Source organism: Strongylocentrotus purpuratus, unplaced genomic scaffold (assembly GCF_000002235.5).
Source record: "Strongylocentrotus purpuratus isolate Spur 01 unplaced genomic scaffold, Spur_5.0 spur5_scaffold_4, whole genome shotgun sequence".
Lineage (NCBI taxonomy): Eukaryota > Metazoa > Echinodermata > Echinoidea > Camarodonta > Strongylocentrotidae > Strongylocentrotus > Strongylocentrotus purpuratus.
The window spans coordinates 5,692,405-5,836,583 of NW_022145610.1; the positions used below are offsets into that span (position 1 = coordinate 5,692,405).

At 37.5% G+C, this 144,179-nt stretch overlaps 4 protein-coding genes across 4 annotated transcripts; 1 reads left to right on the forward strand and 3 right to left on the reverse strand.

Moving 5' to 3' along the window:
* Positions 1–12,854: 12,854 nt before the first annotated feature.
* LOC105439660 lies at positions 12,855–17,045 on the reverse strand. The gene is made up of 2 exons (XM_030997756.1): positions 16,054–17,045; positions 12,855–15,272 (listed from the first exon to the last, which is right to left on the reverse strand). The coding sequence occupies exons 1-2, from the start codon at positions 16,281–16,283 to the stop codon at positions 12,956–12,958; spliced, it is 2,547 nt and encodes an 848-aa protein (XP_030853616.1). The 5' UTR covers positions 16,284–17,045; the 3' UTR covers positions 12,855–12,955.
* Positions 17,038–51,190, reverse strand: LOC574665 (DNA (cytosine-5)-methyltransferase PliMCI). Its single transcript, XM_030997755.1, has 33 exons — positions 50,955–51,190; positions 48,726–48,774; positions 47,394–47,455; positions 45,946–45,991; positions 44,130–44,689; positions 43,471–43,662; positions 42,829–42,889; positions 41,747–41,830; positions 41,163–41,272; positions 40,206–40,324; positions 39,693–39,785; positions 38,990–39,141; positions 38,270–38,451; positions 37,014–37,185; positions 36,505–36,602; positions 35,512–35,650; positions 34,315–34,398; positions 33,597–33,721; positions 32,470–32,800; positions 31,561–31,625; positions 30,778–30,901; positions 30,170–30,401; positions 28,866–28,984; positions 28,383–28,454; positions 27,501–27,618; positions 23,523–23,674; positions 22,783–22,914; positions 22,172–22,318; positions 21,329–21,646; positions 20,803–20,969; positions 19,631–19,871; positions 18,766–18,882; positions 17,038–17,386 (listed from the first exon to the last, which is right to left on the reverse strand). The coding sequence occupies exons 1-33, from the start codon at positions 51,005–51,007 to the stop codon at positions 17,246–17,248; spliced, it is 4,857 nt and encodes a 1,618-aa protein (XP_030853615.1). The 5' UTR covers positions 51,008–51,190; the 3' UTR covers positions 17,038–17,245.
* Positions 51,191–52,635: 1,445 nt separating this feature from the next.
* On the forward strand, positions 52,636–85,021 carry LOC575313 (uncharacterized protein C1orf112). The gene is made up of 18 exons (XM_030997651.1): positions 52,636–53,005; positions 60,256–60,384; positions 60,810–60,911; positions 64,559–64,702; positions 65,177–65,330; positions 65,956–66,083; positions 67,069–67,325; positions 68,004–68,152; positions 68,574–68,744; positions 69,346–69,574; positions 71,168–71,315; positions 73,225–73,410; positions 73,850–74,059; positions 74,703–74,816; positions 76,215–76,322; positions 77,098–77,178; positions 79,513–79,695; positions 84,185–85,021. The coding sequence occupies exons 1-18, from the start codon at positions 52,916–52,918 to the stop codon at positions 84,377–84,379; spliced, it is 2,778 nt and encodes a 925-aa protein (XP_030853511.1). The 5' UTR covers positions 52,636–52,915; the 3' UTR covers positions 84,380–85,021.
* Positions 85,022–87,047: 2,026 nt separating this feature from the next.
* On the reverse strand, positions 87,048–96,864 carry LOC105436690. Its single transcript, XM_030998102.1, has 5 exons — positions 96,574–96,864; positions 94,652–94,851; positions 91,201–91,299; positions 90,641–90,811; positions 87,048–90,015 (listed from the first exon to the last, which is right to left on the reverse strand). Exons 1-5 carry the CDS (start codon positions 96,716–96,718, stop codon positions 89,860–89,862), a joined length of 771 nt encoding a protein of 256 aa, XP_030853962.1. The 5' UTR covers positions 96,719–96,864; the 3' UTR covers positions 87,048–89,859.
* Between the last annotated feature and the right edge of the window lie 47,315 nt (positions 96,865–144,179).

Here is a 144,179-nt window from a genome sequence, read left to right on the forward strand (position 1 = left end):
TCAGACAAGGAATAAGAGTCGAGAATGGTACAACAAATCATTATCTTTCCCTAATAATTCAATGAAAAGTCAAAGCTTCCACGCTTTGCGCGGAGGGGGGGGGGAATGAATTCAGACAATGATTAAGAACCGAGAACGGAACAACGAATCGTCTTCTTTTTCTAATAATTTAATGAAACGTCAAAGCTTCTGCACTTCGCGGGAGAGAGGGGGGGGGGGAACTCAATTCAGACAAGGATTAAAAGTCGAGAACGGTACTCTTAATTCTCTAATGATTTAATGAAACGTCAAAGCTTCCGCGCTTCGCGCGGGAGGGGGTATGGAAACTGAATTCAGACAATGATTAAGAATCGAGAACGGTACAACGAATCGTCTTCTTTCTCTAATAATCTAATGAAACGTTAAGCTTCTGCGCTTTGCGCTGGGGGGGAATCTGAATTCAGGGAAGGATTAAGGGTCGAGAATGGAACAACGAATTATCTTCTTTCTCTAATAATTTTATTAAACTATTAAGGGTCAATGCTTCAGCGCTTCGCGCGGGAGGGGGAAAACTGAATTCAGACGAGGAATAAGAGTCGAGAATGGTACAACAAATCGTCTTCTTTCTCTAATATCAATTAATGAAAGGTCAGAACTTCCGCGCTTCGCGCGGGAGGGGGGGGGGGGTGTGGAGCAGGGGGAGGAACTAAATTCAGACAAGGATTAGGAGTCGAGAATGGTACAACGAATCCTCTCCTTTCTCTAATAATTTGCCCGAATCTTTTCTCGTATATTTTGGTGATAAATAACACTTTCACAAAATACATATTATCCTAAAATTTTTGCTCGCTCGCTTCGCTCACTAGCCGAATTGTGAAACCAGAAAATTACTTTTTCGGGCAAAAGGCTTCAGCCCCCCCCCCCCCCGATGAAAATGTCAAAAATTACCGGTATGGTGCTTCTAATATGACTTTGTCAGTATTGGTATGTTGAGTTGAAAAACGGTCTGCGCAATTTTCAAATTTCCGGCCCCCCCTACTGGAAAATCCTGGATCCGCGCCTGCGTGCCCCCCCCCCCCCGTAAAAAAAGGGAAGAATGAATGAAAATAGGAAGGAAAGTGGGAATAAATAGGAGAAAATAAAAAAAGGAAGAGAAAGGGAAGGAAGAAAAAAAGGAAATGTAGAAGTGTTCTCGGGCAATTTTTGCCCCGGCAGATAATTCATTTTACAGATGTAAGATATTACTTACATTATAATCTATTTATCAGTTCTAATTAAATATAACATTTTGTTACTAGGCTTAAAGGTACTATGTCCCTTTTGCAGCCAACCTCAAATTCTGTAGAACTTTGCAGGAATTATGAATATGTCATGTATGTCCTATCTGGGAATTAAACGTTAGCAGTGTCCTCATATTAAAATTATGCAAGGAAACCCGTTTACTTGCTAGACTTCACTGTCAGACACTATTGAGTGACTGACTGGCTTTTTTCTTGTTTGGTAATAACATACATGAAAAGAGTTGTAAAGGGTACATGAGCATTTGTCTACATCAATAACCCACTTCTTGTGATGGCCAATATTAAACTGATTGAATCTTTGCGCAGCATAAAACGTATGACCATTGGTACAATTGTCTGAAAATCAAGACTATTACTTTTGGGCTCTATAGCCCTAAAGTCGATTTGACATCTAATAGTTGTTATTTTCCCACTTGAAGACATTTTCAAGCCCCACCTTTTTTAGGGAAGTTCTAAATTAGTATTATCTTTCAAATGCAGTTGGAATTTAACTTTTTCATTTTTTGGCCTGCAAATGGGACATAGTACCTTTAACGAAATTCTTTTTTTCTTTCTTTTTTTAAAACTTTGTAAATAGTGTAAATAGTTCACTACAAAACTTTAGGAATTTTATTTGTCATATATTATATATTTGAAAGGTGTTGTAACAATTCAAGCTCTATTTGCTTATGTTTCATCACCTTTGTGTGTGCATTCTTCAAACTGTATATAAGTTGCAACTTGTTATATTCTTTTTCACGTGAAGTTAATTCAAATATATTGTAAAATTGAAAATGATTTGTCATCTTATATTAATTTTTCATGTGATGTTAACTTCAATGAATTGTGAAATTGTGAACATACATAAATAAATAATTATTTGATTATTTATTTATTTAAAAACAAGATAACAGGCACTGTCACACTCACACCCCTACCCTAACACAATCCTGGATCTGCTCGCGACGCGAGAAGTAAGAAGGGAAGGAGAGGACAGTGAAGTTGCGTCACTAGTTTACATTGTATTTAATTTAATTCCTTTTAATTCCACTGTCCATAATTATATCGAACAACAAAAATTAGATTATAGTATAAGCTAGACAAGGGGAGTGGGAGGGTGAGTTGTAGCCCCCATTTTTTCTTAAATTATTGCGGTATTGCAATCATGCTTTATTTGCATGCTCAGCGCCCCTCCCCCCCCCCCCCCCACCCTCATATACTTTGAAAACCGCTCCGTTTATCGTACTCGAATATTTATATTGTGAAATGGTATTTTTTATCAAACATTCACATACAAACTTTCATCTATACGTGTGAAACAAAACAAAAACGTGTAGTTTCTGAAGGGGCAATTACGAAATGAGGGATATATACCCAATGTAAGATTAGCGTTTCTACAACTGAAGGATTTACTCTTTCATGAATTTCAATTAAATACCATCCAGTGTTTTGGGTTATGCAGGGCTAAAAATAGGTGGTCCGTCTTATTCCTCTTTCCTATGAAATATGGACACTTTCTAATACATTTTGTTATAATTTATTAAAGAAATATATAAAGATGCCAACCATCGGCCGTGAATAGAGAACAAGAAAATAGAGACGGATCCAGGTGGGACCGAATCGGCCGCGGCCCCCTCTTCCGGAGGTTTTGAAAAAATAAAGGAAAACAGAGAGAGAGAGAGAGAGAGAGAGAGAGAGAGAGAGAGAGAGCGAGAGAGGGACGGAAGAAAGGAGAACAAGAAATAGAAAAGAAGGTAAAAGAAAAGAAGAGAAGAAATGGAGAGAGGAAAAGGAGAGAGAGAGAGAGAGAGAAAAAAAATAAAATGACCCGAAAAAAGATCGAACCCCCGACATGGGTCCTAGGGCGGGCCCCTAGACCCCACCCTATATCTCAAAACGGCTACCTTAAAAGTTCTGATTCGTAAATACTCGAGAAATTATGAATATGTTTAAAAGATAAAATAATTGAATTAAAAGAAGAGTGGATTCCTAAAATAGCAGATAAATAATTACTGTGGGAATTTCTCAAAATGAACATGACGGAATATAATTGTTAGTTATCAAACTTGAAATCGATAAAATAGAAGTGCAAACTAGATATCTAGAAAATCAGCTTTTGGCTGTACCGTCTATACACCCATAGTTTTGCTTATTCAGTCTTCTTTAAAAACACAGGGTAGCCCCATTCTATGCCACCAGGCCTGCTTTACAATGGCCCCTGTATCAAGTAGATATTACAATGTATAAAGTTAAAACAAAACCTATGAAATAAACAGACAAATACGTAGACTACATGTGCAATTAAAGCATAAATGTACATCAGAGGTATCATAATTCAGAAAAAACTTGGTAGTATAAAATAATTAAATTGTAGTAGTAGTAGTAGTAGTAGTAGTAGTAGACTTTATTGGATATCTTGTTTAACACAGGGCTAATCTGCCACAAGGTGTTGTCGTAGGCAATTTTTTAAAATATATGTAATGTGGGTGATATTTGAAAATTGCATTGGTAGTGAATTCAAAAGTTTGCTTGCAGAATATGAGAAGGAGCATTCTTTATATTCAGTTTTTGGTTTCGGTAGGTATAATTGGCAATAAATGGTATATCGAGTGCAATAGGCTACATTGCGTTTGGATACTTTAGATTACATAGAGGTATTGTTGAGCAAGATTGTCCGATAGTTTGTACGCCATAACAAAATAATGAAAGTTTATACTTTGTTCAATTGGCTGCCATTTAAGTGCATGAAGAAGTCCTAATGATGGTGCATTATAGTCAGCATTCAAAAACATTCGAGCGTATATTTTGTTTCGGCTTCTTTGTATCCTCAACATATCATATTTGTTAGAGAGCCCCAAACAGTGCAACAATACTGTTAATTGAAAATGAGGGGGTAAATCTATATTAAACAAAATATATGATTATTCTCGAAAAGGTTTAGGAATTCGATCTATAGGGCCGAGTGGTTTAAAGAAGGAAAAAGAAAACATAATATTCTGAACAGTTTATCAAAATCCAATAAAATGAAACGTGTGATTAAAAATTATATATAATCAAGATGCACAGACAAAGAAAGGAAATATTTAGGACAATTAAATCTTATTATGAAAATTGGTTTAATAAATAGACTAATCGCTGATTAAATTCTTTATTTCTTAATGACATTCCTAAATTAAGCTAAGAAAAGTGAAGGTTAGTACAGTGGTGGATTCAAGGGGAGGCCGGGGGCCCGCCCCCCCCCCTGGCAAAAAAAGGACAAAAAAAGAAGGGCAAAAAAAAGGGGGGAAAAGAAGGAAAAAATAAGAAGGAAAAAAAAGAAGGAAAAAAAATAAATAAAAGGGGAAAGATATCAAAGGAATCAAAATATGCTCATCTGACCGTAATTAAATGCCTAAAACCCCATGACTTCCGGTGGCTCTGCCCCCTGAACCCCATCTAGGGCCCTAAGGCGGACGGCTGGATGCTAATCTGACGGTAATCTATTGCCTAACACCCCTGAACTTCTTTTACCTTTTTTGGAGATGCCCCTGGCGTTGAAGGGGGGGGGGGGGGAAGTGCGATTTTTCAAATTTTCGAGGGCCAACAAAAAATTAGTGCTCACTACCCCCCCCCCCCCCCCCCCCCCCCCCCCCCCCCCCACTGAGCGAAATATTGGCCGGCACGATTTTCAAATTTCAGCACACTAAATTTCAAATTGATTTTAAATTTGGGCCCCCACGAGATCTTGAAATCCTAAGAAATCCTGGATCTGCGCCTGGGTAAGTAAATGAATATGTCAATGTTTTAAAAGAAATGAAATTAAACCATCAACATCGCAAAAGCAAGGTGTAATTACGTCATTAAAATATTGGGTGTTCGTTTTTCTTTAGATGTTAACAAAATAATTTCTACTAATAGTAGTCCCTCAGTGGTTGTTTACTGAGACTATGATTATGATACGCCAACAACAAAAATTACACTGAAAATGCCACCATCTTAATCAGAAGTGTCGAAGGTTTGACAGGATATAGACAAATATAGAAACTCTGAAAGTGTAATGAATCCAGTTATATCAATAATAATAACAATGTATACAAAGTTAAATATTTTTTATAGTGATTTATCTGATAAATGCAAATGCTACTGATATTTTTTTAAATGGTCATGTGAAGCATGTTGCTCATTTTCGAAGTGGTAGGATTAACGCTAATCAATTGCTTCAGATAATTCATATGGTTCATGCCAAGGGTGTCGATTTGTATCCGTGGTCGGGGGGGGGGGGGGGATGATAGGTGCCAAAATATTTTCGCAATGGATCAAAGCAACCAAGAGGTAGAAGCGTGTGGCAAGTTGCACCCCTCCCAAGCGCGTAGCCAGTATTTCGTTTGAGAGGGGGGGGGGGGGGGGAGCGGTAGTGAGCACGCGAAGCGTCCGAAGCGCAGTCCCTATGGGGTTGGGTGCAGGAAGGGGGAGTCCCCCCCCCCCCGCGAAGCGTGGAAGATTTGACGTTTCACTAAATTATTATAGAAAAAAGATGATTCGTTGGACCATTCTCGACTCTTAATTCTTGTTTGAATCAAGTTCCCCTTCCTCCGCGCGTAGCGCGGAAGCTCTGGCGGTTCATTAGATTATTAAAGAAAGAAGACGATTCGATGTACCATTCTCAACTCTTAAAGGAACTTTGTAACATTGTTCAGATGAGAGATAGTGGTGCTAAGGTAGTGACTTAAATGCTAGATGTACAATTAAAGATAATCTGAAAATTTGAGTGAAAACGGATCATTATTCATGGTACAAACTGGGAAAAACTGATCTGATCGATTCCTTAATTCTCCCAACTATATTATTCTACTTCTATTCTGCTACTTGTCGAAGCCTGTTCAGCACCAAGACAAGGACAATTTAATTACATTTTAGGTGAATGTAAATCGTCACAAAGCAATAAAATGGCTCTACATTCCATTCCAGACAGTTAAGTGTTGAAGCTCTCACGTTTTATTAGATTATTAAAGAAAGAAGACGATTCGAAGTACCATTCTCAACTCTTAATCCTTGTTTGAATCACGTTCCTCTTCCTCCGCGCGTAGCGCGGAAGCTCTGGCGGTTCATTAAATTATTAAAGAAAGAAGACGATTCGATGTACCATTCTCAACTCTTAATCCTTGTTTGAATCAAGTTCCCCTTCCCCCGCGCGTAGCGCGGAAGCTCTGACTTTTCATTAGATTATTAAAAAAAGAAGACGATTCTAAGTACCATTCTCGACTCTTAATCCTCGTCTGAATTCATTTTTCGCCCATTCTTGCGCGAAGCGCGGAAGCTTTCACATTTTATTACATCATTAGAGAAAGAAGACGATTTGTTGTATCGTGTCCTTCATGAATTCAGTTTCCCCCTACCTTACCTAGCTTTAACGTTTCAATAAATTATTACTCTTAATCCTTGTCTGTATTCATTTTCGCCCATTCCGCGCGTAGCGCGTGAAGCTTTCACGTTTCACTAAATTATTAGAGAAAGAAGACCATTCGTTGTACTGTTCTCTATATTAATCCTTGTCTGAACTCAGTTTCCCCACTGAAAATAAGTTGTGTCACAAATAAGTTGTGACATAATAATCGTTCTCCAAAAATGAAAAATGTTTTAGTAAATATATGGGGAATAAAATGAGTGAAAAAAAATAAAAATAAAGATACAATGGCAGGAATTTTAAAAAGTGTGAACGGAAACAACATAACAACTAGTGAACTATTTTATAAGTCATACTCATGTCCGAAAATCTTTCTCCTTGTCTCCGATCTCATCACGAAATCGTCACAGAGTTCATCTATGTTTACACTGTCCAGGATTGTGTGATGTGCATTGCAGATTGCTTCTTTTGCGCTTCGCGCTTAACATTCAGCTCATTGTTTTTTAACGCTACGTCTTTGCATTTGGCGCACTGCATTTCTATGATGCTGTTGATTGAACAAATTGAATAAATTCATCAATTCCTGATGAAGCCGTATGAGCGAGAATTCAATTTATTCTTGTCTCATATACGGTTGTCTTATTTACTTCGTATATATGTATGTATTATGAAAATGAGATAGCAGAATGTGTATATTAATGGTCATCTTGCGAGTAATAACCATTAACTACTCTCATCGGGCTCTCGTCATTAATTTTTCTCTTCATTTTTTTTTGATGGTGAATTATTGGGGGGGGGGGATGATTGTACAGGCCATTCCCCCATCTGAAATATTGGGGGGGGGGGGGATATATTCCCCCCATCTCCCCCGGATCGACACCCATGGTTCATGCTATACCAACTAGTTGGAAGAACACTATACTTCCTATGTCAAATGTCAGCAAGTTGATTTTAAAGATGTTAATATAAACTCGAATATTTCATGATTATAATAGAAAGGTAAATTTACAATTGTGTAGTCAAAGATTCACGTGAATCGTATAACTTTCTAATAGGGGATGGTTATATATACATCAAACTTGACTTTACGGTTGAAGAAATAAGCAAACTTTTTGTCAGAGCTGGGACCACACTCTCAGGAAACAGAGAGAATTTCAGTTCATGTTATTCCATGGATTCTTATACAAAAAATAAGAACTAATGAACTTCGCGTCGACCGATATTTCGCTCAGTGGGGGGGGGGGGGGGGGGGGGGGGGGGGGGAGGGGGAGGGGGGGGGGGGGGGGGGGGGGAGAAATGCGAGGGACGAGGGGGGATGCGAGGGACGAGGAGCAGTGGCATAATGGGCAGAAACGTTTGGGGGGGGGCAGAAACAAATCCGCATCACCACCACTCTTACACGTTACGCAGGCCCTGGGAACGTTTTTCAAAGTGGGGAGGGGGGAGGGGCTAAAGTATTTACGATCAGGTAGAGCAAAGCAAAGTGGAGCGTACATTGGCGTGGGGTCCAGGGGCAAAGCCCCGGCAGTGGTGTCAATGGGCGGAGCTTAATGAAGCTCAGGGGGTTTAGGCATTTAATTTCGGTCAGATGAGCAACCAGGGGCCTGACTTCGGGCCCTTGGTGGGGTCTAGGGGCAGGGCACCTGGAAGGTCAGGGAAAAATCATGCCATTTCTACAACATTTGTAAATCACTGGTATCGAATTAGAATTAAACCACGTTTGAATTTCATTTGGGGTAACTGCCCCCCAAAGCCCCCGCCCCCATCAGTACGCAGGTGAGAGGAGTAATAGTGAATGAGAGGGGTGAAGGTGACGGAAGTGACTACCCCCTCACAGGTTTTTTAAGTTTTGTTGTATTAAAAAATTACATTCCTTAGCAAAACTATAGTATAAACGTTAGCAATATACTTTTTTTTTCACCCTTCAATTTTCTTGGTATTTACTTGAACATTTTGAAGGATATTATGCGAGGGAGCGTAGCTACCGAGTGAGAAGAATTTTGCAGTTTTATTTGTTTAAACGCTGCACTCTTCGGCCCTCCAGAGCCTAAAAGTGTGTTGCAGTCTTTAGTCAGTATTTGCTATACATTTTGTGTGTGTGCACTTTTTCAAATTTTGAGGGGGGAGGTGTCCCCCGCCCCGGGATCGCCGCCCCTGGGGGGGGGGGGGGTAAGTTTAACCCTAACACACCACCCCCCCCCCCCCTGCGTACGCGCCTGTGCAAGACTATACAATGCAAACCATACAGGTCTGGGAATGGCAGAATACCATTTGACCCCACGCTAGTTCTGCCCCGACCAAGAAATCTTGGATCCGCCGCTTTAACATTTATCAACGTTAGACGACAGGGCATTTTGAGTCTCTGTAAATAGGCCTCGTACTCCCTTCGTTTCTTCGGATCTTTGGGTCGAGTAGCTTATCGAGGGTAAAATGGTGCGCTGATTCCAAGGTCATTGACCCTACTTACATTTTGGCCACTGACCATTATGGTCACTCTTGGTCAGGGATAAATTTTCTAATCGTTATTATCAGCAAAAGAAATTTGATGTGCTTAATTATTCTACTTATATTCATATTCCTGTTTTTCGCACGATGTGTGCTATAAGCTGCTTTAGTTGGGAACACGACATCACTTTTTATTTGAAAGTTACGAGTTCTGACATTTTTGAAAAACTTTCAGAAACAAAGCAAGTACCAATTAGTACAAGGATCATGCTTGCTTGTGTTACCCGGGCCGGGGTAAATAATATAAATTCTGAAAAGAAATGAAGAGGCTGGTCAGAATAAGTGTTTACTGTGAAGCATCAGGTATAGAACTCCTTTAATAACATAAACAATAAACATGGAATAACATATTCCACTAACGAAACTAAATACAAGTAATACGGATTAAATATGAATATAACCACAGCTAACTCTAAATTCATAAACAACATTGGCATAGGCATCTGACTGCTTATCTTCTAATCTGAACACGGCTAACTTTAATTATAGACCAAGGTGAACCAGTTAAAAGTCGTTTTGTGTCTTTTTACACAATAACCCAACTTTCTACAATATTCCGACCTGTCTATAGTCGCAGTAACCCTAACATCCTTTTCTAAAATAATACACGATTACTTTCTCAATTCTAGCAAAACTCTATTTGCAGGGACAAAAGTAAAACAAAGGATACAAGGAATATATTCTAACAAAATCACACTCAATCTTCAAACATGATATTATAACAGTTAAAAAGAGAAACCAGAAATAAGAGGGAGTAAAAGAGAAGGACATGAGAGAAACCGAAAGAAAAAGAGAAAGAGAGAGAGAGAATGAGAGAGAAACTACAAATGCATAACAACTCATTTATCAAAGACCTGAATCTTGAACTATGAACCCAAATTCTCTCTTTTCTACGATATCCCTCATTTGTCCAGTTGGTGGACTACTGCTGACCACAAGTCATTAGTCATAGCATGTCACAGTTATCTCTGATAAAGACCAGAGAAACTTCTCCCAATGCACAGACTATTGAATTGGTATCAGGATTAACTTTACTACTACTCTTGTATAGTGGGGTATGAACTTGTCACTATACATCTCACATCAAGCATACACACATTATGAGGCGTGTTCACACTAGTTAGTTTAACCTGACTTAGTATGAATATATAAAGATTTACTACTTCTACTACATAATAATACGACCATTATATAATCTAAATGCTTCATAAACATAACTAACACCTTACAATAGATACATGTCACGTAGATACATATGTTAAACCTGCATCTCTCATGATCAGTCTGGTTTAATAAAATACACTTAATTGGTTCTAATATCACTAATAACATTCACTCATTAAACACGAGTTGCAGCACAACAATGTAATATATGAATCGAACAATTATAATTAACTTAAACAAACAAAATTGAAAAAGATTAAAAGTTGTAATTTCTTACCTGAAAAAGAAATGAAGAGGCTGGTCAGAATAAGTGTTTACTGTGAAGCATCAGGTATAGAACTGATGCTATCAGGCAGAAACCGCTGACATGACCAACGCCTTCGATTTGGTTTCGTTTTGGGGAGAGGGCACAATATGAGTCGCCACTTCTTGGAAAACAGGGGTTGGGTTTCTGCATCTTTGCAGCAAGCAGTGAAGAATGTGTAAACTTTTTAAGGAACTGGTGTGTAAAATATATGACAATACTAACAGGATATATGTATACAAAATTTTGAGGGAGGCCTATTTTCTAGGGCCTTACACTTGGATATCAGAAAATTATTTGTTTCACTGGCCATATGAAATTCAAGAGGTCAAGGGGTGCGAGAAGATGGGTTGGATTTGGCATCCTCCCCTCCCAAATGCCCTGACTGTGTATTTATGCTGGCACCGTCTCCAACTATTTTCCAATCTCGTTCAATCTCTAGTTGACTCTCTCCCCTTGCTGTCTTTTGCCCTCTACCCTTCCCCCTTTCGCTCTCATTTTCACAAAATCATCTCTTTTTCTCTCTCTCACACACTCACAACATTCTTCCCCTCTCTCTGGCACACACACATCCTAGGTCAGGGCTTTTTAAAGAACATGTACAACCGTCTGGCATGATTGCCATTTTAAACCAATTGCACGAGGATATAAAACACGACGTGTGTTATAAGTCAACATCACCTTATGTTGGGGGAAGTTAGTTCGACAAAAACTGAAGAAAAAAAGATATTTTGAAAGCAAAGTGTACTGCAATTTCCACAGCAACATTTTACTAAACAAACTGCATCTTTATCAATAGGACAAGTTAAACTATTATCAACAAATTCATTAAAACAATTAGATACATACTATTTCACACCCCACCCCCCCCCCCTCCTCTTTCTAGTATGGTTCCTTTTGGTGCTTTATCTCATAATCTCTCTCTCTCTCTCTCTCTCTCTCTTTACCTCCTTTTTCTTGTTTTTAGTCTCTCTCTCACCCATATACAGTAAGCGTAAATGTGATTATTTATGCACAGCTCTCTTTTTTCAGAACAATCATACTCTACATGTATGTTGTACACACATGACCAAAGATCACACAAATATAAAATACAACAAATTAAGAAATGTCATATAAATGTAAATTTATTGTACAATACTGTGAAAATTAACCAAAATATAAGGAATGCAATATATAGTACACATACAATGTGTGGGCTAAATTGTCACATCACATCAACAACATTTGAAAAGAGGGGACCAAACACAAGATGCCCCTAATGTAAGGTCAAAGAGCCTATCTTTATTGTAATGTGAAAAAACATGTACCTTATCAATTTATATACATTTAATTACTTGATTTCATAGCACAAACCCTACTTACTGTATGGGTTTTGAAGGAGTTTCATCTCTTAAATATTGGCAATCGTAGATTAAATATATTTCATTTTTAAAATTTTATTTAAGGAAGTTTGTTAAAAAAGCACGAAATTATTTAAAGTGAAAGGTATATTTAGTTGCATCTTTACAAAGCACTCAAATCTCATACAGATACAAAAAACACTTTTTAAATCTGAAAACACTATATTTTTGTCCCTAATGAATTTCTGAATGATAATACTCTGTCAAGGTGACATTCACATTTTAACTTTCACAACTCTGTTTTAAGTTATACACAAATTGCATGGCAGAACAGGACACAGTAATTCTAATTATTCTTTATTCAACAATTTATTAGCCATCGTAAAATAATTATAATCTTGGTTTAAAGTGCATTCAGCATTATCAAAATAGACACAAATTGACAAAAAGAATTGGGAATAGATTTCTTTACATTTGGCCTTCTATTTACATCGATAAGAAAGCAAAGTGTACCTCATGTACACAATGATTTAATTTCAAATTCATACAAATTCTTAATCCCAGGAAGAGGGGGAGGGGGAATGTCTTACTGAGGCCTGTACATCATCCCCATACATGAACAAAGGGTAGAGGTGTTCATCACCAGCGCTTAACTTGCATATCGCTTAACAGGACAAATTCTGGAAAAAGGCTATCACAGAGCTGCCAACATTTGATTTGGGTAATCAGGGAGATTTCTGAGAGAGCAGCATCGAACGACTTCATTGTTGGCGGGAACCAAGAATGGCCTTTTAGTGCCCCTGGTGGGGGGGGGGGGGGGGGGCAGGGGGCAGGCCCCCAAAAGCTCTTGGTTTTAAGCCTCTTTGAAACCCTTTTAGAACACATTTTTTCAATGATTTCTCAAAATGGAAGGCTTTGATATGGCACATTTTATTTGCATACAATTGATAACATATGAACTTCACATCATATTTCAGACTATGAACTCCTGTTACCTCTATTGTGAAATGGGGGATGTACTTGTGGAAGGCAAGGACTGGGGTGTGCTTGAGGGTTTTCCTTGAAGTGACTGGTAGGTTGCTTGCTTGAGTTTGCTAAGGAGGTCCTTGCTATACTCCCTTTGGTAGCATGGGACATCTGTGTTGGCAATTTTCTCTGTTAGGAGTGCTTGAAGTGTTTTCAAATTCATTGATCCCCTGAAATCAGTTTTGTTCTTCCTAACAATGCTAAAAACTCTTTCACATGAAGCATTGGAATGTGGTATCACAAGCAAAGATTTCATCACTTTGCTCAGAAGTGTGTATTTCTTTGAGCCATTGCCATCCTCCATCTTTGAAATTGCAGACCATTTCTTGTCTATTCTCAAGTTTTTGTTCAGGATCTCTGGTTCCCCTGAAAAGTCTTCAACCTGGTATTGTGCAAATTCCAGCTCAAGCTTGTCCAGGTCTCCATTCTCTGATTGTCTGTTCAAAATGCAAGGGTACTTTTCAACAAAGTATTGCACAGATGAAAATGACACATCTCTTCTGGAACTGACATCAATCACTTCAGCCTCCTTAAGGAACTTAACATCTAGTGGCCAGGTTTTCAAGGCATAGTCACATGCTGATTCATAATACTTCCTCACCGACAAGTAGAAGTATGTCAAATCAGCATCTGTAAGACGAAGGGGAGAATCATCTTCTGGGCTTGTTGTACTCTCCAGGTATTCCTTGGCATCTTTTCCAATCATTAGATCTTTATCTGACTTCTGGCAATCTCTCTTACCATACTGCACTTTCTTGACATCAGAACATTCAACAATCACTGTTGGCTGCACGAATCTAACAAGCATATCTTGGAAGGTTTTATTAAGCTGCTTATTAAGAATGTGAATGCAGGGTTCTTCTCTCTGTAGGAGTAGGTTGATGTCATCAAAGATCTTGTTACTGTATTTGAGGAAGTAACAATACAGTTTGGTTTGGGGTGATATCAGCAAACGATGGACTCTGACCAGACGTGATTCCTGAAGAATTGGTGCAGTCAAGGTTCCAGCTTTCAGAACAGGTCGCTTGGCAGGTAATGCACCCTGAGGCCCGCTTGATTTCCTTTTCAAAGTCCTTGAAACCGATGAGTATTGCTTTGATGTAGCTGTCAACGAGCTGGTTGATGTAATGGATGTCTTGGCAGTCTTCTCAGCAGATGGTCCTTTCTTTGGTGCAGACATCGAAGTGCTTGTTGTGCTAGATGACTTGGAAGTCTTCTCAGCAGATCCTTTCTTTGGTGCAGACATCGAAGTGTTTGGTGTGCTAGATGACTTGGAAGTCTTCTCAGCAGATGGTCCTTTCTTTGGTGCAGACATCGAAGTGTTTGGTGTGCTAGATGACTTGGAAGTCTTCTCAGCAGATGGTCCTTTCTTTGGTGCAGACATCGAAGTGCTTGGTGTGCTAGATGCCTTGGCAGTCTTCTCAGCTAATGGTCCTGTCTTTGTTGAAACTGGTCTTCTGGTCATTGTGCTACCCTTCATCTCTTCTTTAAAAAAGAGTTGCAGTGGTTGCCACTGTGACAAAAGTCTGTCAATACATAGCCCGAGAGAAAGCCATCGAGTTGCTCCATGCTTCAAAATCTTCCGAACACCAGTATCACACAAAATCTGTAGAGATTTTAAAGCTTTCTGGCGCTTACTACTCTTATCCAGATAGTAGTAAATGTCAATGAGTAGTTCATCAATGGCTATTGGAAGCGCTTTAGAGGCTTTCTCAGCTGTATTGTGCGCCATGTGGCATGGGCATCCTACGACATAACATTCAGAATGTTCCTTCTGTATAAAGGCCGCTACACCCTTGTGTCTACCTAGCATTACGGATGCATTGTCTGCAACAAAGGATATGCAGTTGCTCCATGGAATCTTTTCCTTTGACAGTTCTCTATTGAGAAGCTGGAATATGTTTTCCCCTGTTGAAGCACCATCTGTAAGTGCAGGCAAGCTTAACAATGCCTGAACAACTTTTTCTTTTGTTTCATCAAAATAGTTAAGTAGCACGGGATATAGCTGTTCAGAGCCGCCGTCATTTGACCCATCAGTCGCCAAGCTGAAAACCGAATTCCGAGCCTCTTCAGCAATCAAGGCAGATGTATTCTTGCTCATCGCATGGATCATTGACGAAGTTTTGGTTCTTGCAGAACCGTACTTGGTAGCAATGTTCGAGTCGGGAAACATTTTCTTGAAAATGGGGCCAGCGTGATCTGAAGCAGCAACTGGTAAATTGTGCTCTACCAGAAAGCCTGTAAACAGAGCTTCGGCCTTGGTTGCACTGTCATCACCAGCTGCTGACCTGAAGAAAAAAAACGATATAAAATTAAATTTAAGAAAAACTTTGAAAGGAAAAAAAAAATCAGATTGCAGTTTACATATTCTCTTTAAAAGTTTAAAGGTTAACTACAGTTTTGGTAAAAGCGAATATTTTTATCCCCGAAATTTGTCTTAAAATCTGAATAAAATGAAAAATAGTATCAAGCATATGTTGCACAAAATATTGTGAGAAAAATAAATGAGTATTAGTAAAGCTATTACCTAAAATGTGCTCAAAATATTCATTATCGTTATCCCCGATAATTAACCAAAATCTTCTTCCTTGATAAAGAACACCTTCCCATGCACAGAATTGGATGAAAATTTCAGAATTTATTCTTTTTTATCATTCTGTGGTCAAATCTTTTAAATAACCTTGCATATGCCAGATAATTAACAAAACATCATTGTTACCGAGAGAGGGCGCTAAATACGATTTAACGGTCAAATTCGAATTTTCAAAACTAAGGATCGAAGCAATTCATAAAAATGATGCTATTGTCTTGCAATGTGTGTAACCTAACAAACTATTAAAGTTCATGATACTGGCATAAAACAGTCAACGTGCAGATTAGTATTTCAAATAAAAACATAAAATCGTGAGAAAATCCACCCTTCAAGTCCCGCACACGTGTTTATGAGTAAGTCTAAGTTTTAGGGAGATTAATGAGGTCCCCAACTACTGACGAAATGAACTCAGGTCTATGGTATAGAGGGGTAGACTATTTCTCGATTTTACAAATCTAAGAACTGTTCATACTAACCTGAAAAAGCTCTGTATTCCTTTTGTATTGCCCCTTGCTTTCGCGGTTTGCTTGTGTTTGTCAGATGTGATGTGGCGAAATACATCATTTCTTCCCCCACTCTTGATGGAGATATCTGCGCCGCAAACTGTACAAAATGCGTAGTATTCGCCTTTCGTAGATTTCCCAACACAAGGCCATTCCAAGTGGTAGTCATCTTTATATTTCTGATAATATTTCGACTTCGACATTGTCCTGGATGATATTTTAATACTCAAACAGAGAGCAAAATACAGCCTTGTTTTGGACAAAGTTGACTTACGCCTTCGGAAGATGCAAGTTATATCGATGCGTTCCCAACGGCAAAGGAGATCAGAAAAAAAAAGTCGGCTTCAAAATCCACTCTGCAGTAACACTGCCATGTTGGTATCAAATGATAATCCACTTAAAAATCACATCGCAAAAGTCCCCAAATCAATCCAAAAACTGATGTTGAAATGTGCAGTTTTTTGGGCCGATCGCAGCAGACAAAGTCTGCTTGTTGTATCAGTGCAACTTCTGGCTGCTCTGACGCGACCGATCGGAAACCGGCACCAACGTACCGGGACGCTACGGGGGCCGGCGAGGAAGCCGCCCGGCAGAGCAAGCAGGCGAATTGCTATCACACAAACACCACTCACATTATCACATGTTCCCAATGGTTTGTTAGATTAGCCCGCCAGTCGTTCGGCGTAACTCTCATTTATTACGCTGTTAAATAAAGTACGATATCACGGTAAATTTATATTCGACGACTGGATAACAGGAAAATTCATATTACAGAATTGCCGTGTGTTTGTATACGTACGTACGAACTCAACATGCTAGTCTTGTGAAACAGTCGTTTATGAAAATAATACAACTTAAAATCTGGAAATCCGGGAGATTTTTGCATGGGGTCGGGAAAACGGGATATTGGGTCAAAATCCGGGAGTCTCCCGCAGGATCCGGGAGACTTGGCAGCTCTGCTATCAATTCACTGGTGATAAGAAGATATGTGGAAGTACTTGGGCTTTCCGCTTTATATTACTTTTCCTGATATTGAAATATGGCGTACACAGACTTCTTCTAAAGTGATAAAGAGGTCAATCTGCTGTTCTAGTCTAGCAGCTTTACTGTCACCCTCCAGGTGTAAGGTGTACATCAAGCTGGAATCATTACCAGCACTCAGAATCTAATCCATGCTCTCCTCGATCTCTTCTTTGACAGGCTCCAGTGCTTGCCTCTCTTGGTCTTTCTTTGCTTTAGCTTGAAGACATTGTTTGATCTCCATGCCGATGGCAGCAGCCATGGGAGGGGGTACTGCGTTGCCAATCTGAGGAATAAAGATTTAACAAAAGAGAGTGAAAGACCTTGGTATTAAGTTTGCATCTAGGAAATACAAAAATTGTTTCGTTTTTAAAGTATTGTTAGTAATAGATGAGTACTTGCCGTCAGAATGAGAAGGAAACTATTAGTTTGAGTGCTAATTCATGTGCTATGTATGAGTCTATGGCATGCCCACTGCCTAGGCTATGTCAATGTCAGTGTCACTTAGCTGTGAATGAGATTTACAGCGGGTTTGCGCTGATCCTCACACTCTCGCCAGGCCTAGACTCTAAGCCCTGTGCCATAGCAGCACGCAGCATGGTATAGGGGCTGAACTCACTGCTCACACTATGGGAGGGCCTTGTCTTTGGTCTGTCAAAACTTTCATCTCAGGTAGATGTGGACTCATAATTGTCTATCACTTCTGTCAGTTTATCATGTTAACTGTTATCATCAAAACTAAGTTTGATCTAAATACATATATCTACTGGAGTGATGCTTTATTTTCTGTAATCACTAGCCATTTCACAGGTATTCAGGTATGAAGAAAGTACATCTGTTAGCTGTTGATACTACCAAATCATTGTAATGGGTAGTCACTGAGCATATTCTGTCTACAACCTTGTTGCATTTTTAGTTGAAACAGGAAACCTGAAAATTAGCAATGTTACTGCTTTCTCTTCATTTGACAGATGTCACTCACAGCCCGAGGAGAGGGGCAATGAGTCTGATAGAAACTGCAGTGAGAGTAATGAGGCATGTGCATAGAAGCTGAAGATGGGCAGAGCTAAGCCATAATCAACTAGATGGATCTTCGACTGCACGCAGTTAAGATCCATGAAGCCATGAAGCGATTTTACAAACCAAAACAAAGTAATTTGTAAAATTCAAGTTTGATTGTAATTCATTAACAGGTTCTCAGGATATCCTAATTACAAGCTTTTTTTCCTCTTAAATGTATGACCCTTTGATCTTTGACCTCAAGACACTCAAATCTAATCAGTTCATTGGCTCTGCAAGATACATACATGTCCTGAGTTTGATAGTAATCCGTCCACCAGTTCTTTAGATAACGCGATCACAAGCTATTTTTGCATACATATTGAGCCCTCTGACCTTTGAACTTTGACCTTGCGACCCAGAAATCTAATCAGTTCATTGGCTCTGCAAGATACATACATGACCTAAGTGTGGTAAGAATCTATCAATCAGTTCTTGAGATAACGCGATCACGAGAACGGGACGTACAGACGGACAACCCGAAAAACATAATGCCTCCGGCTACTTCGTAACAGAGGCATAAAAAATCAACCCTTTTCGCCCATTACAACTCCTTTACTGTTGTCCTCATCACCCATTTCCCACCTGGTTGCCATAGTTACTAACCTGTCTGTGCTTGTCCAGGATGGAACCAAAGAAGCGATAGGTATCTGGGAATCCCTGTGAGCGTGCACACTCCCTCACGCTGACAACCCGGTGCTGCTCAGGGTGGAGGACACGCCCCTTTCAAGATAAGAAAAGAATCTTTTTATTCTCTCATATTTTCAATTATTCTACAACAAAGTAGAAGACAAGAGTAAATATCTAGTTACTTATGTGCTGAGAGTAATAAGTAAATGACAGCTTTGGGGGAAAAGATTCACTATTAAATCCTTTTATTCATCATACATCGATGGGATTATATTTAAATAAGTAACTAAATGTATTTCAAATTTAAATTAGAACTCAATGAAGGGATATATCAATACCAAGAAAACATTCTCTATGAGATTGGTAATTAGCAATGAGGAGGAGGTGATTAAAAGCACCATCAAAGTGCACTCAGATGTGAATTAGTGGAGTAGTCTAGCAGTCTGCTCTCTGTCTTTACCTACAACTGACTAAGATCAACTTCAGTTCACAACTCTGGGTCAACGGTAGATTCCAAGATGACAACAATCACACATGTATTTGATTGATACACGTCTGTAAAAACCCAATTGCACACTTAGTATCACGGACAGCATCCTTTCCATGTCTTAAAGTGCTATCACTCTCCTCTTCTCCTTCTTAAAGTGCTATCACTCTCCTCTTCTCCTTCTTAAAGTGCTATCACTCTCCTCCTCTCCTTCTTAAAGTGCTATCACTCTCCTCCTCTCCTTCTTAAAGTGCTATCACTCTCCTCTTCTCCTTCTTAAAGTGCTATCACTCTCCTCTTCTCCTTCTTAAAGTGCTATCACTCTCCTCTTCTCCTCCTCTTCTTTTGACCCACCTGTTTGCCCATAGGCTCAGGGTTGGTGACCGTGGTGCTGAAGAATCCGTCCCACTCCAACCGTCCATACAGCCCCGCCCAGTGGTTGTGCCTGTTACCTGTGTGAGGTAGACACCAGGGGATGAGGGTGCTGAACTGACGATCTGAGGGGTCACACGCCTCCCCCTCTGCACAGGAGCATACCCCTTTCAGAGCACCAGAGGACAACTTGCCGCTCTTCGTGTCCCTGTGAGTGTAGCGCCTGTAATAGGATGGTGAAGCTTATGTTAAATATGACAGCGTTTAAAATTAAAATTAATTTTGAGAACTTGCTGTGAAGCTTATTTGTGGTTTAAGGCGATTGATGGAAATGCGAAGGTCGAGGGTTTAAATCCCGACACGGCACTAATATCCTTTGGCAAGATATGAACCTGCACTTGCTACTCTCCACCCAGGTGTTAAATGGGTACCCGGTAGGATGCGGCCATCATTGTTGGTCAAACAGTTTTTGAGTAATGGCTGGCTGGAATGCTCCCCAGGGAGTGGAGATTGTGCACAGTGTGTGCGCGCAAGCACTGAATCAATGACCGGAGTAATAGTATATTTGTAAAGTGCTATATAAAAACTAAATATTATTATTATTATTATTATTATTATTAGAAATGGGATCTCAGGGGGATTATGACACCATTCGGTTGTTTAAGGCCTTGTCTGACATTGGCACCACCAAATGACTCTCTGTGAGACGAGGGAGTATTTCTTTATTGGCCTACGGGTTTGCTGTGTGCAGACTTGTACACCCATCAATGATATTTCTGATTTCAGCGAGTTGTGAACCTCTCCATATGGAAACGGACAACCCACCCACTTCATGAAAACTTCTTATTAATCATTGCGTCTACGAATGTGACCATTACATGAATAGAGACGCTCTTTCTTCAATGTACGATCGATCCCGTTCTACCACAACGTCACTGCATCAGAACAGCGCCAGCTATGACATAGGTCTGAAGAAACTTGCAACACAGCAAGTGAAAGCTTACCAAAACAGGTCATTTTTCCACAAATTGAGAAGAAAGAACAAGATTTCAAGTTTCAGTACCAATCAGATGATAATTATGCTGGATTTTCTTAATATATATTTTTAAATTGTTATGAGAGCTCCATAGTATTATATCAAAAGCAAGACTTACAGTTTCCTACACGTGGTTCCATCTTTGAGGGGGACAGGAATGTTGGGTAGGTCACGCCAATCTGACCCCGGCGCCAATGGGATGTGCTTCATACGAGCAGCTACGAGAGCGCTCATGTCCTTACACATGTGATCACGTAAGATTGGCTGGTATTGGTTGCCTCGGATCTAGGGGAAATAACAATATATTCTACCAATAGTGACTGATATACAGGAAAAACCAGACTTTTATATGCATGAAATATTTGCTAATCTTGGAGTGGTTCAGATTCACCCAGATTTCATGCCATAAACTTTGTTTATTTGCAGTGAGATGACTTGTGGATGATTGTAATAGACTGTAATGTTTTATCCATTTGATTGTTGTGTATTCTCATCTTTCCTTTTTGTAATCTTTGTAGTTGTCCTACTGAAATTTATAGATTGGAATAAATGTAACACTGACAAATATAGAATCTAGACTACTTATAATTATGCCTATCTTTATATCTATATAAAAGTTTCCTCTAAATCAAGATGCAATTCACCTTCTTTTGGAAGTCTGATTGTGGTTCACCATCATAGGAGATCTCCAACTTCTGAGCCCCGTTGCTGATTGTGGGCAGATCAGACATGCTATCCCTCACAGAGATGGTGCGATAGGGAGCTGATAGGCACCACTGGTTGTTAGATTGGATCTTCTTATCACCGATCATCACACTGAGGGAGCAGGCTCGAGGGGAGAAGACATGGAGGGGTTCTGGGTAGAAGGGAAGCTTCTCGCCCGGTGCTGCAGCCAGGATGATGGCTCTTCGTCTGGTCTGCGGTACACCGTATTGACCGGCTTGGAGAATGCCAAATGTACACTGGAGAAAGACGAGAGAGAGAGAGAGAGAGAGAGAGAGAGAGAGAGAGAGAGAAAGACGAGAGAGAGAGAGAGAGAGAGAGAAAGACGAGAGAGAGAGAGAGAGAGAGAGAGAGAGAGAGAGAGAGAGAGAGAGAGAAAGACGAGAGAGAGAGAGAGAGAGAGAGAGAGAGAGAGACGGGAAAGATATGAATAGAAGGGAAAAAACAGACAAAGCAAAAACAAAAAATAAGATAAGAATGAAGTACAAACTGGGAGGACAAGATCTTCTCTAGTGAAAACATGTAAATTTATTCTGTATGGAGGTTATTTAGAAATTTGACGATTAAAAAAAAGAGAAAATTCAGCCACGAGTCATTCAGATAAATCACGTTTGTACACCAGAAAAACAAACAAATCAACACCAGCCCAACAGTAGACCAACAAAATGTAACATCAGTTATTGTGTGACTAGGGTATTACAGGGAGGCGCAATCAATTTGAGAAAAAAAAAAGGGGGGGGGGGTAGAAGTATAAAAAAACAAACCTGATAGCCCATGCGTATCAGACAGCGCAGAGCCAGCTTCAGAACCATGTTTTTCTTGTATGACACAAAGTTACGAACGTTCTCCAGAAGGAAGAAACGAGGGCGGTAGTAGTCGCAGTAGCTCAGGTACGAAGATATAAGGGAGTTCTGTGGAATAAAAGAAATATAGATTCACGATTCATATTCCTTTAAGAAAGATGTAAGTATGGGAATTAAAGAAAAACGTGTGTAGATCATGGAATGGAACACTTTATTATAAAACTAAAGTTTTCAGAATGAATGAAAGAGGTTTTTACCACAAAAACCATTTGAGAAAATAATAATGAAACAATTATAACTGGGGATTGACAATAATAAAATCATAAAGATGAAATACAGGGGGAAAAATAACTAAGAGTAATAAATACTGTTTCCATGGCAATGACTTGACATCACCCAATCAACAAACTTCTACAAAACATGGAGATCAATAGATCTAATTCACAATTCACAAACATTGAAATCTGACAAAGTTTATTTTACTCCACAACGTTTTGCAATAAATGAAAAAACAGCCAGATTTTATATACCATATTCAAACTTCATTTGTTCAGCATTGACCAATAGCTTACCTTGAATTTAGAATATTCTCTGGAGTTGAATCTGTTCATTCCACTGAAACCCTGGCATGGTGGTCCACCACATAGGAGTTCTACATCACCCTTCTGAGGTAACTTCTGCCCAGTACGACTTGTCTTGTCTCCCTGAAAAAGTTTCATTGAAAAGCCAGGTTTATGCACAACATTATGGCGAGAGTGCCTGTTTGCGCACAGCCCTTGTCTGTGCATATTCAAGTTTAACTGCGTGATTCTAATAAAAGAAAGCATGCAACAAACACAATTTGTTTTCTTTCTATTGTATATATTCGTGCAAAAACAATGTTTCAGACTATCATTCTGGATTTTGTATTTGTTACAAAAAAATGTGATCAAAGAACAGCTTCAAACTTTCAGCACTTGAGGCACAAAATCCTGCCACATGTACAATTTTGCATCAGTTATGTTTACCTTACCCTTCTTCCTCAAATCCAAAATATGGGTTCTAAAAGAAGAATAGTGGTCACAGGAATCCCCATTTAGGATATGTCTCTTGGAAATATATTTGAGACAATGTTTTCAAAATTCATGGTGAGATGAAACTAAATCCCAAATTACCTCTCTGTCCTGGAATTAATACAGGAACCACCCAATTCATGAACAGCAAAAACTTGATAAATTTGGGCAAATGTTGTATTAACAGTCTCAACCTAATGTTGGTTACTGAACAATGATATTCAATATAAATTTTTCTACTAGTACATGATGAGTATTACCTGCATAACCAGCCTGAGTAACTCATTACAGTCATCACTGAAGACTGTAGAGCCTGGATTGTTGAGTCTGAAGGCTTGTGCAGCAGGCTCCTCCTTCTCTATGGCCCAGCTAGATTCACAGATACCAGCTTGATGGAATCCCTCAGATAGACCTGATGCAAGTAAACAATGATGTCATCACATTTCAGAATCAACATTATTTTTATCCCAGTTATCATTTGGGGAGGGTGGAGGGTGCTAGCTTTTTACTTTTGTTCTATCCCCACACACTCTCTCTCTCACTATCATCACTCTGGCAGTCATTTACTAATTCTATCATCGTCATCAACATCATACAACTTGTTTACCACACTCCTCCTCCTCCTCCTACACATCGATCATCATCATCATCATTTTGGCCATATCTCCATTACCATCATGATCACTTCATTAATTCTGCTGCATTACCATATAGGTTCATAATATATAGTACATATATTATACATAATTTTTGATATACATTTTTTTTTCTTTCTTTCTTCCCCGTAGCATGAGAGTAATTTTAATTGCTTCATTCTTGTAATTAAGTGAAATGTTATTCGTTATTGTATAATTGTGTTAAGTGGGGGCACGCAACAAGAGTCCTATCTCGCACCCCGGGGCAACGTGTCTGACACGGCCGGTTGTAGCAACTACTTCGAAGATCAAGATTAAGATTAAGATTGAGAATAATAATAATTTAGACTTAGACTTAGAGTAATATTAAGATTACGATTAAGATCAAGACCAACATAACATAATGAAAATGCCCAATAGAGCAGCATCCCAGAGCAATTCCGCTGAGGGACCCCTCTCACGACCGGCCCTGACGGTGCTATCATGGAACGCCGAAGGTATATCAGATGCCAAGGAGGAAGTCCTTGCACATATGTGCAAACGAATGAACTGCGATGTGCTATGTCTTCAAGAGACTCACCGCGGCAGCGACAATCCACGGCCCAAGATCAAGGGTATGAAGCTTGCCATCGAGCGGCCACATCGCCAATATGGAAGTGCTATCTTCATGAACGAGAAGATCAGACCGGATTCTACATCCTATACCCACAATAACGACATCGAAGTGCTGAATGTGACAATCAAAGGACTAACGATCTCCTCCATCTACAAGCCACCAAACATAAGTTTTTCGTATCCTTCCACCACTACCAATAGGCATATTGTAATTGGCGATTACAACAGCCACAGCACGCAATGGGGATATGATACCACTGGAGATGATGGAGCACTAGTTGAAACATGGGCCCAAAACAACGACCTAAAACTAATCCACGATCCAAAGCTCCCAAAGTCTTTCGCCAGTGCCCGCTGGAAGAGACGTTACAACCCGGATCTAGTTTTCTGCAGCAGGCTGCTTGCTCCCACCAGTCGTAAGTTTGTAGCTGAGCCGATTCCAAGATCCCAACACCGACCCATCGGCATTCAACTGACTGCAGTTATCACACCAAACAAGACCCCGTTCAAGCGCAGGTTCAACTTTGCTAAGGCAGACTGGCCTGCTTTCACCGAACACCTTGATCATGCCCTAACACATCTCCCTGCAGATCCAAAGAACTATGAATCCTTCATAGATATAGTCAAGAAGGTGTCACGTACACATATCCCAAGAGGCTGCCGCACGACATACATTCCAGGCATCGATGAGGAATCAAGTCAGCTTCTGGCAAACTACACCACAGCCTACGACACAGATGCCTTCTCAGAGGATACCATCAACCTTGGAGAAGAGCTTATATCAAGGATATCTCAACGACATAGGCAGATGTGGCAGCACATGATTGAAACAACAGACTTAAGACACAGCAGCAGGAAAGCGTGGGCCACCATACGCAAGCTCGGAATTGACAGCACCAGAGCTCAACAGCATTATAATGTTACGGCTGACGAAGTAGCAAATCAGCTGTTGAAAAATGGAAAGGCCCCCAAGACGACTAATTCACACAGGCACAAACTACCTGGAGTTGACCAGAACATGTCTCTTTTCACAAGACCTATTTCTGAAGAAGAACTACAGAAAGGTATCTCCACGCTACACGTCAACAAGGCGGCAGGCATCGATGACATCAGATCGGAGCAGATCAAACACATGGGCTCTGTAGCACAGAAATGGCTGCTAGACATGTTTAACAACTGCATCGAGAACACATGTGTCCCAAAACAGTGGCTCCGAACCAAAGTCGTCGCTATCCTCAAGCCAGGAAAGGACTCGAACGAAGCCAAGAACTTTCGACCGATCTCGCTCCTGTGCCAAACATACAAGCTGCTTGAACGCCTTATTCTCAACAGAATTGGGCCTCACGTTGACAGCCAACTGAACTGTGAGCAGGCAGGTTTCCGACCAGGAAAATCCACCACGGGACAACTTCTCAACCTGACCCAACACATCGAAGACGGTTTTCAGAACAACCTCATCACAGGTGCAGTATTTGTGGATTTATCTGCGGCTTATGACACTGTCAATCACCGAAGGCTACAGACAAAACTTCATGACATCACAAATGACCTCAAACTCACCAGATTCATTCAGAAGATGATGCAGAACAGACGCTTCTTTGTCGAACTGGATGGGCAGAAGAGCAGATGGCGGAAACAGAAAAACGGTCTCCCCCAGGGTGGCGTCCTGGCGCCAACACTCTACAACATATACACTGCTGACATCCCTTCAACAGAGAACACTCGAAACTTCATCTATGCAGATGACACCTGCATCACAGCCCAGCATAGTACCTTCGAAGCTGTTGAACTCCATCTCAACACAGCGCTCGCAAGCCTTTCGGAGTACTACAGAGCAAACTACCTACGGGCAAACCCATCCAAGACTCAGGTGTGTGTTTTCCACTTGAAGAACAGGGAGGCAAAGAGAGAACTGAAGCTAAAGTGGAACAATGTGCAACTTAACCACTGCGAGCATCCAGTGTATTTAGGTGTAAAACTTGACCGCACTTTATCCTTCAAGAAACATATCGAGAAGACAATAGGCAAAGTAGAATCTCGAAATGCCATCATCGGGAAGCTAGTATCTTCACACTATGGCGCTGACCCCAAAACTGTACAAAGTGCAGCTGTTGCTCTATGCATGTCATCCGCAGAATATGCTTGCCCAGTTTGGAGCAGATCAGCCCATGTGAAGAAGCTTGACACCACACTCAATAACACATATCGAAAGATAACAGGATGTCTGAAACCAACAAAAGTTGAGGAGATATATCACCTCGCTGGCATTGGATCTCCTAACCAAAGGCGCACTAACACCTGCCTAAAGGAACGGATGAAGCAGGCGACAGATGACAGACACATGCTACACGGATACTTACAACCCCACAAACGACTTATATCCCGACACAGCTTCCTCGATTCTGTCCCACCACCTGAACAGAATCCTCCACCATCAGTCAAGCCCGTACTCATCAAAGGTCTTAACCTGAAGTGGCCGGAGTGGCAATGCCTAAATCGAATGCGGACGAGAATGGGACGGTGTAAGGTCAATATGGCAAGATGGGGCTATGCCCATGAAGGAGATACTCTCTGCGACTGCGGAGAGACTCAGACGATGGACCACCTCTTGCAGTGCGGCGGAACGGGTTGCACAGATGAAGACCTGTCCCTTGTTAATGAAACGGCCATTGCAGCAATCGAGCGATGGAAGAACTTAATTTAATTTAATTTACTTCTAAGTTAAGGAACTTTACATTACTATCTTGATCTAAGGAGACACGAACGAACGAACTTCATTATTTTCAAAACATCAGAACCTCAACAAAAAATCATGCGCTGTAGAAGCTCTGACTCGCTTTCTTCTTTCTTAAGATTACTTCCTTTAAAATACAGTACAACTGACACTCATCCTTGAATGAAGTAATTATATTGTCTATTTGGAGCTAGATGGGTGTTAACTCATATGCTTAGTGTTAGGGTCCTTTTAGCTCTGATATGTTGACTCACCTCCACATCCAGCAAATACATCCAGGCATTTCAGTTTCTGGAAAGGATTATCGGTTGATTCTTTCTCTTCCTGCTTCTCCGTCTTTCCTTTGGCCTTGCCTTTACCTTTTCCTTTTCCCTGTGAAGATACCATAGCAGACAGTATTTCTTTAGAAACAGATCAAGAAGTAGTATCACTCAAGTAATGTCAAAATATTTTCACATGACGAAAAAAAAAAAAAAAATCGAAGACAAAACATCAATTTTACAGTAGATTAACAGAACTAAATATGTAGAAAATGAGATTCTCAGGAACTTATGAAAACATTTGAATAAATATGATTACTTAACCTTTTCCGTTTCAAATGAAACATTCATAAATGTGAAGAGGTGTTGCCTAAATAATGCCTAATTAGACCAATACCCAACAACTTTTTCCTAATATCCCATATCTGTATCTTGAAAGATCAATTATCACCCCTTCGGTACCATGGCAGCAAATCCCACTTGAGAATGTATAGGCCTGGATTAAAGATGAGTAGTTTTGCCTTGTCTCTGTGAAACAGAAATAGAATCTTACATTCTGGAAAATATCAATATGGGAGTAATTTTACAGGTATGCCTCCTGCAACAGCGAAACAAGAAACACAAATTCAGAATGAAACTTTTGAGGATCACTTATGAAAATTGTGTGGATACACAGTAGCACTGAAGAGGTTGAGCAATTTCGGTATCTAAAACTGTGATATTCTGTGCCAAACTTTTGCCTCATTGCAAGTTTATTCAGTGTGTCTAGCCCCCTCTCTCAGTATAATTATTAAGGTCTCAACTTGTAGATCACATCAACAGAATATTGTTACAAGGTTGAGCAATTTCTTTGCAAAAAAATGAGCAAGACCGTACCTTTCCTTTCATCCTGTTACTGCGTGATTTACTAGGAGGGTCTTCAAAACACTTCCTCTTGCTGTCATAGGCCTGATAAACATCAAAATAGAGATAGATGTCAATAAGCATTATTAATAATAAAGCTTTGAAATTCAGAAAAAAAGTTACTAATACAAACTAAAGAGAGTCCATTGCAAACTCCTAAATTGTGTACACCACTAGAATGTACAAGCACTGCAAAGTCACAATTTCTCAAACATATACTTTTGGGTTGAAAGAAAACCTCTAATAGACTAATTCTAAACATTTAGATAATAACAAATTCACTAAAATACTGGAAATGAACTAATTCACATCATGAACATTGTAGTTAGTTTTAATTCTAAACTAGAAGATAAAAGTTTACAGAGATTATTTGCACATAATTATGTAAATTTCACTCTGCATTTCCAAATTGTTAATCTGTATCAAATATTCAAAACCTAGTTTCTATATATTCACCTCTCTAAAATAGAACTTGTGAGGGCCTCCTGCACTGTACTCGTCTACACTGACATTGAGATCCTCTGCACAGACCACTGAACATTGACCCTGTACATCACTCAGCTCAACTATAGCCTCTGGTCATATGGACAGAAATGGGAAAGCATGCAGATTAACATCATAATTAAACAAGTATTATCAATGATAAATAGATTCTTATTTCCTTTACATCGTAGAAATAAAAAATAAATATCTATTAAAGAGAAGGTTGAGTTCTGGGAAGAGGTGAAAAATAATTTGCGAACTTTATCATTCTTATTATGCAAGTGTGGAAGAACATCAGGTAAGACATTTTCCCTGAAAAGCATGGCTCTTCAAATGCCTAATTCTTATTCTAAATATGTCATGTTCGTAAAACTCGGGGGGCCGGTTTTTTACGCCAAGTGTTCATGTAGTCCCATATACATCTTTCTGTGTACAGTGTTTGTAACTTTACCAAGACTTGGCCAAATTTCTTATCATTTTGATAATTCCAGAACCTTGCAATACACACAAATTCTTATATGCTAGATGATCAACCTTTTCTGGTCGATTCCACACCGTTTCTTTTACAATGCAATCGCATGACCAGAACTCAACTTCATCTTTAAGATATTTCATTGACATTAAAAGAGAAGGAACTTTCAGAAAGGAATAAGTGTTGGTATAAAAATGTGCAGACATATCAAAAGAGATCATTAAGTGTAGAAATGTATTATTAAAAAAAAAAGTAGAAAGACAAAGACATGTGTAGGCATGCAGCAATATCTGTATCTTTCAACACACACACAAGAGCGAATATGCTTTAGGGTCTTTTATTGCATGCAGCCCTTTTTGCACCCCTATTCATCATTCAATTATTTGACACTTGCTCTTGTGACAAATGATCAGTATTCCAAAACCGAACTTAGCAGCAAAGACTACCTCTCACTAACCATAACCGTAACCCTAGTTAGATCTAACTGAAACCTTACCCTCGCCCTATATCCTGGATGAAATAAAGCCCAGTGCAAATGTCCGGTCACAAATATGTCAGGTGACATCATGCACATCATATCATTGGTAGAGCAGTAGAGCACCTTTTCCACTCTAAATAAAAGTGTAAGATTCAAGTTACCAAGCAGTTTCCAACAGTATCCGGATACCTCCCTTCAACTTGGCACCAAACACTACATCTAATCATAACCCTAACCCTAATTTGATCTAAAAACCATATAAAGTGTGAATTCAATGAGTGCAGATGGTTTCCGATGTGAACATATTATTTATGAAGAATGATTTACCTTCTTCACTCCAGTATAGGACATTGAGGTCAGCTTGGTAAGCAGCTGTCCTGCCTTTGTGAGTATTCTCAGGCCGGTACAGCTTGTTGACCTGTAGCTTGACCTTAGAGTTGGACTTGGTTGTGTAGATGGCAACGATCTTACCGATCCGGAAGGGTTCGGGACACTCCAGGTTGCTGCCTTTGACGTACTCTGAATGTTTACGATAGTTCTCAGGGTACAGGTCCTCGTCCTATTTTGAAAGGTTTTAAAAAATATTACAGAAATATATAACCAAATCAAAAATGATTTCCTTAGCTTTGAAAAGCTCTGATTAATATTTATATAAGTTTGATATATTACCTTTCATTAAATTGAATGGCAATTATTCATAATGACAATGTATAGGGATTAATTACTTATTTTAATTTATCTATTTTTTAGTGGGGGGGGGGGGGGCGGCTCATATTGATTAAAAACATTACTGCATAAATATAACATTTTTTTACAGGTCCCTTGCTCTTAAATGAAAAGTTATCAAAATAGAAAGTATAGAATTTACAAAGAACTATATTATTTGTTAGATTAAATATCTGTAATGACACTATAATGCAATGTATCAAACATACCACATCTTTCTTTGATATTGGTTTCTTGGTAACAACTTTCTGTTTGATGTTGAACGAGAATGCTTCTGGGAGGAGGTAGACACCGTCACCAATCTGGAACTCATTACCCTTGAAGTGGCAGGAGCTAGTCAAACATGGAAACGTTATGAAAATTATGTGAATTTGTGGTAAAAGGTATGATGTATTCAATGTCACCATCCTCTTCACCCTCATGGACATCATCACTGTCATCACCACCATCATCACTGCCATCTTCATCATCATCATCATCATCATCATCATCATCATCATCATCATCATCATCATCATCATCATCATCATCGTCTTCATCATCATCACCACCATCATCATCTTCATCATCATCTTCATCACTACTATCATCATCATCATCATCATCACTGTCATCACCACCACCATCATCATCACTACTATCATCATCATCATCATCATCATCATCATCACCACCATCATCTTCATCATCATCACTACTATCATCATCATCATCACTGTCATCACCACCACAATCACTGCCATCTTCATTTTCATCATCATCATCACCATCACTACTATCATCATCATCATCATCATCATCACCACCGCCACCACCACTACCAACATCACTGTCATCAACACCACCATAACTGCCATCATCATCACCATTATCATCATTACTGTCGTCACCACCGCCATCACCACCACCACCACCATCACTGTCATCACCACCACCATCACTGCCAGCAGCAGCAGCATAATCAACCATAGCAACTATCATGTTTTAGCTACCTGTATGTAATCCTGGAGGAATCCTCTTGATCTTCCAACTTGGTACCTGGTCTTGGGCTTTCTTTCTGCAAAAGAAGAATGCATAACAGATCGAGTCAAATGAATTTGAATACTTGTATAAACAAATATTTTCTAACAAAATAATGGAGGCTCTGTCATTTAAAGAGAAGGCTGATTTCTGGGAAGGTGAAAAATAATTTGTGAGCATTATCATTGTTATTATGCAAGTGTGGAAGAAGATCAGAGAAAAAAATCTTCCCTGAAAGCATGGCTCTTCAAATGCCTTTATATTTTAAATATGACAGCAGCTTAAAAATGAGGCCAGATTTTTACGTCACATATTTCTGTAATCCCACATACATCTTTCTGTGTACAGGGCTTGTTACTTTACCAAGACTGGGCCAAATTTCTTAACAGTTTGATGACTCCAGAACCTTGCAGTACACACTAATATGATCGATTCCACACCCGTTTCTTTCACAATGCAATCGCATGACCAGAACTTTTACTTCAGCAGAGTAACATGCAGGCAAGGAAAAATGTAGATCATGACCCAAGTTATTTTCATTATTTCCATTTTACATCTCTTTCAGATGTGTCTACATCAAACAGAGAGACAGGATCAGACTGACTCTCTTGATTAAAACCCTGTGCAGATTATAAGCAACCTAACTAAACATACCAAGACAAATAACATGTGCAAATGAATGGCAAGAAGCAATTCTTTACAATAAAATAGTTGTATGCAACCATGGCCCATGTACATACCTTTTGATTTGCAGACACGTAAAGTGCACTACACGTCACTGATTCTATTGTGCTGTGATGGGTTTTTGAAGTGGTTTATCTCATATATCTTAACTGGGCTTTACTGTTAATTGCATCTGGTATAAAGCTCTCTTCTCTCACCTCTTGTATTCTCTCCATCTTGAGGCAGCAGCTGCAGAAGCGATGAGCAGGAACATCGTCAGGTCTGCTCAGAAGCTCATAGTCCTCAAACCGAGCAAGGTCAGGATCGTACCACTTCTGGTAGAAAAATGTCTTCCCATCATCCTCCTTGATGACATGGTCTGTCTCAGGGTCATCAATGCCGCCTAACATGGACCAATCGGGTGAGGGGGCTTTGTAGATGACGGAGCAATTGTCATTGACGGAGGCAAGGTAGGTGTCTTGACATTCATCAATGGGGAACAGTTCAAGAGGGTCGGATGCTTCTCCCAAAACAGTTTCTGAGCCATATCTAGAGAAATAAAATGAGAGATCAACATGTGTGAGTATTGCAGATATGATATGATAGTAAGTGTTACACAGCCAATCAACATAGGATTGCAATGTAATCATAACATGTAAAAACATTTAGTAGTTTTAAAAGTATGAACTGCAACTGTGTGTCCTTCACGAGCTATGTCAAACATTTCCTTCCTATCAATGACAACATGCAAGGAACCTAAAACATTTATACTTTCAAAATTCCACATTAAATTTGTTTTTTATTATTGCGATATAAAAAAAACATTGTACATGGCAGCCTAGCAGCTGAATTGAGTACAACTTACATTAATAATAACACAAGAATACTGTGCAAACGACAAAGTCATTAAAAATAGTACATTCATAGCAAAATCCAGTCATAATCCTCTGGCATTCATCTTCATTTTATCACTCTCAACTAAGGTGACGTGATGATACAGAAGAAGAAATTCCTTGAATGCTTTATCATAGAAGCTAAGGGTTCTAAACATATCATATAATTTTTCGAAATTCCACAATCATTACAGGAGGCATTTTACACTCTCAAAAGCCAACATAAAAAATTATCGAGTGCACATGCTATTTGGACAAGAGACAAAAATCCTTTTGGAACCAACAAAATATCTGGGAACCCTGTAGCTTGACTATAGCCTAGTTAATAAAATATTCAGAACTTTGTATCTTAAGGACATCCAACTATTATTGATCAGGTTGAAGGTGTATGGTGCTCTTGAAACATCTCGCAAACAGACAAATAAGAAATAAGGCTATTTGGCCTAACTCACACAAACCACTGTGCATGGAACATCATTTCTCCATCGCTATCCTGCCACATGTAAATCACCCTTGCGATGAAGAGAGGTTTGGTTGGATCATCGGGATGAATCTGAACACAATCCCCATTCTCAATCTAAAGATGGCGGCAACAAACAAAGAGCAGGAAATTATTAACACCCTTCCCAAGTTTTGTAACTTTTTAAGTATGTAAACAATTGATTTGTCCCCATTTACGTTTCTTGAGAATGTCGAATTTTGAAGCTTAAATCTAAAAGTATTCAACAAAGGCCCTAATTCAACCAGTCCATCTTTAATTCTTGAGCTATGAAAAAAACAAAAAATATCAAATTTAAAAGTGAGTGGTATAAATAATTCAGTTGTTAACTTTAAGTTTCTCTGAAGGATACAAGGCTATTTCTTACCTGTTGACTTTACCAAAAGAATTTTTTTCCTAGACTTTATTCAACTTTTTAAAATTACAAACTTTGTGGTATAAATTTGACTGATGGTATACACAGGACTGTAGGAGAGCAAGAGAAAAGTGACTTGTTTCTGACTAAATTGGTTTCTTTGTTGCATACTGTCTGTCATGACTGGATTGCATCAGTTGTATTGAGAATGTTCACAGTGAAAAAGTTATTCTCTACCCATACCAAGATACCTCTACTTAACTAGTAGAGCCCATTAAAACGTAAACATTGACCAAAAAGAAAGATCTAAGCTAACCTTCTGATCGTCAATCATGGCTGCCTTGTAGAACGCACGGTCTTTGGTCACCTCTTCTGGCTCACCGATCCATGTAACCTTGGCCTGATGGGATATGAAGGATACAAGTTTGTTACCATGGACATTGAAAGCTAGAATATTTCTGAAACTCATGGAAAATGTCATTTTATCAGTCAGTCTACCGATTTGTATTGAGAAAGATTGACAATGATAAAAACCATCATCTTTACTCATATACGTTCTTGCATTCTTCCGTAGAGCTTGTGTACAATGAAACCTGCCTTTGCATCCCTGTGTATATGAAGACCCCCGATCTACAAAACTAAACGGATCTTCGACCGTGCACAGAATATAGTGATTACAAGCTAATCTTCATATACATGTATGACCCTTTGATCTTTAACCTCATGACCCAAAATTTCAACCAGTTCATTGGCTCTGCAAGATACATACATGTTGGGACCACTGGTGCACTTTTTGATCCATTAGTTGAACAACAAAGCAGGCTAAGATTTGTTTGTTTGTTTGATGATGATTGTTTTACCTGACTGCTAAGAAAGCATGTATATGCTTGTAAGAAAACAACCAGGGGATCGAGGGCTTAAAGTCCTCTTCGATGGACTTGGTAATGAGGATTAATGCCTTACCAAAGGGCATGAGCACATTGACTTGGTTTCAAACATGGGACCTCCCAGTTACAAGACCACTGCTCTTCCACTGAGCCTCCTCATATGAAAATGAAAGCTACCACAGGGGAAAGGAACCAGACTTCAAACAGCACTGTTTTAGTTTTCCATGAGCAGTCTTTAATACAAGTCTGTGGTCGTGGTTGAGTGGTTAAAGGCGCTTGACTGGAGATGCGAAGGCCGAGGGTTTGAATCCCGACACGGCACTAATATCCTTTGGCAAGATATTAACCTGCACTTGCTACTCTCCACCCAGGTGTTAAATGGGTACCCGGTAGGATGCGACCATCATTGTTGGTCAAACAGTTTTTGAGCGTCAAGTAACGCCTGGCTGGAATGCTCCCCAGGGAGTGGAGATTGTGCACACAGTGTGTGCGGGCAAGCACTGAATCCAATGACCAGGGTAATAGTATATTTGTAAAGCGCTTAGAGACATTTGTATTAAGCGCTATTTAAAAGCTAAATATTATTATTATTATTATTATTATGAAACAGAATGTTTGTTATTTACCCTTTTCTTCTTCTTGAGTGGGGATCCTAGCTTGCGACCCTTCTTGGTTTTCTTGTCATCCCTGTTCCCATTCTTATTAGAATCATCCATCTCATCAAAGTCATTCTCATCAGCCTCCTGCACGGCCATGTTGGGACACCTGTCATGTTGCAAAAGAAAAGAATAAAGTATAGATAATGTCTTTCAATCATAGCAAGGCACCTGCTAGATTGTGTCTTGCCCACATATGACCAACTTATATTAATGCTCCCAAAGGGCATCCCTGATCACAAGTTAGATTACACTTGGAACTGCAAAATTACCTTTTACCGAGAGATTACATAGGAATTAGTGATTGCAAAAAAGTTTTATTTGTGATCATGTGCGACAAGAATGTCTTTTAGTTAACTTTAACATATGATCACAAATGACCTTTGACCTTAGCATGTGACCCTTGACAGTACCATAGTGTTGCGTTCCCCATAGCTGATGGGGGTTCGGTAGTCTGCAAGCACAGACTCTTCTTTGGCAGCTTACCACTATTTACAAAGCCTTGAGCAAAGTCTAGATTTGTTAGTTTCTGGCTTTGTCAAACAAGAATAGTGCAAACACTATTATGCACAATGAAAGACTGCAAAATAGGGGTTGGGGGACTTGAAAATGATCAGTACTTCCATGGTTATAACAATTTGGGATCAATAAAATTGATGTTCTATGTTTTTTAAATGACAAAAACCCAAAGCTATCAATATTTGTAGCACTACACCATGACCCTGTTGCACAAAACTTCCCATTGATGGTAACTACCATGGAAACCTTGATTTTGATTGGCTGTTGAGCCCTGTTACCATGGTAGTTGCCATTAATGGCAAAGTTACCATCAATGGTAAGTTTTATGCAACGGGCCCATGTCTCAAATATTGTAAAAGAGACAAAGAGAGAGCGAGCGAGAGAGAGAGAGAGAGAGAACCAAAATACATTATACGCAAATCAAAAGAACCATGTTGGACTTACCTCCTCTCCTTGCAAGCTTGCTTAGCTTTGCCGCTTCCACCGAATTTGATCATGCCCTTGCAAGCAGTACACTTGCCACAATCTGGTGCTTGGCATACCTAGTGAAATTAAATTCATTGTTCATGATTAGGATACATAGCATTTTTAAATGTATATACATGTACACTGTAGAAGCATTTCTTTCAAACACATGCAGCCCGTCCTTTAATTTTTGTCAGCCCTTATATTAACATGCACAGTGTTATAATGAAGGGCATAAGCAACATTTGGTAGAGGGAAAAAGCCTGCCAAATACTGATTGAATCCTTATTTTAAAAAAAGAATAAGACTACACAAGTGACCAAAAATATCATATTTCTATTACTTTTGAATTTTCGAGGGGGAGACTGTGGCAAAAGATTAACCTGTTAAAATTGATGTTACACAGGACCACATGAAATGAACATCAACATCCAACCCAACAGCATAGGAAATTGGAAGATAAATAGAGAAGATTTGAAGGGTATTACCTCACAAACTCCACATCGCTTCTTTCTCTCGTTTGCAGCTGCCTTCATCTCATCTGCGATCTGATCCTTGAAGATTGCGTCAAAGATATGACTCACAAGGGGTGTGACAGTCGCCATGGTAAAGACTGGTTTCTTGTCTTTCTTGACTGCTGCGGCTTTCCTGGTAGCACGCCTGGTAGAAGCAGAAGAAAAAAATAGTTCAATATAAAAAATAAGGAGCCCCATTATTATTTACATGTAAGAGATATATTAATTTACTTTCAACACATTTAAATTGGGTTCAGTCCAAGTTGCGTGTGACATAACATTTAATGGCTTACAGACCTGACGGAAGTTAAAAATTATATAGATGAATTTATATCACAGAAAGCTTATAAGCCACAGTTTACTAATATATCAATTATATGCTATTTTAGTGTCTGTCAGACAATTAACAGCTCTCTGAAAACTTATCTAAAGATTAGAAAATCAGAAGTTGTCAACCTAAAACTAAATTTCGTCTTGATGACATCATATGGCGTACGCATATTCACGATGTCTCTCTATCTATTAAGCACGGCTCATTGTGTCAGCTATATAGTTGAGCCGATCAGGTCCTCATGTTATGAGGTCAATGTAACTGCAGTTAATTTTACCCCTGTTGACCCGTAATTTGAAGGGGTGTGAATAAATGTGGTTTTAATTGCATTTTTGTGCAATACTGAAGGGGAAAATATTGTTTAATCCCTAATATTTGTATTACAATCCAGGTTTTCGACATATCATTTTCTTTGAAAGTAGTTTCACAAAATGCCCAATTATTCTATTGAGAGCAGCCATTCAGAAGTGCCCCTCTGAAAGATGAAAACAAAAAAATTTTAATGGTAGAATTGAAGAGGCGTTGAGAGTAATATTAATCGACTACGAGGATATTTGTTTTATATCCCACATCGGCAATAAGGTCTATTTAAAGTGAATTTTACATAATTAAAAGAACTGATTTTGCAGACAGTTTAGCTTCAGCTAGATTTTACAAAGCACAACATGCATACATGTAATAAAGTTGATGTGCACTCATTTGACATTGACATTCACATTTCGCGTAACCTACTTTGCTTTGCTTATTCAATGGGCAAGTGGGGTAGCAGCAAAAAATTATGGTACAAAAGTCCTATCGCAGGGAGATAGTACTTATCTATCATTGATCATGTGACCTCGTTTAGACCAATCAGATTGCAAGATTCTTAGTATGCGGAATATAATTTGCTATATCCTACCTCTTGCCGAGGGTAACACCTGCCAGCTTGATGAGGTCCCTCATACAGGGCATGGTGATGAGAAGCACCTCATCAAGGTCTGCTGCTTCATCATAGCTCTCTACCTGCTCAACAACAAACTGTGCATGGCGCAGGAGAGTGTCTTCCGTGAAGCGATTGCATCCCTCCGGTGGTACGGTTGTCTGCATAGATGGTATGACAATGTTAAAACTTGATAATATGTACAGACTAATAGCTCATTGTTATACATGTGATACGGCCAAATATGCAGTGGTAAGATGACTTTCTTCATGATTCAGGGTTTTATTTTTATAATCATTGCAATGAGTAAATTCCTCTCAAATAGAGTTCGAAACATGTTTTCTTCCATCATTAAGTTTGAAAGGCAGTAAGAGTTAATGATTAAGGTTATGTTCTGATAATCACATAAAACAACTTTATTTCTATTAAATCTAGGAATAGCATTGCATTATAGCATCTACAGGATGCCACATCACTCTTGCATTTTGGGATAGTGTATTTGGGTACAATCATCTTATGGCATCTTGAGACATCATTTTGGGATAGATTTTTTTTTTAAAGCATTTGAAATGCTGGCATACCGGTAAAGTAATTATGACAGAACTTTAGACAAACATCTTGGAATATCGTCCGACCCTATAGATTCAACTAGATTTTCTCAGACCCTGTCTAATACCATGTTGGGATGACATGACTAACCTGGATTTGACTGAGAAGATCTTCATACACAGCATCCTGGGTGCTCTGAAGAAACTCAATCAGTATCTTACTCATATAGATCTTCTCCTGAACGGCCGTCCAGAATGGCTTGTACTCTTCGCTAGGACTCATCACAATGTATTCCGCAAAGGCTGCCATGAGAAAAACAAAACATACATTTATGGATCCTTACGATCTGACCCATACCAAATTGGAGTATCTTATTGAAATTCTTTGGATTAATCAACAAATAATTATTTGATTTCTAGACAGTAGATCGATGTGACCATTTGACTTGATTATTTTACATGATATTGACTCTCTCTCTCTCTCTCTCTCTCCCTCTGCCCCTCCCCGTATCTCTCTCTCTCTCTCTCTCATTTACACTTGTAATGTACCTCAGTCACTAACCCTCCTCATGCTTCACACCAATCACATTTGTTTTGCCATTCAGAGCAACGTAATTGTTTGTGTGGTCTATCATTGCTCTGTTTGTCTCTTTGTTTTGACCAGAGGTAACAAGGGCCTTTTCTCCACCATCGTAGCCAGTGGTATACCACTCATTGATCAGACCGATCGTCTTCATTGGGTTACCACGGTACTCCTTGCCCCCATCCCCCTTATTTACATTTCTTCCTGTCTCTCCCCTCTTTTTCCTCCTCACTATCTTTCTAGATCTCTTGAGAGATACTCATCCTCTTACCTGTGCTGAATCCAATGAGGGCCTTTTCTCCTCCATCGAAGCCTGTGGTAAACCACTCATTGATTGGACCCATCCTCTTGGTCGGGATACCACCTGCATCGTAACCATGGAGATAAAAGTTTACAAACATCAATAATATACTTCTTGTATATTTTTGTGCTGACATTTAAGAATAAGTTTATGAGCAATTATAACACACCCACACACACACACACATAAGGCAAAAAGTGTTACATACTATATTTGCAATGAGAAGATGAATTAAGTACATTGTAGGACAGAAAGTCACAGGGAAATTGTTGAATATTTAGAAATTGAGGACTAGGGAGAGAAACTTTTATTGGAAGAATAAGATTAGGAATATGGCAATGATAAGAGAGATGAGGAGAGACAAATGAATGATGGGGAATAATATAAAAGATGAAGTAATAGAGAATCAAACAACAAAGGAAAAGAAGAATTCAGTAATGTAAAATTCAAAGGGATGAATCAGAAAATAATATATAATCTTACCTTCAATGCTTGAGTTTTCATCATAGATTGGTTTGACGTATCCACTGAAATACAGCTCTTTGTTCTTCTCTATTAATCCACTGTCAAACGCACAGAGGTGAGTGCTCTTATCGTAGACACTGCAGTAGCAATTGATAGACATTGCAAGTTATGATTTCACGTTAAGACTTCTGAGTTTTCATACTTCCGAAATGTGTAACAAGTGTGTCAAGACTTTACAACTATTGAATTTGAAAGAGTGGAAATGAGGAGTTATAGGATTCATGAGGTGAGCTCTGTCAATCGACTTCTGTCAGGCAAACAACAACTGAGAATCAACAATTACTTTATCTGTGCCGCCTAATTTTAACTGTCTCAAAACACAATTTCCAGTAGTAATATAGGTTCCAATCCTATAAAAAAACAAAGTCAACTTGAATCTTCAATCAACTTTAATAAATAAATAAATAATATGGTTATTTATATAGCGCCGGTATCCGCCAGGTTCTGACGCTCATGGCGCTTTACACATATTACCCTGGTCGTAGCCGAGCTGCCAAAGTAATATGAGATAACTAAATAAGTGCAAATCTCAAATTTCCAATTCAGTCCTTGGAATGTGATGTAGACAAAACCTATCATTAATTTCTGTTTTTTTCCTAAGTGCCTTCTCGCTTTGGGCACTAGTCAAACTATATTATGGAAAGCATATTATTATAGGTCCTCTAAAGAGAAAAGACCATCCTGAGTCATACATTTGTGAAAAATTAAAATTTGGTCATTTAATGTGTTGGAACAAATGGAAAGGTCATTTGCCACTTCATCACAGAGAGATTACTGAGCTGAATCTTCAATCTGAAGAGCCCATTCGTATAGTGATGCAACTTTTTTTTTGTCTTATTCAATTCAAACTTTCACAAGCTTTTCTTCTAGAGTAGTTTGCTATCAAGGTTTGCTTTCCCTTTTATCTCAACTGACCTGAAGTTGGTTATCTTGAATTGCAGTCTCTCATCATAGCTCATAGTGTCTTCCTCATCACCAGTCAATAAGGAGAGTCTGGGGTCGGTCAGGGTGATATACTCCTCCCTCTGCAACATAGCATGGTAATATCATTTCTCAGTCTATACAACCCTATTGATAATAATTCATCACATCAGATTCAAACACTTTGTTTTATCATAAAAATACATCCCTTAACTGAGTCAGAAACACATGTTTGAAATACAATATGATGACCCCTATTCACTCGTCTTATTTAAAAAAATTAAGTTTTCAAGTGAAAAAGAGGTTCATACAACAAGATTTCCAATAATTCAATGACTACAGTCAACGTTTTAAACTAATAGACTTGTAGTTTACAGGCACATGATAAGAAATGAAATGAAAATTTCATCCCCTATTTGTCCCCAATGTAATTTTACTCCAAAGTATGATTGTTACAAATTTACATTTTCTAAAATAAATAAGAAATAAACTGCATTTCATACAGATACTCAAATAATAATTTTTTACAATTCATAAAAAAAAGGAATGCACAATTGGAAGGTGAGGTTTGGACTTACAGCATCATCAGGGTCTCCTGGAAAGAGCTTGAGATCAGGGTCATCTAGTGGCTGCCTGCATTCCTTACAACGAACAGGAGGTTGCTATGGAAACAAACAGAAGAGAAATGAAAATGTACAAGATATCTTGTAGGGGATAGCATTCTTGGTATATTTATTCAAGTAAAAGTCATTTGGATCCCTTAGTCTCGCCTCCACCTTCGATGGGATAGACAAACATCAACTTAACCTTAAAGATGAAGTTGAGTTCTGGTCATGCGATTGCATTGTGAAAAAAACGGTGTGGAACTGACCAGAAAAGGTTGATCATCTAGCATATAAGAATTTGTGTGTATTGCAAGGCTCTGGAATCATCAAAATGATAAGAAATTTGGCCAAGTCTTAGTAAAGTTACAAACACTGTACACAGAAAGATGTATATGGGACTACACGAACACGTGGCGTAAAAAGCCGCCCCCCCCCCCCCCCCGATTTTTACGATGTTACATGCATATTTAAAATATGAAGGCATTTGAAGAGCCATGCTTTTCAGGGAACATGTCTTAACTGATGTTCTTCCACACTTGCATAATAAGAATGAGTAATGCTCACAAATTATTTTTCACCTCTTCCCAGAACTCAACCTTCTCTTTAAGAAATTCATCAGGCACAAAATATATGTGTCCTACCATCATAATCATCATCACAATAATCCACATCATCAACATCCTCATTAACATCACCAACATCCTCATTAACATCACCAACATCCTCATTAACATCACCAACATCCTCATTAACATCACCAACATCCTCATTAACATCACCAACATCCTCATTAACATCATCAACATCCTCATTAACATCATCAACATCCTCATTAACATCATCAACATCCTCATTAACATCACCAATATCATCACTACAGATACATGTATCCTAAAGAAAGTTTTTTTTTTGTGGAACAGCAAATTTGATGAAAGAAATAACAAAGTTAAGATGTCATGATACTAAACTATAGGATGAATTAAACAAGACTGATGACTTGCTAATAACATTTGGCATAACAGTAAAAATTAAAGGATAGAATTATATTTGGTTACCTTGGTAACTGCCTTTACAGCAAAACTTGTCTCGTTATTGGATCTTTGCCGTAGGTCTCTCCTTCATGAAAGAAAATTTAACATTTTAACAACTCGTACAATGTTAAAATTAAAGGATATAAATGAATAGCAAAGGAAACAACTTCATCAGTTAATAATTGAAACACTGAATGTAAGAAACCATTATGACAAGTGTTAAAGTTGCTGAAGTTCAAAATTCATTCTATTAAACATCAATCACGAATTCCCATGTCACATGAAGCCCTATTCTTGAAGTAATTACATACTGTCCTATATATGGACAATCTATTAAGACAATCTCTCAATTGATAAACTCCCCTGGAAAACTACCCAAATGAATATGATTATCCTGTCAACATATTTCTTTTCACTTTTATATACTTTGTTCGTTGTTTGTTTGTTATATATGACTGCTAAGTGCTTGTAAGTAAGCAACCATGGGACCGACAGCTTTATGTCTTCTCTGGTAATGAGGAATAATGCCTTACCAAAGGGCACTAGCATTTTGACTTGGTTTCGAGCTGGAACCTTCTGGTTACGAGACCACTGCTCTACCACTGGGGGGGGGGGGGTAGGGTTGATGATAGTCATATATTATATATATTCTTTATCTCAACTTACGACGGTGACATTGGTTCATCGTTAGCTTTCTCTTCCTCTTCCTCCTCTTTTTTTATCCTCTTCCCTCCTGGTCCACTTGGCTCCTCCTCCTCCTCTTCTTTCTTTCCATCATCTCCATTCTCCATCTTTGTTTCATTCTCATCTACTGAGGATAAAGACTCTTCTACCTTCTCCTCCTCCTTCTTTGCTGGTCTGCAGTAAATAATATTTGTAGTTATATCAGCTCAAACAACACTTGTTTTCACTTGTCATTATACAAATGTTTGCTCATTTGAAATATTTCCTTGCATAATTCTGTAAACAAGTGGGGCGATTTATACAGTGCAAACACTTCCATGACAAAGAACTTTCTTGGCATTCATTTTAAATTTTTAGGAAGAATAAAAAAGCCTACATTCTTTGTTACTGTTTCTTCAGGTCTTAGAAAAGTTCTTAACATATCAAATGTGCAAGCCTAATATATTGATATAATAGTCTGCATTCTTGATTTTTTAAAAATCTGTACATCATGACAACAATAACCTCATCATTTTACATGAAGTGCCTTTAATTTTATGTAAGGATAGTTCTCAGATTGGCACTAATCCATGTCATGTATGTGTATCTGAGATGTCTCATTCTCAATCTTGATGTAGGTCTGTACAATTGTGAAATCTTACTTTTTGGTAAACATTGACATAATGCTGGGTTGCTTTGCATCCACTTTGGGTGATCTCTTCCTCTTGCTAGATCTTGGCGTGTTTGCATCTGGTGTTGTTTTACCGGCACTCTCCTCCTCCTTCTCCTCCTCTTCCACCTCTTTATTTTCTTCTCTTCCCTTCTTTTCCTCTTCTTCCCGGTCACTGTCTCCTAAAACCTTTCTCTTGCTTCCTTTCCCTCCTTCACTACCCCCGGGACTTCCTTTCTTTTTCTTTTTCTTGGAATCTCCCTTTCCGGAAGTGGGAGTGTCCGTCTCCATACGTTCCTCAGATTGGCTACTGCCATTCCCCTCCTGATCTGAAGCACGAACATGACTGCCATTTGAATGTCCGTTGGCTTTGCAGGGGTCACCTGAGCCATTAGAGGAGATGGAGCTGGAGCCGTTTTTCACAGTGGACTGAGTATCCTTGTTAAGTTTCTTTTTGGAGCTGTTTTCTTGCTGGATGTCCCCATTGCTGATGGGGGTGCAGGTATCAAGAAACTTTGCCAAGATAGACTTCACTTTGTTCACATACCCTTTCTGAAAACAAAGCAGAGATCAAGAATTTTCATGCAGGTATCGAGAAACTTTGCCAAGATAGACTTCACTTTGTTCACATACCCTTTCTGAAAACAAAGCAGAGATCAAGAATTTTCATCTAAAAGGCTCATGATTATACAATGCATAAAATAAATACATTAACCCACTGACTTCTGTATTCTTTCATTCCCAAAGGCTTAAAACAGAAGCCATCTGGTTCCCATGGTAATGGCTTAATCAATGAAGAAATCTGTAATGACCATTCTAAAAATCAACATGTTACTTGGACAGGTCCAGCGAGGTAGATCTACACTGTATGTACATGTATAATAACAATACTATTGGATATTTCCATAGTGCACATGTTCACCACGTAAGTTGCTCAAGGTGCTCCAATATTAGCCCAGCTCTGTTAGGCTACAGTTTCTAGGGGTCACATCATTCAAAGAATTCCTTCCTGGACAGTGGTTAATGTAGTTCAATGTCTTGCACAAGTACATTAGTGCCTCAGGGGGACTGGAACCGTGTGATCCAAAGTCCAATGACATATGATACACAACTACACAAGAACTTCTCAATTATCATCTCTCTATTATTTCACTTTAATTCAAGGTCACACTTTAAGTCAAGGTGACACTTTAAGTCAAGGTTACACTTTAGGTCAAGGTCACACTTGATATATGACAGGATGGGCATGAATAAAAAATATTATTACCCGTATCAGACATCTGAGCTGGTCATTTACAAAACCGTATTGCCCTAGTTTTCACTAGCAGTGGGAACGAAGGGGTATATTCTTTGTATTTTCCTTGGTCTCCCTGCTCGTATAGACTTTGCGTGTAGAGACGAGTGAAAATATACCTTTGTATTTTCCACGGTCTCGCATCCGGGCCATATTTTGTCATTTTCATTGCGCATCTATTATGCACTCTATTGTGACGTAATAATCACACCAAATGCACACTGTTTGCAGTGTATCGAAAATTTCGTCAAGCACTGGATGCACAGTGCTGGTTTGACAAAGCTTGTTCAGTTCTTTGAGATTGTCATGGTGGATTTCTGTATTTGCTCTAGATGTCTGATTTGGATAACAATAAAAATATTGACTGACTTTACTTTCGGGGGATATCAGAAATATTTACCGCGCTAAGACCATATTGCCCTCGTCTTTCGACTCGGGGCAATATGATCTGAGCTTGGTCAATATTTCTGATATACCCCTCAAGGCCAGTCAATATTATATAATTATATATTACCTCTGTCAATTCTTCATCCTTAAGCTCGTCTTCTAGTCCCTTCAACCTTAAAAAACAAAAACAAAAACAATATGAAACACAATGACAAAAGCATGTACCGTCCATGTACTGACATGTCAATTGATCTATATGACCTTTATTTGACCTTTGACCTGACAATCCCAAAATGTGATCACTTGTCTACATACATAGTAGCTACAGTTTAAAAGTTCACAGCTATTATGGCCTAAAATAGTAATTGATTTGGTGGTGACAAGGTTTTAAAAAAAACACCTTTAATTTTATGTAAATTCACTTGCTAACCTTTGAGATCTGACCTTCTTTTAGCCAAAATCTAATCAATTTATCTCACTAAGGTGACGCACACTAATATCAAGTTTGAAGTTCATGGATTAAAGTGCCTGTTCAAAGAAAATCACAAATATGGCAAATAACATATCACTACAAACTGGTGAGCTAACAGATGGCCATCGTACAAGTTTTAGGTCAACTACATATCGGGTGATTTAAAAAATACAAATAAAAACACCTCCATAGCATCTAGGATATACGAGCGATTCGCCAGAAAAATAACAATATTTAATGACGTCACAATATGAACCAATCCTGCCCAAGAAAACGACATCCCACAAAGAATGAACATAATTACAATGCTATTATTTCTCAAATTATAACAAGTTTAGTGTATATAAATGTGATGGCATTTTACACCATTCAAAAAGGGATATGAAACCGATTCTGATAACTAAATTCTTTTGTTTGTAAATACACAGGATCAAAGAACACTACCAAATTGAACAACCCCCAGGAATTATAGCATGAACAGCATTTGTTCCCTCTTGAAACGCCGAAAATATTGAGGTGTATGCAGCTGAAAATACAATGGCGTCTTATTTTGTTTACAAGCGACAGATTCCTTAATTTTTTATCAATGCATTTTTCATCAAAATAATACCATGCACGGGTTTAGAGTGAGGCAATAGATTAAACATTTAGCCTGACGGTAGTGAAGTAAAATAAAATAATAACTGAAGAGAAGATGATAAAACAGGCACTGAAAATGAGTGAGATGTTATGGGACATCGTCTGTTTGTGCGAATCATGTTCAACATGTGATGTCACACATCTCAGCAGCATTCGGAGAGCTGTTCAGGTGCTTATGCCGGGCTGTTTTGTAATTGATAATAATCATTACTTTGAATGATTCCAAGCATTGAAATTTGATAAAATTGTCTAATCAAAGTTTCACTTTTGCAATAATGACAATAAAGCTAGTTATTAAAATCAATGAACCTTGTCTTTAGATATGAAGGAGGGTTAAATAAATGTATGAAGTAGGCATAAAACAGGTCTACGTTCCACAGGACACATTGCATAGATCCACACATCAATGCTTATTCTTGATTTCAGTGATTGGCAATACGGTAGAAAGAGAGTTAATGACTCACGTTGTCTGCATGTCTGATGACATGTGTTCAAAAAGCATCTTGCTCTTCTTCTTGATATACCCCTAGAGAGAAATCAATAATATAAATCAATTTGCAACTATTGTATGATGGTAAAGACCCTATCCAATGAAAATACAGCTTTATATCAATGGAAAGCTGGATGGACATAGAAATCAAATAGAAAGGAATATAAAATATTTTCCCTATTCTGGTATTGCACAAAAGCAACAGGTCAAAAGAGGTCAATTTTGCCAGTTATGGTGACGACATAACATGTGAATCCAATCCGCTCGCCTATATAGCTGGGGTGATAAGCCATACTCGGTTAATTTAAAGTCAATGTCCTCTGACTGACACTAAATAAAATATAATTGATATTACTGTATGATTTATAAGCTTTCCATTGATTTAGAACTCATTTTTCATGCCAGACAGGGTCTTTAAATGTTTTGGAGATTTACCTTAAACATTTCCCAAGTGGAGGGAAATTATATTTTCATTATCTTGAAAGCTTTGTTTGTCAGAACATCAACATAAAACATACAAAAAATATGTGGAGGGACATTTTGGCCTTTGTCCATGCAACAGCATCTTTGCCATATATCTTGAATTCAATTCTATCTTCTATGGTAAATTAAACATTTTTTCCCAAACTGGAACTGTACGTAAGCATGTTTCCTTATCTCCCTTACTTTTATCTGTAAACCTTACTGATACATGGGAAAGCACATTAAAAAACTAAATAAATTTATACATGAATGGAGTCACAGAATAGCCAGCCTGCACTCAATGTTGAATGGAATGTATAAGTTATAATGGAATATGATTGGTACTACAATATCGAAAAATGGCAACGAAAACAGACATAGTGAAAGCTTTTCATCTTGCCCTCATCGGAGTAAATTGCAAGCATGAACAGAAAGCCCAAATTAAACAATATTAGCAGAAGATAAATGAACAAGTGCGCCAAAAAAGTTTATATCATTAAGCATAGTCACAATTTTTGTAACAGCAAATTTCATAAGAAAATCAATCTGATCGTGTGCAGCCAACCACAACTTATTGATTTTTTTCACACATTTGTTAGCTTTCGCTTGTATCGTCTGATTTTGTGACTCCATTCATGTATCAATTTATTTTGTTTTTGAATATGCTTTCCCATATATCAGTAAGGTTTACAGATAAAAGTAAGGGAGATAAAGAGGGGCAAGACAAAAGGCTGTATTATGTCAGTTTTTGTTGCTATTTTTCTAAATCACATACCGGTATATAGTTTTGAATCATTTAAGTGAATTAAAATTTAAGTGTAACAAATTGGTTTGATCTCCTTACCTTCTCTGTAATGAGTCCATCATTCAGATCTCCTTCAAGTTCTTGTACCCTGTAGAAAGAATGGAAACAGACAAATGTTTGGAGATAGATCTACCGTAATACATTTAAGTCTAAATCTTGTCTTTCTAATTTCAAGTTTGCAAGATTGCAATCTAACATGGTACAAAAAAGTCAGAGTCAAAGAGGACAGGGATCACCTCATTGGGACATCACATTCTGTCCTGATTTCCTTCCCACAATTCAATCTGGCAGTGTCCGAGGCTTTTATCTCTGCAATTAGAGGTTTACTGTGACCTATTTATGGTTAGATATGGTTGACTTCTGGACGCAGGTTGACATGCCTTTATGTCCAGATCCTAGTTAATTGGTAGTACTCTGGCAGTATTTAGGGGGGCTGCTCTATAATTGTACTACATGTAATATTCATGATTTTGCCAATGCCTATCCAGCCTATTTTCCAACTAAAAGACAGTATCAGCCTCCACAACTGACAAAGACATTACTATGAATATCTTTGTCTGCTTTATCCATTACCCATAGCGCTTGTGTAGTTGTGGTACTAAGCTAAAAAAAAAGAGTCATGCTAGAATCGTATATTTTGAGCATTTTTAAAGTCTCAATCATATTAGCACAAGCTTGTCTATAACTGGTGTAGGCAACTTTAGTCTATGTTGTGTACATGTAGTCTCTCTTCATAACCGGTATAACCAAGCCCTTCTAAGGAAGGAACAGACCTATACTATAGTGGCCCTCCCTCATATATTCTCCAAGGCATCAATATGCTTGTATTTACAAGGGTACCAAATTAATTCATTGAACATGAGTATATAGCCTTAGACCATGAGCTAGAAGATAATATGAAATTGATATTACCTAGCTTTAATTGGCACCCATACCCCTGCGTGAAGATTGATCAATGTAAACAAAACCTAAAATGCGTTGGTAATGACCCATTCTAGCACCTGATGAACATTGCATACTGGCTTTGGAGTTCGCTAGTGAACTGTTATTTCTTCTCATACAAAGCACTTTGAAATTGGTCAAGAATTTTGCTAAGTTCAGCGAACTCCGTGCATGCGCCTTAGTTAACGTTAGTTTAGTAATAGAATAGTATACTAAACTAATCACCATTAATGGCACATGTAGATATTTCTGCATGCAGCGCTATACATCGAGTTAACCCGCTCCCATCGGCCACTCTGCACGAGAGGTTTCGAATTTAAGTGAGAGAGGGTGCTGACCATACATAATAGTAAGTGCATACCGATGGTAGATTGCGGGCGGGCAGGTGGGCGCGCGTCTGTGTGAAGCCATCTTTAAATACGTAATGAGGGTCTGAGACATTACGGTATAGATAACTTCACACAGGCGCGCTCCCGCCCGCAACCCACCATCGGTATGCCCTTGTATTGTGCAGCAGTTTGCTGTGAAACCTGTGAAAAAGTGTAGGCCTATGCTAATATCAACGTTTATCCGAAAAAATACTCTAAAACTAACAAGAAAATTGAAACATAACAGGTAATAAACACAACGACTTTTAATCTTTATTTGGACCTTTAATGAATATCTACTTCATTTTTTATATGTTTTAGTAGGGTAGGTCTAGACTCTATCTCCACGCCAGAGTTACGGGCCCGGCCCCCCCACTCAGGTTTCAAAATGACCGCATGCGTGTTGCCAAAATGTCCTTTTCGTAACAAAAGAAAAAGGTCGAGCCGTATTGACTTTACACACCGGACTTTTGCTGAAAAGGGGGGGGGGGGGGGTGCGGAAAAAGGCTCGTATACAAAAGAAAAAGGTCGAGCCGTATTGACTTTACACACCGGACTTTTGCTGAAAAGGGGGGGTCGGTTGGAACACGCATATGCGTACCCTAAATAACACTGAGTCCCAACCGGCCGGGGTTACGGGTCAAATTTTGGATAGATCTAGATCTAGGCTTCTGAAGAAGCGCAGATTTAGCCAGGGTCTAAATATTCTGGCTTGTGCAGTATCTGAACAAATTGCTATTAGGCTATGGTCATGATGGTCTATCAATCAGCTTCTGTTGAGATTTCAAAAATCAAAGGTTGTCTTTCGACTTTTCGAATCTTCTATTAACATTTAATGAATAGACTCTAGAGTCTAGGTCTAATGTTGTTAATATTATTCCACCTGATCTGATTCACGGCCACCAAAATATGGCCACCTGTGTTGTTTCTCATGAAGTAGAATCGGCATGCACCTCACCTGTTTCTCACGTTCGTTGGAATAACTCGATCACATAACGTCTTGGAAGGCATCTTGATTGCTTTAGTATGATGATTACTGGGATGTCAAAATGTAAGTCAGACCAAATATGCGAACATTCCTAGCCTGAATCACCACAAAAAACCTGCTGAAATCTCGATCCGACTATTCATGGCATGTACGTCGCAGATAGCTGACATTCACACACATGTGGATTGTTTACTTCTGCTCAGACAAATTGAAGTCGCGCGGAATATTTTTGGCGCGAAACAGACTGGATTATTTTATTAAGGGGGGTAAATAGTTAAGTAATTAACAAAATATTTAATTTTCCTATACAAATTATAATATTCATATTAATCATAATTTACGAATATAACTTTGTAATGTCAAGTTATTTTTGTATTCTTTTTTGAAACATATATGATTATTTGATTACTTTTATAGAATATGTGCACCCCTTTTGTAAATATGGTACAACCTATAACAACCCGGAAATCGAACTCCATCTTTACGGGCGACAGAGCAGGGGCCCGTTTTAACGAGACCGTCAACTTTTTTAGTACATCAGCGCTAGTAAGCTACTTAGTACTTGTCCGCTACGCGTTTCACGTATCCCTCTTTGCAAAGATCAGGGACAGCAGCATCCTGACCCATATCTCTGTCATAAACCAAAGACGTTAGCCGATGTGCAAGCACCATCACATGTCATATATTGGGTAAACTGGCTTGCTAAAAGGACAAGAAATCTACCAGCTATACACCCTTAATTATATAGACTCTATATGAACATTTGTATGAAAATATATCATCTTCATACATTTAATGCCCCCCCTGAACTAAACTGATTCTACGCGTTAGTTTTTACATTGCCATTACAAAAATGAAGTCAGGCATAATCGTGATAATAAACAAAAGTAACAAACCCAACCCAAAGACCAAAAACAAAATAATGATAAAATCGAAAAAATAAATAGGCTTGTTAATTACTAAAAAAAAAAAAAAATTGTGCATGGGATCATTGGAAACTAACACTAATGATATGTAGATCGTTATAAAATGTGTTAATGTTAATTTAATTACCTGGAGCCGGCTTTAAATCATTACACTGTCACTGTAAATAAGAGAACACCTATAGGATCAAAAGTTTTACCATTTCGAAATATAATTAAATCATGGCTGTTAATAGTTCTAGGTTTTAAATCACCTTTGAACTCTTAAATCATATGTCCTGCATACGTTCTCAGTTTAAGGTGAAAATTATATTCTGACTTGAACAATTCAATATTTGTATGAAAAGAAAATATCCGAAATATTTTGCATGGTAAAATTAGGTTACTACAACTTAGTTTTTTTTTTAAATCAGAAAAATCCTGAAAGGAATGGTTAATCCGCCACTGTGGCGGGCAATCCATCATAAAAAGTATATTCTCTTGTTGTCATGCAGACCCATGACAGATTTCAAGAGATCTAGATTATATATCTCCAAAAGCTAGACTCCAAAATGTGTAACTGAAGAGTTTAAAACATGTGTTTTAACGTTTAGAAGGCTATTTCTTTCTTCATTCTAATATTTTGTTGAAGCCTTGTTTTTTTATTTGTATATCTAGGGTCTATGTCGTAAATCATTTTAATTTTCTCTTCTCCCATGAGAGATAAGACGCAAACAGCGGTTTAGCCTCTGTAGTTTAGTCGGTGGATAAAGTTATGACTGTCTTGTCGTTGGTTTCGAGAAACTGGCACCCGGCGACGTATACTACTAATATTCGCAGCGGGGAATTTAATTGATCAGCCTCGCCGCGAAAGTTTGATCGGACTTGGTGCTAACAACGAACGTCCAGTCCAGCCGGACGGGTAGGGTACGCCTCACGTCGAGCCTCGCCGCGCAGCGCAGGGATTTGATAGTAGGCATATTCTTAGTAGTGGTGATCTTTGACTTCAGTTTACTCTGGTTTGATGAAATGTCTCAGGAATCAAGCATTGATGATATCTCATCATGGAGCAAGGAAACTTGCAGACTGAAGCTGAACGAAACACTCCCATTGTTAATAATATCCTTTTAACTTTAGACTAATGAGGTTTTATTAGAAATTAAAATTTGACTTTCAAGTTTTATTAGGCCATGTAAAATTGATTTCATGTTGATCGTCCCCGCCCGCTTCCTTTTTGGGGGCCGCCTCCTATTTTTTGTTATTTTTTTTTTTTTTTTTTTTTTTTTTTTTTTTTTTTTTTTTTGAAATTTTTTTTGATTTTTTTTTTTTTTTGAAGAAAAAAAAACATGAAAAACACTGCTAAAATGGCTCTATTTCTGATTTAAAAAAAAAAAAAATTGTCGGCGGCCATCTTGAAAAAAAATAGCCTCGACTGTCAGGGAAAATGTACCGAGCGGCCATTTTGAGCGGCCATTTTGAAATATCAAATATCAAATAACATGGTACACCCTCCTCCTCTTTTTCAAAAAATCCGGACGATCAACATGTAATCAATTTTACATGGCCTTAGCTAGGGTCTACTGTCGTCAGTGGTCGTACTCGTAGTGACAGTGATTCAACTGCATGAGTATCATTATGAATCATCATTTTTCATTCAAGTCAATACGTCACCTAACTAAGTTAGAACGAAAAGTTAGTGTAGGCCTAGATCTTTTTCGTTTTGGGATAGTCTAGATACTATAATTACTAGATCTATGTTCTGCATAAATTTGGAGGAGAGCATTGAAAGAAAAAAATCTGCATGTTTATTAATAAAAACTTCCAAGCAGACAGAATTTTTTCTGTCTAGATCTAGACGTTACATCAATCTTAGACCAAAATTTCTGTCTCTTTCGATCGTTAGTCTCTGATTTGGGTAGGGTCGGCTCAAGGAGCTGACTCTACCCAAATAGAGAGGAGCCGACCCTACCCAAATAGAGAGGAGCCGACCCTACCCAAAATAAATCGGAGGCTCTGACCTCTGTATAAATAGAGGAGCCGACCCTACCCAAATCAGAGGCTAAAGAACGAAAGAATAAAAAAAATTGGTCTAGGTCTACATCAATCTAACTAACTACTAAGCTAGACTAAATCATTCTAACTAAGCTAAATCATAGTTCGTTTTGGGTTATGTGCCTCTGAGACTAAATCTACATGTATGTCTGGCTTTACCAAATGGCTCTCATGCATGGGGCGCTGCAAGAAAGTTGCAATCAATTGCATGCAAACTCCCCAAATCAAGCGTAAGTCTTGCGATTAATTGCAAATTTGCAATTGATCGCAACTTAATTGCAACACCTCATTAGTAAAAGAGAGAGAGAGGGGGGAGGGGGGAAATAAAAGCTAGATCTAGTTAACTTAAAGGGACTTCATCAACCTTCAACAATGTTACAGAGTCACTTTAATAAAATTGTTAAAACTTTAATCCTAACAAAATCCTAGAAAATTTAGGAGACTCTGTAGTAGTGGGGCGTTGCAAGAAAGTTGAGTTGCAATTGATTGCAAATATGAGTTGCAAATTTTGCAACTTGCAATCTTTAGGCCATTTTCGTAATGTAACCAAATTTAATGCATAAGTCTTTGTGAAGTGCCTCGATACATGTCATTTCATTCACCTGAAAAAAATAGTATTTCAATAGACAGAATCCGAACTGCATACATTAGTTGTTGCCTAATTGGACAAACATGGCTTGACCTACCTAGCAACACTTAATATATGCAGTTTGCATTCTGACTATTACTATTATTCTTATCAGGTGAATGAAATTTGTATTGAGGCACTTCACAAAGACTTATGCATTAAATTTGGTTACATTACGTAAATGGCCTATTTGCAATGCCCCATGAGTCTTACTAAGAGCAGACAGAATTTTCTTTATATAGTTGTAATGACTTGACTTAAGAAGAACTTTACATTTGTAAATATTATTGTCTTGAATTTATCGCGTGGCTTGAAGTCTGGCCTTTTTATTCAATTGTCTTCCATTTCTATAGTGATCACCTGTAACATCATTGGAGCACCACACATATTTTCTCCGGCAAGCACATATTTTTCTAAACCCTATTGTATTGGAATGTGCAGTTATTCTGGCAAGCACTTTCCACAACCTACCAATGTACTGGTATAGCATTATTACACTTGCTTTTGCCACACCCACATTCATCACTTCTGCTGTTCTTATACGAGAGCACACGTCTTTGAGAGAGAGCCTAAAGTCTACACCAAAGCTAATTCAGCTTCATCATAATTCATGTCTCACTTCTTCGCTTGATTCTCTATGTTCTGAGGCCTTATTACTTTATCGAGATTATGAGTTTGTTCTCCCTTACTTCATCTGCAAAGAAGCGACATAAACAAAGTAATATATAGTCATACATATTCTTTCTACGGGTATGTGCAATATATGAACGTCTATCTATAATTCACCTTGTGAGATAATTTGTCCCAACATTTATTGGCTAAATAATTCTGGTGCGGTTTCAACAGGTGTTGATTTGAGACAAGGTAGGAAAAAAACCACTTTCTATTTGCTTTATTTTAGGTGACCGATTCCCTAAATAGTCTTCTTATGAGTGCAATCACCACAAAAATTATCGATTACTGGGGAGATATTTTGAAAATTGTAAGTTTTGTGTTATCGTTTGTTGTATCTTCCAGAGATATAACAATATTGTTGTAAGTTGGTATTCTGAAAATCATTCTATCCCTGTATTATCTCTTGTCAAGTCACGCTTTCACTTATTGGTTAAGAAACATCACAGAGATGAGAGCATTAAAATCGTCATAGCATGTAATTTTTGTAATAGTTCTCATCTGTGATGTCTCCGGTCAACACACAATCTTCTTCTCACTCGTTGGTTCTGGGCAAGGAAGATTGCCTCCATTGTATTACCACAAAAGATACAACAACCCCTACCTATTGTAAATATTTTTATAAATACCATGCAAAATAAGGCCTTTAAAAAAAACTTGTTTTGCTTTTTGCGTCCCACCCAAAAATCTTGAAAATTACGGTCGGCTTTTAAAACAGTTTTTTTTGAAAAAAAATGTATTAAAGCATTCAAAACTGAGAGATATCAGCCCATAGAGGGAACAAAAGTTAAAAAAAAAAAAAAAAAATCTGACCGACCAACCCATGTTTTGGCTCCTAAAGGGCAATACAACATTTTATTTTTTTTAGGCCTAAGACAACATCAAGTGAATGTGATTTGCAGCACAGTTTCCATGAGTCAGTGTGGATCTTAATTACTCTAAGAGGCTCAGACAAACTACTGATTGGATGCATGTACAGAAGCCCATCACTAGACAACCATGAGGAGCTGAAACAAGCATTTACATGAAAACAAGTCACATCAACCAACTCCTCCCATGTCCTAATAGCAGGAGACTTCAACTATCCCAACATTGATTGGAAGCTTGGAAGGGCAAGGTCCCATACTGAACACGAGTTCATTGAAACTGTCGCTGACTGTTATCTACACCAACACATTGGGGAACATACCAGATACAGAGAAGGCCAACGATCCAATATACTAGATCTGGTTTTAACAAATGAGGAAGGCATGATCAACCACAGACTATGTACCTGGAATTGGAAGAAGTGATCATATTGGAATCCTCTTTGACCTTACAGTATACACACCTGACACCCACAACCAAACTCCTCACCTCCAGTTTCACAGAGGGCAGTATGATATGTAAAATAGCTAAACCAAATCAAATGGGAATCCGAATTGGTGAATAAAAGTGCAGAGGATGCTTGGGAGTTCTTTGTAGAGACCCTGACTGCAAAAATGGAGAAGTTCATACCAAACTCAAAACCGAAACACCGCAGAAAAAAACAGAGATGGATGACTAGAGAGGCCCTGAGGAAACAAAACCAGAAACATCGAGCTTGGAAAGAGGCACAGAGGACCAAACATCCTGTGGACATTATGAGAGCAAGGTGATTAGCCAAAAGCTGCAAACTCTGACCATCCAGTCATGTATTATTTTGAGAAAGAGCTAGCTATGAATGTGAAATCAAATCCCAAGGCATTTTGGAGGTATGCAAACAGCAAACTCAAAACCTCTTGCAGTCTGGGCGAACTCAGAAGCTTGTCCACCTGTCAAAGTACAAATGTGCTGGACCTGATGGCATTCACCCTTGGGTTCTGAAAGAAACAGCCGCCTCACTTACAGAGCCCCTCTCCATAATCTATAATGCATCATTGAAGGAAGGCAAACTACCAAGTGCATTGAAGGTCAGTCATGTAGTACCTGTCCACAAAAAAGCCAGTAAAATGGATTTAAAGAACTACAGACCAATCAGCTTGACATCAGTACCATGCAAAATTCTGGAGTCTCTAATTCAAGATGACATAGTTGCCCACCTGATGCAAAATGGCCTACTGAATGATGAACAGCATGGCTTCGTTCCAAGACGCTCTTGTGTGACACAGCTTCTGACTGTCGTGGAGGCATGGACTGAGATGCTGGATGAAGGAACCCCTATTGATGTGGTATACTTAGACGTCAAGAAAGCTTTCGATAGTGAACCTCACCTTCACCTTCTATCAAAACTTGAGACATATCGCATATGTGGACAAATAAAGGATTGGATAGCAGACTTCCTCCAAGGTAGATGCCGGAGAGTTAAAAGTCAATGATGAGTCAACTGACTGGACAAAAGTAAGGAGTGGAGTACCTCAGGGTAGTGTTCTCGGCCCAAAAATGTTTGTTTTGTGCGTCAATGACCTACCAGATGGCCTTCAAGGGACTGTCAAGATGTAGGCTGATGACACTAAACTGTATGGCAAAGCCTCCACCTAAGACGATCTGTGCTCAATCTAATCTGACCTTGATGCACTAGTGAAATGGAGTAATACATGGCAATTGCACTTAAACACACAAAAGTGCAAAGTACTACACATAGGCCCAGGAAACGTCAAACACATCTATGCCCTTGGAGATGATGTCCTTGAAGCTACATCAGAGGAGAAAGATCTCGGCATCCTCAGGCTCAATGATGATGAGTTAAGTCCATAACCATGTGGCATATGCTGTTAAGAAAGCCAATGGAGCACTCTCCAGCATCTTTGAGTGTAGAGACAGATCCACAATCAATCCTAAAGCTGTACAAAGGCCTTGTCAGACCCACATAGATTATGGAGATTCCATATGGTATCCTTGCTTCAAGACAGATTCCAAAACCATAGAGAAGGTGCAGAAGAGAGCCACCAAAATTATTTATGACATCAGCAACCGTCTATACAGAGAGACTTTGAGCGCTGAACCTTCCCTCCCTCGAATATCGCAGATGGCGAGGCGACATGATTCCGGTTTTCAAAATCATCCATGGACTTGAACGCATCCCAGTTGATACCTTCTTTGAACACTCGACTAGCAACAGAAGAGGCCACAGTCTGAAGGTCTCAAAACACAGATGCTCATCAAGCATTAGGCAAGATGTATTCAGCCAACAAGTCATCAATGACTGAAACACACTTCCTGAAGAAGTAGTCACTGCTACCTCGGTGAATGCCTTTAAAGCCAGACTGGTGCGAGTATGGACAGACAAGCGTTTCTGCTCCCCATATGAGTAGAATACCCGACACAGAACTGAGCAAGACAACTTACCAAGATGAAGACACCCAACTAAGAGAAGGAAGAAACACAACTAAGAGAAGGAAGAAACACAAAATTGACTGGAAGCCAGATTGCTGAGAACACAGCTTTTTTCCAGAATCTTGGGTAAAGGTAAAGGTACAAGATACAACAGTTTTCAAAATACCAGTTATCTTGTCATATTATCTCCTGTGCGCTTATGCAAATGAGGATTAAGTGCCATTTTATTAATAATATGCACTGTTACAGTTAGACCACTCATCGAGTACAGTGGCACAGTTTGGGATCCCTCCTCTGTAAACCACATCCATCAAATAGAAATGGTACAAAGATGGGCCACTAGATTCACCCTAAATCAGTACCACAACACCTCTAGCGTGACCTCCATGCTCCAACTACTTGGCCTCCATGCTCCAACTACTTGATTAGACCACACGAGCAACGCAGAGAAAATTACAGACCGATATGCTGTACAAGCTCCACAACAACCTGGTAGCACTCGACACAGCACCCTACAGTACATCAACCTTGTCACAAGACCCACCAGGACTGCCCATGCACATAGCTACCAAGTCCCCCGTTCAAGAACTGAGCAACATAAGCAGTCCTTCTTTCCCAGGACTGTGAGGAGTTAGAACAACCTGCCTTCAGGAATAGTATGTGAATGCCTTCCGTCAATTCCTGGCGGGAGGCCGCAACTAAGTCCGGGAACTTTTTACTTGCACCATGTTTATAGCATTGCACCATGCACCTGGCTCTCGTAAGCACCCATCAGTCTGCAAGAATCGCCAACTGTAAAGGAGGTAGAATTAACCCAAAGAAGAAGAAGAAGAAGTTTGAGCGCAGACGCTGCCAAAGAGATGAGAGAAAATATACAACAAAAGTTACAACAACTTTCAGAATACCAACTTTATCTTAACTTCAAAGATACAAAAATATTAGAGATAACACAGGGTTCAGAATATGGCCCCTAAACTGCTGATCTGCACACAAAATAAATGGCCTTTGGCTTTGCTAGACAGAAAAATCTGTGTGCTTCAAGGAGTTTTATTATAGTCTCATCCAGTAGAGGCGCACGGTCGATTTGGGAGACTCTCCCACCTATATAGAAGACTTGGCTTACAATTTACAAAAGATCAAAAGAAATAATAACAGGGCAATTTTCCCAGCATATTTTGTGCCTGTCTGAATCAGGAGCCCATATTGGCTTTGTGTAGGGATCACAAGTTTAACAAAACCTGTTATGAAAACAAAAGTAGGTGGTCAAAAAGGGGTAATTTTTCATGAGGAAACTGCCCATCATATTTCTATTTATTTGCAGCAAATAGAAATAAAAGTAAATGAGTGTCCCGAATAGGAGACTGTCTCCCAAATAGGCTACCAAAATCTTGAGAAAAGTCTCTAGCATTAGAGGCTGACTCTCAAATAGGAGACGGTCTTCCATATCAGCTATCTGGAAAGCTTTTCAGTTCAGAGAAGCTTTAAAAAATGTATGCATAACATTGATATTATTACATGGGTTTATTTTATCTTAAGATTGGATATCACTCCCATAGCCAGCCATCACATTCATGCCCCTCTCCCATACATGCCCCCCCCCCTCCCCAAAAGAAAATATCTTTCCTGTTCATAGCTTTTTTCTGATTTGATTTGTAAAAGAGCAAGTTTTGTATTTTTTTGCTACCCCTCGCCGAAAGATCATTGACCTTAACCTCATTTTTAAGCTCAGTATGGCAATGGAGCTTCAGCAGCCAAGAAAGTGGGCATCTTGAAGACAATGGTGGTCTCACTACTACCGGTCTTGGAGGAGGATGGAAGGGAGAGAAGATTCTTGGCTCCTGTCATGTCGCAAGTATAAAATCAGTTCTTTAAGATTTTGCTCTTTAATTGGTTGTATCAAGACTCATCTTTCTCTCAACCATTCAGAAAGTTTTGTTCTTCACGATTAACATTAGATCATGTACTTGTATTCTCTGTTGTCTCTTGACTCAATTACAATTCTTTATATCAAACTATTATTCTACTTCAAAATATAAAGAGTGATTATATTAAATTTTAATGCATTTATCAGAGAGTTCTGACAATCTAAAAAAATACAGACAATCATTATTAAGCTTAAGTTGCTAATCAGATCTTAGAAAGGGATTGTACAGTATGTATGTTATTTCTACCTTGAACAAAGGTTGAAACAGATAAGTGATTTGGAAATAGAAGTTATAGAACACTATTCAAAATAGCTTTTGGTAATAATACGATCTCTCTTCCTATTTATTGCAGACAAGGGTATTATTTAGCAGCATTTGCAGCTCTATAATCACAGCACTTCAAGAAACAAATGCATCGCAGGAGCTTTGCCATTCGCTGCTTCACAGTCTACAGGTTGGTAACTTCATACATGCACATGAGTGTATGTACTTCTATATTATTTATGATAGAAAATCATTCATCTATGAATCCATACTAGATTAATACAATTCACAATTTATTGAATGTTATTCTCAATGTTGTAACAAGTCAAAGGGACCAAAAACAGTTTTCCTTCAGATATCTTTGAATGTTCATTACAACACATGAAAAGTTAGCTCTTCTAAGTGTAATGTTTGGTGATATTTCTTTTTGAAGGTCAATTAAATAGCTAAATGGCTAATATAATATCTCACAGTACAAACCATATAGTTCCATTAATATTTACAAATCAAAGATATTTCAATTGAACATTTTGTTTCCCAAATTGAGGCTTTTGGTAATATCATGTAGTAGTCTTACTTAATAGGCTGTTGATACACCTGTATATTTTTTCTTCAAAAGGTTTATTTCAATCATCACATCCGATGTACATACATAAAAATGATGTTATGTCAGGACCAATAAAACAGGATATATTGAATGATAATGCTGTTGGAGAGTGGGGTCTTGGCAGGAAAAACCATAGAGGAAATATGGTAGTGCTGTTTTGCAAGCGGAGGACACTGGCGGTTACCAAAACTCTCTATGAACAGCACCCTAGTTGTTGCTATACATGGAAAGCGCCTGGGGATATTGCATGCTACCAGATTGACTACTGAAAATCTCTGTGTATAAGACGCACCCCTACTTTTAAGACCTAAAAATACCTCTCTTCCCTTCTGTAGTAGATCTAATTCTTTATTTGCATTGTGTTATTTATGTTGAGACACAGAGATGGGTAAAAAGCCACTAAAAAGTAGCATTTTGAGGACTCAAAGTATTCTGTACCTGTCTATAAGACGCACCCTTGCCTTTTAATTTTTCCGTTAGAAAAAAGTGTGTCTTATACACAGAGATTTACGGTATATTCTTGTGAACCAGTGTTACAAGAATAGTGTAAAAAAGTCCCTGGCATATCCAGGCGCAGACTGTTACTCGGTTCACAACTTGGTGCTGATGACAGTGCAGCTGAAACTACAGAAGATGAGAGGGAGCTGTAAAGTGACAAAAATAGATAATGCAAAGCTGAAACAGAATGCATTAGTGTATGCACGTGGTGTTCAATCCCGGCTGTACTCTAGAAAATTCCTAAAGGTGCCTGGCATGGTAGTGCTGAAGAAAACATTGGGTTTGGTAAGAGAAAGAAGATCCGTAAACCATGGATAACGAAGGAAATGATAGATAAAATGGATCAGAGACTCAGAAGGACGCTGAAAATGACAACACTGCAGAAGGCAAAAGGGGTTACAAGAGGCTTAATGATGAACTAAGAAGAGCTACAGACACAGCACGAACTATATGGTGGGAAAAACAATGCAAGGAATTAGAGAATCTAAACCGCAGGGGGAGAACAGACCTTATGTACAATAAAGTGAAAATACTTAGTGACGATTTAAACAAAGGGAAAGGAAAGAACAACACGAGGGGTTCTGGATGTGAATGGAGAACTGCTAACCAACCAACGGGACATAGAGTAGAGATGGCGTCAGTACGTAGAGGAGTTGTATGCAAGGGACAATAAACCAGTCACTCTGCCCTTGGAAATGGAAGATTATGTGATGGCGAATGATGTTGGTCCTTCCATACTTCCAGAAGAGGTGCATGCTGCAGTCAAAGTTTGTCAGAGAAAAAGGCGGCTGGGAAGATAACATTACTGCTGAAATGATCAAGAATATGGGGGAAGCTTGCATAATGGCACTGACTGAACTATGTCAACATATATGAACTTGAATCTGGCCAGATGATTGGACAGGAAGCCAGTTGATAACTATTAAGAAGACTCCAAAAGTGCAAAGGCAATCAGATGCGAGGATCACCACACCATCAGCCTGTTATCACATGCTTCAAAAGTATTGCTATAGCTCTGCTATACATGTAGCTCTGGCAAGAGCTGCCTTCTTTCAACGATAAGATATCCTGATGAGCCACAATATTGACCAAAGTTTGAGAAAGCGTCATGTGAAGTCTCTAGTATGGAGTGTACTGTTAGTGTACTATTGTATGGGGCAGAGACGTGGACACTCGCCAGGAAGGACATTCAGCGATTGGAAGCGGTCGAAATGTGGTGCTGGCGCAAATTACTAGGTGTGTCTTGGAGGGATAGAGTTTTAAATGAAGAGGTGTTGCATCGACCTCAAGAAAAGCGGGTGCTGCTTCAAACGATCAGAGAGAGACAGAAGAAATGGCTAGGACACATAATGCGGCATGATGATGGCTTGATGATCAGAGTCATAGAAGGTCGTCTACAAGGAAAGAAGAAGAGGGGAATGCCTCGTAAAGGCTTTCTAGATGATTTAACCGCAGAATGTGGAGCAACAGGATATGAAATGCTGAAACGGATGGCTCAAGACTGAGGTACTTGGAGAGACACTTGATGTAGGATTCTGATTGGGTCACTGAACCTGTCATAAACTGATAGATCACTATTGATGATATTGAATTATATCTCATTGGTCAAAACTGCAGGCATGACATTCGCTACTGACTGCTGAGCAACATAGCGAAAAATATTGACTGATCATAGTTGTACTTGCACGTGCAATGCAAGGACGCAGTGACTGCGCATGGAGATTACGATTGATATAACGCAAAGTGAGACACACTCTATACTCTTAGATGGGTAAATCTCCTTAGACTCTACATATTAAAATACAATTTAACAGTCTTATTTGGTAAAAATTTGATCTCTTTCAGTCTTCACAGGGGGGATGCAGTATAAGTATAAAATAAATATTGACTGCTTATTTTGGGGTCATGGGTAAAACTATAGATCCTCTGTGATCTCGAGACAGCATTAATTATGCCTCTTGACTTTGTCTTGAGGCACAGTACAGTTTTGAGGTCACCTTGCCCAATAGTCTGAAATGTGTCCCTCAAAGGAGTCGGTAAATTGTATTATATTTTTTATTAATGAAATCCTGTTCACTGATTGGTCAACAAAGCATCATGTGACCAAACATAACTGGTATCCATGGTATATAATACTAGTAGTGCATTATATTCCACATACTAAGAATCTTGCTTTGCGATTGGTCAAAAGTTAGTCACGTGATGAAACATAGTTTCGCCCATCATTGATGGGAGAAGAACAGTTTGTTACACTTGTGTACTATCTTTGGTGAAGGCGATCTTTCCTCAGCTTTCGCTTCAGAAAGATAGCTATATACATCGAGATCGCCTCGGAACTGATAGTTTGTCCCATCACCTTTACTAACGATAATTATTTGCTTACACCATTGATGATGTCCTAGATATGTGACCAATCAAGATTATTATTATTATTTTTATGAAGGTCGGTTTGAAAAATATAAAACAAATTTATCATGCCCTATTTCAAGCTATTTCTCGGCGACAGAAATAGTGCTATTCCTGCTACCTCGATCCATAATTTCAACCAGAGCCTCTCAGCGCATGGTGCATTTGTTTATTATATTCAAATTGACATAGGGTTACTCAGATACAGAAACAATCTTCTGTCCATAGTTCTGAATTGGTAATGGTATATTTATTAAAGTGAAAAAGTCGTGACAATTTAACATATTAACTGAATTGGATTCAATTTAACTCTTCATTATTTGCAGCTCTTGGTAGAGGTCATCAATAGTTTGGAGATGGTCATTCAACAGATGATGCCTTCCCCAGGGGAAACAGTTTCCTTGGATACAATAGAGTCATTGCCTTGTAATGTCCTAGCGGTCATACAAAGGTCTTTCAGTCATTGCAAGGTACAATCAACTTCAGTCTGCAATTTTCTTGAATTTGAAATATGTTGTAAGATGTTTTTAGGTTTTTTACACTGGTGATTTGTAAACTGCTGTAACACATCTCTCTAGGCTTTGCGTTAAGATAATGTAAGTTTTCACAAATATAATTTGTGTAACGAGTGTTGGGTAAATTTTCTCTTGATTTATTCTAACAGTTATATATGATAAAAAAGAACATTTATTTTCAGTTATTGATTCAGTTTATTAATAGGAGTTAAATATTCTTCATTCATACTGGTAATGAGCAAGTTTTGGAGAATAGAGATGAGATCACCTTATAGTACTGTATTTATCTCAATGAATATATATAATATATATATATATATATAACATATATATATTATAATCGTCTGTACATGGCTTATGGGTCATAAAGAGAATCAACATATGAAATTAACAAGAGTAAACCATTCTCATTATTTTGTTATTTTGTAGGATAGTCACACTGTTTATGGGGATCACTTCTCAGCTGTATCAGAGCAACTGTCGGTCCTCTTCAAGAGAGCTTACAGTCTTCAGAAAGCACTGATGACACTTTTTGAAGTCGTCTCAGATTCCATTAACAGTCACACTGATAGTCTATCACATGGTAAGTTTCGATCGGAAACGAGTCATTTTAGACCTTCCACTGCAGCAAGTTCAAAAACAATTGTTACAAATTATTATAATTATTTTAATTATAATGATAATTAGATCAATTTATATAGCTCGGCTACTATATAAATATACTTGACTACGCTGTGATGAAAAGCAAAACTCCTAACAGTGCTACTTTACAGACACACACATTTTGGTGATTGAAAACATGTTTGGCGCTGAAAGAATGAATTCATTGCAGTTAAAACAATCAGAAATTGGGAAAGTATTAAATTGAGATACAATTGATGAATGGATTATAATTTGGGACTTATTCAATGTTGACTCAGTTCAGTTTGAAGACTAGCAACTTAACTAAGCTGAAGTTTATAATGGTTTATAAGGATGGTAAGATCTTTTATTGAAAAAAATATAGATTTCCTTATTACCTAAAATACTAAAGTAGATCTCACTGTGATCTGACATTTTCTCTGCAGTTGTATAATCTTAATGTTATTTTATCACTGTTTAGGGTTAGGGATACTATTAGGCTTTAGGAAGTTGAGGTTAGGTTTAGGGTTAACGTTAGCAATTCAAATGATGCTAGAGCATTTTCACTCTTTTGTTGTTCTTTGCAGTCTGTGATGGTTTCCATGAGTTGTGTAGGATCATGAGCGGTATGGACACCACTCTTCTTGTAGGTACCTGGAGATTCCTGGTCAAGCTTGTCATCAAACACAAGCACTCCATTCAACACTCATTTCAGGTAGGACATAGCTTCTTGACCCTTTTTGTTTGTTGTTGTTGTAGTAGAGGGGCCAACCATTCCTATTTTGGAGGAATAATTCCTATTTTTGAGCCTTCAAGCTATTGATTTGAACCTTAGATTCCTCTCTTTTTCTGAATTATTCTGTGTAAAAAGTATATAAAATACACTGTATTCCTAATTTTGCCTAGAGAGATTCCTAATTTTTGCTGTGAAAGGTTTGCAGGTATGGGAATGTCATCTAGTGGACATGTTATTAGACTGTGGATTGGATGGTTTGTAGTTTGAGTCCCAGCCATGTCACTTGTGTCCTTTGGCAAGAAATGAACCTACATTTGCCACTCTCAACATAGGATAGGAATTGGTGACCTGGCAGGAAGCAATTCCTTAAATGCTCTCAATGTTTTAGGGCAGCTTTGCTAAGGCCAGGGTTATACAGTAGTACTTTGAATACCTTTACATTCCCATCTGGCATATTTTGTTGGGGTATTGACCATCAAAATGAATGATCTGGCCATTGCTGTAATAATTACCAATTACACTATGAAGAAATCCACAAAGACTCCCAGGTAATAAAATACTACCTGATCTTTTGTATATTTAATAGTTAATGGATTGAATCTGCTTGTTGACAAATGGTGAGTTGCTGTTGATCTATAACCACTTGGTCTACTACCCAATTAGTCTAGGTGTAGACCATATGGGAATAGACCAATTGAGTAGTAGACGAACATGTTGTAGACCAAACGGCAATAAACCTTTGAAAAACATATCCAGATTAATATGTACCTAGGGACACCGAAACATTCCTAAGACAGCAACCACTAGGACATAACCTCTGGAAATAGACTGTCAAATGGACAAATACTTGACTTACTTGTGCTTGGAAATGTCCTATCTTAAGTTGTTCAGGGCTTAAGAACCTAGCATCATTTGGATCATAAGCTTTCTTTTATAATAATTTGGAACAATAATCTTCATGCAGACACCACCTCTGGTCCAGACCCTGTGTAACGAGGTGGAATCTCATTACTGCCATGTCCTGGAACTAGCACCTCACTCTCAGGCCTCTGGTGTCCAGATCCAGGGTTCCCAGGGCATAGACGAGAAAGCATTTGCCAGGACTCTGAAGGTTTGCAGTTTGTGCTTCAAGATGCTGCATCATTTGGTCAAGGAGTTTCCAGAGGAGTGTGTGGAGGAGTGTGGACCACAAGTGGTCCAGGTCCTGCTGGTCTTACAAAGGTAATGATTTGAAATGCACATAATTATACTTTGTTATAGAAGAGTGTGGACCATAGAAAGTATAGATCCTAATGGTTCTACAGAGATAATAACATAGACAGTGGCTTATAATATTTTACCAAATGAGTTTGTATCCCAGTTAGTCAATGTTTTGTCACTTCAACATAGATAGATGGAGTAATATAAACTACAAATACTTCATTACTCTTAATCCAATAGGTCCTGGTCTTGTTGGTTCTACAAAGATGATAATCAGGAAGGGCAAATGGTTGTCCATTACATCTATTGTCTTTAGAGGATGGAGACTACAAGTAGTCCAGACCCGTTATATTTCCAGAACAGTACATTGTATGTGGGAATAAGTGGATCACAAGTAGCCCCGGTTTTGCAGATTATATGGAGTATTGGAAGATGCTGTAGTATAATGTGCATCATTGTAAATACTTGAAATCAGACTACGTTTCACCAGATACGAGACTGGGCTGTGTGGTATTAAAACAATTGAACCTAGATCACGTCTCACCGCCTCGTCTGTTGACTTACAGTAATTATTAGGTAGTCTAACCACCACAATAGATGTTAGCTTTGTCCATTCAGGACATTTCCTAGAGAAAGTGTGTAGAGGAACATAGGCCAAAGCTAATCTGCCAGTCACTGCTTGTTTTCTTTACATTTCAGTCTGACCCCACCGAGCCTCACAGCCAAACCTATCTCGGAGAAAGCTCTCCAGGATCTTCAGAGGTCAGTTCTTGTGGGCATTGAACCTCTGATCCAACTTTTCATCCCCAGTAGAAGGTTCTGTGAATCATTGCTCGCAACAAATCAAGGTAATCTTTATATTCAATAATTTAATATATGTATTTATTTATTCTTTCATTCCTTCATTTTCCTTGCAATTATCCTTTTGATTGAAGAATACAGTATCAGTCATATAGTCATTATGCATTCATGTCTATTTATTTCTAGCTTTGGTTAGCCCCTTACATTACATCCCTATCAAATTGAAAGATATTGCAACTCTGAACTGCTGTACTGTTTTTCCCTATTTTGGGCTATTGAGCAAGAAGTCATTTATAAATTCCAACATATGACCGATATGTGTAATACGTGCAGACCTCTGTGCATGTGCATTTGAACGATTTGGAAAATTTCTATGAGATTACCCTGACAGCTGATATTAAAACTTGAATAAATTTGTCCTGACTGAAATACTTGAAGCAAATTCTATCGTCATCTCTTCAAATGTAGAACGTAAACCAGACAAGAGCCTTGCCACACTGCTCATCCTACTAAGCATCCAGAAGCAGTTACCCTTAGCAACAGATGAGGCTTGCACCCTTTGGCTCGATCCAGTCATCATGCCTGAGGATGTACCTAGAGAAAGCCTTGTTGCAGGGATATTCACAGCTATCAAGAATTGTATGTACAATTAAATTTATGACAGTGGCTATCTATCTGAAAAAAACACTTTAACCAATTCTTTCTGAAAATAAATGTGTTGCATTGTGTTTGGGTTGATTTTTATTTGATACTCTATCTGGAGAACTGTTGGAAGAGATTCAGACAAAACATTGATATTAAAAGTATGAAGCACATTATTTCTCACACCTCTGGGTGGTTTTAAATCACAACCTTAGCAGTTAGGAAGTGATTTATTGATTGTAGCCCGCAGAATGCTATCATTTTACAACTGCAACAAACTTGTCATATCGATAGCAATATAAAATCAACATTCTAGATTACAAGTAGGTACACATTTAATTAAGAAAACAAAAACAAAAAGACACCAACCAATCTGAGCCTAGGGTTTATGATTCTCTGGTTTGTATATAGTTAGCCTTTTCAATGAATGCAAGACTATAATCCCCAACTGCTTCTACATCACTGCCATTAATATAAATTCTGTCAACGTTATTATTTTTTTTTTTACTGCTGTTTGTCTTTGGAAAAATAAAATAGAAATATAGTCTAATCAAATAGGGTGCAGTTGCCATAACATGTTTTATCTCTTAACTTTCAGGTTATGTTGAGCTATCTAAACCTGTGACCCTTCCAGGCATCATGTGCAACGGCAAACCTCAAACAGACATCAGTCTGTACGATTATGTTTTGACACATCTTTGCGGCTTTGTTGCGTCCTTACCTGCAAGGTTCTTTCAAAGTGTTGAAAGATGTCTCCTGTGGAATATTCTCAGTTGCGACTGGTCCGTCGTCATGGTTGCAATCGATATTTGGTGTTTCATGGCAAGGTCAGGCATGCTGTCAGAAATGTATTTCTCCTTAACCCATCGCCTATGGGAACTGGGTTGTTCCTGTATTAAAGTATACCAATCACCAAAACATGTTACACTCTTGATGTAAAAGGTTCCGTGTGACTGTACTCTATTTAAAATATGAGCTTCAAATATTACTTCTACAAAGGGATATAGCAATTGTTAGTGAGCTTATTGTTGAGTAGGCTAGTTAATACACGTGGGACTCGCAGAGAATAGGGCTTGCAGGGAGCACAAGTTAGACTCAAGTTGGACTTTGGTTCTGTGCGAGACCTTTATGCAGGGTTTTATGTTATCCTTTATTTTTTTCATACTCCTTGACCATTTACCTATAAAATGCCAGGTACAGTTTTTGTGGTTGATTTAACACATTCTAGCTTTACATAAATTATGTTTTTCAGGTTGATTTGTATGCTTTAAGACTATGGGGAAGGAAGGAAGGATTCAGTATTTACCGTAATGGGTTAGGTATGGCCATACTTGCAGATATTTCACCAAAAGTTATATACGCATTTCTGAAGTTTGCTTTAAACTGTTACTGTAAATGGATACAAATGGAATATTGCAGGAAAAGAATTTCCTGGAATATTTTCAGTATGACCACACCTCATATGGTACTCTGCAAATATAATTCTTTTGTTAATCATCATTGATATTTGCAAACGTCATATTTGACAACAGGGTGAGTTCACAAATAACAGTGCCCCCACTGGCAAGCCGAGAAAGACAACTTTCAACCAGTGTAACGCAGCAAAACATTAGCCACCGATCGAAATTACCAAAGTGGTCCGGTCTATGTAATTCATTCAATGAGATTGATTGTTCTGATGTCGACGCACATTATTATATTGAATTTGAATGTCAAAACTCGCCCATCAATTGATTCTTACTGAAATTTTTTGATAAAAGTTACCAAACTACCACTTTTCTAGCATCAGGGTACATTTTGACATGAAATAGGTCCAACAAATCTTCTTTGCTGGTAATAATGTTTGGAAAAATTTGGCCATGATAACCTACATGTAAATGGCATGGGTAAGAACAATAAAGATTGATATTTTAGGAATTGGCACAAAATTTTACCCTGCATAAGCTATTCAATCTTTCCCCACCATATTTCTGATTAAATCCCCTTCTCCCCTAGGGTATCTGTATAAGAATACACAGCTGATAGTTTTGTTTACTTATTCCCATAATGCATCACGTGAAGTTGACTAAACACTGGTGTTGCTGTATGGCGCTGTGGAATGTGAATACACTGTATAAACAGATTTCTTTCAAGCCATGACATGTCCTTTGACATGTTGCTGTATTTTTTCTCTCTCTTTAAAGTTCTGAACCGTCCATGACTCTTATAGGATAAATCCTTGAAACAATTTTTAACTAAAAGTCACTAATGTTCATAGAACTATTAAAGAACCATCATTCAAATAATAAGACACATTGCATTTCATTTATTTCTAATTCCTGTGCCTAATCTGCATCTTACCTTTAAAACAAGATTTATAAAACATAACATTTTAAATCTTCAGGAAATCACAAAACTTATTGTTATGTTTGCTCCAACAGATATGGGTCTGCAGATCTGTGCTTGCATCATGTACGGTTAATATGTGACCTCTTGACCTCTCTTCAGACCCATCAGAGCATTAAGGCTTCTAAACACTTAACACTCCTCCTTGGCAGATTAATACCACTCCTAGCACCAGATCATCAAGTGAGTATGATCAGAGCATTAAGGCTTCTAAACACTTAACACTCCTCCTTGGCAGATTAATACCACTCCTAGCACCAGATCATCAAGCGAGTATCATCAAGCGAGTATCATCAGCGCATTAAGGCTTCTAAACACTTAACACTCCTTGGCAGATTAATACCACTCCTAGCTCCAGATCATCAAGTGAGTATCATCAGCGCATCAAGGCTTCTAAACACTTAACACTCCTCCTTGGCAGATTAATACCACTCCTAACACCAGATCATCAAGTGAGTATCATCAGCGCATTAAGGCTTCTAAACACTTAACACTCCTTGGCAGATTAATACCACTCCTAGCACCAGATCATCGAGTGAGTATGATCAGAGCATTAAGGCTTCTAAACACTTAACACTCCTCCTTGGCAGATTAATACCACTTCTAGCACCAGATCATCAAGTGAGTATGATCAGAGCATTAAGGCTTCTAAACACTTAACACTCCTCCTTGGCAGATTAATACCACTCCTAGTACCAGATCATCAAGTGAGTATGATCAGAGCATTAAGGCTTCTAAACACTTAACACTCCTCTTTGGCAGATTAATACCACTCCTAGCACCAGATCATCAAGTGAGTATCATCAGAGCATTAAGGCTTCTAAACACTTAACACTCCTCCTTGGCAGATTAATACCACTCCTAGCACCAGATCATCAAGTGAGTATCATCAGATCATCAAGTGAGTATCATCAGATCATCAAGGCTTCTAAACACTTAACACTCCTCCTTGGCAGATTAATACCACTCCTAGCACCAGATCATCAAGTGAGTATCATCAGAGCATTAAGGCTTCTAAACACTTAACACTCCTCCTTGGCAGATTAATACCACTCCTAGCACCAGATCATCAAGTGAGTATCATCAGATCATCAAGTGAGTATCATCAGATCATCAAGGCTTCTAAACACTTTACACTCCTCCTTGGCAGATTAATACCACTCCTAGCACCAGATCATCAAGTGAGTGTCATCAGAGTCATAGTGATAATAATAATAATGTTCGGTTCTTGTATAGAGCATATCATATTATAACGTCTCTATGGGCTTCCAAAGAGCTTTGCAAAATCACATAACTACATCCTAATATCTAGCAAAAGTAAGAAACACGTCGTTGGCCTCTGCCAGGCCCCTCCTAGTGAGGATTTCAGAGGATTCACGATTTTTACAACGGAAAACATCTCCACGTGTCAGTCCTTACGGCGAAAAAGCGTTTATTTCTTTACAATATGGCAGCCTCTAGACACCGACAAATTCGAGCGAGAAATCCAGCACGCTATTAAAATATAACTTCCATAGTTCCAATTCATTGGTTTAAGGTTTGAAAGTTGAAACTCAATATTGTGTGAAAGTTATAACAGAAAAGATAATTTTTATTTTATAATTCCACAGGGGGCGATTTTTAAGTTTGCAATCGCCCCCCTGAGCACTCTGACGGGGGCAATTGTATAGCTCACAGGGGCAAATCGCCCACCGCCCCTGTGTATTTTGAGCGTTACTGACCAGGCACCTGTTTACTGCACCTGAGTTGATAGTGGCAAGTGTAGATCTTGTCTTGGTTAATTAAGGACATTGATTGTAAATTGTCATGTAATTCAGCTGAGGCTGCAATATGATAAAAAAAAAAAACTGAACTGAACTAGTGCCATGACAGGGATGTGAACCACGAACCTTGTGATCCACAGTGTGCTGACTTATCCACAAGACCATGATATTTCTATGCAGGCAATCTGAATGCTAGTCTACACAGCACTGCATCACTGTCGCTTTACCATCCCCTTCAGTTGTCATTTTATTAAATCATTCAAAATGATCAATCATTAAAAAAACAATTACTTTAAATCATAATTTGTTTCTTTGTGAACTTTCTGCAGTTGGAACTACTTTCTGCCTATCCCATAGAAACACATCCAGACTTGTGGTCCAGGTTTCCACTAACCTCTTTACCAGACTCTTGTAGAGATACAGTATGTGAACAAATCATTAAGAGCTGCACAAAGGCATTAAGTGACTGGAGTGAGTCTAGACAGACGAGAGACATTGGCTCGGCACAAAACATGGTGAGTGAACAAAAATGAGGAACCGTTTGTGTTCGTGTTTGTACTGTGAATATGCTATTCAGTATTTGGAACCTTCTATTGGCAAGTTCTTGTCCCAAAGATATGAAATTATTGTTTTTCCATTTTGTTTGGATGAGAAGGCTTTTTACTTATATACCAGTATAGTACAACAGTTTATAAGCAATGTGAAGGTTGATTTGATAGAAAATATTTTATGCCCATTATCACAGTTACACAAAATACTGTAGCTCTAGAAGATTTTCCAAAAAGGCTATCAACTTGATACATGTGGAAGAGGAGCTATGTGATGTCTTTTTGTTTTTTTTTGTTCTGATTTATCCTTGGCTTAAGCTTTTTAGTAAAAATTTAGAAACAAATTAAACAATCTTGGTTGAATGATTTAACAGTTTTAATAATCCTAATTATCACTCTCTTCCAGATGAAACATCTTATATATGTTCAGCGGTTATTCGGGCAGAATGACATCAACCAGCGAATCAAAGAGAGCCTTACGAAACCTTTGGGTGAAGCTCTTGTGTGTATGTGTTGTGTTTTCTCATTGGACAAGCTCTCTCCTGTAGCTTTTGGTTGCATCTTAGATGTCTCGGCTTATCTCCTGCAGCATGCAACACCTGCACATATCCTAGAGGTAACGTAGTTCTCATCCTCCACCAAATGTATATCCAAGGACCAATCGTAGGGAGACAAGAACCCCATCTTTTAAAAATTGTAATTGATCACAATTAATTGCAGCTTTTGTAAATATGTTAATTCAGATACCCTAATTTATATATAAGCCTACGAACCGGGACCTACATAATACAAGCTTTGCTTTTTAGTAGATCCCCCACTTTATTGATCAATTTTTATTTGATTGTATTCTCTGTTATAACTATTATCATATACATTATGTTTTCTTTATTGCATGTTTAGTTATAATAATTACCATTATTCATTATGTTCAATTATGTTATCTTTGATAAAGTGAAATGAATAAACTTGAAACTTGAAGTCCCCCAGTCAATAACAAAGTAACAATCTTTTGTATCAAGTTTCAATTGACATATGTATTAATATTAAGTTAAGTTTTTATCGTTTGCAGATCAGTCCTGTGATGGGGGTTCAGAAAGGCAATCTTTAGAAGCAGATGGTCTTTATGAACAAGTTTCCTACAATGTATTGAAGTACAAATATAAAATGGAATCCTTATTCAATGGAAACAAAACTTTTGGTATACATAGATAGGTTGTCCCCCCCCCCCCTCACATTGATGACATTTTCCCCCTGTGCAGCTGCTAAAGATGGCTAGTTCCAGTGTGACTGCTGATTCACCTTTGAGCTTCCGGTTGGCCTGCATTACGTTTCTGCAGAGATTAGCCAAGAGAAATTTACCAGCATGTCCAGAGGTAAACGCCCTTCTCAAAGTGAAGGACATTTTTTAATTTTTATATTTACCCAGTTTATCATATTCATCCAACGATACACTGCAAACAAAATAAAGCAATATATAACGATTGAACCAGGAAAGACTATGACATTTGGGCACAGAGAGATATGAATTGTTAGAGGGATAGTGTGAGCTCATGGACACAGGGAGATATGAATTGGTAGAGGGATAGTGGGAGCTCTTGGACACAGGGAGATATGAATTTGTAGAGGGATAGTGGGAGCTCTTGGACACAGAGAGATATGAATTGGTAGATGGATAGTGGGAGCTCTTGGACACAGAGAGATATGAATTGGTAGAGGGATAGTGGGAGCTCTTGGACACAGAGAGATATGAATTGGTAGATGGATAGTGGGAGCTCTTGGACACAGAGAGATATGAATTGGTAGATGGATAGTGGGAGCTCTTGGACACAGGGAGATATGAATTGTTAGAGGGATAGTGTGAGCTCTTGGACACAGGGAGATATGAATTGTTAGAGGGATAGTGGGAGCTCTTGGACACAGAGAGATATGAATTGGTAGATGGATAGTGGGAGCTCTTGGACACAGGGAGATATGAATTGGTAGATGGATAGTGGGAGCTCTTGGACACAGGGAGATATGAATTGGTAGAGGGATAGTGGGAGCTCTTGTCTTCACCTACAAACTGACTTTAATTGATCCAGTTTGAAACCGAGTCACTTCTTTTGGCAGGCAACGTTAAAGGTCCGTACTCAGACGTAAATAATCATATCTGATTGATACATGTCTATAAAATCGCAGTTGCACACACAAACACACACACATCTCAGGTGATAGGATAAAGTTTTTACATTATCCATGGAAAATCAGGATGTCAGTTTGTGTGTGTTTCAGTTGAACTATTTATTGACAAGCTGCATTCAATTGTGTATAGGATGGTCACAGGATGTGAATCAAAGAAGATAGTGTATTTGATTCCCTCCAATATATTTTACAGTTTAGAATACCGGTACATTTCATTGTGGATCTTAAAAATACATCAAGGATATTAATATTATCACTAGTACAACTACCAGAGATTCAATACTTTCATACATCACATACAGTAAACAAATAAATTATTCATACCCTTACCAAGTTTAGTAATTTTTTAAGTATGTGAGAAATTGATTTGTCCTGATTTATTTTCTTGAGAATGTGATGTATAAAAGATTAAATCTAAAAGTATTCAACAAAGGCCCTCATTTTACCTATCCACCTTGGATTCTTCAGTTATTAAAAAAAAAAAAAAAAAAAAAAATCAAAATTACAAAGGGTATGAAAAATTTAAACACACATTTCAATCCATTATATAAACACTTTGATATATTCTTGATATGATATCTTCCTGCCAGCGATCCCAAATTCTGGCTCACATTCCAGTCCTGTTTGGGAAAGTCTTGTCAGATCCCAACTACTTCATTCATCAGCAGGCCCTGCAAGCATTCAGTTCATTTGCAGAGGTGAGAAGAAGAGTTGTAATTGATAATAATAATAATAGTCACATTTGTATAGCGCTTAATACTACATTTCTAAGTGCTTGACGGTGTAATTATTATTACCCTGGTGTTTGGATCAAAGGCTAATCCCCTTATGATAGTGCACACGCTCTGCTCCCTGGAGAGCTAGTATTCAGGCAAGGCCCTATTTTACACGCGCACATGCCCATCCAACCACATTAATGTTTCTATCCTACTGGGTACCCATTTAACACTGGGATGGAGCATGGCAAATGTACATTAATGTCTTGCCAATGGACATCAGTGCTGAGCTCGGATTCGAACTATGAACAATGTGATCCACAGTCCGGTGACATATCCTCAAGACCACAACACCTCTATTACTTCAATTAGATACTTGTATTAATTCAATATTTTACTTGGTATTTAGGTTATCTATTTTTAAGTAAAACCGCTTATAAAGTCTCATTCAGATTACATCTAAAGATTTAATTTAGTACGGTAAGTCAATTTTAGGCAAAAGACTTGATGAAAGCTATTGTGACATCAAATAGCCTATCCAAATTTTGTGCAATGAATGTGCCCTTGTATATATTTTCATTTGAGCAGTTTTTCATGATGAAAACCACTTGCCTTCCAAAATAATTGGGCCATTCATTTATTTGGTTTAGCGCCATCTAGTGTCGTCTGCTTGTTAATTGTTGTTATTGATTGTTCGTCCATCTTCAGCTTATCATCTTCACCCTGCCTTGAAATAATCTTTCTTTCTTTTCATCAGGAGACAACTCTTGAATCATTGGTCCCAGAATGCATCAGGGCAGATAACGTCCAGAAGAATGTTGTAGATTACCTCAATCAGGTGAGATGTGGAAGGTCATATGAAGTGATCTCTTCTCTCCCTCCCCCTCCCCCTCCACCTCACCTCACCCCACCCAACCCCTTCAATCAGGTGAGATGTGGAAGGTCATCAATCTCTTCTCTCCCTTCCCCCTCCCCCACCCCTCCCACCCCACCCCAGCCCCTCAATCGGGTGAGATGTGGAAGGTCATCGACCTCTTCTCTCCCTCCCCCCACCCCACCCCACCCCTTCAATCAGGGGAGATGTGGAAGGTCGTATGAAATGATCTCTTCTCTCCCTTCCCCTCCCCCCCCCCTTTAATCAGGTGAGATGTGGAAGGTCATATGAAGTCATCTCTTCTCTCCCTCCCCCCCACCCCACCCCACCCCCTCAATCAGGTGAGATGTGGAAGGTCATATGAAGTCATCTCTTCTCTCCCTCCCCCCCCCCCCCCTCCCACCCCACCCCACACCCTCAATTAGGTGAGATGTGGAAGGTCATATGAAGTGATCTCTTCTCTCCCTCCCCCCTCCCAGCCCACCCCACCCCCTCAATCAGGTGAGATGTGGAAGGTCATATGAAGTCATCTCTTCTCTCCCTTCCCCCCCCCCTCCCACCCCTCCCCTCCCCCTCAATCAGGTGAGATGTGGAAGGTCATATGAAGTCATCTCTTCTCTCCCTCCCCCCCCCCCCCCCGCCCCTCCCCACCCCCTCAATCAGGTGAGATGTGGAAGATTATATGAAGTCATTTCTTCTCTCCCTCCCTCCCCCTTCCCACCCCACCCCCTCAATCAGATGAGATGTGGAAGGTCATCGAACTCTTCTCTCCCCCCCTCCCCTCCCACCTCACCCCACCCCACCCCACCCCACCCCACCCCCTCAATCAGGTGAGATGTGGAAAGTCATCAATCTCTTCTCTCCCTTCCCCCTCCCCTTTCCACCCCACCCCAGCCCCTCAATCCGGTGACATGTGGAAGGTCATCGATCTCTTCTCTCCCACCCCCCCCCCCACTTCACCCCACCCCTTCAATCAGGTGAGATGTGGAAGGTCGTATGAAATGATCTCTTCTCTTCCTTCCCCCCCCTCCCACCTCATCCCACCCCCTCAATCAGGTGAGATGTGGAAAGTCATATGAAGTCATCTCTTCTCTCCCTCCCCCCGCCCCACCCCACCCCACCCCCTCAATCAGGTGAGATGGGAAAGGTCATATGAAGTCATCTCTTCTCTCCCTCCCCCCCCCCCCCCCCCCCCCCTCCCCACCCCCTCAATCAGGTGAGATGTGGAAGATTATATGAAGTCATTTCTTCTCTCCCTCCCTCCCCCTTCCCACCCCACCCCCTCAATCAGATGAGATGTGGAAGGTCATCGAACTCTTCTCTCCCCCCCTCCCCTCCCACCTCACCCCACCCCACCCCACCCCCTCAATCAGGTGAGATGTGAAAGGTCATCGATTTCTTCTCTCCCCCCTCCCCTCCCACCTCACCCCACCCCACCCCACCCCACCCCACCCCCTCAATCAGGTGAGATGTGGAAGGTCATCGATCTCTTCTCTCCCTCCCCCTCCCCTCCCACCTCACCTCACCCCACCCCACCCCCTCAATCAGGTGAGATGTGGAAGGTCATATGAAGTCATCTCTTCTCTCCCTCCCTCCCCCTTCCCACCCCACCCCCTCAATCAGGTGAGATGTGGAAGGTCATCGATCTCTTCTCTCCCTCCCCCCCCCCCCTTCCCACCCCCACCCCTCAATCAGGTGAGATGTGGAAGGTCATATGAAGTGATCTCTTCTCTCCCTCCCCTCCCTCCCCCTTCGCACCCCTATCCCCTCAATCAGGTGAGATGTGGAAGGTCATCTCTTCTCTCCGTCCCTCGTCCCTCCCCCTCCCCCTCCCCCCACCCCACCCCCCAATCAGGTGAGATGTGGAAGGTCATATGAAGTCATCTCTTCTCTCCGTCCCTCCCCCTCCCCCTCCCCCTCCCCCCCCCCTCCCACCTCACCCCACCCCCCAATCAGGTGAGATGTGGAAGGTCATCTGAAGTCATCTCTTCTCTCCCTCCCCCCCCCCCTACCCCCAATCATCAGAGACAGAGGAATGTAAGATCATCTAAGCACAGTTCTTGATTCGCCCGCCAAGCACCCTGGACAATGGCTTAGGTTTGAAGGACTAGAAAGATTGTGATTTAGTGAGTGTTAGCTTTAGAAGCTTTGAGTTAGTGTGGATTGAGGGGATGTTATGATATCATTGAATTGTTTGGATTGATTTCATTAACCACTTTCATAGAGAACTAACACATTCGTATAACACATGATTACCCCCTTTTTTTTAAAGCTTTATAAATTATTCTTTTGATGCAGATCCCTGCGCATGCTGAAGTTCTGTCAGAAAAGTCGGAGGTCAAATTACTTGAAGGTCAAAGAGAGAGACTGGAGGTTGTGTATGAAAGGCTCTCAAAGCAGACGATACCTTCAGACTCTGAAGTGTATGGCCAAGAAGAGACGGTGAATGCAGGGGAGAATGGCTCTGATAGAACAATGGAGGTTAGTTAAACTATGGCAATGAAATGTTTTACAGGTACCAGGAAAGTATTGATCAATCTGGAGAGTCATAGAGATTGAACAATAAACTTCTGCGAAGATATTAACTTTATATATCAAGAATAAATCATGTTGGCACAATTAATTCATAAATAGAGGTGAGAAAAATTCATTTCAACATTATGGATAACACATACCTGCCAACCCTTACGAATAATCCAGAATATTCTGTTTTTCTTGATTTCTAGGACCTGAAAATCTGGAATATTTAGATTTTTCAAAAATTTTGATTTTAATTTTTTTTTTTGGTTTTTGGTTTTTGGTTTTGTTCGTTTGTTGTTGTTGTTTTTTGTGTGTGTGTGTGTGCTAAAGCCAAATTAAGCTTGTTTAGCATGTCCCAGGATTTGATAGTTCACGTATTGTGTGCGTTGAATGGCTGCATGATCGAGCAGCAAATTTGTAAATCGCTTTTTGGTACAGATTTACCGCGTATTGCCGGTTTCACTGCCGCTGCAAGTGCGATTTCTTATATTTGAAGGCATACCATTTTCAAATGTCGGCAGGTATGGTAACCAGGGTTCTCATTTAACTTTTTTTCTTGGTTGTCAGCCGGGCTTCCTATACAGTTTTTTAGGTTGAATTTAGGCTTGAAATATTACTTCTATAGCATGAAAAGTTGTTGCTGTTGAAAATGAAAATTGTGACAATTGCTCTAGCCTGATGCTGAATGAGTGCTAAGTCATTGTCATTCTGGTAAACCCATGCCGAAACCCCCAATGTTTGAGGATTACCAAATTATTTCTATTTTTGCTTATTCAGGAGATTACCGGTAATCATATGTTAGAATGAAGTATTTATAACAATAGTTGGAATGCAATAAAACAGTTTGTCCCTTATTTATAGTTTGTTTCCCTTTTTATGTGTGATGACGTCAAAAGAGGAATGCCTTGAGGCATTGAATTTCATGTCATATTTCCTTGTTTGCTATATTTAAGTGTTACTTCTTCAAGACTTATCTTATCACTTATCAATGTCAAGGAAAGATTGCTTTATATTCATTTCAACTTTTGCACTATGAGTTTGATCTTGTTCCTCCTTGCCCCTATTTGTCAAATGTAAACAAATACACATGGACAGGGAAATAGAATACATTATCAACATGTTTGGCAATTCAAGTCAATTCAAGTCTGTATCCCCATCTTGATTTAGCAATATGAGCTTTATGTACCCTTGAACTTAGATTGGAAGGATAAATAACTCCTCTTGTTTGTTGAAGACGTAGGTTGAATGACAGGACTGCCTCTTTTATCATACATATTGTGCAATTGTGAACAGAAAAAGGCATTCTTAATGAGTATGTTAGGGATTAGTGGGTGCAGCTGTGTGCTCTTGCAATGATCTGGGTCTACAGGGAACCCACATCCAAGTTGAGTTCCGTGTGCTCATATTCAAGTTATCCTTAGTTTTCAGTCTTCATACTCCTTTTCTCTTTGCCCATAGCTTGCCATGTAAAGTTGGTTGAGGTTGCTGTTGTATATTCAAGCTGTACACAGATTATTTTATCTATCTATCAAGGTATCTTCTCTCAGCTCAGAGGTTATTCAGATTCAGATCAATTTTATTGGTCCATTCCGAAATTCAGTTTGTCGGCATTACATAGAGCACATGAATAAAATACAGTAGAAAATATAATACACAAATAGATACCGGTAATACACAGTAGTAAATTTACTTTTTATTGCAACATTTTCCCACACATCTCTGTTTCTTGCTTTCCTGGTACACTCTTGCAGTGTCATTTCACTCCATGTCTTACTATCCCCCTCAAGCAATTAGAGCAATTTCAACAAAAAACTGATTATTTCCTCAAAGTTGGCATGATTTCCAAGAACCAGTATAATACTATTCTAAAGGTGGAAAATATCAGTTTCATATGTATTTCCTTCAATGACCATTGCCCTTTATGGGATATAACTGTATATTGCTGAGCAATGGGCACACAGTTGTTTACACTGGTACATTGGTAAACCATCAAGGATATGTGTTAATTGTGTTAATTGTTTTCCCTTTTGCTCTCTACTCTTCCTGTTGTCATTCATTTCTTTGTAAATATTCATATTTAAAAAATGGTATTAGGTTTTTAATCTAATTTAAAATAGGCTAAACCTAGTCTCTAGGCACAGGCTCTTCTTTTGACACTTTAACGCAATTCCACAAAGTCTTGAGCTGAGACTAATTCTGTTGCTCACTCTGGCTGTGTCAAATAATTATTGTTCATGGCCTATGGAGGGCAGTAGACTGTGCAGTGTGCATAGTCTTTCAGTTCAGACATTTGTTAGGGTTTGTGCCTGCAAACTAGGCTAATAAGCCAGTTCACGGTTGCAGTCTGAACATGAGCAGATAAAGGTCATTGCAGAACAAATTTTGAAATACACGTAGACGAAATACTGGATACGTGCTCATGAAAGTTATGTAATCATTATTCATTAATGCAAAAGCAGTGCACTCCATGATACACAGGTGGAAGTATTCTTTGTAAAGGGGAAACAAAGGCTATTTATATAGCACCTCCATCGCTGTAGGAGTGATTATTTCAAAATGTACAAAGTGGGACATCTTCATGTTTTGAAGATCTATGGATATTCGGGATGATTGCAGTAATGTGCTAACCGTGAACTTGTCTATTCTTCTAATATACAAACTGCAAAAAAGGGGCAAATTCTAATTAAGTAGTTTCCGTTACAGGTTTCACTGTTTGTTTAGTGCTGTCATTGACGTCATTGCGTTTGGGATACCGGTAGATGCTCTCAAATACTTGGCATATTGAAGGTTAATTGAAGAGGGTGTCTGTATGAAAGCAAAACTTAAGCATATCAAAGGGTCATAGCTCTGAGAAACTGACAGAAACTGACTGGTATCAATGACGACCATGGTATGCATATATATAGCCTGCTTAGATATAAAATTCTTTCAAGATCGAAGTGTATTGAACTCAGCTTTATTTTAGGAGGTAGGGAAGGAGTGGGATAATTTGCAAAAGATGTGTATTTTGATTCATGATTTCAATAGGAAGTTATGTTTATTTTTGTGTTTGGAATGGAGTTATTTTGTTATCAACTCTTTAAAAAATGAGTGGGGTTGGGGGATTTTAAGGTTATTTGAATAAAAGATAAAAGACAATATTTTCAAATTACCATTTTACTGCAGTGAAGGAACGCAGGGTATATTTTAAATGGACCCCAAGGGATTTGGGGGGGGGGCAATTTAGCATGCAATGTATGGGAATAGATAATGGAGATTTATTTTCAGCGCACCATGACCAAGTGAATGAGTTCGTTGACTACTCAATTCTCTGATTTTTGTCTAGCTTGATGCAGGACTACCCGGCTCATGTAGGCAATGCGTTAACGTGTTGCTTGTGATTTGATTTTAGTATAACCCATCGGTGTGTTGGCTCAGTCAGTACAGCATCCGCCTCACAACCGGGAGGTCGTGGGTTCGAACCCCGGCCGCGTCATACTAAAAGACGTTAAAAGACGGGAGTTGCTGCTACCTTGTTTGGCGTTTCAACAATAAAGGGATAGAGCAACGTCGATCTGGCACTGCTCAGTGGCTGCCGGGCTCACGATCAATTGGGCAAAAAGAATTTCCATTTTCGGTTTAATAAAATTTGGAGATTTTAAAAGATTATTATTATTTTTCATTGACTCCAACCCAAGTCACCTGCGTCCTTGTATTGTGAAGGTTTAATAATTAATGACAGGATGACACCTACCTTATGAAGGTATTGTTTTTTTTCTCACAAGGGTGTAAAGTAATTTGTGATTATAATCCGCTCTTTCATACTTTTGAAATTGGGTTATATCCATTCTGACTTGATTATCATGCAATAAACTAGCTGTTTGAATAGCAAAATTGAAATGCAAGCATGAAAGCCTGATAAAAAGCATATACCGGTATATTGAATATAAACGGCACATAACGGCACATCGATCTGGCGCTGCTCAGTGGCTGCCGGGCTCACAATCAATTGGGCACAAAGAATTTCCGTTTCGGTTTAATAAAATTTGGAGTGGACTAAAAGATTATTATTATTATTATTATTATTATTATTATTATTATTATTATTATAATAATGTGTCCAAGCAATAATGAATACCCCTATCTGCAGTATTAAATTGGCCTAATTTGTATTTCACTATTTAGTGCTCAATTTTTTTTTATTTTTGCTCTTCATTTTGACAATGTTGTAAAGTCATCAGGCATTCTCTTCACATTTCTCATTTTTAACAGAACACATATTGTATACCTCAACTGGGTCATTAAAAAAAATTTCTTACAAGATTCAATTACATGAATTTAGATATTTTGACAAATTTTATATGATATTCGTAAAGATCGTCACTTTTAATGATTGTCAAAATTTGATATCTCACATAAGAATGATATAAATCTTGATGTTTTGATTTCTTTGATTCCTTGCCTTTCCCAGCCTCAATCCAAACGTTATTGCTCAGATGCTGAAGTCCAGCTCCGAGATGCTCTTGGAACGTTGAAGTGTGCCCTCACAAGAGTACAGGAGCTGAAAGCAGGAATGTCACAGACACCCGATTGGTTAGAAACAGAACTATTGTCAGCCAGGAAGAGTTTTGATATGCTGTTTTCTGATGAAGAACCTATCTTATAACCTTGAAGTGACCTAGTTCAAGGTATTTTACAAATCCTGGGAATGATGGCAATTTCACTTGATTCAAACCACATTTATACTCGAGCCAGGGTTTAGGGTTCAAATCCCATCCCAGCATTAACGTCCTTTGGCAAAACATCAATCCCACTCTCGACCCAATTATTAATGATTACTATCACAGGGTGCTCAGTAAGAACAGCATTGATGCTGATGAGGCTTCCTTGGCTAAACATAATTGTTATTCTTATTCCACTAACCATACTGGCATCAGACTGTCTACAGATTGAACAAAAATATGACATTACATTGCAGCAATTACAAACATTACAATAACCTTTTGCAAAATTTGAACAAACAGCGTTCTTTTTTTTCTCCACAAATTGGCTTTGGGCCTGTGGTTAAAAGTGATTGCAATCACAAAATAAACATCTTGGGTAATATAGATTCAGATTTTGTTTCAAATAGATAGAGAAATAGTTCAAAATTTAACAAATCTTTGTGTTGTTTCCTTTGTTGTAAAATCTCTTTTTTTTTTTTATACCTGTCATTGTATTTCAGTTGACATTGGTTTGACAATTGAAAATGAGCAGAAATTGACACTTGGCATACAATGAAGCAAATAAAGGATTATATTCTTAATGATTTTTTTGAGAGCATTCTATTGGCCGAGAGGCTATCAAATGTATTCTCACCATTTGTTATATCGTCCTTGTTTTCACGAAGTGACGGTAGTGAGGAAAATCGTAACGTAAAGTGAATGCAATATTTTTCACTACCGTCACTTCGTGAAAACAGCGACGATATGTGCAGGAGCATGCAGTATAGCACCCCTTTTTTCACTGTAAAACTTGTACAAAAGTGCATTAGAGGGCATTGCTCTCTTCCCCCAGCGTGCACCCATTGTATTCATTGTCTTAGCTGCATGCATCTGGTGCAGAGGTAACCTCAACGTGATGGAGAGTGCCCGACTCCCAAAGGCGCATGGCATGAGATCGCAAATACTCACAATTATATATCGTCGGTGGGGTGACAAAACCTTGTATCTCAATTTTTTGAGATTTTGATCTTTTTGCATAATTTTGTACCTAATGGCCTACGACACCATCTGATAAATCCATGGAACGCTTCCTTCTCGATTTTTCACAAATTCCACACAAACACCCTTAAACTAAACCTCGTAACTTTAACCCCCTTTGAAGCTGCACGTAATTCCTTTTCCTCATAACTCACACACGGCCTAACAGTACCGAAGTTAGTGTATTCAAATCCTGGTAACTTATTCAACCAAATCCTCATAACTCATTCAGAGTTGAAAGTAAGAACTCGTATCTCAATTTGAATACAAACTAAAAACTCGTATCTCAATGTAGATAAACGCAAAAAACTCGTAACTCACTTTCAAATATAAAAACAATTATTTTACTGTATTTCAACAATGACAGTAAAAATAGTATAAATATTCCAGTTTTAAAAAGAAAGGATGGTGTCACAGCACTAAATTTGTTGAGACAGGAAAGTTTTTTCGCTCTCCTGAAAATTCATGATTTTTAAGATACAAGGTTTTGTCACCCCACCGACGATATATCAAATATTGCATGCATTTTGTTGTTCAATGTAATTCATAGTCACCTCCAATTTCAGAAATCCCCTTGTGCCATTATATTTCAACCTAGGCCTGTGTCTTCTGTGAAATTCAAAATTTGTTAGCTCATATATTTTGATGTATTGAACGGAGGAGCATGCAATATTTGTAGATTAATGATGCCATTAATAAAAAACAATAACATCTTTTGTCAAGATATTTAAAATATTAGGTGTTATAAGCAAATTCAGTGGAGAGAAAAAAAATATTCAAGTATCTATGATTAATATAATTGGAGGCAATTATGTACAGTACAGCTCAATTGTACTGTGAATTCAAAGTGTAAATGGTTATATATAAAATTATTAAATTCTGTAATAATAATTGTGATAACAGTCTTGTCTCATATTTGACATTATGATATTGTCAATACTTCACCATAATGAAGAAGGGTGAAATGGTAAAGGAATAAGTCAGAAAATTAAATGAGGTAGAGTGACAGGAGGAGGAGGGGGGGGGGGTGGGAGAAGGGGGCAGTGTCAATTTCAGAGATAAGTTTTTTGAAACATGAAATAAAAGAGAGGGAGAGGAGATTAAAAAGGGCAGAAAAATAAAGGGAAAAGAGAAGAGAAGAGAGAGAGAGAGAGAGATGCAACATAAAGATGAGAGAGGGAGAGAGAGAGAGAGAGATGCAACATAAAGATGAGAGAGAGAGATGCAACATAAAGATGAGAGAGAGAGAGATGCAACATAAAGATGAGAGAAGAGAGAGAGAGAGAGAGAGAGATGCAACATAAAGATGAGAGAGAGAGAGAGAGGGAGAGAGAGATGCAAAGTAAAGAAGAGAGAGGGGAGGGGGGTAAAAAAGTGTCTGGCAGGGGTGAAGGGGGAAGTAGAAGAAGGGGTCATATAGGGGTAAAGATAGCGATCAGAAATAGAATGAAAAAAGGAAAAGAAATATAGATGATGGAGAAAGCAATGAGGAGAAAAAAAGGAGAAGGAGAAGAAGAATTGGAGATACTCTTACTCCCTTAAAAATACAAAACAATACATTTAATCAAGGAATGAAACCGTTGCAAGATAGTCTGTGGTGCATGAAATCAAGCATTTATTGTAAAATATAATAAATATGATAGATAGCGAAGCAACATTTCTTTCCGCTATATATAGATAAATGTGTATTAATGTGAAACAATTTACGCAATAAGCAAGGCAGCAAATGGTAGGTAGAAAAAAGTTTTAGAAATATATCAATTTTCTTTTCACACACCCTCAATCCCAACATTGATAATATGTATAGTACGATAAAAGATAAAATTCCTCATTAGATAATCACACAATTATTCAAGGTACAATTCATATGATATAATATAATATAATTTCCTCAACGAAATTATACAATCAACTTTTTTGTTACAAATAAATACTACACTACAGATTTCAGATTGCAAAAATAAATGTTGTAACATTAAATCTGATACATGAAATAATAAGCACAACACAAGCATAAGCATAGGTACAAAATGGACGCCGAACTCAACGATAAATCAAATATTGACTGTAACCTTGTTTCATAGCTCGTCAACGTAAATGTATAAATATGATTTGACCGAGAAAGATATTCTAAACTACAAGTATTAATAGACCTAAAAGAGGAACACAACATAAGTAATGGTAATTCTACTCCTTCGTATTGGATAAAATTGGTATATAATTTAACTAAAAAATGATGTAAACAAAAACTATAATACGAAAACAATAGTAATCGTACCAAGCTGAACTCAACAAAAGAAAAATATAAAGGATTTTGATCATAATTTCATGCTTCATAGTTCATTGTTCTTTTACCTCAAATGTATAATTTTGACTGTTTTAAATATATGTACAGTTTACCGGTATGCAAGAATACGTCTTGTAGTGTAAAGGCTGGAAAAGAGGAATGATTATGGTATGCCTATAACGTTTCAGAATCTCATTACGGCTTGAAGTACAAATGTAATGCACGTACATCCGTTCATATGACAATGCTATTGACATGGTACTATATATTACATTATTCATAGAATAATTATAATTGATTCCCGTTTGTGAAGGAAGTAAATGATTTAACTCTTTTACAATTGTTGCTTTGTAACTATTCATGTCAAACCCACTAAAGGCAGTATATTTGTGTTGCATATGATTCCCTTTTAATGGTATTTGCATATGAATGAGTGTTTAGGATAAAAATTTCAGTTAAAACTTTCAAGAGATGGAACTATTTAAAAAATCAATTGCATTCATTCATTTGAGGCAAATATTATACACAGACCTAAAAAAGAAAATGATCATAATATACGATCAAAATATTGACCTCGTGCACTGAGGTTTGTGACAAATTTATCACCCCCCTTAAATAATAACATATCTTAATCTATATTCAAGTATCTATTATATATTATTTTCGTGAATTACAAAACTACAATTAGAGAAAAGATTATCTTGTGGAAACTGACCCACAAAGCTACACTTGTCAACACTAAATTTGTCTACACTCGTGATAAAACATTAAATTATATTACAATATGGACGTTACATAGTGTAATAGAAGAATACAAGTAAATATTGCATCAAACATGAATAGCTGAATATAAAGAGATATAAATAAGCTAATAATCTTAATTAACATTCGATAATTGGCATTCCGAACAATAAATAAAAAAATGAAAAATATGTTTTAAAATGTGTTAAATGGTACATATATCTTCTCTCCCCGCAATATTTTTGAAAGCAAAATGCGCTTATGGATTCAATATTATATTAATCTTATTGGTGAAGTTAAGATTCTGAAAGAACATAACAATGACAAGCATTCTGATATAAAACCCTCTCATCAAAAACGTCATATGATATCCAAACCATGCTCATTTAAACACTCTTTAGTAAGTTATAGAATAATCAGTTGGTCCCCGATTATTGACTTCACAAGAGTTAATAAAAAGATGTACGTGTCACATTTCTACGGCGCTTAAAAACACTATAGTCTTAAGCGCTATATAAATGTTACTATAATAATTATTATCACATTTTAGAAAGAACTCATGACTGTATCACTATCATAAATATAAGGAAATGATTATGCACAATTGAATGATGATTCTCGCATCAAATTTGAACAGAGATGAGAAAAAATAAATGTAGTCTGAATTTGGAGTTGCTATGCTACTTTTAAATCAAGGTGATTCTTTATAATAATAATATTGTTTCTTCAATAAATAATTAAATATATTCAAGATGAGATGAATAGTACAATACTGTTTCACATAAATATTGTCATAAATAAACATGCTATTAAATAACATAAATATATATATATTCCTGAATACAACGTAAAACACAATACATTGTACCTTTCCTATAGTACTTAGTACTACAGAACGGCAAAAACAATAAATGACAGACAGAGCACATAAGCTTATAGTACTGTTATAAACATTACTGTCTGATATCCTCAACGTGGAATACACGAGTATGTAATATATATGATTATATATTTTCGTAGAATTTGAAATTTCAGTAATTTTTAATGTAATCATAGTGAATTTTTTAGTCTACATGTATGAATACATCATGATATTGAATAGGCAATTTTGTTAAAGATTCCAATAGATGTATTCAAAACGGAGCAAATCAATTGTAGTAAAATAAACAGTTAAGTAGAAAGATTCAAACCCTAGTATAGGCTGACAACTGATACGACAGCGGTGAATATCACCATACTTAAACATTAGGGTCATTACCGACCGAGTAAAGAAACAAATAAAAAGGAATATTCTTTGAAAAAGGAAGGAAAATGAAACATTTCAAGAAATCAGCTGCTATATTGACTGATGTTTTCTTCCCTCTCCATTGACTGGACTCAAAGCCGACTCAAAGCCGATTCAAACCTGGTAAGGATTGTCTTAAACTCGATTAAGACGTGGAGGGTTCTGGGAGAGAACACTAAGCTGTTTGTTGTATCTTCAAATTCTGGATAATTATCTACAGCCAAAACACTGTAGTTACGTGATTCCATCTGCAATTGAAGAAAATATAGAAAAAGTAGAGAAGAAATAAATAATTAGAAAAATGACTGATTTAAAGACAATGTATAATAGGGTATAATTTACACAGGGAAGCAACATGGTATTCGTGGGGTTCCTGCGCTATCTCATACCTTGTTTTAATGAAGTTGACCTTATTAAAAAATGTTTGTGTTTAATATAACTAAAATTGATCTACATTTGCAGAATAAAATGGGAGATATATATTTTAGAATACATGAGTGCCTTTTCACGGCGGCTCGTTTAAAGCCCGGTTTATTGTACTTTGTATTAAGTAACAAGTTGAGCTATTGATAAAATCGCACGTGATTGACTGTGAGTAATATTTATTCATTTATTTTGTTTTTTATTGTCAGCAAATTTAGTGAAATGGGGCCCCGGTCAGGTCGGTTTCGTTGGGGTTGACTGGAGTCATCAATGTTTGAATGGTTTCGTTGGGGGTGACTGGAGTCATCAATGTTTGAATGGTTTCGCCAAGACTTTTTACTTCCATTTGGAATTTTCAATTTGCGAAAAATTTAATAAAATCAATAAAATCACTCAGTATATACAATCGTAATTTGGAATTGCCAATTTACGATCAATCAGATAACTTACGTATCGCTGAGTGAGTCTAATCATCGCGGTGATACAGTTTCTGGCGTGGGTAAATTTACCATGGAAACTATCTCCTACAGGAACCACGTGACTTTCATCTGTCATTATACGTTCGAAGACCCGTCGGTAGATGTTTAATTGATGGTGCAGAATAGGAAGAATCTCATTAGACTATTCGTGAAGAAGGAAAAAAAAAAAAAAAGAGAATATAAGCTTAAATTATCACTTTATTCTGAAGAATAATGGTGGTAGTATTAGAAGTAGCAGTAGAAGAAGAAGGCGAATAAAAAGAGGAAGGAGAAGAAGAAAAATAAGTAAAATGAGGAGTAGTAGTAGTAGTAGTAGTAGTAGTAGTAGAAGTAGTAGTAGTAGTAGTAGTAGTAGTAATAGTAGTAGATTATGATATTGATGGTGGTGATAGTTTCCATAATTATCAACTCAATACATTAATTGATTAAAAGTAAACGTTTTTATTCAAATCTCTTACTATGTGAAATAGCTTGGTCTTGCTCTGCAGTAAATTTTAAAACATGGATAAAAACAAATATAGTGACCCTTACCTCATTCTCCAAGATGATTTGGGAGGCCAAGGCTACGGGTAAGTTGTTAACGACCACGTTAACAGGAGCCACAGTAGGGTCTGCAAATCGTCTTACTCTCTGTAAAATAAACAAAGAAATGCATTTAGATGCTGATGCACAAATAGGTCTATGTAGTTCTAACACCATAGGCGTAAAGCTAAACAAAATGTCATCCACGGTTATTTGGGGTCAAGACCCCTATCTTATGTATTTTGAGGTGTGTCACCCCCCCCCCCCTTGTCTGTGCCCCTCCCCGATCAACAAGTTTGGCTATATGCCAATTACCGATGCACTTGAGATAATCTTAAATAATCATGCAGTCATTGATATAAAGCAATAGCTACTCTTACATGATACATGATGTATGATAGGCGTGTACAATGGATCCTCGTTACCAAGAACGCTGCCATAACAAACTCTCAAAATGAAATAATTTTGTCATTCCGAATTCCTTTGTTTTAAGTCCTGATATATGAAGAGTTCCTGATAACAATGTAAGTTTGCCTTCTTACAAGGGCTATGTTGAAACAAGGTTTTATTTAGTACAAGTAGTACCTGCCCGGCGCAAGCGACCGCAAAACAAAATTTGAAGAAAAAAACCTAGAGCAATTTTGATAACCATGTCCATCACCTTTCGAAAATTGCGAACCTGACAATGACGTCATTCGTAATTAGAACATGATCTCTATTGGACATACAATAAGTAATGACATTTTCACGAATTTATTTCTCGAAAGACTTTGCGATCCTGTTCTCGGGAAAATGGTTATGTGCCAACTAGGAACAGACGTACACAATACTTTCTCTCGTTACTGTTTTAGAAACAAAACAAATATTTTTGATATCCACTTTCTCTCGCCTTGGTTGACATAATTACTCCTGTAAATAGGATCCAATTAACAGCTTCGTGGCCATTGTACTGAAACGTAGTCAATTATAGAACAACAAAATACAGCGTTTGCGCGTGACACGCATTATGACGTCAACTATTCACTACTTTTCCACAAAGAAGAAAAATCGATTCTGTTGCAACTGAATACATCTCAATAAGTGCTAACTTGTATCGAAAAGTAATTAAGACTCTCTAACAGAATTCTTCAGAACAGAAGATAGAAGTTATTGAAGCAGTTTCGTTATTTATTTAATTATTAATGTATTTATCTATTTATTTATCTGTTACAACCATATAAACAAATTGGATTTCAAATAAATAATTAACGATGGCCGAAATTAATTACAATGTGAATGAAACTTAGTAAGGTCTGTGTAATAAACATCAAATAAATAAATAACACAAATTGAATATGATTATAATATAGGGACGTTCCGGCTAATCACCGTTATTGTCTTTAAACAAAGATTAAACTGATTACATAGATTTTCCATCAGGGCCTGTACAAGCTAGTGGGCTGCCCTTTAAATTCTATGTTAGTACCGGTAAAATATTTCCCTTTTATTTATTTATTCATTATTATTTATCTTTTTTTAAGATTTTTTTTTTTTTTAGGGGGTTGGGGGGGGGGGGGGGGGGGTTGGGAAGAGGATGTCCTCTGATTTCTCCTTATAGTCCACAATAAACCGGTTTGGACCAGATTAGGACATGACCAGTTTTCTCGACATCCTTCCGATGTACTATTTTTCTCGACATCCTGCCGAAGTTTCTTTCCTTTTTATTATTCTTGTTGGTTTATTTCGTGTCAATACCCATCACCCTGCCCATTCGCAAATCCAAGTCGACCACAGACCGACATTCCGGGTTTTTCTTCTTCCAGCTTCCTACCCTTCTACTACCATGACTAACGTTTCAATAGATCTTTGCTCACTGTCAACATGATTACCCTTCCAAAGTTTCTTGCATTTTTACATTAAAACAAATATTTTTTCTTCGGCCTACATTACTGATCCCCGAGCTATCATATTAGACGATAGCATCGGAGTTTCCCCTTTTGAAGACGTGAAGTTTTGCTCGCATGCATCATTATTTATATCATGACCACCTGAAACCCGAAAATAAATGCATTTAGATATGAGTATATAGGCTAAGCGAAAATTGCTTTAAAGAAACCGTAAAAGGTGAAAAGTGAAAGCTCTTTTGACTAATACCAAGAACTATGCTGTCAAAAGACTGCCACCTAGTCTTTGAAAGATAAAAAGGTAATTCTACAAATAGTTTGATTACATAGAGCGTAAGTCAATATCGAATGAGTTGCAGTCACAGAATATCCCAAAATACAGACGTCATCAGAGTGATTTTCCACGCTTCGTTTAGTTTGGTGTATAGCGAGAGGAAGTAGACGGTTTGTGTTGACTTTTTAAGGTCGTTCTTCGTCACGAATCAATGACAACGAAATTCCAAAGGTTAAGAAAGAAGGGAAACCCGGATATGGTAGAACAGAGTAAGAGCAGACGTTAATAATTATCTTGGAATTTAATCCCTCTGTGATTGACAATCATGGTTTAGCAGACCTAACATACAAAACGTAGCTTGATACTCGACGGATTTTGAGATATCCATCCATCACTGCTAAGTATGACTCACTTCTTTGATTTGTCCAATGTAATGAGTGACTAAGTGCAGGTACTCGTTGGGGGATGCCCCTACATTTCCCCTTTTTCAAACTTTACATTTTTGTTTTAAATCGGGCTCGGAATAAGTTATATGAATCCTACGGTCCTATTTTTTCAGTGAAAGAGAAGATTTAAGTTCGTTACTCTTTGTCTTGTGAATGTGATATTCTCATTAAATTTACACAGAACTAAGGAAACACTTTTTTTCTTCTTTTTTTTTTCTTTTTTTTTTGGGGGGGGGGGGGGGGTCATACCACTTCGTTCAGAGTGGAATTCACGCTCAAAACATGTAGTTCCCTCTCAAAAGAGATCAGATACTCTCTTGTCTGATCGGGATTGAAATTATATGACGATACTTTGAATGGTTTAGATTTACAAGCCCCGGAATGACTAGAGCTTAACTTTTGCTAAACATTCAAGCGTGCAAAAGGCTAGGATCTCGCAATTTCTCTGATAATCAATATTTTTACTCCTTGATTAACATGAGAAGGTTTTATAGCCAGTGTTATATATAATGACGTCGTAAGTAGGCCTATTTTCTACAAAGCAAAAGAGGACCGAATTAAATTTGGTTAAATGTCATCCATTGAATTATTGAACGCCAAATCTGACTATTTTGTATTCCTTGCAATTTGTTTTACTCTTATACAAAACAAAGAACTTTAAACATAAAATTAATCCTCATGAAAAATGTTTTATATAACATTTTGGCCTTTTAATTTAGTTGACACTTGAAGTTACCTAAACCAACGAAATAACTTTACACCGTTTATGTATGGATGCTTCGAAATGGGTTTAAGTTAAGACTAAAGTAAGCAAGGACTAACTTTAGGATTAAGGTTAGGACTTTAGGCACACTTACGAAATCCTGGAGAATACATATTTCCTCATTATCAATGTGGCAGTCGTAGAGGTACTCAAACAATTCTTGTAAGTAATCATTTAGGGAAGAGATCTGCTCTGCCTCGTAGGTTGTTGATCGAACATTGCGGCTTATCGACGCCGAAAGTACTGGGCTGTAAGAGGTCGTCGATAGAATGATCAGCAGTGCTAGCACCAAGTCTGGTTAGATAATGATAGGACAGAGAGAGAGAGAGAAGGAAGAAGAATTGCATGAAGAAGTAGAAGGAAAGTTTAAATAAAACATGAGTAGAAAGGCGGGTTTGGGATTAGATGGAGAGATGGGAAAGAAAGAAAAAAAAATACAAATTTGTTACAAAAAGAAAATAAAAGTACATAAATTATATACCTTTTACGCACAGTTTTTAAAAAATAATATTATTATGAATCTAAGGGTATGATATTTGGGTTTTGATGATGCATGCACATTGGGTTTAATTTGTGCTACAGGCCTAATTTCTTAGTGCACAGGGGTGAAAATCCATGCTATTCGGACTCATATTAGAGATCCCTTCGTTTTGGGAGTTGAATCCATTCCAAATTATAGTGGAGTCCACTCTAAAGTGGTCTAAATTACTATTTTGATATTCCAATTTTAGAACGAATTCCGCCCAAAACAGAAATTATCGGTATTTAATCCTGTATGTGCTGCATAGTATTCAGTGGGATTCTAGTATTGTAAGTATATAATAGTTTTCAGTAGTATTAAATGTATTCAATTTTGATAAACTGACTATTTGATTAACGTGACAAGTACGTTATATTGCTATAAACTTCTTAATACATTTTTAAACAACCTTAACGGTAAGTACTTCTTTTGTATCTGTTTGAATCTTCCAATCTCGCTCTCTCTGCCTCTCTGTATACATTCCTATATCCTCTCCTTTTCTTTCCAGTTCCATATTCATCCACTCTCTTTTCATTCCCTACTTCAGTATGCCCTACATATTTTCCATTGGAAATTTGCCCCCCCCCCCTCCCCTCTAGCTCGTTGTCTATCTGCCCCCTTGTCTTTCTCTCTCACTCACTCACTCACTCTCTCTCTCTCTCTCTCTCTTTCTCTCTCTCTCTTCCTCTCTCTCTCTCCCTCCCCCTTCTCTCTCTCTCTCTGTCTCTGTCTCTCTCTCTCTTCACCTCCCCTCTTTCTTAATGGCACGTTCGCCGTCTCCTATGCTCTTGTTCTAATTCCTTAAAAACCCATGAAATAAAAGAATATAACAAGAATAACGACGCACTAATAAGTTTCACAAATAACTTTTGAAACTATACACAACATAATATTCTGCCGTGAATTCCGTGTACAGTCTGGTCAATATTTGTCAAAACTAAAATGATATCAAAGAGTCGAACTTTGGACTTTCCATTCACGTGTTACTATTTATGTTATGCTATTTGCACTCTACCGTGCAAACTAGTATTTACTTTCCGAATAGTTTGAGGTTAAACTACAATATTGTGCTATTCAGCTGCTATACGCACGGTAGAATTATCTAAATCTTTAAAAATACAGATCTGATATTTTTCGTAATCACAGTCATTCCGGTTTTTCAGGAAATCGTTTACAATTTCGAAAAAATTGCCCTTGAATATTTCAATTTAGCCTTCTGTTGTGTATTATATTAGAGAAATAAATTGTACTTCGTTTAATATTCATAACACATTCAAAACTATTCCGTATATCTTACTGGGTGCTCTAAGAATTTGTTTATGTAAAATCAAGACAGTGTTAAAAATGATGCAATCTCAATACTATATTCAAAACATAGATTAGAATTCTTTATTGAGTTCAACTGAAGCATATTATTCTATACAGCTCGCATAAAAACGCTTTACTTTCAAAATATTATTACCAGATAGAGCGAAAATGGATTTAGTAATACTTACTACTAAGGCTGCACATTTTGCTGCTGCTCCGTTGAAATCGGTAGTTGATTAGAGGTTTGACCACGGGGGTGGTTTGCCGAGAAACAGGGGCATCACCCTGCTCGACCACGGTACATCCACCTTGATTACAAGACTGCGAATCCATATTGCGTATTGCACCAAAAATCTCGACTCGTTGAAAGCAAATGCACCAAATTATCCAAACTCTTCCGTGAAATTGTTGTCAAGTTATCAATTTCAATAATCATGCAGCTCAGTTCTGCAACTTTTTGTTAATTGTGTTAAGCTGCGCTGCGGAGTTTGCAATGAAGTTGACGATGAATGAATGGATCATTTATACACATGTTTACTGAGGCATAACATCATGCATATTTATTTTAGAGGCGGAGCTTACCGATCACTTCCGGAAGCCTGTCCTCATAGAGATTGCTTTATTAATAGATTCTGATATCAACGCTTACAAAACTATATATTCAAATTTACCTGGAAAATAATTATCTTTCTGTAAAAGATAGTCAGTTATACATGCCAGCCAGTGATTTGTATTTTCCCGTTTTCTACCCTCTTTCCCCCTTTCATCGGAAATTAATTTTGTATAGTTAGGTAGAGTTTTTAAATAATATTTTAAAGTTTTTTTAATGTGTCCCTTCTTTTGTTTTAATTAAGCAAGTAGTCTTGTTTTGTATTATGATTAAAACTGTAGTAGTAGTAGTAGTATTTATTTTCGTATAAAAAACATAGTAAAAATGCATAAAATACGATGGATAGCCCACATTCAGCTAACCCGACATGGGAAAGCTGGTCTTCCGTGGGGTCCGGAACTGGTTGATGTCCGTATGTTTGAGAATGAAAATCCCTTTTTTATTGCGTGATAATATTCATTATTAACATAGCTGGTGTATGATACCGAAGATGAATTCAATTTTGACAAACTGTTTTTATTTCTTGGTAGATAAATAAGTTCGCTTCCCCAACTTTCTTCATTTCAGTAAAACAAATTGAATGACTATTCAAATATTATAACGGTCATAAATGAATATTGTTTATATTGTTTTAAATATCTATAGCAAATATACTGCTGTGTGCTGTAACAGAGTAGTTGTCCTCTCTCTCTCTCTCTCTCTCTGTGAGTGGTTGGGTGGTTGTATACCCATTAAGCTCCAAAACCTTGGTCTCTACTATTTGGTTGTCCATGTTAGATAATCGCACATTTCCCCCCTCTTCGGATCGACTTTCGCTACGCCGCGTACATACCTATCTTTCCCTCTCCCCACACACCCCTATACCCCTCTTCCTCCTCACAGCATTGACGTACTGATGGGAGGGGGCACCACAAAATTCAAGCGTGGTTTATTTCTAATTCAATAGGCCCCCTGGATCCCATGCCAATTAGTGACCTGCCAGTGTCCCAAAAAAGGTATCAAAATATACTCATCTGACCGTAATTAAATGCCTAAACCCCTGAGCCACCGGGGTTCCGCCCCCTTGGACCCCACCAGGGGCCCTAAGGCAGGCCCCTGAATGCTCATCTGACCGTAATTAAATGCCTTAAACCCCTGAGCTACATGGGGCTCAGCCCCCTGGAACCAACGCCAATTAGCGACCTGCTAGTGTCACAAATAAGGTATCGAAATATGCTACGCCTCTTGACCCCCACCGGGTCTGTGCCCCTAGACCCAACACCAAATTTATGCTACGCTTTACCAGATCGTAGATATTTTTAGCCCCCCCCCCCACCAACTTTAAGAAACGTTTCGCGGGGTCTGCTTGTAACATGTAAAAGTGGTCGTGATGCAAACAAATCTTTTTTGCCCCCCCAAAAGTTTTTGCTCATTACGCCACTGCCTCACATCATCCCATTTTTGGATCAGTTCTTTAGCTGTTTCTTTTTGCGGCTCGTCCCTCTTTTAATGAAAATTCCACTTTTTAAAAAAAAGACTTAAATCCCATCTGTACTAGTTTGGCTAGGAGGGATTATACCACACAGAAGGTCACTGACAGGTGGCTATCTCATCAACTCAGCTCTCCATTAACATTAGAAAAAGAGGATCACGGGGGACCAATGGTCACTGATTAGGCATTGTTTTCTATATAGAGGGAGCAAGTAGCTACAAGTAGTACAGTGGGCCTAAGATCATCATTGCAATTAAATACTCATTGTCATCTTTCTTCAATCTGTCCATGTTTGGTGCAGGGGTGGGGATATATTAAAGCTGGGAGGAAGTTCCATAATCGGGAAGCGGGAGAGAGAGAGAGAGAGAGAGAGAGAGAGAGAGAGAGAGAGAGATGGGGTGGGAGTATAGACTGTCAAGGTAATCTACTGGATATATGAATCACTAATACAGATTTCCGATCATGATGTCCACCACATTCCTTGAACATTTTGTATATCCATGTGGATTGACTCACATAGAAGGCGTAACATCAATAGAGGGGGATACCCGTGGGGTCTATCAGGAAGACACATCTCGATGTGAGTAACAATCAGTTCAAATGCTCATTAAAAAAATGTTGTTAAACATAATTTCGAAACTCACTTTATTGAAAAAAATAATCATCTTATTTTCATATTATATAAGATATAAAAAGTGTATAAAATATGGTAATAGTGATAGCAGTAGACCTAGTATCTTATTATTATAGTTAATTGTCATAATCATTATTACTATGATCATCATGATTATCATGATTATCTTCATTAATATTATTGTTATTATACTACTACTACTAATAATAGTTCGTTCTTATATAGCGTGTTTTTTTTAGGACCGCAGGCCCTCTCAAAGCGCTTAACAGATATTATATTATTACCCCGGTCATCGGATTCAAGCTTACCCGCAAACAATGTATGCACATTCTCCACTACCTGGGGAGCATTCCAGCCACGCGTTATTTTTACAAGCGCACACTTTAGCTTTCGCATCCTACCGGGTACCCATTTAACACCTGGGTGGAGAGTGGCAAATGTAGATCAATGTCTTGCCAAAGGACATTAATGCCGCGGACCTTGTGATCCACAGCCTGGTGACATATCCACTCGACCACGACACCTCTACTACTACTACTACTACTACTACTACTACTACTACTACTCCTACTCCTACTACTTCTACTACTACTACTACTACTACTACTACTACTACTACAACTACTACTTTTACTACTAATACTACTTCTATTACTACTACTACCACTTCTAATATAATTAAAAATCAATTGAAGAGAATCAACTAGTTCTACCATTTCTAAGCGCTGTATTTTCCATTCTGATAGATCTATTCATAATTGTGCTCCGAGTAATCTGAATGAACTTTTAATATAAAACAGGTCAAGCTGTTTCATTCCAATACGGAAATATATCGCACTGTTTGTATTGTTGTATTCCAGACTTATTCCACCTAACATGTGTAATGTCTCTTTGTTAGTTTTGAAATGATCGAAGTAAGTATAATTCAGGTCACCTTTGAATACATGTTAAAGATAAAGGTATGTATATGTATATGTGTGTGTGCGTGTGCGTGTGTGAAAGGTTATGATTATGGTGACAAAATGAAGCACGCCACAATAGTTGAGTTACGTAGCTTTCGGCCCTTGGCCTTCTGCTTTTATTTTGCTGAATAAAAACCTTCCAATAAAGCTTAAATATCATTTATTTGATGAGCTATTTTCATTCAAGAAGCCATATTTTGATCGCTCATTTGTTATTTGTGAACAGTGGTTGATTTACTAATAACATGACAGTTTTAATGCAGTCCGTACTAGCAAAAATGAATTTGGGTTTTCATAATGTAATACAGACTTTACATGGACACTCATTTCATTTTGTCATACTTTGTTTTATGTACAGGTGCATAATTTGTAATTTAAATCTTCTGTGACATCCCCGGGTCTCGTACGGAGCTCAGTCTGCTTACATACCAGGCCAAGGGCATCCCCGATTATGGAACTCCCTCCCAGCTTATACCACCCCTCCCTGCACCAAATATGGACAGATTTAAGAAGATGACAATGATTATTTAATTTCTATATTGTAAGCTTTGAGTCTTTAATTTTGTAGGTTTAATTTACTTTTTCTTATTTATTCTCACTGAAATGAAATGTAACTTTGGTAACGTTAACGGGCTGAAATGAAATGTAACTTTGGTAACGTTAACGGGCCGATTTCCATTAACTTTGATGGCAGCTTCAGCTCCTGCAATCTATTGTTTAACACAATGAAAAGAAAGCTTTTCCAGCGGTTGGCTGAGTCGTTGCGAAAATGTCGGCCCGATTTAAAAATGTTAACCCCCCCCCCTTGAAAAAATGCTGCGTACGCTACTGCCTCCACCACCCCAATCACTATAAATAGCACAAATGCGAAGAGTCACCCCCCCCCTTGCGTCTTTATAGTTTTTATAATTACACGTGCACGCTTTAAATATATACGTGGGCCAAATACTCGATTCAATGGAGTATCCCAAGACTGGATCTAATTACCTTCTATGACGCCAATATCTACTAAAAATCAATTACATGCTGATTTCCCTATAACCACCGGGTATTGTTGCTGCTTAAAATAATGATCTAAATTAGCTGTGTTTGCGCACGAAGAATATCATCGTGATCATAAGATGCTTGAGACCGAGTTCTGATAGGACCTATGTTTAGAGGCGAGATCAAAATAGGTGCTATTGTCTTCGGTATTACGTCTATATCTCTGCTAATTAGGGATTGAAGCTATTCACGAATTAATACTTCAGCATCTAAAAATGCTAACATATTACGTCATGACGTGGGATCCACCGCCCCTCCTCGAGCGGTGTAGAAAAATACATTTTCTAGGAAATTTAGATGTGCTTGCTGTTCCATAAAACGCCACGCATTTAAGCAAATTATTGTATTGAAACTAATTTTTCGTTTACTGTGATAGCCACATGTTTAATGACGCGTAATAAATATACATTTCACATTAATTATTCATATACAGGAAGAGAATCATGGCAGCATAATAACATTAGCCAATATGATTGATGTACGGTCGCATTCGTATTAAATGGCAATCAAAATTTCCCAACAAATTGCTTAAAGTAGAAGCAGAAACTTTAGATGAACAAAGGGAAATCGAACGAGTGGTTGAAATCTATGATAACTATTAAATGAAGGATGATTTCAAAACAGACATTTTTAGTGTCATTACACTGTTGGCCAACAAGTTAGAATAAAGTGTTGTTTACCTCTTAAATGATTGTGACAATAACCTTTTTTTTTTGTATTTACCAATGTAAAGAGTCATAGTGATTGATTATTAAAGTTCTGAGAATAAACGATATTTTTACAATTGTTTCATGAAAAAAGACATAAATAAAATGTATTCTAACGTTATGGGTAGCAGTGTAAGATAGTATATAATTATGAACAACTTTCTTTGTTTTCTTCTGCACACGACACGAATCTAATGCATGACTGATCCTGATTTTAAATTTGTTGATAGGACATTTAAACCCATGTTAATATATTGCAATTATAGCTTCGTAGAACATTAACTTCGGAGAAACTCGAATCATGTTATTACAATGAATAAACAATGTGAAGTTCCGATAACCTTCAGAATTACATAACGCCCATTTGTTAACTCACCACCACGGTGCCTCCACTTACACCAACTCTACTACTACATGTACCACCACATCCACCACTCAAACCATCTTCAACAGTACAGACACCAACATCAACGACACCTCCTCCTTTAACACCTTCACCTGCAACGCCAGCACTTTACCATCACCACCAGGACAACCACTACTGACACTATCATAACCAAATCTATCACCACAACCATCATCATCTCCCCTCTTCCATCACTTCCTCCTTCGACACCACCACTTTACTGCCACTTCTAACACCATTACCATCATCACCACCACCACCCCCACAACTTACACCACCTCCATCCCCGTCAATACCACCTTCAACAAAATCACCACTACTAACACAGTGTACGATACCGCAGTAGTCATGATAGTCATCAGAGAAGTAGATTCTTTTATCGTTTCATGTTTTCTTTATTGGAAATGTTTAAAGTTAACTATCTATATTTCGTATCATTTTGAGTTTGACTCAAAGACAAATATCACAATCTTTAGAAGGATCTCAATACAACATTTAGCTATTAATCTGACTAATGATCAACTGCTGAATTAAAAATCATCACAAGTGATATTGTGACCAGGCCACAGAAGAGTACAATTATACAAATAATAGTGCCAGGAAATATAAGAATATAAAAACAGCATGAGTTTAAATGTGTTAGAAAAACTGGTGACAATAGAGTGCTAATGAGGCTTCAGCAATGGGACTTCGTAAATAATTAGTCAATATTAATCACGCTTGTTTTGTTACGCATGCCAATCGCGGAAACATGGAAATGCCCTCAATTAGGAAATTAGGAGTAAAGTGGATTACATTTTCTTCCACCTCAAAGAATACGCCATTCGATTGGTTACGGTTGAATATAACCCATTTATCATTGGGATACCTTCCCGTCTATCGATGGGATGTATTTCGTGATAAATGCATTTGGTGACCTGAGCGTTTCACTCTGAACTCGAGCACGACGGTTTAAATGCATGTAAAAATGTATCCCACACACCTTTACCATAAATAGATACTAAAACATGTATAAAAGAAAAAATAACTTCATTACAATTAGATTTTTTGTAACACTTCACAGAAACGTAAATCATTTATTTTAAACTGATCAACGGACTAATGACAGAATTAAGGACAAAATAGCATGATTCATATTCAGAAATTCACAACTATTTAAATGGGAACCCTAAACTTCATACCTAGACCAAGCACTATAATTGACTCTGATTATAACCCTAAACACAACTTAAAAATCAAAAATCCAATCGCCTTTGAGAAATAAAATGACCAAGAAATAAAACTCAGATTAATTTTAATCCTTGACCATAGCAGTTAAGTTTTATGAAAAGAATTTTGGCTTCATATTTATCAATACCAAATGAATGCCAATAGTAATTGAATAAAAGCATCCGGAACTGATTGTTTTTTTAAAGTAGCGTATTTATACAATTCTGTGCGATTTGTAATGACTATTAGCACTTTTACGATCATATTTCTAAGTTCATCGGACACCAATGCCTCACTTAGTACTGAGTACTGAACACTGAATGTTGAGTTGAGCTAAATGTCTTTCCAAGCTCTTCCGGAATAATGAAAGGGAAATGTCACAAATCTTATGAAATAAGCGAAGGTGTACATTCCTTAATGCTAGAACGGAACTGATTTCTATTTGAACGTCCTACAATACATGCTTACATATCAACACAATGAACGGGACATTTTTCCTTCTTCTTTTAAGCATCCTGCTTTCATGACATAATTATTCGGTATAAATTTGTATCAAAGTATGCGTGAACTGTTTTTAACCGTCCTGTTTTATTATAGTTATTGGTATAATTATCTATTCAAACTATTTTATAGATATTTTGTTGTTTAACTCGAGGTTTCCGCATGCGAAAACAATCAGTTTCTTTATGAATGCTCATATTCATGCGCCGAAATTGTATTTTAGTGAGAGATCTGTTATTTCCCAACAAAATTTAGACACAATATCAATACCGAACTACTTTTATATTTCATATAATGTTTAAATTCCTTCCGATGAAACTATGAAACTAACAAATCATTGACAGGACACAAAATGATAAACATACAGTGCGTACATACACAGACGAACTAACGTGATCAGAGAAAGAGCCGTTTTTTAAACACATTTAATTATTTGTCTATTTATTCAATTCATCTAATGAATTATTTATTTAAGTATTTATCTATTTATTCATTCATTTATTTATTCTTTTATTTATTTATTTATTTATTTCACATTTCTGCAAATGTCATTTCCAGGAACAACCTCACTATAGTATTACTTTAAACTTACGTTTGCTTTGGAAGCTATTTTCTCCTTTTAGATATGAGATTGATTTGTTCAATGTGCATGGCTATTATTTTCTCGTAAAGGGTAACTCTTAAATGTATTTATGAATGCACAATTTTGAACCATATGTATTCCTTGAATGCTTTTAGCGCCTTAGACCAGCTAGGCTAAAGCCAGGGTGTTTTAACTCTAATATAGCCAATTGTTTTCTTACACACTCCCTGTCAAAACACACACGCACATGCACCCCACACATCAATTTCTTAAACGTTGATTTAACTCTTTTGCGACAAAATTTCGTTTCGAAAAAATCACAAAGACCAAAACACATCATTCCAGTAACTTTCTTGCGGCTGAAAAGTTGGGAAATAAAATGAAGTTATATTTTTCTCTCCAATTTTTCTTTTATTTGATTTGATTTGTATTATTGACTTGTATACAATTTTTCAAACATACATAGTCATGCGCATTAATATTTCAGCGATATATATATATATATATATATATATTTTCTAATATGGAAAGTTTGAAACACAAAATACATGAAATGTCTGAATTTCTTTGGGTAATCGATTAAAGGCAATTCTCAGATGCATAAGGTTTCTCTTTAATGAAATTTAAATATCAAAGGTTAGTCATAGGAAACCTGACCTTAACATGCTTATATCAATCAGCGCAACCCTCATACATGCCGTGCAAAGATTATTACCAAAAAAGGCTACTTCATTCCTTCACATCTTATACCTATGTGCGGAAATGGAAACCGCTCTTGCAAAATAGTCATTTTGGGGATGTACATTGGAAATTACGAAATCTAAAGTATTAATGTTTTTCCCCCAATTGCCTGCAATGTAAGGTCCTATCTGTATAACTTAGGTAAACTTAATGAATTAATCTGTGAAAAAATTGTGGAATAATGCGGATATTGTTAATTCTCTTTCTTAAATGCAGGGAAAATCTAATAATGATAAAACGCATGAGATCGTTTGATTGATTGGTAATTGTGTTTATAGTCTACCCTGTGCTATGAAAACAAGTGTTTAGAGGGTGGTGTTCGAAATACTGGCTAAAAGTGCCTATACTGAGGGCATTCGTATGGGCACATAAGCCCTACAAACATTGGGCATTTCTCTTTGCTTGATCGATCAATCTTTTTTTGTTGTGTTCATAGAAGTGGCTATCTACACACTTGACAACCACTTTTACTAATGCATCAACAAATTCAACCTCTATTCCGGCTTTTTACAAAAGTATTATTTTTAAAATTAACATTACGAGCGCTGTAACAAATAATACCTAAGTATCACCGCCAAACCGATCGACTCTTGGACATTTGGAATGATATAAAGTAATGGTCGGTCTAATGCTAATCTGATGTCGCTCTCCTTGGTGTGTCTGCATTGGGGTATTAACGTTTCTATATACAAGGGTTCTCTCAAGCGTAGCTTATCGATATCGGAAATTATCCTTACTATTTCGAAATATTGACAAAGTCAGTGGCAGACGATTGAGTAAATCGAACAATAAAAGTCGTTTTGTGTTTGAGCTAAAATTTGATCATCAGATCTTTCAAAAATTGTAAATGAAAACTTGTTGGAAAGGGAAAACAAACTTGCAACTATCGTTCCTTTCAAGTATAAGAACAATCAGAAATAAGACCAAAAACAAATCAGAAGAAAACAAAGAAAGAAATAAAACAATCAACTGAAGATGTTTAACGGGGCGTTGTGGCGTGCGCCTGTAATCCAGCTAAAAAGGAAGTTACAAACTGATTCAGCCGAGGACGCAGGTTCGAAACTTAGTCACGTCTTTCGGACCGTGACGTTAAAGGTCGGTCCCCAGACGTAAATAATCATATCTAATTGATACACATCTGTAAAACCCAATTACGCACACACGTTCACAAGATTAATAGTCCAAGTCAGTGATGATTTTTGTAACTATAAATTTCCTTTAAAAACTGTATGATATTAATATACTTATCTGTAAAGCGCTTTGAGAGGGCCTCCGGTCCTGAAAAGCGCTATATAAGAACGAGCTATTATTGTTATTATTATTATTATTTTTATCTTTGTTATGTATTTAAGATGGTGGAGCGTTATGTGAAAATCAGCTTTTGCTGTTAGGGTGTTCCATCAGATTCTTGATCAGACCATCACACAAGAGGTACAAATGAATGAATAATCGCATCCACATGTCAACTCAACGCGCTCCGGGTGTATGGTTGAGAGGATGTCCGGGTTTACGCGTGAGTGTGCATGGGTGGTAATCACTCATTTGCCGCTAATGTGCTGTAGTGCATTGAACTAGTCAGTGACTATTATGTAGCTTTCGGTGCTTCACCTGTGCCGTTCATGATTAGAAACAGTCAGATTTTTGTTGTTTATGTATTGCATCTATCATTTTCTTCTTCTTGTACATTTGTAAGCCTGCTTTACCCCCTGCCCCCGTGACTAAACACTCGGATATATCCATTTTTTTAATATCATTATTCTAATTCAGCAACTTCAAAAGCTTAGTCCAGCAGCTATTGAAATGTTTGCAAGGATGTATTACGTAATCCAAACATGATTACCACAGGGGATGTACTATAGGGTGTGGAGTCGATTTCCGATAGTCTTCTATTCATATCATACCCCCCCCCCCCACCACCACCCATCCGAATAGATTCATTAATGATGTTTTAAAAAGCTTATAATTTTAGGTCTTGATTATTTAATTAATCTTTTCATTAATGAAGGCAAAATTTAACTTCCCTTTTACCAGATGCATCTAATTGTTCTACGAACATCCCATTTATTTCCTTATACGTGATTTAGATAGCTAGGCCAACATAATTATAAATGAAATACTAACGTATGTATAAATAATCGTCTTTTCCCGTAATTGTGAAACTTTTGCCCATGCTCATTAGACTATAGAAAGTAACGGGTGGCGTAGCCTGGTTCTAGCCATCAACGGGGGAGGAGAGAGCAGTCGTATCCGAGAAAGTAACGGGTGACGTAGTCTGGTTCTAGCCATCAACGGGGGAGGAGAGAGCAGTCGTACGCGAGAAAGCAACGGGTGGCGTAGTCTGGTTCTAGCCAACTGTATCAACGGGGGAGGAGAGAGCAGTCGTATGCGAGAAAGCAAGGCTACATAATTATGGTAGATTCTAAATACCATGTAAATATAGATGCATACAATATACAAAACAATGGGCATAATTACCTTACACGATGAATAATATCCGGTGAATCGGGGGGGGGGGGGGTGGGGGATTTCATGCCCACTTTGCATAAATATTTTTCCTAATCATTATCACCTTTTCCTACAAACTGAGCAAATATCTCCCAGGTTTGGCCTATAACTGCTCAATAGTTGGTGGGGCACATTACCCTCATTTAGGATATTTGTTTAATACCAAACATCTTTTACAGTAAAAGGGAATAGGTGGGTCGATATCAAAGTGTTCCTGGATAGGCAAATAATCTTTTAGAAAATATTTAATTCTTAAAATTCTACCTGCCGTGCTATTTCACATTATGTTGTTAAGAGGAAGATATTACAGTCGGAAATATCGATCTCCAATTGACGTACATTTGTATAAATGTTACGGGCAATTATCTTACATGTTGGTACTGGTAAGTGACTTAACTAGAATAATCCCAAACCATACAAACACTGATGATTAAAGGAAATGAATCTGACTATTTGAACTATAATACTACAACTTTACAACTATCCCATACAATTCTTGGTATAGGACACTCATAATAAATGTGTGCATATACATACAAAGAAAGAAAACATCTAAGAAAAGATATATCTCATTTCAAAGTTCATATATTATCTTGATATATTGTTTCATTTCCCGTTCGGTATAACAAAAATAGTATTTCTTTGCGATCTGACCACTTTGAATAACTTCCCTATTTGTCCTAATGATATCATTCACCTCATGTCACTTAAAGACAGACAAAAATTGAACTTTCGCCCAAATCCCCGGGTCCTCGTTTTAGCGTCTCATATTTAGTTTTCATCATGGCTTTGTTCTTTAAGCGCCAATTTCATATGTCATTTAAAAAAAAAAAATTTAACTTGATTTATTCTAGTATCATATTGATTTCTGCTTTGGTTATTAACGATCTTCCCATTAATTTTCCCCTTAGAATTCTAAAAAAGAAAATAAAATGACGGAACTTTTGACCGTTATTTCCTCTTTTTGTTGCTGAAATTGGAATAAAAATATAAAGGCAACAACGTTGAAAACTTATCAAATCGTTATTGTGGAAAAGAAATGAAACAAGTAAAAACACAGTATCGTTAAGAGCAAGTCGATTTCCTACGCTAAGGCCATAATTATGTAATGCAGGGATCAACTTCAATGACGATTCTCTTGATATACGACTATACGTCAGTGAATATATTGCTCGACGAAATTTCCTTGTCTCTCCCAAGTAAAATTTTCATAAGGGCTGTACAAAAAACATCTTCGATTTGTTGGGTTTTTGTTGATGTTGTTGGGGGACGGGGGGGGGGGGGGCTTTGCAGGTTTAGGTGGGTTCTTGCATTCATTTCATACACATGCCTCGCGAAAGCACACCCCCTCCCTCTTCCCGTAGAACTATTTTGTTACACAATATTACAATTTACAGGAATAAAGGGAAATGTTGACCAACAATGCACAGTGGCAGCACCAAGAGGCCAATTTAAGTTCCTACAAGTATCATGATCTAAAATTTCCAACAATTCAAGACTTGAATGTTTATCCAGTATGGTTTGTATTGTTATCTACTTTAATTACGCCTCAGTTTCAGCTTGTAAGGAACGTTTAGATTTCCTGTAATACCGTGTGAGTAAAAAAAAAGTTTACACCTAGAAAATTGCTAATTAAAAAAAAATCATCAATGAACAGTATATTTTTATACATCTTATGAAAGAGTGTTTTATCCCAAATCATTTGATATCATTTTTGTGTGGTATGTGTTTACGCTTCGATGAACAGGAGGCATTGTTTGCGATAGTGCAAAAATCGACTTGCGCCAAAGTGATGCCTACAGCATGTATTATGTTGGGATTAGCGGAGTGAGAGAATGAATTGAATGTATCAAATGAAATGCACTGCATATGCTTTTTGCAGAAGCAAAGTCACACACGCACACACACACGCGCGCAAATGTTCGTTGATATCTAATATTCAATATTTGATATGTGTGGCATGATTAAATTTGTTAGGGATGTTATTTTGATCTGCAAAAACCGATTTAATAACCAAATCCCAGTTGTTTTATTCAAGCATCACTTAAGCCACTTTGGCGCAAGTCGATTTTTGCACTCTTGCAAACAATGCCTCTTGTTCATCCATGCGTGAACTCATACCACACAAAAATGATACCAATTGATTTGGGATAAAACACTCTTTCATGAGATGTATAATAATTTACTGTTCATAGATGATTTTTGAAATAATTAGCAATTTTTAAAGTGCAAACTTTTTTTGACTCACGCTGTAGATGCATGTGCCACGGGCTAAATTATTTAACATACACACTAAGAAAAAAATGGTGCAAGTATGCATCTTTAGGGGTGCAAACCGATGCAACACTAGCAGCACCTTTATGGGTTCAATCCTGCACCCTTTAAGATGGTGCATGATTGCATCTTTTAGGAGACATGTTAGTACTCTTAATGGTTCAATCTTGCTCCAGTAGGGGTGGAAACTGATGCAATAGCAGCACCTTTAGTGGTTTAATCCTGCACCCTTTAAAAGGTGCAATACTGCACCCATCATTGAGGAATATTAGTGAAATTTGCTCGTACACAAATACATATTAAACATGCATGATGTTTCTTGGTTAGTAATCATAATTATAATCAATATATCTATTGCTAAAACGTGAATGTAATTGTAACATGATCAAACAAAATAATCTATTGGTTAATGATTGTCGAAGAAAAATACAAATCACAAAATTGATGTGCATTGTCATAATTTGCTTAACAAATCATGATAAATGTATTTTTAGGAGAACACGTGGAAAGTAATCATGAATATGCATGCAATATGCAAACTTTTATTTTGCACCCTTTTTGGTCGATAGGGTTCATTTTTGTGGGAAGGGTGCAAACTGTTATTTTGCACCCTTTTTTGCACCCTTTTTTCTTAGAGTGTATAGCCTAGAACTTCGACACGCCCGTTATAATAACAGAACGAATGTTAAGGCTTATTCGTATCGGAGATTCTCATCGACTTAAGTCCACTTTTATTGAGATGCAATAAAACACTCAGTGAATCGCGTCATAATGTCCGTAATGTACTGTATGTATGTGCAAATATCCTGTTAATCTCAAAGTCATATATTTCCACGTTATACCCTTCACCTATATATTGCCACCTATATATTGCCATCATGTTGGTTATGCATGCCATATACTCCATTGCTACTATGTTGCAGTCCTCTTCTTTTCTCTTATCCAAACTCTAACAAGCTTTGCTTTATATTGGGATTCGCGCCTGCTTCCTTGTAATAGAAGTAAATATAAATTGTATTGGTTGAACAGATAACAAATATGTTGTCAAATTGATTTGGAAGAAAATAAATGTTAAATTGAATTGAATTGAACTGAATGTCAAGAGGCAAATTGGAGACGATTAAATCATGTCTATGTTGTTTTTGATCATAAATGTTTTAACAGAGGTGGGGTAATATTGGAGCGCATTGAGCACCTTGCATGGTGGATAATTATGTGTGCTATATAAAAATATCCAATATTATAATATATATATATATATGTATTATAACCTTGGATATTCACTTCAGGTTGCCAATAGCTTCACGTACGTCACTAGACCCTGGAGTTATGTTGCTTATCTTCTTTAAATTTATGGACAAAATAACGACGAGTGGGGGAAAAAAAATGTGATTTGGGATATGAAATTTTGTATTGTTTAATACCGTTATTTAAAATAGGCCTAACCTATTATGTTCATGAGAGAATAGATATTCCATCAGATTAAAGTAATAAAAAGATATAGAATGTTCGAGACAACAGTTTGTGAGATTTGTTAAACAATCTTGATACCAAAAAAATAACTAAGTGATTAGCAAGACTGAGCAAGTAGGCTCTTTTACATTCATGTCACGCTTTCTCCTATAATTATGTGCAAATTTCAATTGTGTTTTGGGGCGAAATGTATGCAAGCAAGTTGTCGTTAGTTTCTATACACTGTAGCTACAGCCCACGACACCGAAGGCCCACGAGGATGTCATGTCGGTCTCACAGGGATGTCCAGGGGCGTCTCCAAAGGGGGGGGGGGGGGTGGGGGTGCGACACCCCCACCTGTCAGGATATTGTCGGTAAAATTGCGCTGCCGTCGGGAATAAAGAGAAAAGGGGGAGGGGAAAAAGGTAGGGAAAGGTAAAGAAAAAGAAAAGAAAGAAAGGAAAGAAAGAAAAAGAAAGGAAAGACAGGAAAAGAAAGGAAAGAAAAGAGAAGAAAGAAAGAGAAAGAAAAAAAGAGGGAGGAGAGGAAAGAAAGGAAAAGAAAGAAATGAAAGAAAAGGAAAAAAAGAAGAAAAAAAGAGAAAAGGGAAACAAAGAAACGGGGGTGAAAGACAGGAGAGAGCGGGAGGTAAGAGCCTGAGATAAAAAGAGTGGGAGTAAAAGAGAGAGGGGGTTGTTGGGTGGAGTCGTCTCGTTGAGGGAGCAAGAAAGACACGGGTAAATATATTGCCGGGTGTCGGGTAAGCTGTGTCGGTATTCTTGCTCGATTCTCGTGTACTATATCAATGCAGAAGTTTGAAGTCGGTGAGATGTATATTGTCGGTCGGCCGAAAAGTTTTTTTCCCTACGAACTGTGAATTTTTTTCCGCTGTGACGACTTCGAGAGTGACTACAACTACAATACTTGTATTTTCTCGAAGTCTCACTTTCCTATAATATCAGCTAAAGAAATCAGAGGTTTAAAATTTTCGGGGAAACTAAATTCAAACAAGGATTAAGAGTCAACAACGGTACTTCCTTTCTCTAATAATTTAAGGAAACATCAAAGCTTCCGCGCTTCGCGCGAGAGGGGGAAACTGAATTCAAATACATGGGGCTTATTAAGAGTCGAAAACGGTACAACGAATCGTCTGCTTTCCCTAATAATTTAAAGAAACGTCAAAGCTTCCGCGCTTCGCGCGAGAGGGGAAACTGAATTCAAATAAATAGGGCTTAGTAAGAGTCGAAAACGGTGCAACGAAACGTATTCTTTCTATAATAATTAAATCAAACGCCAAAGCATTCGCGCTTTGCGCGGGAAACTTCATTCAGACAAGGATTAACTGTCGAGAACGGTACAATAAATCGTCTTCTTTTCCTAATAAACGTCAAAGCTTCCGCGCTTCGCACGGGAGGCCTATCACCAAATCACTTAATGAGCGCGCTTCGCGCGCTCTTTAAGTGATTCGCTTGCTCACTACCGCCCCTCCCTAAACTAAGATCCTAGCTCCGCGCCTGCATTAAAATATATAGCTATGATGCTGACTAAGTTGACGAAATAATTCGTATATTTATGTCGTCGAGGAAAATGACCATAATTTTGCGCATACGCAAGTACTATAGATAGTCCGTTGGAAAAACAATTTAGCCTTCGGCCCCGGGTATATAGGGTTAAATTTGTAAATATTGGGACATTTAATTTTGTCGGTAATTGGGGCTAGTTTTGTCGGTAATCGTTGGCCTCTACACCCCCCCCCCCCACTGAAAAAGGTCTAGCGACGCCTCTGGGGATATCCCAATATTATGCTGATTAAAATACTCCATCTACAGCATGATTCAATTCTGAAGAACATTGTTTTTTCTCCTTAAAATTATACTTTTTGATCAGAACTCAAGATAAGTTAAAAGAGAACGCTGAATCACGACACAGTTAAAAGAAACTTACTTGTCAGACTTCCTATTAGAGTTATATCGGTATGGAAGAATATCTTCAAAAAATTGTCCCCTGAATAGGATTTTTTTTCGAATGCGTTCATAATTTTATTTGAAATATGACGAGAAACAGCCAACATATTTGGACCAGACTTTTATGACATTATGAGTCCCATACATGAATTCCTGTGTGCAGTACTGGCGATTTTCATGCATAAAGACTAAGTCAATTCTTGCCATTTTCATAATGCCAAGTCCTCATACTATACACCAATCCTTTTGTAATACATAATCAACATTTCTACCCGTGCTTCCTCGCAATCTCTTTCACAGTGTAATCGCATGATCAATACTCAACTTTATCTTTAAGATTTTGTTCAACTTTTTAGGTCATATTAAGCAAAATGATGACTAGATACAGAAAAATTAATTTTTAGGACATTATTTTATATTTGTTATCTGTTCAAAAGTCATCGAGGCCAAAACCAAATATGTGTATTGTATTTACCACACCCCGACCTTTCTTTATCGAGTGATTAGATATCCATTAAAACAAGTGTACACATTTATATTAGGTGTGGTGAAATGACAAATATTTACCAACTGGAATACGAACATGTTGTTATACCGCCTTGTCCAAGCATACGTCATCTCTATGCTCCTCGACATTTTAGTTCACCTTCGCATTATTTATTTATTTATTCATTCATTTAAAAAAAAAAAAAAAAAAAAAAAAAAAAAAAATCAGCTTTAAAGTAATTTTAGTACACTATTGTATTGCCTACAGAAAACATGTACCAATTACGAAGAAATATAATGATGCTCTCAAAATAAAAAAATAAAAAATACGAACATCTTGCTTTCATTACATGTGCCCCTTAAGTCTTACAGAATAATTTTGATTTTGATTACTAGTTTAGAGGGAAATGATGAAGAGCATTGTCTGTTAGGTTGGCATATGACAATGACGATTACATACGAATGACACATTTAATTTCAGTTACTTGAGCCAAAATATTCGCCCACGTCCGTTTAAAATTTGGTGTATATTTGAAGAGATTGAAACTGACCCATAAACAAACACATCATACGAGCCTCTTCCACCGACCAACCATCCCATTTACCTAGCTAGCTCGATTCATCGAAGTTCAACGAAAACCATCATAGCAATCCAATCTTTGTTATAAGTTCATTCGTATGAAAGCATAAAATAAAAGAAACAGAATGGCAAAAGTTTGAAATAAATCGGACCAGTAATCAGAAAGTTAATATGATTGTTTGAAACAGGAGATCGCCAAGTCTATGCATAAATCAGATTGAGGTGATCTGTGTATTGTGACGTAATCAGGGACAACTTTCCCTTTTGTCGTGTAATCATTTTGTCGTCCAATCATTTTGTTCCACTACAAGCAATCAACTAACCTGTCAACCAACCAATCAGCTCACCAAACCATTAATCCACTAACCCATAAAGCAATTAAGAAGAAAAATAAATAAATAGATAAATAAACAAACAAATAAACAACCTTAGTCAGTTATTATAGTTTCTCATTTTATATATTCTGGGATTAGAAATAATAAAGATATGATATCAAATATACTACCCTAAAATGAAATGTTATTAGAATTTCCTGATGCAATATCAGACATAATAATCAAATTATAGGATTCTTCAAAGGTGATTCTTATTTTCCATTTTACCATAAGTCACTTCTGTGACTCATTGTAATACTAGGTTCCGTTATTGCAAAGTTAACATGTGAATGTCTAACATTAGAATATTAATTATAATGGGGAAGCATTGGAGATAAGAAGTACTTATTCAGCATTTAGGGGATCAAATGATAATAATTGATGAACATTTTTATGAAATTGGCTTTGACCTCAGCAAGTCAAGATAACGAGCTCATGTAAAGTGTGCAACGTGGCACAAATGACATGGCTATATACTGTATAAGACGTGTTAAACTTGGGAAGAAAATGGTCTTGCATTACGGCATTAAAAGACCAGGAATGAGTGAGATAGAGAGAAAATGCGAGGCGCCGGGGTAATGCATGAACACCTTCAATATGCGTGACAAAATATATATCTATATATTGTAATTTTCTTCTTTCTAAAATTAGACGAGCGTGGGAGATAGTGTCAGTAATCCTGTTCTATATAATTAAGATGAATAGATGGTATATGTTAAATCTATAGACTCTTCTTTATGACATCACTGCTGTCTTATTTTAATGAACATAACTTGAATCAGCTTCTTTATGACATCACTGTTGTCTTATCTTTATGACAGCACTGAGATGAACATGGTGGAATGTTTTCGAACCACTTCCAGATCACACGGTAGTTTTTCATTGTAAAAGTAAAAGATGATATCATAATATTAAACAGCTCAATGACGTTGATAAATTGCGGTTTTAACGCATTTACATGTAGTCTCTTTGACCGGAATGATATCCGCTAAAATACTCATTCGACTATCAACCTAAAATGATGAGATAATATCAAGCTTCATGATTTTCTAACGCGGGAGGGGGAGTTATATTCTCCCAAAGCCGGAAAAGTAGGTTATCGAGCTAAAAGAGAGCAGGGGGCGGGTTATGAAACTCTTAGATTTAGCTTAGCGTGGTTCACAGTCTGGAGACTTATCCACTGGACCTAAACACCTCTACGATCATGGATCCTGCATGGATCCGCCTCTAATTATTTTATTCAGTTCAGTTGAACTGAACTGAACTGAACTGAACTGAACTGAACTAATTATTTTATCGGATCTTGCCATTATGTTCCTGTTCTCAAATCCTAACAACCTGTTCATAATATCTTGTATAGCACACAGTAAACGTTTTAAGCACAAAATACACACACACACACGCACACGCACTCACACACATATATATAATATATATAATGTGACAGGTCAGAATTGAACTGTTTTATAACCTTGTATCGTTCTGAACAATAGTTTGCAATGAATTAATATGCATTTTGTAAGGTGTGGCATATTATCTGTATAATCATCAGTAGGTTGATTTCGTTAGTGAGTTAAGCACTAGATTAAGATTTGGTGATAGTAGTTTGAGATGATTTGAATATTACTATGTTATCTGTTATATCACTTGTAATCTTTAGGAGTTTTAGTTATATAATGTGTTGTTGAGGTTAACAACAGTTGTAATTAAAAGTAATGTTTTAAGAGTTAACAGGTTTCGGATATAGTCTAAATCTTCTTCAGTTTTCTGTTGTAGAGTATAATTCACAATGATTTGTATTAATTATTATTCCTTTAGGTATTGACAATCAAGATGTAAGAAGCGGGTACAATCAGAGGAAACGGTCCTCTCGGCCAGATTGCCAGGGTGAGTGGTTACCATATTCAATGTATAAACCACTAATTCAATGTAGTTTGAATTGGGAATTATGTTTGATTGTTTGGCAAAGTTCACCTGATGGTTGTATTCATTTATTAATTTGTTGGGAGAGTTATCCATAACGATGGAAGAACTTTATTTGTGATTAGATACTTGTTATTTTCATCCAATATTGATTAAGTTTTAATGAATGGAATATAAACAACCTGTTTATCATTTATTATCATGAGTCGGCTTGACGTCATATTGTTGGAATTCGTATCTTGGAGTCATTAATAAATAATATGTTTATCGCTATTATGTGTGTTTTTCAAACATGTCCTCATTTCTATTTAATTGTTTTAACCTTGTTTATTTGTTCAGGTTTATTTTGCACCTGAAATAAAACGAACCGCGACACAAGGAATGGTGTGATGAATCTTTTCTACCAGTTTCCGCGTGTGATCTGCGTGTTACAATAATAACCACAATTATGCGTATCCCAGTTTGTAAATATTTATTACCTTAATTTTGTCCATGTATATGACATGGTAGGTCTATGATGATATCGATGCTAATTCTTAAACCGTTGTTATTTGAAAGATTGCCCAGAAATGTTCAGACATCAGGTATACGCTTATTGAGCACTGATCAACGCACTCTCTTTGTAACATTTTAATTATAATAATGATAATGGTAATAATAATAATAAATGATAATAATGTTAGAGAATGTATACATGTATATTATTTCCCCGGATTATTGCCGATGCATGACATTACTTTGCTTGTTTCTGTTTGTGTCTGTTTATTTTTCTGTTGACTCCAAATATCATTCATGGACTTTGTCTTATTCTATGAATGCGTATATTTCTAATCTATATGTATCCATATACCATTTATAATACAACAAATTTCCATCGCTGAATGGACAAACAAGATGAACCTTAAGAACCTTACTTCATTTAATGATGTAATGTCAAAACTGTTAAATACTAATAGCTCAAATGAATAGTCTAGAACGCGAAAATCATACAGATCAATTAACAAATTGTTTGGGGGGGGGGGGGGGATTATCGCATGAAATAACGCTGATATCTGCAACGTCATTCTGATTGTTATCATGGTTATATCTATACCATCCACTCCTTCCCTTGGTGTTCCTAAGTTATGCCCCGCCTTTCAACAAATAAATAACATGTACATATAAAGTCAACGCATTCCCTTCTCAAATATCGTTATATGATAACCTCTTTCTTCCAAGTAATAAAACATAATTATTTGAAGTACCTTTTTATCAAAAGATTAGATAAAATTCCTCTCCAGATCAAGTACTTCAATATTTGACAACCAAGAGATAAAATACGACTATTAAACAATGTTCTTGTCGATTGTATTATACTCACTGGTATACAAACTGAACTAGTGAACTTTGTTGCGTTGGCTCCCAGATTGTCAACAGCCAGGTCAGTTGCGACTCAGTATAATTTTAATGGCTCATAATATCATTCTGTGTTTACATAGCGCTTGATACATTGGACGATGTCTCGAAGCGCTTTACGTATATATTATTACCCCAGATTCAGGCTTATCCGCACACAATGCATGTTCATTCGCCACTCCCTGCGGAGCATTCCAGCCAGACGCCATTTTCCATATGCTTACAATGCTGAGCAAACTACAACAAATCTCGCAAACTATCTATTACTTTTCACAGCTAATTGAAGAGTAAAAATATTTATAAGATGCCTTGCTTTATTAAGTGCAAAGTCAGGGATTTCCTGTAAATTATCTAAAATACTGGACTATTACACCTCTCTGGAAAAACTAGAAAACTTACCCTTGAAACAAGTTTTTTTTTTGTAATTGAAGGACTTTGTAAAATTATGACAATTAGACGATTAAAATGTTATTCCCGGTGACTACATATTTTGTTTAAAACCGTTGCAAAACTACAGAAAGGGATGATAGCAATGGGAACTTTTATAAAGCTACGCACCATTATTCTCTCATTTTTATTTCACATGATGCACATAAATGAATGAAACCAAGATACGAAATGAACGACAGTCAAAGTGCATTATAAAAAAAAAACGTGGAATGGAGAGAGAACAAATTAAATTATCAAGGAGGATTACTAACAAAAAGAAGTTTTCTCTCAGGTATCTCCGTTGTCCTATATTTAGTCTCAACAAATAATAAAACTAGTAAAATATATATAAATAAATTAACATACAATCAATCAATACTATAGCTAACGGATTGACCTGGAGTACAGAAATACTTGTCATTGTTGAATTTGAATTTGAATTTATTAACAACAACACATCACAATAATGACAGTACATATGAACAATCATACAATGCGAAGAATAATACTGATACATGGTTACATAACACAAGAGTAATGTCGATTGAACAGTAATGGTTTTAAAACGATAATTTTTAGACATACATCTGCATACTATTAAATGTACAAAAGATATATACGTAAATATGTATATTAATATGTTTAGGTGAAGCTGTTAATAGGAACTAGAAGTTAGCACAAGTGCTAGTCGAGCCTAGTTCCATTCTTTGGCAAGATTTTTTTCTGTTAATTTGTTTTTACATATGAATGTAAAACTTGTTTGTTTTGTATTTACATATATACAACAAAATAATACAATATCATGTAACTTTTTTTCTTTACTAAAATGAAAAAATAAAAATAAAAAAGCTTAAGCGTTAAAGCATTATAATGAAAGAAGACAAATCTTTGAAGAAATAAAATCATCAATGTGTTCATAAAAATGAAAAGTATGTATTAATAAAAATAATCATACACATGTTCGTACATGCACAAATCCTGTAAAAGCTTAAGGCCGCTATAATCGTTAACAAGGAAGTGTATACTTATATAAAAGGAAGACAAGTAATATAAAAGGAAAAAAACAAAAGGGGTGGGATTGAGCCCACGTCATTTACATAGAAGGTAGGTGGAAAGATGTCTCCGAAAAGATAACCTTGATGTTTTTAATCTAATTTCATCTGGCAGATCATTCCACAGCTTTGTTCCTACAAACGAAATACAAAATTGCCCTTGCGTTGTCTTACATTTTGGTTGATAAAGTAAGCCACTTTCTTTTCTCCTAGTTGCATATCTGTGCTGTATCATCTGACAATAATCCACTAAAGAGTGTGGTAAAAAACCTTTTACCAAATCATACATAAATGTTGATACAAGAAGTTCATGAAGTTGAAAAATATTTAAAATGTTTAGACTTTGAAAAAGAGCTTTGGAGTCTGTTCTAAGTGGACTGAATGTAATTGCTCTCATTGCCATTTTTTGACTTAAATATATACAATTTAGATTACTTTTGTAAGTGCTCCCCCACACTTCTACTCCATAAGAGAGGTGAGGCTGTATAAAAGCCTTATATAATAACACAAGTATATTCTTGGGAACAAAATGTCTCAGTTTAAACAGAATACCTACTTTTTTTCTTATGCATTTGTTTATTGTCTGAATATGTTCTTTCCATGAAAGGTGACAATCAATTTCAATTCCTACAAATGATGCAACAGATACCTCTTTAATATCTGATCTTGATATTCTCACAGATCCCTTTTTGTCTATTGATCTACCTCGTCACAGAGGTATTTAGATCAGCCTGTAATGTGAGCCTGGGAACTGAAGTGATGACTTGAACGTTGAAAGGGAGTTTAATGAACTGTTACACTGTTGGTTCACAATTTTCTGAAAGGGTTTACACAAGTGTGACAATTAGTGTCACCCCACATTGAATTAAACCAGTATAATAGGTCGTAGTGTATGGACCGACTTACGTGTGTTTGGACGGGTGTCAAAATAACACCTGAGCGACAAGAAGAGCAATAAAGCAAACATTACACGATATATTCTTTTGAAGAAAAAAATTAGCAGTTTTTTGCAGTATTATTTGCTATTAATAGCTTCAAAAGCCGTTGTCAGAGCAGAGTGCATTATAAGGAGACAGTTACCGTTTTAACATCTGGGTAGAGAAAGAGAGAGAGAGAGAGAGAGAGAGATAGAGAACTACATATTAATTTTAGCTTTCCAAGGATACAAGCATCGGGTAGAAAGTCGAACTATCAATAGTTAAAGTTTAAATGAACCAACCAACAAGCCTAGCCGCTTTAAGATCAATTTACCATAATGACAATTCCGGGCAGCCCTCCATAATTATGTCGTAGCGATTGAAAATATAATTTACAATCTCCATTCTCCCACCTCAGCCATGTATCTGGGCCCTGTTTCATAGAACTCTTTATCAATAACAAATGCCACAGATCTATGACAAATCTGCTCACACTCACAGCCAATCAAATGCAAGGATTTCAGTAGCTTATAACAGTTATTGTAACTTGTTATTGATAACAAGTTTTATGAAACAGGGCCCACATCATGAAAACAAAATAAAGATAAATAATTCAAAACAAGTCAATTAATAACCAGAGAATCAAGTACGTAGTATTTACTCCACTATACCAACAACGCAGAATAGATTACATGAATGTGCAAATGTACGATTTGCATATTTATAACACTTATCATTACGTACCATTTGAAGTTTTATTTGTTAAAAGAAAGAAAGAAAGAAAAAAGATATCTGCGAATTAACGAAAGCAAGTATGCGCCCACATATGAATCTTAAGGGGTCATTAAAATGGAAAATGGTTTAAATTGTATGCCTATTGAAAAATCACACAATCTGATTGTATAAATCCGTGTTCCCAAATCAGCCCCTGTATATCCTCAAATATCCCCAAATACCTAACTCTACTTTGATACTTTCATTTTTAATTTCTTAAAGCAGAATGTACTTTTCATTAATCCAAAATAATACCTCAACGGACAGAGAGAAACAAAAGGGGTGGGATAAATGGATGGGTGGACAATATGCGTTGGAGGGGAATAAACATGCATAGTTGTATAAAAGCGATACAGAAAGTTGAATAATAATTGGGTCACTGAAATAATCTTACGCGGTTGCCGCTCTATGGGTGTGCATTTCTCTATTGCGTGCTTTCAATTTGAATGAATAAATGACATGCCCTCATTTTACAACTAGTTGCAATCGATACAATAGAAATTTATATTAGAGAGACGGGGAGTGGGTTGAAGGAACACAACGAAAGGTGTGATAAACTTTTAAAATTTAACATAATATACATATTAATTATTACAGACTGTTTGAAGAAGATCCTGATAAGGGAAAGTGAAAGGTTATTTCTTTTAAAGATCAATGTTACCGATGGTTGATTTAAAAAATTGTTGAATCAGGATGCAAAACACATAAGATTATGTATGTATGTATGGACTATCCAACTAAAATGCCCCAAATCCTAAATTAATTCACGCAATAAGATTTTTTAAATTTGTGTTCAATAGGCCACTTTCCCCATTATTTTGTTGTGTAAAGACTTTCCTAAATCAAAATTTTCTCTGAAGATTTGTTTATATCTGAAATCTATGAAATTGAAGGAAAAAAGTCATAATGATGCCGAAAGTAATGATTATAATAGATATTGTTTAAACAATAATAATAATGATGATAAAGATAGTAAAAATAAGGATAATATTAATACTGATATTGATAACTATAATGATAATGTTAATAATGATACTACTATTACTACTATTATTATACTACTGCTACTACTACTACTACTACTACTACTACTACTACTACTACTACTACTACTTCTTCTACTGTTATTATAAGCCAGTTCACGGTTGCAGTCTGAGCATGAGCAGATAAAGGTCAATGCAGAACAAATTTTGAAATACACGGAGACGAAATACTGGAAACGTGCTCATGAAAGTTATGTAATCATTATTCATTAATGCACTCCATAACACACAGGTGGGAGTATTCTTTGTAAGTGGGGGAACAAAGGCTATTTATATAGCAGCTCCATCGCTGTAGGAGTGATTATTTCAAAATGTACAAAGTGGAACCTCTTTATGTTTTGAAGATCTGTGGATATTCGGGGTCATTGCAGTAATGTGTTAACCGTGAACTAGTCTATTGCTACTACTTCTAGTAATACTAATGAACGAACTCCACATAATTAATGTTATCAAGCAAGACGTAATTGAAAATTAAGAACATGAAGATGCACAAGAGTGCCGTCAAAACAATCTACTGAAAATCATTTTCGAAAGATAAGTTTTTATGGCATTTTCAAGATTTCTAAAGGATAATGTGTACTAAACCTTCTTTAACATTTCTGGTATAACTACGCACATTTATATATTTCCTTTAATTTGTTCTTTCGTACTCTAATTCGCTACATCTCAAATTTCCCCCTTCTTAATATAATTTGCCACATATCTTTGAAACAAATTTAATTTTAAGATCATTTAAGATAAGTTTCATTAAAGTTAATTAATTGTATGTACATCAGCTATTCGTATTATTAAATTTTGCTTGAGCAATATAACAATATGAATGAATTTGAAATCTATAGTTGGAATATGTTTTCATTTGAATAAGAAAAATCTGACTCATGAAAAATGATGATTTCCCAATCCTTTTAGGCCATCCACAGCCACTGGCTGGTACCCATTATCTTTGTCTTTGTATTGTGTATACTGATGCCTGTGTTACCTTGCATAATCCTGGATATTAAATAAATAAATACATAAATAAATAAAATAAATAAACTGAAACATGAAATTCACGAAAATCTTAGTGCAAACCAATTGTGAATGCTTATTATTGAACGGGAAAATGAGAAACTACTAAAATTACTATTGATATATGACTATTTTTGTTCATGACTTTTTAATCATCCATCGGATTTTCCTCGAACAAAAATAAATTGTCATATATCAATAGTAATTTGAGTGGGTTTCTCATTTTCCCTTTTAATAATAAGTGATAGTTTGAGGAAAATCCGATGGAAGATAAAAAAGTCATGAAAAAAATAGATTTGAGTAGTTTTCTCATTTTACATTTAAATAATGAGCTTTCATTCATCAGCTTTCTTTTATTATAACTAATTTGATATTAGGGTGACCTTTCCCCTATAAATGGGATAGCAGTGGTAAAATCGTCATGCAGGGCTACAGGTTTTGAATTGAATTTTGATCTCTCGCAGAATATTCGTCTATTAACTAGTTTCAAACGATACCAATTATCAATTGTTCTTTAGCAATATCAGAACAAATATTGTCGGGTTATACAAAAATAACAATTTATTTGAAGCTTTTCCTTTGCCAGTTTATGATGTCATGCTTTCCACGTTATGATGTCATGCTTTCCACGTTATGATGTCATGCTCTTAAAGCCATTGAAAGCATTCCATTGGTTTATGATAGTATAGAAATTTATAAATGCTAAGAATAAAAAATTAGACATGGAATTTCTTCTGGTTTCTCTTTTCTTGATCGGATCCTTATAGTGTCAAAGTAAGAGCTAAATTTGTGTACACATGCAGCGTTATAGTCAATGAATAAGCACGTGGTTAACTGAATGCTTGTGAATAGTAAATGCTTTCTATTGTCACCATTGTCATTGCCATACCTGAATGAATGTAGAACGCGTCTAAAATAACTCAAGGCTTCCACCTTTGAATTACTTTTGTCAAAAACAGATGAGGACATTCCTTAACTCTACTTGACCCTCAGACTACTTGCTATTCGCTGCAGTAGCCGACACTATTTTGTATTACCTTTCTCTTTTAAGACTTGTGCATCTTTTGATAAAATCCCCTCCTAGAAATCGGGACACCAAACGTGCAGGGGCGTGGCCTAAGGGGGAGGGGGTTGACATCCCCTCCTTTTTTTACTTTGACATGAAGCAAACTATATTGTCGGCAAATTTGAAATTTTCCAATAGGCCATTTTCGTAATGTAACCAAATCTAATGCATAAGTGTTTGTGAAGTGCCTCAATAGAAATTATTTCGTTCACCTGTTAGGAATAATAGTATTGCAATAGTCAGAATGCAACTGCATATATTAAATGTTGCTAGGTAGGTCAAGCCATAATGTTTGTCCAACCTGGCAACAACTTATGTATGCAGTTCGGATTCTGGCTATTGAAATACTATTATTCTTATCAGGTGAATGAAATACATGTAATTTGTATTGAGGCACTTCACAAATACTTATGCATTAAATTTGGTTACGAAAACGCGATGTCTAGAGAGAGAGAGAGAGAGAGTGGAGATTTTTTGTTTGGGGGGGGGGGTGGGATTGAGGGTCCTGTCCATGTTTGTTTTTGTAATGAATCCATGATATTGATATGTTTTATGGGGAATTCTAAGTCATATAAATAAAAACATACAGAAAGTGTTAATCAAGATTATAATTTCGTTTAGATTGACTCTGAGAATTAGTAAAATAATGTTGTCAATTTTTAAATTCGGAATTGATTGTCACGTTTCCTCATTCATATATATTAAATTCATCGGTTTGATCAGAATAATATCCTGATGGAACTTTGACATAAAATAGTGATTCAGATATCATCTTTAAATTTTGTTTACAATCGGATATTGCACTGATCGATCCATTGCAAAGACTGTCGTTGCTCGCCAAACAGAAAGTGATCCAAAATAGTTCACGAATTAGTATGCTTTGGCGACATTACTGCAAAAAGAAACATACTTCTAAATGAGTTCTGATAACTCATGTTGTAAGCTACCCTTGTCAGCTGTTAATATCAAATGTTTAGCATTCCTGTAGCCATACCACAGTGTCCCTTTGTGCTTAACATGGATGATGGCACATTCTTTCAAATGCGAAATCGTTTCATTTCGATCCGGGATTTCGATGCAGTCATTATCCCTCGCCGAACTCTCTCTTTGTTGAGATATTGTTGTCTGTAAATGAAACATGTTTTAGAATAGTCAGCGACATGCTTGATACGGCTTATTATAAAAATTGGTTCAAGAATGTAGCCTATGAGAAGCGTCGAAATGGATCGAGTTTGCGTGCATTAATTGGACGGCATCAAATCATCTAAAAATAAAAATGGATCGGCTATGACAAACCATCTCTTCAAAATACACTTTAAAGGTACTATGTCCCATTTGCAGGTCAAAAAATGAAAAGGTGAAATTCCAATGGCATTTGAAAGATTATACTAAATTAGGACTTCCCTAAAAACAAAAGGACTTGAAAATGTCTTTTAATGGGAAAATAACGAGCATTAGTTGTCGAATCGACTTTAGTGATTGCAATCCATTTAGTAATAGTCTGATGTTCAGACCCTTTTACCGAATGGTCGTACGTTTTGTGCTGCGCAAAGATTCAATCAGTTTAGTTTAATCAGTAGACAAATGCTCATGTACCGTTTACAGCTTATTTTATGTATGTTATTACCAAAGATGAAAAAAGCCAGTCAGTCACCCAATAGTGTCTGACAGTGAATTCTAGAAAGTAAACGGACTTACTTGCATAATTTAAATATTATGACACTGCTAATGTTTTAATTTCGCAGATAGGACATACGTGACCATATTCATAATTCCTGCAAAGTTGTACAGAATTTGAAGTTGGCTGCATGTGAGGCATAGTACCTTTAAGTCACAATGAGACGGATAATGAACTCGATAAGTCTTGTTCATTATCCTACTGTGACTTAACCTGCGTGCAGTGCATATTCACTAATGCACTCGCAAACAGGTATTATCTGTATAATAATTGCTTCGAATATTCGATGCCTAGCATTGACCTGGAAGTCTTTTCTGTTCAAATCAAAGGAATAGGATGTCTTTTGACATTTTCTTTGATAGTTTGAAAATCCCAGCCGGAGGAGGAAAGATCAAAAGAAAAAATGGCTAGTAATAGAACTGAGAAGAATACAAATGGATCGATAACATTGAGACAGGTTTTTCCTTTTTCACTTTAACACAATGAAATCTTTCCGCTTCCACTCACATGGAAGTCTGAATGGAAAAAGAAAGCTCAAACCAACTAGATTTTCCCTGTCTTTACCAAGAATGCAGCTTTATTTTATCCAGTTTCGTATCAATTTTAATGTTTTACCAGTGGCATTTCGGGAGAGGGGCACATGACCTGTGTAACAACTATATTTCTTTCAAACCTCTAGATAATGTAAGCCCGCCCCCACTCAGTAATGTAAGTCATCCTGATAAAATGTGCTATCCCTTTTGCTTTATTTTTTTTGTTGGTCATATATTTTGACAAATGCTTGAGCTCCCTTTCCTTTCTGGAAAAATCATCATTACTAACGCGCGCTCTAAACTAAAAAAGTAAAGCATCAAATTAAACATCAGAAACAAGTAGAAACAATTGGAAATATTTCTCATTATGTCAAAGAAAAAACTATTTTGTTCCGTAAGTCGCGGACCACAATGTAAGATTTGAGTATATCTGATCATTGTATAACGTTCAAAGCTCTACTAGAGCGATTATCGGACATATGAAGTGAAAAGTCACGTTTGATTTTAAATTAAAATTAATGTATGTTCAGAATTGTACTTGGTGACATATGTGGCAGAAATCATCAAATACTCAGAACAAGCCCTTTGTATTTAATTAGTAGTAGGCCATTAAACCCATTAGGCTAGCCAATATCTTGCAAATATTCACGGGGTACAAACTTTGATAGCGCACCTTCGAATTCGTGAAAGTATTGAGCCCTTTTCGCAAGAGGTCTTATTTACCTGACACATGACTGCGTGTGATATATCGTACACAAAAATAAACCCAGAATGAACAGTGTATACATTGGTATGTGTTACTGGCGTATGCAACAGTTACCTGCAAGACTTTGATTTGCGTACCCTTGAGAGTGCTGCGACTTTGAATATTCTAGAGTTCTGAGTTGAACTTTCATTTTTTTTTTACAAGTCTAACAACTATGATCATCACGAAATTATGGTCAAGTTGCTTTAAATTGCAATAGTACTGACATAACATTCGATGTGCCATGCTGTATTGAGTGAGCCTCCAAAAAAGAGGTCCCAAACGGTTTCAGAATTGAGTAGTAAAAAGTGTTCATTGTGCAAGTAAAAATAACTCCTTCTCCAACTAGTTTTGACGCAGTATTACCCCAAACCAGCTGCCTCCTATACTGTTCCAGAGAAGAAGCTGCTGTTACAGTGCATTGTAGGGAGCTGGTTCCATAAGCAGATGACACTGGGAAAGAAGGAGTTTCATACCCATGCAGAGCCCAGAGGTCCTGCAGAGTTATATGTAGATTTTACACTGCAGAGAATGGCAATCAATCCATGCAAGATACAATATAACATGGTAACTTTCAGATGAGAGACTGCCATGTTTGTTTTTAAGTGGCCCAAACATTGTGGAGCGTGTGTGCAGCGCTTTGTAACTGCAAGGAAAAGGCGCTATATCAAATATCTTTTGGATAGGATTGGATTAGCAGGTGGAGCATTTCGGTTACACTGTGTCTTGGGTGAAAGTGTCCTAAAGTAAACCGAGCAGCTCGCCTCTGCATGAACCATTTCGAGTTTTCGAATTTGGTTTTGGCAGTGAGGGTCGATCCCAAGCTGTTGAGGCATAGTCAAGGATGGGGCGTACATAAGTCATGTACGCTTGATTTTCTTGGGGCAGCCATGCAGATTTCTCTGAAGGAATTACCCTCGTGTAATGTTTGCCTTCTTGCATGTGTCTTCCAGCTTAGCTTGGAGTTGATGTGTACTCCAAGGAAGCTCAACTCCATGGAGTAAGTAAGGTGAACGGATGAAATTTTTCACCTTGTTGGTCACTCTGAGGACTTCACACTTTTTTGGGTTGAAATAGACATCTGCCACTTGGTTTCCCAGTCTTGCAGGTGGTTAAGGTCTTCTTGGAGTGTGTCTGCGTCGGCTTGTGAGTTAATGTGTCGGTAAAGAAGACAATCATCTGCAATGGGGACATTCAATGGGGATTCAATTGGATTTTCGTCTTGGGAAGACATCTGCCACTTGGTTACCCAGTCTTGCAGGTGGTTAAGGTCTTCTTGGAGTGTGTCTGCGTCGGCTTGTGAGTTAATGTGTCGGTATAGAAGACAATCATCTGCAAACATCCGAGCGTCTGAACGGACACCGTCTGGCAACTCATTGATGTAAGCCAAGAAGAGAAGGAGGCCGAGGACAGTCCCTTGAGGTACGTCCGAGGTCACATCTGCCGGAATAGAACTTGTTCCACCCAGTACAACCTGTTGTACACGATCTGTGAGAAAGGCTCTGGTCCAACAGAGGAGGTTACCCTGGACACCATAGAAGGCTAGCTATCTCAGGAGTCTTTCATGTGGTATTTTGTCAAATGCCTTTGAAAAATCTAACAGCACTGCATCGATCTGCTTCTTATTGTCCAGTCCTTTGCCAAGGTCACGGATAGTCAACGGATAGCAGCTAGGATTCACATGAATGGTGTTTACGAAATCCATGCTGCTTTTCGGATAGAATGCCGTTAGATTCCAGGGGATCAATGATCTCTGAGAGGGTTTTTAAGGTTTTTTAAGGTTTTTAATGTTTTTAATATTTGTAATATATTTGAATTTTAACGTAATATTTGTAATATATCTCGATTTTGATGTAATATTCGTAATATATTTAGATTTTGATTTAATGTTTGTAGATTTTGATGTAATATTTGATTCTCATTTTGCATAAGTTATAGTCGTACGTTTTAGTCATTCATATTTGTTCATTTATTGTGTTGTATATTGACTTTGTAAATTGAATTATTTCAGCTTCCCAGCTGCATGTTCTTTTATTTCAATAAACCGAATCAAATTCAAATTCAAACAATATGATGTGCTCCAAAGTCTTACAGATTAGAGAAGTCAGGGAAATGGGTCGGTAGTTACAAGCTTCATGTCTGTTACCTTTCTTGTACATTCGTGTTACAAAAGCTGAATTCCAGTCGGTAGGGATTGAGCCCTGAAGTAGTGTTAATTGGTACAGCAGTGAAAGGACAGGCGCAACAGGAAGCTGGGCGCGAGTTCTGTCGCACACTCTTTGAGAAGGAGGGGTTTCCCTCGGTGAAACTTAAACAGTAACACCTAGCTCAAAAACTTGAGTTTACTCATACATCAAATTCAGTCAACCGAAGCCAGTGAACTAAAAACACGTTATATATTTGTTTTTTCTTCTCATACAGGGCTTACCCTGACCATGAACCTGGTCTGTTGTATGGTCGAACAGATTTCATTCTCATACAACTAAGCTGCAAAAAATTCAAAAGAGGGCCGCAAGAATAATATTGAATAAGACATATGACACACCGTCGGCTGATTTGTTCACAAGTCTTAAATGGATGACACTAGACAAGCGGTTTGAGTTAAGTCGCGTTATGATGATATATAAATGCGTTCATAACTTAGCACCTTCTTACCTTCAGGTAGGCTTAATCAATCCTAATGATGTACACAATGAGCATCATACGAGGCAAATAGACAGTGGGTGTTTACGTGTGCCTAGATTTCACACTGATTGTTATAAGTGTAGCCCAATTGTTTCTTCCATATTTGAATGGAATAAGCTAGATAATTCGTCGAGAACGGCTTCCTCTGTCGATTCATTTAAAAGATTGTTTAAACAAAATTGTAATTTGTGAATGGCTCAGCCGAACATACACTACGTGCATGTTTTGTAATATTAATATGACTTATTCACATAATTGCGACTTAATCAATATTTTCCTATTGCCATTCCTGTTTACTAGGTTAATGATATATGTTTATTTTGCAAACAACTATTATTTATTTAACTTTTCTGTGTAAACGTTATAAACGATGTAAATATGTTCATGTTTATTCAGGGCCCCATGGAAGACCACTACTCGTTGATGAATGGGCTACCCTGTCAAAAGATTAGAAATAATTAAATAAATAAATACAAAATGGACAAACTACGACGCTTCCCGCTAGCTTCTCTTCTCTCTCTCTCTCTCTCTCTCTCTTTCTCTCTCTCTCTCACACACACACACACACACACACACACACACACTGGAGTTTGTGACACGACGACTGTACGACAATTAGTTCCCAATCAATTTCTAACACTAACCGAAAAGGCCTTGAACCCTGGAACCAACTCTAAACCCAACGCATTTATATCGATTGTATGATTCTAGTATTTATGTGTTACGATATGCATCCCTGGCCTATACAAAAACAAAAACAAATGAGGCAGAGGTATTATCATCATCATCATCATCATTATTATTATTATTATTATTATTATTAACATTGTTATTAATATTATATATATTATAATGATTTTTATTAATATTTTTGTTATTAGTATTATCATCATCATTATTATCATCAATGTTATCATTATAATTATTATTACATGTACTATTAAAATGTATTGTCCTCATTATTATTATTGTTGTGGTTGTTATTATCATTATCATGATATACACTTTATTTTTTAATTGTACAATGTCTATATATAGTTTACTGCATACAGTGATGCGGTCGTACGATGGGTGTATTGATCGTAATATAAGCAGGTAGGTACCGTATCATACCGTGGAGTCAAAATCCTTTTGGTCGTATACGTCATTGGGTTTGGCACAGTAGTTAAAAGAGGTGATCACTCATGCTACCATGTTATTATTGACGATGTTAGATAAATAAACAAAGAACCGAACAAAAAGGACCACCCTTCATTCTTATTTGACCCGTCATGAATGAAGTTATGGGGATATAAATAATGTAAACACTTACAAAAACCGTCACCAAAATGGTCCAAATAACAGGCGTTACGTTCTGAAAAGAAAGGGGTTCATGAAATGTTTATATACACTGGGTTTTAAATTGAAGTTTGAGCTTTTATCAAAGACATACAAAACGTCTGATAACAGAAGTATAAACTAATTCGAGAAATGGGTTTAAAGAGATGGAAGTGCGGGTGGGGATGGGGACCTGGCTAGGGGCCGGCCGCAGCCCTCCGAGAACTTTCAAATTAATACGGATACGGGTAATGTGTGGTAGACAAAGGCATTGTCTATATCAATGACTACAAGGATGCTTATATAGTTATCTGAGAAGAACGATGGTACATGTATGTAGTTGAATGGGGTTTATCATAAGAGGAAAAGCCTCATGGGGAGGATAATGAGATAGAGAGAGAGAGAGAGGGGGGGGGGGGGTTGGGGGAGTAGCTGACACAAAATGTAAGTTGATATATTAGATTGTACCCTCTCCTGCATATCTCGTTTCTAATGCGCATTCATCCTTCCTCATCTTCTTCTCAACCCCACATGCAGCTCATCATTTTGTATTATTTCCCGTACCCCCGATCTCTCACTTTCTTTTTGGCATCGTCTACTTTTTGTATTGTGACCGTGTTCTCCTATCTTTGTCATGTAAAGTACTCTCTTGTCCCGTTCTCGTCTCTGTTTGCACCCTCTTCATATTTTCTTCTATTTCTCGTTCCTTTTTGTAGTTACGAATTTGTTAATGTAATTACTCACTATTCCTAACTATCATTTGAGGGGTCCACTATATTTGTGTACAAGCATTGCTTTCTAGTGGAACCCTCTGTTTCTAAGCTGCATAAGGAACTTGGTAACATTGTTAAGATGGGAGAAAATGGTGTTTCGGTAGTGAATTCAATGCTAGATGTACAATTAAAGATAATCTGAAAGTTCGAGTGAAAAGAGACCATCATTAATGATACAAATTGGGAAAAACTGATCTGATCGATTCCTGAATTCTCTCAACTATATTATCATAATTTAATTAAATTTGAGGTGAATGTAAACCTTCACAAAGCAATGAAATGGCTCTATGTACCATTCCAGACATTTAAGTGTTGAACGATTAAAAAAAAAAACTGTTTTATGTTTTATTTTCATGGAAAAATGGTTGGGAAAATTCAAAAATTGGCTGGGAGAATTTACTATTAGAGGGTGTCGCACAGTGACACCTTCAAAGAAAACCATTAATATCTTTGTGGTTCGAGATTTGTTCAGGATTTTTTTAGCATGTTGAAGGGTTAGTTCGGTAGAAGGAATGTAATAAGTAACATTTCATACACAAATTACGCATTTTTTTCGTCAACCTTCAACAATGTTACCGAGTCACTTTTATTGTTTTAATTGATTGTAATTGATTCTTCGCCTTCTTTTTCTTTCTGGTCCCAATTGAAGACCAGCTATGCAAATGCAGCTGAAAATAGGCTATCAAGTCATCTGATTCTCTTCTTTTTTTAGTCTATCTCTCGTTGTACATTCTTTTGTTCTTGGTGGTTTTTGATTGTTCTGGCCTATGTAAAGTGTATAATATGAATAAGTTTGTCAATTAAAAATAATAGCAAGAAGAAATGGAAAAAGGGGAGAGAAAAACTATTTTTAAAAAGAAGCAACATATACGTGTAAAGAATTATCAAAAAAATACTAGCCCTATAAAAACAAGCAAAACAGAGGAGAGGCATTCCCTTATAAGTAATGGTTGCAGAAAGTCTCGATTCGAGGAGATGTGTGAAGTATGTTCAGTGAGTAATTACAGGGAGATCCCCTAACACGGCGAATTCTCCGAAACGCTCTATAGATAAACTACAATAGGTTTCCTGCGAATACAAAATATGAATACGTCACCCAAAATGTCTTACTCCATACGTACGTTACTATATACAATCCAGGATTATGTTGATCAAACTTTGTTTAATATCTACGTGTCGAGTACAAGGTTTTTTAAAAGAAAAAAGTGTACTTGAATGGAACATAAACTCCTAGTAGAAAAACGTGATAAAATAAGTAGTTCATTCATTCAATTAGTCATTATTATATTTTGTTCATTGCAACTTATGAGTCATAAATACAATTTAAAAAGGTTACATTTTATTTTATGAGTTTGTTTAGGGCATCCCTTGATGGAGGTGGCTGGAATTTATTTATGAGTCATTGGTCAGGGTTCAAATTAATTGTAGGATATACAACATCATGAGCGTAATGACATTATTATTTTTTTATATGATTTATAGGATTTATAATTTTCCAATTGCACAAATTAAAATTCGCCTTTATCTATACATTATAAACCGATTTAGGCTTACATTATCAATGCAGATTAAGAGCTGTCTTTCTATGGATATGGTTAAATGTTAAATGATTTCAGTAATATATGAAGACAGCTAAATTGTACAGCTTATTTTGAGGAACCGAGACAAGCTGTAGTCAAACGAAAGTTATTATTATGTTTAATGTTATCATCAACAGACTAAATCAATATGTTACATCTTATTTTCTGTTCTTGTAAACTTTGTCTTTTATTTATTTGTGAACGAAACAAACATCTATCTCAAAATTATATTGGACAAATGAATATATGAATTTAATGAAATGAAATTAAGCGTTACTAAACGGAAGAGGATGTGGGGCATGGTAGATTTAAACGTGCATGTATACGCGTTACATGCTCCCTTAAAATATCAATCTAGCATTCCCTTTGTTTGTTTTCAGCATCTAAGATATGTTGTAGGATCGTGCGCTATTAAAAATGTATGTAGGCTTTAGCGTCTTTTCTTCAGTTCGAAAACATAAGGATGACAGTATTGAAATATGTTCGCTTGTATTATCTGTAAATGTGACCCGTGAACCTCCTCCCCGATTTAAAACGGTGCTGGGTACGCCCCTGATCTTTTATTACACTATATCACCCAACCCTTTTCAAAATCGCCCTGATATAAATAAATATGGTTAATCAATAAGTCTTTTTTTTCTTCTAAGAGGAAGAAAGAGGAACAACTTGGTATAAATTATGTACGTTGTCTTGCAGTCCTTATTTATGATATTTCGATTTCCCGACTTTTAGACATTTCTTTTGATTCCTTATACCACTGTATACTGATCAGTTTTAAGGGAATTATAATTGGGATGAGGAAAACAACTCTTCCCAATCAGTTCCTAGACTGCGTTTACAAATATAACTCTAACTATCACGAACGTTACTTTCAAATTAACTTAAAAACAGATGTTACGAGAAAATCGTCGCACGCATGACGTGAAATAATGAGGTCAATTAATGGTGAAATGTAATTTTCAGTAAAAAGTGAAAAGGTGTCACAACAAATTAATTTAATGTCTCTATGAGCTTCAAGTAGTATTATTATACATTTATGCACATATAGGAAAATAGATTCCAGTTTGTATGAGCTATTCAAAAAATGATTTAATGTAGTAGTAGTACTTATAGTAGTCGCTCTATGCAGAGCAAATTTATTTTCATTTTCCACATAATATAAGCAATGACAAGATAATCACGATAATAATGATGATATAACAGAAAATTAGCATAGAAATATCTTTGACATTGTTTTTTTGTTGTCTTCTAATGCGAAATTATTTAGTCACAGGATATGAAAAACGAAACTACTTGGAAGCAATGCTTGTTAGGTTTAGGTATTAACGAATATATACCTTTTTAACAATTTCTTTCTTCAGACTCGTATTGTAAAAATTCATATCACAGTAAGAATATGTGAGTCTTCAGGCTCATTACACTAAAGGACCGTATTCTTAACCGTCAAATTTAACCCGTCGCGGTGCAGGCTTTAGCCTTTGGCCAAATAAAACGGGTTAAATTGAGATCTAAGGGTCCTGGGGGTTAAACGTGATTTAGCGCCTGGTTTAACTAAACTAGTATAATAGAGATCTAAGGGTCCTGGGGGCTAAACGTGATTTAGCGTCTGGTTTAACCAAACTAGTAGAATAGAGATCTAAGGGTTCTGGGGGTTTGAGAGAACCCCACCCCTTTTTAAAAATAAAGTATATACATGAAAACACCCCAAATATATACAACCAAATATGTGAGGACCTGTTTTTCTTCTTTTCATTTCTTTTTTCCGTGTCAGACAGATTTAGAGATATACCTCAGCAATCCAAGATCCCAGCAAGTAGAAAATAATATGTCTCTTCACATCTAAGCCACAATATCTGCCCGTATCATTCAATTTAGATTGGACTTGTGAAAATGTTTTTGGTTAAATTTAAGTTGCTAAAGCCATGTAAGCCACTAATATCCTTTGGCAAGATATTAACCTGCACTTGCTACTCTCCACCCAGGTGTTAAATGGGTACCCGGTAGGATGTGACCGTCATTGTTGGTCAAACAGTTTTTGAGCGTCAAGTTACGCCTGGCTGGAATGCTCCCCAGGGAGTGGAGATTGTGCACACAGTATGTGCGGGTAAGTATTGAATCCAATGATCGCAGTAAAAGTATATCTGTAAAGCGCTTATGCCTGGATTACATTTGCCCCGGACGCCGTACGACAAATTAGTCTACGATTTTTCGTGCGATTTGGGGGTACGATGTTTGTGTTTACATTATCTACGAGCATCGTGCCATTGGCCCTCGGGGGCAGGCCGGGGCAAATCCGTACAGAAGCTGCTCGGACATTGTACGGGAATCGTGTAATTTCAATGCAGCCTCCCGCACAGAAATCGTACGGAGCCCATGCAGCTTCCGTGCAAAGATGGCACGGAGAAGGCGCGGTGACCGTGCACCCGCCGTGCCGTTTTTAAGCGTTTTTTTCTTCCTCCCTGTTCACCAAAAAAAATCGTGCGTTTGCTGCACGATCAGCGCGAGTCCTCCGCACGATGCCCGTGCGGGGATTGTGCAATGACACCTACGACATGTCTACGGACTACGGGCGTACGATTTTTCAAATTTGTATAACTTTCTGCGAAACAAAATCGTAGAGGCCGCGGAGCCCCGCGGAGCCCATTACTCCTTACGAAAATCTCACGGCCGCCTCCTGCCTTCGTACGGAGGCCGCATGAAAAAGGGGATACGGGCAGGATACGGGCTCCGTAGACTAATCGCAGGCCAAATGTAATCCAGGCATTAGAGACATCAATCAGTGATTTCTTTTTTCGACGAGCGAAACGCAACGATTATTAGGTGACAATTCATGTATTTGAATGATTTTTTTCTCTTGCTTCAGTAGTTGGAATTATTAGGGTTCGTGTCTCTGAGTTTTTTTCTCTATTTTCCATCAATGATTTTCCTTTTACTTCAGAAAAGTGATACCGGACATAATTATTATAGCATTCGACAATGACATCGTGGACTACACAAAGTCCTGTCTCCGACGCTAAAATTTACTCTACATCCGCCAACAATATACGTCGTTATTTTGTGAGAAATATGTCACTTAAAAAATAGTTAATCAACTTTTTTTTACATCCTTTATTAACATCTTAATCAGGATATTAGGATTTGCGTTCAAAAGAAATGGCACATTCCATAATTCATATTCATACTTGTGGAGCTCCAGGAATGTCAAGTCTGATAGACATGAGCGCTATACAAAAACCCCCTAGCATTAGTATTATTATAAAAACGACCATTCTGTTTCACGACAACGGGAATGCCATCCCCGCAAAATGCCCTAAAGTGAACTTTACACCCTACGAATGAATAGTTGTCCAGAGAGGTAGATGTCCTAAAGGAGATGTCCAGGGAAGTTTTTCTGACTTAATTTGTCCAGGGACATTTTGTCTGGAGTGAGAGTTCAACAATTTTCCCGTCAAATCATGTGGCAATCCAAGTCAATGAACAGATAAATTCGAACGAGAGTGACAAGGTATCCTGGGAATTAAAAAAAAAAAAAATTGCTTGTGAAGACACATGACTGAGCATCGCAGTGTACCAAGTGGCGTAGCCCCCAGCGCGTAGAAACTATACACCTTTCCAACACCCCCCCCCCCCGTTTACAGGCTCATAGAAATGAGTGTCTCCATATCATGCCTCATATCAAAGGAATATAGCTTGTACATTTAATATTTCTTCGATGCATACTCATCAAGCTCCTTAGCAGAAGGCGATTCAGAAGCGAGGATCACCCCCCCCCCCAAAAAAAAAAGAGAAGAATTTTAGCAAGGCACAGTTTAGACAAATTAAAGAAAATAACGTAATATTGTGTTTAAGCTTTCTCTCTTTTCCCCTATATTTTCCATCAATAAATTTAGTTTAATCACAGAAAGCCCCCCGAAATTATTCTTCTAGAATAGCGCCTGCCCGGTAGCTCTAGCGCTGACAACCCTAATTGGCACACAGTGATCACCTTTTGTTTCCCCCCCCCTTTTTTTTTTTTTTATTGTTGCCTGTCGGCTAATTTGATGGGACATCCCAATCAATGTGGTTTATGCTAGCAACTCCCCTAAACCCAACCCTGTCTATTTAATATTTGGATATGCATGTATTTATATATAAATATATTTCTATTTTCTCTCTCCTCTTTCTCTCCTCTCTCTCTCTCTCCCTCTCTCTCTCTCTCTCTCTCTCTCTCTCATCTCTCCCCCCCTCTCTCTCTCTCTTTCTCTCTCTCTCATCTCCCTCCCCCTCTCTCTCTCTCTCTTTCATTTTTACGTTGTTATGTCATTAAACCCGTCCATAATGTAGGTATGGATGAATTGGTCATTACAAGGGAAAGAAAGTGCTGAGAAGCTACCATAGGCGAATGAATACAAAGGAAGTACGTAACACTAGGGAAAGGAAGGAATGAGTAGAGATCAAAAAATAAATCGTTATACATCTAATTTGTTTGACCCAAAACTCCGTATTATTTTTGTATGTAATTTTTCTTGGGGGCTTATAAGGTTTATAAGCATCGTTTTGGGATTTTGTTTAGCATACTCCTCCCCTTCAATATAAATAAAGCAACAATATATACCGAAACTACGTAACAAAATGTCAAGCCACAAATATTCAACCTTTTTTAGGACAAACAATTTAAACTACTACAGTATTGTGGACAAAATAATAACACCCACTAATATCTCACGTTTCCTCAGTTGCATTGTTAACTAGGCGGCATATTATTGATAACCTTGTAAAACCTGTATTCCAATGGTCGGTAACATAATGACGTACGTTGGAGTTCGCGGAAGTTCAGATCAATTCCTTTTGTAAAAACATAAACAGGACTGAGTCCACCGAGATTTATTTTTAGATCGGCCTATTATATATATATATCTAAATTCTAAATTTGGATTTTAGTATCGGAATTACTTTCCAAGTACTGTAGTAGGAGTAGTAGAAATAAGAGAAGGTGTATTAGTAATAGTAGTAGTATTTGTATTATTATTAGTAGTAGTACTTGTAGTAGTAGTAGTAGTAGTAGTAGTAGTAGTAGTAGTAGTAGTAGTAGTAGTAGTAGTAGTAGAAGTAGTAGTAGTATTTGTATTATTATTATTAGTAGTAGTAGTAGCAGTAGTAGCAGTAGTATTAGTATAGTAGTAGTAGTAGTAGTAGTAGTAGTAGTGATAGTAGTGGTGGTAGTATTAGTAGTAGTAGTAGTAGTAGTAGTAGTAGTAGTAGTAGTAGTAGTAGTAGTAGTAGTTTGTTTTGCATTGAACTCTATGCAATTTGGGGGGCTCTTTTATGACTTTCGGGGGCTCTTTTTGGCATTCGGGGGCTAATTCGCCCTGAGCCCCCGTGTATTTTGTCCCCTGTACTAGTAGTAATAGTAGTAGTAGTAGTAGTAGTAGTAGTAGTAGTAGTAGTAGTAGTAGTAGTAGTAGTGGTAATACAAGATACAAGAGATACAATATATTTTATTTGGTCTTTGCAAACAAGTTACATAGAAATTTGGTTTCCACTGGCGTTACAGTAATATTCAAGAAAATACATAATTACAAGAAATAAATACATCACGTTTATAGAAATAGATGAAATAAGGAACAAATACATGCAAAATATAATGAAGCGACACAAGTGGTCATTGGTACTTCAAATCATGAGTTTCAGAATTAAGCCTCGGTCATTGGTACTTCAAATCAAAATAGTAGTAGTGGTAGTATTGGAGTGGTAGTAGTATTATTATTACTACTACTACTACTACTTCCACTACTACTACTACTACTACTATTACTACCACTACTACTACTACTACTACTTCTTCTGCTGCTACTAAATCTACTGCTACTGCTGCTACTACTACTGCTACTACTATCTCTTACTCTTTATTTCATGTTCTTTACATCTATGAGAAACATTATTGTCATGTCATTCTTCTTCTCAAGATCCATTTCCCTCTTTCACTTTCTTTCTCTCCCTCCTGTTTTTTTTGGCCAATCATTCAGAAAATAAAAACTGGAAGATCCGTCGAATTCAATGCTAAGAGAAAGCGAGCACGTCAAATATGACAAGTAATAGTCAGGCTCTAGCTAGCTTCCGCGTCGGTTCAATTGCTATTCTTCTGTTCCCGAGGTGTATTTGGTGATCATTCTTCTTTACAATGAACTTTGGACTTGAATAGGATCTATTGTGGAGTGTGCAGGGCAGTTTACAATATACTACAATGTAGTATTCGGCTGGTTCCTGTGACTAGGCCTGATGGCATCAAGGTAAATCAGTAACAAACTGGTTAAAGTTGTGAGTGAAATTCTTCCGGAAGTGTGTCCCCCCTTCTTAACACGAAATCCATGATCCGCCCATAGCTAGCTGCTATGGAGTTACTGGTTCTTTGTCTAGACCTCGACTGGGCATGTTAGGAATATAAGTGGGAAATCAGGTCGATCTGGGAAAGTATTTTGAAGATCATATTTTTTCTCTCGAGAAACTTCAATATAATCTATAAACTGTATAGTACATTGACGTAGTACAGCTAATCTGTTATAGTCGTCATACCATAAATAGTCAAAATATCAAAGCTTGGGGTCATGAAAAGAGGACATGTTTTAAATTGTGAGATATTTAAAAGAGTTACTTCAAAAAAGATAGGAGCATTATTCATTAGAGTGCAGCGGTTAGAAACATTAAAAAAGCGCTATCTACTCTGTAGGTTATATGGGTGGAATTATTTAGTTTTACCCCAATTTTATTGAATGATTTTGACAATGATTTATTTCTCATAGATCTAGATAATAGGATATATTCCCGGATTTTATTGGATAATAATTTGCGAGTGTTTGTTTTGCGTGACTGCAAAAAATTGGGAATACTTCTTTTCAAACGCACCTTGTATTTCAGGAAAGAAGGGTTTACAGTTTCAAGAAAAGATTGCATAATCCGATGTTGCCATCAAAATTGGTGAAAAGCGACCCGTCTACAATACCAAAGTTACATTTCCATTCAGTGTGATTAGGAATGAAAAGGTAAATTAGAGGTACAAAATCATAGAATTAAAAGGTTAAATTAGAAATTAATAATTATTATCGACATCTGTCTTAAATCTGTCCAAGTTTGGTGCAGGGGCGGGGGTATAAGCTGGGAGGAAGATCTAGAGCATTGCTGCATGCACGCTCTACCCCAAATGGGAGTCGCGTACTCCTTATGTAGGCCTTGTTGAAGGTAACTCTGGCCTTGCATATAGAAGAAGGTCTTTTCACCGCTTTGTTGTTGCCCTGGTAGGACAGGTAATATAGGGAGTCCAGGTATGTGTGTTTGTGATGACCACCGTACCAAGTACAGTGATGCAAGTACAAGTTCACCGACATCCCATTGAAACGCGTGTTAAACTTAATACACGCATTTCAATGGGATGTCGTTGAACTTGAACTTATGACGGTTTGGTGAGACGCTGCCCTGGCTACCCGTTAGCGCACCCGTTATTCCATTATAAAATACGCACTCGGGTCCGTGAACTGGCTTAATACTGATATACCGAGAAAAACGTAGAGGACGCAATATCTAGGAGATTACCATGCATTTGGGGGAAATCAAACCTGGCAAGTTTTTGTATGAAAAGGCAGAAATTAGACAAGCAGACTGGTGAACTAAATCGGCCAAAAAACTGAGAAAATTATGAATTTTTGAAGTGGCAATCACTTCGTACGGGGATTGCTAATTGGCTGAATCGGCTCTGTCACTGTAATTAGTGCCGGGCAATTCCCCCACCTGCATCAACACATAAAATGTCATATTTCTAAAATGTACGACTCGGGATAATCTTTTTTTTTTAGAGGACCTATGATAATATGTTCAATTTGTTACACATAATGTATTTTGTGAAGTTTCCTAAAGGGGAATGAAAATTTATGAGAAAATGAATATTAATGTTATTTTTGCACGCAAGGGGAGAGATATTCATAATGCTCGTGATTGCGTCACTATCCACTGACCAAATTCCAAATTTGAGATTCGCACATATTTACTGATCTCATATTTCTAACATTTATAACTTTCTTATCATTTGTCCGATTCCCTTCAAACTTTCATCATTCTGTTTCTCTTATTTGTTCTGCTTTCATACAAATGAACTCATTACAAAGGTTAGATTACTCTTCAAATTTGGAGTCCGCAACCGGTTGGTGGCAGCAGTCTTATATGAAAGTCAGCTATGTTGAGCTCTGTGATAAACTATTGTCATGATTGAAATTGTTGAATTCAACAAGCATGGAAACAAACAAACGAACGAACGAACAAGCAAATACCAAATATCTTGTGTTGTTGGATAAAGCATCCATCTTTTGTTGCACATTATCTCGGATAGGACTAAGATCCACAGGATTCGATATGTGTATATCTTGATATACAGTTACATAATTCGTCCTTGTTTTCACGAAGTGACGGTAGTGAGGAAAATCGTAACGCAAAGTGAATGCAATTTTTTTTCACTACCGTCACTTCGTGAAAACAGTGACGAATTATGTATGTGGTGCAGCAATTGAACGTAAGAGTTGAGTTACCAGACAAAGCATTCTGTCAGGCATAACGCATAATATGGGGTCTAAACTGATCTATACTAAAAAGTACTTAAAGACAATATTTTATCATTATAGATAGTGACATGCAGAACCACATATCGGCTTGACCCAAGACACAATGTTCTTTGTAAGAGTTAAAATCGAGTATTTGCCTGCATACTATAGAAACAAAACTGTTTAAAACAACACTGATAAATATTTCTTATTCATAAGTAAATTATTTAATTCTCATGAGGCGTGATTTTTGTCAGAAAAGAAGGAAATGTAATTGCCCCGCAGTCTTGGGAAAGCGTTGTACTTTTTGACCCCATCACATCTGCTAAAAATGTGATTGCTGCCCTCGTGCAACACCTGGCTGGTTTTATTTTACCAGCTTTGATCTCCTATTTCGCGATTTCTTCAAGCTGAAGATCATACGAATTCGTCCGCACAAGTTCTGTTGCACATATGGGGTGGTGCCAACTGTATGTATGTTGGACCGTACTGATCAATAAATCACCACCACCCCCCCCTCCTCCTCCTCCCATCCGCAGGGGCGGATTCAGGAGGGGCCGAATCCACCGCGGCCCCCCTTTTAGCGGCCGTAAAAGGGGAGGGGAAGAAAGATAGAAGGACGGAAGAAGAAAAAGAGAAATAAAAGAGAAAAATAGGTAAGGCGACAAAAAGGAGAGAGAGATGGGGCAGATAGAGAGAGAGAGAGAGAAAAAGAGAAAGAGAGAGAGAGAGAGAGAGAGAGAGAGAGAGAGAGAGAGAGAGAATGAAGAAGAAAAAAAATCACTTCCCTGAGACACGAGTCGGCAACATACTAGTTGGGATAAAAACCCTACCCCACCGCAAGCAATGCCTATAATGCGTACATAAATGTATAAGTCAGTGACGGATCGGGAGGGGGGGGGGGGGCGAATCGGACGACCCTCCCTTTATTTGGGCCGCCTTAAAAGGAGAAGAATAGAAGATAGAGGGTGAGAGGTGAAGGAGAGGGAGGGAGAGAGAGAGAGAGAGAGAGAAGCGCCGGGGACTCGGCCCCTAGGCTCCGGGGGACTCTTTATCTGCGACCCAACAAGTGCACTAGGGCGCCCCCCGCACCTCATTCGTTAAGATAGAGGTTGTTCCCAATACCACCCTTTGTTGTATATAATTGAGAGATCGAGTGTTTGTTTATATTGCTCAGAACAGCTTTCTTGCAGGTTCTGAATTCCGAAATTAAACATGAGTGTCCAGGGGGCTCTGCCCCATTGGTCCTACCCATGTGGATTTGTACTTATGCGCAAACAATGCGCTTTAAGATGGCTTGCACCCCCCTTTTGAAAATACCGGATCCACACCTGATAGGGGTTATAAACTAACCTTTCATTATAACAAATTTAATGTTTTTCAATCTCTCTTATTACATGGAAGATACCGGTGATTGTAAGACCATGTAGAACATAGTATCAAAGAGAGAACTCTAAGCTACTAGTAGAAAACTTAAAAAAAAAACAAGAGTGGAGGTTTCCAAGAGTGCATACCCTTTCCCTAAAAAATATGATACCCCTACAGATTGTTTTGTACAAGCATTTCACCTTTGTTTTCACTGGTAAATAATTCACAAGGTTGCAACCTTCCTTTCTGTAGAAAACAGATCCCCTGATTGATATCATAATTTTTTTTTTGTCTTCTGCATCGGTTTGATTTTCCTTCAAGATATATAATCTACATACAATAAATCCTTTTTTCATACATAACAAAATATGAACCTAACCAAATATTATACATCAGTTTTGTTTGAACAACTGGATATAGCATAACTCATTATAATTTTCC

Bases quoted from the DNA above. Each gene is read 5' to 3' on its own strand.
- LOC105436690 (XM_030998102.1), bottom strand. From the start codon at position 96,718: ATGGATTCGCAGTCTTGTAATCAAGGTGGATGTACCGTGGTCGAGCAG. The intron at 94,852-96,573 runs GTAAGTATTACT...TTATCTAACCAG, and splicing joins CAAAATGTGCAGCCTTAGTA to ACTTGGTGCTAGCACTGCTG. The intron at 90,016-90,640 runs GTAAGTTATCTG...CTTCAATTGCAG, and splicing joins TTAGACTCACTCAGCGATAC to ATGGAATCACGTAACTACAG.
- LOC105439660 (XM_030997756.1), bottom strand. From the start codon at position 16,283: ATGTCGAAGTCGAAATATTATCAGAAATATAAAGATGACTACCACTTG. The intron at 15,273-16,053 runs GTTAGTATGAAC...TTTTTTCTTCAG, and splicing joins GGAATACAGAGCTTTTTCAG to GTCAGCAGCTGGTGATGACA.
- LOC574665 (XM_030997755.1), bottom strand. From the start codon at position 51,007: ATGCCTTCCAAGACGTTATGTGATCGAGTTATTCCAACGAACGTGAGA. The intron at 45,992-47,393 runs GTGAGTCATTAA...TTGTTTTTTAAG, and splicing joins TCATCAGACATGCAGACAAC to GTTGAAGGGACTAGAAGACG. The intron at 44,690-45,945 runs GTAATATATAAT...CTTTGTTTTCAG, and splicing joins AGGATGAAGAATTGACAGAG to AAAGGGTATGTGAACAAAGT.
- LOC575313 (XM_030997651.1), top strand. From the start codon at position 52,916: ATGTCTCAGGAATCAAGCATTGATGATATCTCATCATGGAGCAAGGAA. The intron at 66,084-67,068 runs GTAGGACATAGC...ATCTTCATGCAG, and splicing joins CCATTCAACACTCATTTCAG to ACACCACCTCTGGTCCAGAC. The intron at 73,411-73,849 runs GTGAGTGAACAA...ACTCTCTTCCAG, and splicing joins TTGGCTCGGCACAAAACATG to ATGAAACATCTTATATATGT.